The 144,179-nt window shown below is 40.3% G+C and overlaps 7 protein-coding genes and 1 long non-coding RNA gene across 10 annotated transcripts in view; 6 read left to right on the forward strand and 2 right to left on the reverse strand.

The window, feature by feature from the left end:
- The first annotated feature begins 2,463 nt into the window (after positions 1-2,463).
- On the forward strand, positions 2,464-8,211 carry LOC135468621 (grpE protein homolog 1, mitochondrial-like). The gene is made up of 3 exons (XM_064746970.1): positions 2,464-2,553; positions 4,928-5,102; positions 6,887-8,211. The coding sequence occupies exons 1-3, from the start codon at positions 2,477-2,479 to the stop codon at positions 7,319-7,321; spliced, it is 687 nt and encodes a 228-aa protein (XP_064603040.1). The 5' UTR covers positions 2,464-2,476; the 3' UTR covers positions 7,322-8,211.
- Positions 8,212-8,653: 442 nt separating this feature from the next.
- On the forward strand, positions 8,654-17,160 carry LOC135468179 (dye-decolorizing peroxidase YfeX-like). Its single transcript, XM_064746269.1, has 9 exons — positions 8,654-8,798; positions 11,658-11,863; positions 12,288-12,479; positions 12,975-13,050; positions 13,173-13,334; positions 13,985-14,058; positions 14,489-14,537; positions 15,295-15,390; positions 16,195-17,160. Exons 1-9 carry the CDS (start codon positions 8,747-8,749, stop codon positions 16,443-16,445), a joined length of 1,158 nt encoding a protein of 385 aa, XP_064602339.1. The 5' UTR covers positions 8,654-8,746; the 3' UTR covers positions 16,446-17,160.
- Positions 17,161-23,482: 6,322 nt separating this feature from the next.
- LOC135467574 (glycine receptor subunit alpha-2-like) lies at positions 23,483-36,758 on the forward strand. Its single transcript, XM_064745346.1, has 7 exons — positions 23,483-23,486; positions 29,563-29,630; positions 29,929-30,149; positions 31,708-31,790; positions 34,768-34,902; positions 35,139-35,485; positions 36,552-36,758. The coding sequence occupies exons 1-7, from the start codon at positions 23,483-23,485 to the stop codon at positions 36,756-36,758; spliced, it is 1,065 nt and encodes a 354-aa protein (XP_064601416.1).
- Positions 36,759-44,588: 7,830 nt separating this feature from the next.
- LOC135468297 (glycine receptor subunit alpha-2-like) lies at positions 44,589-57,566 on the forward strand. Of its 2 annotated transcripts, XM_064746475.1 has the most exons (9): positions 44,589-44,725; positions 47,301-47,413; positions 48,268-48,282; positions 51,518-51,585; positions 51,943-52,163; positions 52,685-52,767; positions 53,829-53,963; positions 54,547-54,893; positions 56,036-57,566. In XM_064746475.1, the coding sequence occupies exons 1-9, from the start codon at positions 44,673-44,675 to the stop codon at positions 56,234-56,236; spliced, it is 1,236 nt and encodes a 411-aa protein (XP_064602545.1). In that variant the 5' UTR covers positions 44,589-44,672; the 3' UTR covers positions 56,237-57,566. The 2 variants fall into 2 exon arrangements, with proteins under 2 accessions (XP_064602545.1, XP_064602547.1); XM_064746477.1 differs by lacking the exon at positions 48,268-48,282.
- Positions 57,567-73,775: 16,209 nt separating this feature from the next.
- LOC135467575 (glycine receptor subunit alpha-2-like) lies at positions 73,776-94,905 on the forward strand. The gene is made up of 7 exons (XM_064745347.1): positions 73,776-73,839; positions 76,553-76,620; positions 77,206-77,426; positions 89,087-89,169; positions 89,555-89,695; positions 90,720-91,069; positions 94,711-94,905. The coding sequence occupies exons 1-7, from the start codon at positions 73,776-73,778 to the stop codon at positions 94,903-94,905; spliced, it is 1,122 nt and encodes a 373-aa protein (XP_064601417.1).
- An 8,335-nt stretch (positions 94,906-103,240) lies between these two features.
- LOC135468154 (sialin-like) lies at positions 103,241-129,414 on the forward strand. The gene is made up of 10 exons (XM_064746240.1): positions 103,241-103,629; positions 114,977-115,194; positions 117,256-117,489; positions 119,454-119,541; positions 120,717-120,812; positions 121,636-121,778; positions 123,165-123,305; positions 123,483-123,615; positions 126,231-126,472; positions 127,823-129,414. The coding sequence occupies exons 1-10, from the start codon at positions 103,560-103,562 to the stop codon at positions 128,015-128,017; spliced, it is 1,560 nt and encodes a 519-aa protein (XP_064602310.1). The 5' UTR covers positions 103,241-103,559; the 3' UTR covers positions 128,018-129,414.
- LOC135469408 (uncharacterized) lies at positions 105,616-110,746 on the reverse strand. The gene is made up of 3 exons (XR_010444320.1): positions 110,445-110,746; positions 106,726-106,814; positions 105,616-105,868 (listed from the first exon to the last, which is right to left on the reverse strand). It is a non-coding gene; the product is annotated as an uncharacterized LOC135469408 (long non-coding RNA).
- A 3,721-nt stretch (positions 129,415-133,135) lies between the features above and the next one.
- The window catches only part of LOC135468407 (nucleolar complex protein 3 homolog), a 17,933-nt gene continuing 6,889 nt past the window's right edge, over positions 133,136-144,179 (reverse strand). For both annotated transcript variants that reach the window (XM_064746652.1, XM_064746651.1), the window contains 11 exons: positions 143,684-143,800; positions 142,797-142,877; positions 141,934-142,034; positions 141,601-141,673; positions 141,126-141,261; positions 139,560-139,630; positions 139,187-139,297; positions 138,600-138,728; positions 138,240-138,337; positions 134,177-134,267; positions 133,136-133,675 (listed from right to left, as the gene is read on the reverse strand). In XM_064746652.1, coding sequence (XP_064602722.1) covers positions 133,580-133,675; positions 134,177-134,267; positions 138,240-138,337; positions 138,600-138,728; positions 139,187-139,297; positions 139,560-139,630; positions 141,126-141,261; positions 141,601-141,673; positions 141,934-142,034; positions 142,797-142,877; positions 143,684-143,800 — 1,104 coding nt within the window. In that variant the 3' untranslated portion in view covers positions 133,136-133,579. The remainder of the gene's footprint in view (positions 133,676-134,176; positions 134,268-138,239; positions 138,338-138,599; positions 138,729-139,186; positions 139,298-139,559; positions 139,631-141,125; positions 141,262-141,600; positions 141,674-141,933; positions 142,035-142,796; positions 142,878-143,683; positions 143,801-144,179) is intronic.

Genomic DNA, 144,179 nt, shown 5'->3' on the forward strand with positions numbered 1-144,179 from the left:
GTGGAAGGCTGAACGTTCCCAAGTGTGACGCACGGGTACGTCTATGCATCTACACCATATTGGTGGAAGACGGAACGTTCCCAAGTGTGACGTACAGGTACGTCTATGCACGCATACCATATTGGTGGAAGACTGAACGTTACCAAGTGTGACGTACAGGTACGTCTATGCACGCTCACCATATTGGTGGAAGGCTGAACTTTCCCAAGTATTACGTAGAGCTACGTCTATGCACGCTCACCATATTGGTGGAAGGCTGAACTTTCCCAAGTGTGACGTACAGGTACGTCTATGCACGTGCACCATATTGGTGGAACACAAGTTGTTTGGCCAAGATTAGACTGCGCGCACAGCCACACGGGCGTTGTCCACCGCTTACTGTCATCAAGGTCCCGCGCACAGCCACACGGGCGTTGTCCATCGCTTAATGTCCTCAAGTTCCCTCGAACGGCCCACACGGGCGTTGTCCACCGCTTACTGTCATCAAGGTCCCACGAACAATGATAGCACATCCCTAAATCGTTGCTAACTTAAGGTTAATCAGCGGTCGATATGTGTATATCCATGGGATCTTTGTGGTTCCTAACGAAAAGATGCTAGGCCATTATGTAAGTAGCCTATATATACCGATGAGCGAGCGAAGTTTTTGTTTGTACGACATTAAGAACGGTCCGACAAAAAGTAGCAGATTTGGGAAGAAGGCTTCCGCGACGTCCTCTGCAGAACAAAGACGGGTTCGTTTTATCTTATTTATTAAAGGAAGGATCTTTCATTCCTACCGGTGAAGTTCTGTTGATCGGGGTAGGCCCTATGTTGAACTGCGCTCCAAGTAAAAAGACTCCACCATGAACGTATTATGGTGCATTTTAAGCAATAATGAATCCTTGAATTTTTGCAAGATGTATACGTTATGGCGCAGGATCAATGTGCTGGTTTATTGAAGCTTTAGAAACATGCAGCCCAAACCATGAAATGCGGGTTATGAGTAAATTGTGCAAAACAGACAATTTGAAAATGGTTACTTCAAATATTCAATAATATATGGATTTTATTTAAGTAGCAAAATATCCCGTGATGTCATCTGAACATTCCGTTGATCAACTGATTGATTGATTGATTTTTGATAAGTGTTAAACACTGCTACCAAAAATAGTTCTCTTACACAACCGCGGTCAGTTGTATTGATCGTGGAAACCGGAGGGCCTCAGGCTATATAGAACCACCGATAATCAGGCCTATACCCCTAGCTCTCACACTTTGTCCTATCAGTCAACAACAAAATGCTATGGGTTATGGGAATGATTCACAGCTGGACACTCTTGGTAGGTAAATTTAACATTCGCCATCACATGAAATACTTCAACACTGTTGCATGACAGTCTTTCATCATCACACATCACGCATAATGCCAACATGGGAGATAACTCAAGTCCAGATAGCCGTGCTACCGGCTGATGAAAATAAAATGGATTGTCTACAGTGTAATCTGCTCCACCCAAATGTATTTCATCTGTGACAGTGTAGTACGAAATGATATCGAAATCTGATCTTGTTGTGAAACAGTGCGTCTACTTGGACGGGTGGAATGCCAGCATTTTAGTAAACACAACATGTTATTGCGTATAACCATTACCAGTATTACAGAAACTATGCAGTTCTAGCACAGTAGACTACGTACATCGCACCTCGCGTTTGTGTAGACATCGGGAGCCTCTGGAACCGAGTGTATATAGTTCTGTACGTTTAATTATCTGAGTTCCTGAAGCTCAGATAAATAAAAGAACTATTAAAATTCCAGAGTGGCGTACTTGTGCCCACGTTAGTATTATACAGTGGCTATAATCAAGCTACTGTAGCCGACACACATGCATACATATGCCGTTATACGCATATTTAAATTAATGTACCGGTAGGCATGTATGTTAGTGAGAGTGAAACTTTCCCCCGTGTTACGCTGTCCTCAGCTGATAGATGTGTCAACACCTCGACACTTTCAGAACGCAATTAATGATCAAAACACATACTTAGACAGCAATTATATAGGCTCTATATTACCTAATTGGCAGCTCACTTAACGTGGCAAAGGGCGGGGGGGGGGGGGGGTGCAAAGGGTAGTCATAGTCAACCACACCTATGAAAGATTCTGATCTATAGGCCTATATTTGCAGATCAGTGCTTTGCAGAAATCATGTAGTAGCCTACTCCCATCATTTATATATAGTTACTTACTTTTCGGTTTTATGTGCAAATATTCACTTTCACTAAAATTAGCCACAAAAAAATGGAATTATATATATTCCGAAGAATGAGACTGGGCACTAATTCCCTTCCCCCATGTTTTGTGGGTCGCAAGATTCTGCAATGTTTGTGAATGACTACATATGTCCAAAAGATTACACTGAGTGCCTGACAAGGGCCTTAATGGTGTTGATCTGTAGTTGAGTACTTTCGATTCAACATGGCGACGGTGAACAGCATGTGCGTTCGGACAGCTCGAAATATATACAATTTAACCCGCTCTTTGACCTTCAGGCAAATCATTCCACTGCAGACGTAAGTATCTAGTACTTGCACACAAAAACAGTTTCTAAGATAACTTCAGTCAGTGCGCCAGGACCTGAAATCAGGGATGTGGATGTCATGAATTTGACATTGACAACTACAACATCATGAACATGGGTGGTCTTAGCTCTGTAGGGCTATGTTTATGTAGAAACGTAACTCCAGAGAGCTAGAGTGGCCTAACTACTAAAGACTGAACGGTTAACCGAACGTCTGAAACGGAATTGTAACAGTATATAAATATGCGTGTTGTGATATAGGCCTATACTGTGTAATCCCTGGCAAATCCACACTAGCCGAAAACGATACTCCTTTACAGCGCACGTCTCTCTGTACTTTTCGCTTTAAATCTCTGTGCCACCACTAATATTTTTTGTACAGAAATCTTGAACATCGCCGAGGTCATTGAGGTAATGGTGATGAGGCAGGAAGAAATGCCAGAAACACACAGAATCCACCTCAACGTTTGTCTCTAAGAATATTTTATACACATTCATTCTCTTTATTTCAAGTATGTACAACATGATTCTAACCAAAACCTAAAACAATTTCATTGTTGAATGCTGATTAAATTGTTCTGTGGGAGGACAAAAGTGATGAGGCTAAGCCTAAGCAAGCCTATGTGCATCTCACAAGCTCCAAAGGTAAAGCTTGTCTGGTGGTGGCAGTGATACAAAGTGAAAGGTAGAGACCACGCATTTGCTGTAAGGAGTACAGCCTAAAACTGGCCGATGTTTGACAAATTCCAATTCCAGTCACCATGCTTGAATGTATACTTTTCTCAGTTTCCATATACATGAACTTAGAACAGACTGATGAAGGTGACTGCCAGTGCTCACCAAAGGTGTCCTGTTCTTTGAACCTGTAACTTTATACAGCTCCTACGATATGATGTTTGGAGATCCTGTAGAGCTGTCATGGCATACCATTATCCCCTTTAATAAACAGAGTTGACAATTTATGAGTCGATCAAGTTCACGCAGATATTGACGAGACAAGGTGGGGGCTGTCACAAACTAACGCAAGTAAAAGGCAAGATTTTACGGTACTTGGTAAACTAAAAACACATCCTCGCATAGCCAGGTCTGTCAGCCCAGCAGTGCCATTAGTAGGTGCTGTAAAATCACAACCTGCGTGAACTCAAGAGATTCCTGAAATGCCAACTCGTCTTATAGTGCAGATGATTTTGCTATGCCTGGTAATAGTGGTTTTGTTCTTGTTAAGAATAACTGCTTACAGATCCATTGTACACTGCCACATGACTGTTATTACATCCAGATGTTTTGACTGAAAATATCGCTCAAGTTAACTTTCGTGTATCACACGATGATTAACATAAGCATTTGAGCTGTTTAACCTACACCAATGTGGATAGTCATGTGACAAAATATGGCTGGGCAAATAGGGGAGATAAAGCAGTCAAAATAGCTTTCAATTTGCACATTGTTTTATCATAGTTCTGGCTTGACAAAGGGTCATATTACCTCATTGTCGTACGGTAACCAGTTTATGAGGTGACACTGCAAGTTTGACCTACAAAATTGGGTTATCAGCCAACTGAAAATATTTTGTTTTAACCAGGAATTTATCTTTACAAAGAGAATATTGTCCTCTTAACTTTTTTCCGCTTTATTTCTCTTTCAGACAAAAAAGCATGCATACAAATTCCTCTGTATGTAATGTTGATGGCTGAATATTAGTACCAATATAAATAATGATAATGGTCAACAGAAGTGACTTGACTGAGCAGCCAGGGTACAAAGGTCCCGGAATAAACTGTTTGAACATTCCTTAATGGTGAAATAAATGTAGATTACACCTATATTATGCACAGATCATGATCAGTGAACTTTTCTGCTGTCATTTTAATTGCAGATGACAGTAACAGTAAGAAACTGCATGAAAATCCTCGTGCTGCACTGCGAATCAAAATATTTGCATATGTCTTTTTGTAGCAAACAGGTGGTCAGTGTTTGCATTTCTGTTGCTACCATCGCATGAGACACCATCAGGTCACGTGGTTTCATTTCCATTCCAATTTAGAACAGGGAATTTCAAGGATTTTTCGTATATTCCAAGAAGGTTTTCCAGCAACCTGTGGATGGCCGTGGGTTTTCCCCAGGCTCTGCCCAGTTTCCTCCTACCATAATGCTTGCCACCGTTGTATAAGTGAAATATTTTTGAGTACGGTGTACAACAACAATCAAATAAATAAATAAATCAAGATATTTAAAGTATCTGACTGTCACCTCCTTATCCCCATTTCAAGATCAGTTCTGAAAATTCATTGGTGGAAATTTGGACAACTGTTTATCATCACTCATATTAAAAATTCAAAATCCAGGCATTTCTTTTTATATTTCAGAAGTGCAAGGCTGAGATTTTTGACAACAGTTACAGAAACCAACAGTAAAGAAAACCGTAACGAAGCAAGCAGTAAGGAGAATCCAGCAGTTTCCCAATCTGCTACGGAAGGAACTTCAGACTCTGTTCTGAAGGAACAAGTCACCAAACTTGAGATGGAGCTGAAGGAATTAAAGGTAATCAAATTTTTTTTTCTAACTAGTTACCTCTCAATCATTTCCTTCCCCCTCCCCAAATCCAGCCCTATATCCACCCATTGTTCAGGTAATGCTGAGATAAAGATGTGAAGTAAGTCACCAAATAGATGACAGACTATCAAACTGCCTTTCCCAGCCTTTGCCTTTGAGGAGAATTAAATATGATTTAATTGAAATGTTAGAAAAGGATAAATGTTGAAAAGTAGAAGTATGATTCCTTGATGCCAGTTGAATTCTAACACTGAACAGAATTCGAATGCATTTCATTCTTATATGAAAAAAAAAATCATGAATAACAAAATGAAAAAATGTTTGTAGAAACATTTACATCAGCAGTCATCCTTTCTGCTCGTGATTTCCAGATTTCTTAGTTGTTCATAGTTAGACGAGGTATTATTACATTGAGATCATCAAATTGTAATCAGAAGAATAGGAAACTCACAATCAGTAGAGTTGCAGTAAGCTCGATTTAATGCACGTTTTACGCTAACACTCTGTAATTTCAACCAATACATACACGACCAACCTTTACCACCTGACAGAGCTTCGCCATTTAGTTCAGTAGTGGAAAATGATCCAAAGCTATACAATGTCCGTTTTTCCCAGGAAAAGGTTTATTTCCTATATGTTGTGAGAACTGATTAGTAAAGATTGTTAGTTTCTTCAAGATTTGAGATGATTTGGCGCTCATGAAGGCATTGACTCATAGCACAACACAGAAGGATTTTGTAGCAAGCAAGCCTGATGCTGCCCTTCTCAGTGTGCAATTACCTTAGCCCCCCCAAATTTCCCTGCAAAATCCCTTTTCAAAAATAATATATCCCTCTTGTCCCTGACAAAAATCTACCGGTATCATGTGGCAGTTGGCATGACAAAACCTATTCTTACTTGTCAACTACAGTAAAGTTTACAGTAGTCAGTCAGAATATCACTCAGGATCTCAACCAATATAACGCACACTACCATCTGTTTACATGTTAGTAAATTTACCTATTGAAAGATCAGTTTGGATGGATCAAAAAGCAAGCAGGAAATCTTGACAGTGGTGTGCATGTGGGAGCTGTAATATCAGAAAACTTATCACCGAAGTAGATGAGAAGAATCCTCATCTGGATAATTTTATTTGTGTAGTCAGTATTTTATTTGGTTTCTGTTTGACACCATACTCGACAATATTTCACTTATACCACTGCGGCAGTCAGAATTGGCAATGCTGCTGAAAACTTCATAAACAAGCATCAAATCCATCCTCTTAGACCCAGAAGTTTGGTCATTGTCGTTATTCAGTTATTTGCTCATCTGTAGGTCATTGGTATATCTGAAATGCTGTCTGATGGATACCAGTAAAACTGATACCCCATTGTGTAAAATTGAAGCTTTTTAAAGGGAACTACCATCAAAGCAGATAGTGCAGTGACTGCAGCACAAAACATAACACAAATTTCGCAGATTTAAAAAAATTACAAAAAGATATGGTACTGTCTTAGTTTGTGGTGCATTGGATGATAATAAAAGGTGAAAAGCCAGTGAGGTCACAGGTTTAAAAACCCACTTTCACTGCTGTGGCATTGCACCTAGAGCCTAGCCAACGTAACTGGCAAAGATTCAAGGCTTTTCCCCTATCTATGCTGTGTGTCAGTTATTCATTAACCTAACAACTGCTTTGTTAAGTGACACAGTCTTAAGTATGGTATCACACAATGATCAAAAAAGTCAGTAAATCAGAAAGTGTGTTAATCTAAGACCCATTTTTTTTTCTCCAGGATAAATACATGAGGTCCCTGGCGGAGACGGAAAATGTACGACAGAGATTGCGGAAGCAGGTAGAGGAGGCCAAGGTGTTCGGGATCCAGGGGTTCTGTAAGGATCTGTTAGAAGTGGCTGACGTGCTAGGGAGGGCCACAGAGAGCGTGCCACAGGAAGAACTGAACAAAAAACATCCCCACCTAATGAATCTGTTTGAGGGCCTGAAGATGACAGAGGCTCAGTTACAGCAGGTGTTTGGCCGCCATGGACTTGTACAGATTGTCCCCAAGGAAGGGGATAAGTTTGACCCACACTTCCATGAAGCCCTTTTCGAAGTGCCCACACCCGATAAAGAGACTGGAACTGTAGCAAACATTCAGAAGATTGGATATCGCCTACATCAGAGGACTCTAAGACCGGCCCTTGTGGGAGTGTACAGATCTACTTCCTAGCTTTTGTGCTAAGGCAGTGTAAAATTATGATATAAATGATGTCATTTTTGAGTCAAAAGAAAACCTGCCGTCTTCAAGCATCGGTGAGGTAACACATCATGAGACATACCAAAATACACTACTTCAGTGTGAGTAAATGAATATCTGAAGCAGCAGATTTCTATGTAAATTCATGACATCATCATAGGATAAATCGACTGTAATGATCATTCAACATTAATAGTGCTTATACTTGTTCGAGACAGTTAAATGTGAGCAGAAGGCTTTGTGAGATAAATGATATTTAAAAAAGTTTTATGCTGTTACCACCTGTCCTTTAATTTAACCTGATTCTGATATTTTTTGCTTTGTCAATTGTGCACTTAAATTGTTTAGATTCTGAAACCAAGTGATATTTTTGTACCTATTTGGTGCCCTCCTTTAACAACAGGTCCCATCCTTGAAACCTGTATTTGAGAATAAACTGAATAAAGTGGTAAAGAATTAAACTTAAGGTTAGGGTGTTGGATTTCAATGAAATATAAACCATAAATACAGTTGAAACCTTGTGTTTTATCACTTCATTGTATTTTTTAGATGTATAAAATTTGAATTATGAAGATTTGTATATTATGTGTAAAAGCATTTGTACAGTGCTATTCTTCTATGGTGTTAACAAAAGTTGACGGATGAAAATGTGACCTTGCTATCTAACGTCGTCTTCTGCTGTTAAATAAGTGCTATCAGTGCTAAAGTAAAGCTGCTTTCATTCACATGTCTGGGTGGTGGAGTGTGGAGACCGAGTGATTTCCAGAATTCTGTGTAAACATTGAGGAACTTGCTTTTAAAGTTGATAGCTGGTTATTGTTCTGTACACTGTTTTCACTAAACTCGGAATAAATCTTGCTACAGACAGATTATGCGTATCATTGTGGATATATTTGACGTGGACGGCTGTGGGACTGGCATAACGGAAAGATGGTTCTCCTTTTATAGTGAACTCTGAAGGTCGACGACACTGGGCAGTTACTTAATTCCTGGATCCATGCTTAAACGGTCAACGTGACCCAGAGATTATCGCAGTGTGTTTGGAGGAGGAGCCTAGAACACACGAAAGATAGATCCTGTTTGAACAAACATTCGCCAAAAAGGTGGATACCTGCAAGTCGGTGGAAAAAAAAAAAGGAAAGAAACGAGGCAACGAATTAGAGTAAAGCCTCCCACCCACGATATTTAGTGTTGATAGTACAGGTAAGCCGAAGCTAAAAGACGCATCGTGAAGCTTGTCGCGTAATAGCGAGGACCTGTCACGTGATCAGTCTGGTCATGTGACGGAGGCTGTACGAAGTTGGAGTTGACCTAATTAGCCAGAAGCCTGGGTGAGGTCGAGTGACGACGGGAACGGTGACATCTTGCTACACTTTCTTCCGCTATTGTCTGTGAAAAATGGCTGCACCTCTGCGTACAACATTGAGAAGGTTCGCGAGACAAGCTAATGGTAAGACAGTTGCGCAAAATTATGTTTGAATCCAAACCTTCCCTGCCGAACAGCTAGTTCCGTTACCGGGCCCAAACCGCCATGCTTGCTGCTCTATCTCGGCCTGTCAGTGATACTATTTGTACGTATGGCCCTTGGGTGACAGTGTAAGATTTTCTATCACAAATTGCGGGTTTATGTGGTGTATGTACATTGCGAAATTGTAATACATTTGAAGATTAAGGTTTAATATATGGTGATGTGCTAGGTGTGTTGTCACCTTGGTCGTGCAGCTTTGTGAATTATGTAATTGTTCTTGGTGGACAGGTAGTAAGGTTGCCTGAGAAGAAATTTTCCTTCAGTTTATAGCGATATAGGCGATGAGTGGCCTTTGTTAAAGTCTACATGCGGGTTTGAGTAAAACAATGGCTATGGTACCCATTTTAACTACCGGCAACTAGAAGAGACTTTAATGCCATGTTGTAGTTGCCTCCCTTTTTCGACATGCCATTGGAAATGATGAGAGAAAAGCAGTTGTTAATATTATAACGAGAGAGAGTCTGGCGGACCCGCCGGTGCAGCCTGAGACTCGGACCCTTATAGAAAGCTGTAAAATGCCTCCTAAGAGTATATATACTGAATACTTAAATACTGAATGATGAATTGTATTTTCATAGCAGAAAGAGTGACTAAGCTATTTTTATACACAAGATTAAGTTATATCAATTCATGGTAAGGACTGCTGGTTGAGTCTATCTTATGACACAATATAAACACACTGGAAGTATTCACACATAATCCTACAACTCTGGGTTAAAGCTTTGAAATAACAAAATCATCATGATTGATATCCCAGCATGGTGTCTCTATGATGTCAGCGTGTCAGAGTGGGCAAGCATGATCGATAACCCGGCATGGTGTCTGTATGCTATCAACATGGCTGGGTGGGTAAGCATCATGACTGATATCCCGGCATGGTGTCTATGCTGTCAGCTTGACTGGGTGGGTAAGCATCATGATTCGTGATGCCACCACACAAATGTCCTCTAATTTGGACACTTGTGGAAAAACCCAACCTGAACACAGGGTGTCCTTGTGATAGGGTGCGTTTATTATGCATTGTTCATGGCCATAAATGTGTCATGTCTGTCCGGCAATACTTATGTCACCAAACCAAATTTAAAACTTATGACCTACAAGGTGAGGGAGGTGAATTTCAGTCTCAGTCCAAAACTGTTCTTCTCGGACTGCGTAATTTTGGAGAGTGATGATTTATGAACTTCAAAAAATCACTCGAACATTCAAAGTACATGTATGCCCTAGGATTTAATTTTCCTTTTAAAGGCTAATGAAGAGAAGTGCCCAATAGCTCTCTAAAACCAAGAGGTTTTGAGGATGTTCTGCCCACATCATTTTCCCATTTGTATCACTTTTATGTCTCCCATGGAAACAGACTGCTGCTATAAACTGATTAATTAAGTTAACTTTACTGTTGAACCAATCAGGCTCCATGTCACAGTGTTGAGTGTTCGGGATAGTACAGGCAAAAACAAGCTAACCATATTGATACCAATACTTCTGTTGGGACTCCCCAATTTTCAGGTTGTGGAAAGCCTGGAAGATATGACTCTAAGGAAATGATCATCATTGTTATTATGGAAAATCAGAAGGATTGAATATGTGAAAAAGCAGGTCATTGTATGATTGACCAGTCACGGTACAGTGACCCTGTTGAACGGCAGGGTCAAGTCTAAATCACAGACCCTAAATAGTACATGTACATAGAACAAACAAGCCTGAATGGCTTTGTATGTGTGTTTTATAACCATGATAACTGAACTTGACATACCATACCTCGCACATAGCTGATTTGACATGCTACATGTTTGTGATTTACACATCTGGTCTGGATTCCACTGTCCAGAAACTGACGGTCATCATATAAGATATGTATGCAAATTTCTAAAGTTCAGCAAGTGAAAGGTGAATCGCAATGAAAATGGAAGACCTATTAGGTAAAAATTACATAGACTAAAATCCATTGGTCAGGTAAGGACACTTGAAATCTTCATATTTAACCTAAAAAGACTTGTCCAAATAAGAGAACAGTCCCCTAATATCTCAAAACATGATATGTGTAGGTGGACCTTGTGTGTGAAAAATGGAGATTGTTTCTTTTTTCAAACAGCAACCAAAGGGGCTATTTTACTTCTCCCCAACAAACACTATGCTTAGACTGGGATTAATACAACAGACTTAGATTAGGATCCAGAGACACCCTTCTTCAATGACGTAGTCATACTCAAATGCATAGTTTAATACTTTACACTGATGATTTAAAAGTGATTTTAATATTGCTATCTTATGAAACAACTTGATCAAACTTCAAGGGGGAAGAGTAGAGTTAACAGTGCATCATTTCAGTGTGTGATACAGATATGTGTGAGCTGCTATGTGTGAGGCCAGGGATTTATACGGATGTAAAGATCAGACAGTAAAACTAGATACGACATGAACCAGTACCAAATTCTTACATATTAATAATGGTTTGATGTATTTCTTTATTTTATTTTATTTTATTGGGGTTTTATTTTGGGAGGGAAACCCACAACAATCTGCAGATAATTAAGGTTTGAATTTTACTGATAAATGCATCTATCTTTTTCATGATTTACATGTAATATTTCTCAGAGAAATCAGCATCTCTTCTCATTGAAGTGTTGTATGTAGTATCTACAGTTTGAGCCATGTTCTGTCCATCACCTTCCAGTGTTTATCTACAAATTTTTATTTGACAAGGGGCATAGCAGTATGTACATAATGCACAGTAATAAAGTGTATATGTAGTCTTTTAAGTTGCCATGCTCTTTACCTTTTCAGGTGTTACCAGGCAGTTTGGATCCAAGGCCTCCAGTGGACCATACAGAGTTGCACGCCCCATACTGCTGGGCGCTCTTGCTGCAGGTGCAGGCATCTACATGACAAAAAAGTATTACGGTAATCATGTGAATGGTGTGATAGAAAGTGCCTTAGGCCCCGTTGTCCAGTCAGTGTCTGCTGCAGCATTACCTGAAAGCCAACCATCGGTTAGTATAAACATTGCCCTGCTAGAATTGTTTGTTTTCTTCACTGTTGACTCATCCATCTAAAAAAATTCATCTTTGTTTAAGCCTGATTTTTCTTCATTGTTTTTGTTTGTTTTCTGGTTTTATTTTGACTATAAGTAATACAGTTTCCAGGAATATCCATTTTCACCTGTGTCTCTGTAAAAATAGCAAACCTTTGAGACTTAATAAAAAATGAATAATAAATGTTTGTAAAGATCTGTACAGATCTAGAAAAATCAGGCTTTATTGTGACCTAGGACAGGTTATTAAATGTTAGTAAATCATAAGACAGTCCTCTTTGTTGTCCGTACAAACATTGATAATGCTTGAAAACTTTGCCTGTTTATTTGCCGTCTTTTGCTACTAATGTTTTCTATGCTAAATGTCCTGTGTTGTTTTTCAGGTGTTTTCTCAGGGGAAAGACCATGCTTTGTATCTGTGGATTCATGTCAAACCAACAGCCAATGCAAAAGAAGTTGCCAAATGTGTGGCCAAATTACAGAAGTATGTTGACCAGGTATCGGATCCAGCCTCCAGGGATGATGAGGATGAAATCTGGGCTGGTGTTGGCTTTGGACCCAACTTCTTTTCCCAGGTATTTCAAATAAAATTTAGCAATGACACACCTGTTTTCAGGACTTCACTTGTGGACATGGGGGCTGATTTAAATGCAGTAAATGAAGTTTTATCAGCGACGGTGGTGAGATCTAAGCGGAAACGATGCAAGTATAGTAGGTTCTCATGACCCATTCTGCTCAAGTTTTCATTTTTTGATGGGTTTTGTTTTACTTGTTCTTTCGGAGAAGACAGCAGAAACAATTGTCCATGCATGTTATCCTTCACTACATCATTTCACATTCAAATGCAAAATTTCATGTTTTGATTGGTCAGTTTTGACTGACTGGATTTATATGTGTGATCACAACGTGTGGAAGGTTGTGCGTTTCACCCTGAGCTCTGCCAGATATCCTCCCACCATAATTCTGGCCGCCATCGAATAAGTGAAATAAATCAAATGAATAAATTTATGATCAGTCTTTATCACTTGAGCCTGTCACATGTCATGCCATGAACAACATCTGTTTACCAGGTTACAGGTAGGAAAACTCGTCAGAATTACAACTACCCCCACCGCAAGGGAGCACTAGGGGAGATGCCCAGCTCTGGTAGGTAGTAAGAAGCATGTATACTTGTGTAGGCCTGTCACACTGACTTCCTCGTCTCACATCATCCAGTTAATGCTGCCGACTTTTTTTAATTGGCTATTGATTTTTTTCATCCTGACCAGGTGGAGACATTTTCATCCATGCTAAGTCCAACCAAGTAAGCAAACTGTTTGAACTGGCTCAGGTCATCCTCAAAAATATACCCAAGGATGCTGTTGCTTCACATGAAGATATTTACAGCTTTGTTTACCGGAATGGGCGGGATCTGTCTGGATTTATTGATGGTATGTAGTATAACTGACACATGACTTGTCACTGTCACACCAAATCATGTGACCTTTAGGATACATACATTAATGAGGAGTTACCTCAAACACATGACCATAATGCTACATGTACATGTGAAGAGTTCCATTCATGCCAATACATTAAAAACTGCGATAGTTAACTATATACTTTTTTATACCTATCTTTATGTACCTGTAGTTGACTTTTTTACACCTACCTCCATATGCCTGTAGTTAACTTTTTTACACCTCCCTTCATATGCCTGTAGTTAACTTTTTTACACCTACCTTCATATGCCTGCATTCCTGAAAGCAGGATATAATTCAAAATTGAATTTGCTTCAAAATGAAAAATTTACATGGATTTGTATGTGTTTGTATGGTACTTTATGTATGTCTGTGAAAAAACACTTGCTAGTTTGGTTTATTTTACGAAGCTGTGGCAGTACATGAATGTTTGCGTACAACTACTGTCTACCTGTATGTGATGTTTATATGACGTACTGATGGTCGACTAATGTACAATTGACTCTATACTATGTAGTAATCTGCATAATGTCCATGTATGATGCAATTTTCTTGTACCGTAGTAATTGTCAAAGATTTGTGTTCATCAGAAATGACATTTAACATTAATATTTGAACAGGTACAGAAAATCCTGCAGCAGATGAAGATCGACAGGCTGTGGCAGTCGAGAAAGAGACAGGAGGCAGCTATGTGGTAATTGTCTTGTACTGGAACTTGTACTGGAACTTGTACTGGAACTTGTACTGGGACTGGTGTGGCTGATACATGAAATAAAGAACATATCTGTTGATTACCTAGACCTGTAAGTTCAGTTTTGATTCCTGTCACCTGGAACATCTGGTTCTAGTAACAAGGAGCATGTACATGATTGCTTAAAGAAACCATGAACTTACCTCCTGCAATCATTGGCAGTGTATGCAGATTAAGAGGTTGACTTTAGCATCAGCAGAAATTCCATGTTTGTTGTTGCTTTTTTTTTTATTACTGAAATAAATGCGCTGTCAGACAGTTCCATGATGGAATGACAGTGATGTGAAACCAATTTTTCTACTTTTATTTCTACATTTTTGATTTGGAAAAAAATACAATGAAGATCTGATCAACAACATAATTATATTTGCAGATTACTCAAAAATGGATCCACAATATGGATGTGATTAACTCTGAAAAAGGTAAGAGTTGTAAAATAATGTAAGACTACCCATGTGTTGAGAAAGCTAAAATTGTAAATTTGAAAACTCATGATCATACTGATATGTGGAGAAAGCCAACATTGCAGAAAATTATGCTTATTAATCTAAATAAAGTTATCAACTCAAACATCTGAAATGCATTGTTTCAAAATGTGTGCATTATTTTGTCTCCCTTCTTATACCACCCTCAATGAAGTTAGGTGCAGGCGTACAGGAATCACCCTGTCTGTCTGTCTGTCTGTCCGTCTGTCTGATTGATTTTATCCATGCATCTCCTCTCAAACTACAGTGCTGATTTTGGTAAAACTTACAATACATTTTGCCTGTCGTCTGCACTTGTGCATAATTAAGTATTGCGGCAATCTTTTAATTATTTATTACCCCCAATTAAGTCTTTGCATAATAATGCTTTTCCATGTATACAGATTTTGTCCATACAACTCTTCCTAAGGTACTGAATGCATTTCCATTTCTAGTTATTATTTGCATAATTACTGAGGAAAATTGAAATGAAAGAAAGATAACTCTCGCTGCATTGTCATTGGTGTATCTTTATTTGTATACATTACAATGTTCCAGTGTTACAGTTGTACAGAAACACTAATCAACTTCAGTTCTTAATTTTTTTTTATGATTTGTTATGATGAACAATATTTTCTGCACTGAGATTCCTGCTTGTAGAAATTGACCTTTTCAGGGTTATCTCCCCTAACCAAGTTTTCTTTTCGCACCGCAGATAAAACCCTGGAAGGTTGGCTGGGACGCTCTCGTGCAGACAGCATTGAGCATAGCCGCAAATCCATTAGCTCGCATGTGGCCAGGATGACTGGAGGTAAGGTTAAGGTTTAATGAGCACTTGACTAAAAGTTGTGATGGTTAATGGATCTTGATTGAAGTTTAAAGAGTCCTTGAGTAGGTTTAATCTTTGACTAAGGTGTAATGATCCCTTTACAACGATTTAAGGAGTCTCTGTGTAAGGTTGAATTTGTAATATAAAATGTTTGTATGCTAGTGTGGACTTGAAGTTGGGAAACCTGGGATCAACCGAATCGGATCATACCAAAGACTTTAAAAATGGTACTTGTTGCTGCCTCGCTTGGTACTGCCTCACTTAGTGCTTAGCACTGAGAGGTTAGAGCAAGGAAACAGCACGAGTTGGCAGGAGGGGTGTCATATCTGGTGTCTTTAGCATGATGCTTCAGTGGTGGCAGCACTGTGGCGACATGGACTCGCCCTGTACATACACCTTTAAACTTTTTGTTGTTTTACTGAAAAATTGTTAAGCACGACATAAAACCTTATAAGCATACGTACACATACAGTTCAACTCCGGGTTAAGGCCAATTGATGTTCTGTGAGGCACAGAATGTGTGTAATCTACACAGTAATTGATGTTCTGTGAGGTACAGAATGTGTGTAAGCTACGCAGTAATTGGTGTTCTGTGAGGTACAGAATGTGTGTAAGCTACACAGTAATTGGTGTTGTATGAGCCACAGAATGTGTGTAAGCTTTCGCAGTAATTGCTATTGTATGAGCCATAGAATGTGTGATAGCTATGCTGTAATTGGTGTTGTATGAGCTATGAAATATGTGTGAACTACACCGTGATTGCAGTATTTTCTTCTTCTTCTACAGGAGCAGGTTTTCAGCAGCCCAAGCCTGTGCAGATCGTCCGTCAGTCTATGCCGTTTGGAAACCTGAGCGGCGAGTGTGGTCTGTTCTTCATTGGCTACGCAGCTTCCCCTGCTAACTTTGAGTTTATGCTGGACCGGATGGTTGGGGCTGGCGGTGACCCCCACTGTGATGACGTCATGAGGTTATCTACAAACGTCAAAGGCACTTACTGGTATTTCCCTGGAGCAGCCGAGCTGAAGAAGATGGAATAAACTCCCTCCCCACCCCCATAACGCAAACAGTCTCAAATTCATCTTTTATATCCATAGTGCAAAGCTTGACAAATGTATGCCCGTGGTGAAAGCGACATTTGAGTACTTTCAATAAAATTGTTAACCTCAAATGATTTATATGAAACCAATATAGGTCATTGTATCGTACGATTTTTTCATTGTCTTTTCTTGATCAAATGTGTTCTGTTGAGGTATGGGGTAGAACTGTAGAATAGTTTAAAGGCGTCAGTGAATGGCCTAATTCAGATAATACTACTAACCAATTCGCTATTTTGTTTTTCATTTGTTAAAGAATGTTTTAATGTTGCTCCTAATTTTTCGAGAAAATAAGAAAGTGAGTTATTACTTTTTGGAACAAATTACTCACTCCCCTCATGACATGAAAATATGGTGAATGGAAATGGAGGACATATAAAATCATATTTTCCTTATTAGAGAAAGTTTTTTCGTGAGATGACTGGTTACCACATAACTCGTATGGACGTGGATCCTACTGTTTTCCAGATGATTTTACCACATGGGTATTTTTGTAGAATGACAATTTTTTTATATCTTCGAGAAGAATCTTCTGACAATCCTACACTCACTGGCGATTCAGTGCTATGCATTTGTTGCAGTTGTTTATGTTGGATGTTTATTTTGGTTATCTGTAAACTTGTCCATTTTATATCTAAATAAAGCTCAGCAAACCTCAGCCTTGGTCTTGATTTACTGTCACTGTCTAGTACAGAATTACACAATACCGGAGATCAGGAGAAAGGCATGTGATCAGAAATGAAAACACATTTTCGAAAGAATTTGATGTCTGAAGTATTATTGGTCGAACTGTTGTAGCTCTATATACTTTGGTTAGCACAACGTAATGACCCATTCTCTCACCAATGCTGTCGCTGTGAGTTCAAGTCCAGCTCATGCTGGCTTCCTCTCCGGCCGTAAGTCGGATGGTCCCTCAGCATCCTACGGATGGTCGTGGGTTTCCTCCGGGCTCTGTCCGGTCTCCTCCCACAATAATGCTGACCGCCGTCGTATAAGTGAAATAGTGCGGCGTAAAGCACCAATCAAATAAATAAAATAACTGCGAAATTCTCAAATGAAAGAAATGTAAATATATATTATAGTCATCAATGTACTCAGACGACACTCACCAATGTGATCGCTGCGGGTTCAAGTCCAAATGATGCTGGCTTCCTGTCGGCAACCTACAGATGGTCGTTGGTATCCTCAGGGCGCTGCCCACGGTAATTCTTCCCGATATTGTGTAAGTGAAATATTCTTAATTATTGTAAAACTACAAATAATAAGTGTGCTCACATGTCTAAGGTGCAGGTGTAGCTTACCATAACCCGAGTGTACACGTCCACGTTCAATGAATGGGAAGGCAAGGTTAAGGTAGATGTTCAGGGGGCGGTATCTTGTCAAGTACTGCATTATTGAGCTCAGGTTTTGCAGACACGTGGTCTGATGTAGAGCACAATAGCGCAAGGGGGATGCTCTATCCGTGATGCACCATGTGTATATTAACTACAGTTAACTACAAAATTAAAGATATTTGTGTGTTAGAATCAAGGTTAATGTAAATTTCCATGGCGGTAGACAATATCTGACGTGTGTGCATAGTGCATACTGATTATCGTAAATTACAAAACTCACGACTTGGTCCCGTGTATATTAAAATCAGTGTTAAGGTAACGAAATGTTAGTGGTCGTAATTAAGCAAATGCTGTTCCAGAATTGCATAAATGTAAATCTTAATAACATGAAGTGTTTGCGAACGAATTGCAACTCCACAAACTCACTGCATGTAATTTCCTGCTGTGGTTGTAACAAAATCTACATCGGTGCGACGGGGATACACACTAAGAAACCGAACATACTGAAAGCTCTGAAATGTGCCTGACACATTCAACTAAAACTTTTTTTAAATACGGCAAACGTGTCTCCAGGAGAAAGTAAGGGAAAATGCGTTATTAGAAAGGTAAGCCTACATTCAACCGATGGAACAATGGTCTCAGCGGAAAACATTCGGCCTATCTAGTTCCACACGACACTGAACTTATTTATTCTTTATTAGATTTATTAATAACCTATCTAATTCTTAAGTGTACTCCCCTGACAAATATAGGATTATCTGGTGAATTTCTGTTTAAACATGTTCCTGTCGTTCTCTGTATATAAAGGTTTGGTATAACTACATTTGTCGTAAAGCGCTTCGAAAAACGGCGAAAGCGGTAAATTAACGTGCATACTTCAAGAAGAATACTTCACTGGATCGAGTTTGACATGTTCCACACACATACAGAAGCTGACATCTATCATAGGGCGTCTTCGCATGGGTGTAATTTAACTCTGAATAAGTCTTATCAATGGTTCTTGCCTCTTTAATTTGCCCAATTTGATTGGGGAGTTAAACGGGTACCTGTTTACATCACAGAGCCGTCCCCTTACAGGCTTATGTATGCTATATGGGTAAGTAGGCCGGGTAAGTGTAATGGCCCGTGCTCCACATGCTTCAGCTCGCTACGCTACCACTATGGTAATCCCTTTCAAACATACTAGTTATGATAACTGTCTTAAGCTACACGCACATGCGGACGCCATTTAGTTATGCCTTTTGAGTACGGCTTTTCTAACTAAGAACTTTTGTATGCGAACAAATGTTTTTCCCCAAAGAAGGGATAAGAAGTACCTGTGACTCCTAACATGGCAACATGACAAATATTTTACTCGCGACTGAAGCGTGTGCCTTCAGCATTAAGTATCGACCAGTAATACCAACTGAAGGCTACGAAGTTGCCTGGTGTGTCAGCATATAAAAGGTGAATCGCAACGCTAGTTAAGAGATTTCGATTTTAGCAGTGTTGAGGTAATGTTTTTTGTCGATCTTGATACGCATAATTTAAAGATTTTTCGAAGGGTTATCATTCACGAATATGCTTTAAATGAACTTATCCCAGATAACTACACGATGGCCTACAGGTGTCTCCATGTAGCAGGAAGGTGCGGTTGTCTACAAGCATAACTTGTACTACCTGGAATGCTACCTGGTGCATGGTCTACAGTAAAGGTAGGACATCAGACATGATACTGCTTTAGTCTCTGCAATAAGAAAACTGTGGGTGTTACCAGATACTACATATACAATTGTACCCAGGCTATTATAGTGTTCTATCTTTTCCATTCTGCTGACCGCTTCGGTTGTCTAATTATTACTTATTAATGACAGTTTCTGATTATATGTGACGTTTCTGTCAGCTATAACATGTTCTAACATGTTAACATCTTTACTGGGTAAATAATGTCAGAACCGACATTGACATAGTACCTATAAATAAACTTTTGCTCGGAATTTTGCTCACTTATCCGCCTACCAACTTTAAAATGCCATCAAAAGAAGATTGCACAATTTTAGCGCTACCATGCTTGGCTTGAACTGTCTCCAGTTTATGGAATATAGGGCGAACTGATCTTACCACATCTTACCAGTTCGCTGTTCGATAAAAGATGAAGTTATGTGAAGATGGACAACATCATAATCACAATAAAGCATTTTCTTAGCGACGCTATATAAAACTGCTTTCGATTTTCGATTTCCTTGACCTAACAGTCACATCATTTCAGCATGTTCGTTTATTATGTCATGATACATACGTACTTCCTAGTGCTTCCACGCATTAAGGCCATCATTACATTTGCATACGGGCGTTTAATATCCAATAACATGGGCATAATTATAGCGCTAATAGCTTTACACACTTTTGAGAGGGGTCAGTTTCACATTGCTCTATGTCAGATGTATTTCCATAACAACGATGCAAATGGACGTGGTGTTGAAAATGAGCTTTGCTCACAGTGAGGTGTTGTGTGGATGTACTTGTGTAAATACCAAGATCATCAGTCTGCTTCAGATACAAGGTTAGGTTGGCTGTTCAGCGCACCGGTCACGGATTGATCGTCCCGGGGCTTGCCGTGGCTGTGTGTGCTGGATTAAGAACACATGCCCTCCCCTAACATAGACCATTATTCAGGTGGACAGGTATGAGGTGGCCTCCAGCCCGTAGGCATCAGTCTACCTTTCTGCCTTTCACCTGATTCTCTCGCAATCACCTTTACATCCCCGTCATTGTGTTACAGGTGTTCGACGTCTAAGGGGCTGTATAGTATCACTGATAATTGGTCAGGACTGATTGTCTAAGGGGGACACAAAAGCGTCATGACTCCCTCCAGGTCAATGTCTCTCTGGACAACAACAGCTGTAGTCATTCTGTAAGTATATCAATCGTGTTTTGATGTAATATTAGCTATGAAAGCATGTTATTCACGATTTGATGTTATATTAGCTATGTAAGCATGTTACTCACGATTTGATGTAATATTGACTCTGTAAGCATGTCATTCACGATTGGGAGTAATATACCCTCTATAAGCATGTTATTCACGATTTGATGTAATATACCCTCTTTAAGCATGTTATTCACGATTTGATGTAATATGCCCTCTGTAAACATGTTATTCACGATTTGATGTAACATGCCCTCTGTAAACATGTTATTCACGATTTGATGTAATATACCCTCTGTAAACATGTTATTCACGATTTGATGTAATATGCCCTCTGTAAACATGTTATTCACGATTTGATGTAATATACCCTCTTTAAGCATGTTATTCACGATTTGATGTAATATACCCTCTGTAAGCATGTTATTCACGATCTGATGTAATGCAACCTGGGTATAAGTGAAATATTCTTGAGCACGCCGTAAAACACCAATGAAATAAATAAATTCGATTTAATATACGCTCTGTGCGGATATCATTCTGCACGATTTGATGTAATATACCATCAGTACACGCATTCGTGTATGTATACCATAGGGTACCACTTTATGTAGTATCTAGTAGTATATAGTCCACAAACTATATATGCCATATTTTGTATACCCGCATAAACCATGATTCTGCTGGTGAAGTAATAATACCCGAGGCCTGGCCGCTTTGCATGGTTAGTTAGTACTATTTAACCGTTCACACGAATAGTTGTAATAAAACCCTATCTCAGCTAAATTAACAATTTATAGATAAAATAAGCATCTGGGAGACTGGTATATGGCATATAGAGGGTTTACAGACTGGATTCAAACACTGTGATTTATATCTACAACGATAAAGACAGTATTCAGAAAGGGCCTCGAAATATATAGACAGTCAACCTATAATTAATTTTGTTGTTTGATACAATATGGTTCATAAGTTCATATCAAACACTGTGACGTTAAATTGCGATGGCGAAAGCAATCCAAATACTCTGAACAATTCACATACATAATACTTTCTGAACTCGACATGCTATTGGAGTGATGATCAACCAAAGCTAAAATTTCATGTTTTCATTGTATGTGTGCCACACTGGTATTGAAATATAAATTAGAATTACATTTCAGAACACTTTTGAACTATCGCCCGAGGAACTGTTGGGACACAGTAAGAAGTAGTATGGCTTAGATACCGTCGCTTGTGTCTTCTTCGTGCCAGACAACATTCCGTTTAAATATCATCTATAACTCGCTGCGATATATGCCATAATACCTGTCACAAATCGATTGTGAATCTTTTCTGTAGCTGAACTCCTCATAATTGGACGGTCACACCTCTTATTCTCACCCAGTGTGATGATGATCCAGTCAAAGAATCCACCTTTCTCTTGTCTAATAATGGCTTGTTAACTGATTAACATGGCCTCTTGGGCATCGAACAGACACGCCCTGAAGCTTTTCGGGTATATGACCATGCAGTTGTTTAGGTTTCTACGTGGATGTATCCGTTTTTGTCCACCATGCCATGAGGTTTGTCAGGTGCCGGGCGAGGTAACTGGCTTCTCGGTGGCTCTGTCCGGTTTCCCACCACACCATGAGGCTTGTCAGGAACCGGTCGAGGTAACTGGCTTCTCTGTGGCTCTGTCCGGTTTCCCACCACACCATGAGGCTTGTCAGGAACCGGGCGAGGTAACTGGCTTCTCTGTGGCTCTCTCCAGTTTTCCACCACACCATGAGGCTTGTCAGCCGCCGATTCCTGAGTTAAGGTCATACGTTTCGTTGTCGTGCCCTCTGTATTGGTTGAGCTCACATGCTTAAGGGTGTTTGATATTTCATGTAGCAATCGTATTGAGTATCACCAGCACGTTGTATACGCTGTGACATCAAAGACACTCCTATGCATGTGAAGATTCCTGCTGATCTTTGCTGTAACCAGTTCCTAGTTATGGTTGAGCTAACGACTACAGAAGAATACACATATATAAACAAACCTGAAGCTTATGTCTGAATGACCTTAGCTACAACAGATTTGCCGCATAAAAAGAACCCTTATAGTTAAATCTGAATACCCTAAGTAAAGTTCCCAGTTAGAAAGTTATCCTTCGAAACTCCCTGAACTCTTTTTTATGCGTTCATTTTGAATCCAGTCTTATACGATATTGCTTAGTATTTAAAGGTTTTCTTCTTTTTCCTCTTCATTAATGCAGTTTTATAGGAGAACAGCTGTTTACAGTAACTCTACATATACTGCATCGCCATTTCTAAGTGAAATTTACTAACAAACACTTACGAACACATCTCACACTTTATGTAGACTGGAGCTAAAATAACTGTTATATTAGTCCCCGATATACGTCATTCATTCAACCAACCAGTCCCTGTAAGTTTTGACCTTGTTATAGCCAGTTTACTTTACATAATTAATTACATCCAAATCACTAATTAAAATGCAGTACAAATCTGGAATCAAATGCAAGTAGTTATAGGGTGTCACGAGAATGCTGCGTATTGGATGAATTCGAGACGTAGGTTAAATGTATGACTTGGGTTTGAATCCCCAACTTTAACAATATTTTGTATTTCTTATCCAGCCTCTTTGGGGATATTGTAGACTGTGCGAATCTTACAACACCTATAGAGGATATTCTCGATCGCTTGTTCGTACAAAACTACTACAACCGGGACTTAAGGCCTAGAGCTAACATGGGTAAGTTGATTTGACTGTTAAGTTTGAATGTTCGCGAATTTGTATTGTGTTGACAGGCTATATCATTTGATGGTGACCTGGTTTACATGGGCTTGGTTTCAAGATGTTACGATATCTAATTTTTCCTTGCGCACAACGTACATTGTGATGAGATTGTGTTGCGTTTAATTGTATATGGCCTGTAATGTGTATTGTGTTGAGATGCTAGATCATATATTTGTACCTTGTCTACAACGTTTATGGTGTTCAAATGAGCGTTGTATCATCTTTAACATGTATTCTGTGTACATGCTACAGCATTTAATTGTACCTTGTCCAGAACGTATATATATAGGATGATATAACATTCATCGGTGTGTCGTCTTGAATGTGTCTGTGAATGTGTCCAGATAGTGTAACATTTAACTGTGCATTGCCCATAACGTATATGGGATGATATATAGCATGTAATTGTGTATTGTCTAATGTGTACTGTGTCGAGATAATTTAATTGTACCCTATCTAAAATGCCTTTAGTGTTAAAATTATATAGCATTTTCTTTTATGCCGTCTTTAATGCGTATTGGGTCTTGTCTGTGACGTATATAGTGTCGAGATGGTATAACATTTTACTGCATTTTGTCTATAACGTATATGCTCTGGATATGGTGTAGCATTCGGTGGTGTATTGTCTTGAATGTGCCGTGATGGTATAACATTTTACTTTACCTTCTCTATAACGCATATGGTGCTGAGATTACATATCATGTACTTGTGTATGTTTTTTTTGCTTTTTTTTTTGGTTTTTTTTGTTTGTTTGGTTTTTTTCTTTTTCGTTTTTTTTGTTTCTGTTTTTGTTTTTTGTTGTTTTTTTTTTTTTGTATTATTGAACAATGTCAAAAATATTTCACATATTGTGTTCTAACGTATTGAATGTGTGTCCAGATAGTGTAGCATTTTAACTGTACCATGCGTTCAACGTTTATGGTGTTTAAATGGTTCACCTGTGTCTTGTTTTAATTTATACAGCGTGGAGATGTTACATCATTAAACTGCACCTTGTCTACAACGTATATCGTGTTGAGGTCATAGGGCATACTGCTTTGTATTGGCTTAAATGTGAATGCGTGTGCTTTGAAAATGTTGTAGCATATGTATCTTACGATGTTAAATGTTAATGAGGTCTGTGGCCTGTCGTTTGAAATCTATAAAGGCTACCAAAGGCTTTCTTAATCGCTCTGATTACGATGGCAGCTGATCTATTTTAACTTAATATAGTTTGTTTTCTTCCTTAGAACAATTAGCAATTGTATCTGTAAAGATTTGATAATATCAAACGGCTATATACAACATAATGTTATTCACAAATGTAATGCTAGCATTTCCATTCTCGACATGACCTGTACTACAATTTTTTTTATAAATTTATTTTCTAATTATACACAAAGGCTTGCCATATTCTGCCATGTTAAGTGATATGTAAAATCTACAATATTTACTTAACAATGTAGTCTGGCCTTTAAAACAGTTTGTGTGAAGACAATTGCTGCCGTAGTGCTTTAATATTCCATGTATGTTATCATGCCTGGAAGACGTACATGCCGAAATGAAAGTCACTGTACTTCTATTTCAGACAAAGGGCTGACTGGTAAATATATCAGTGTTTTAATATTGTAGAGTGTGTCGAAGATAAACATTACAGAATTTCATTTGTGAAAATCTTACAAAGGGATTCAAACTTAATAATGTTTGGCACAATTTGCAAATATAAAATTATGTAAAGAGTAATAATATCGAATGTTGCTGTTGTATTAAGAAAGGTTTTTGTCAATTTTTCAATAAAGTTTTGCCAAGGATTTTTTAACGAATAAAATATAGGAATGTATACAGTAGAACAGACTAGCTGTATATTATTAGATATGTTGCCTTTAGGACAGCTGGATTTTTGTCCGACCCAAAATAACCAGACCCGTGTCTATCTGATATGGGCTGTATGCTTTTTGTAGTTTGCTTTGTAATAATTCTAGACTAGATGCAATTATTATTAATTATATTCTCGTGTGTAATTTGTATTGTTAAACTTTGCCCATATTACGAGGTGCACCTTTTGATACGTCTTCATTTCAAAACATACAGAGATCAACTGGTTATGTGTATTCACATAATATACTGATATTGAATGAAAACCAAAACTTATAAAAAAGGTAAAAACTGGACGATCTATGTTCTCTTTTACTATGCCTAAAACAAATCATTTGCTTGGATTTATTCTTTCTTGAGAAAGACCAAGAATGTCGAGTTTATGACAGGATTATCTTCATGTCTTAGCTGACTCGGTTTCCTGTACTGCTGCTAAGGCGTTACCAGCTTGTCAACAATAGTTTACACTTTTCGCGTGCCCGGAAACCACAAATGAGATAAAGCAATACTCCCTACGAATACAATATATCCCAATCAAAATATCCAGCTAGACACTGCATGTCTGCTGGTTTAAACAAGTTCTCGCCACGATACGACTGTAAACTTACCCAAACAGTTTTAAGCCATAGTCATTGAATCATTTATTCTAGACACTGTATAGCAAACCTTTTGCACATTTGCATTGTCTTTATGGAAACGTTGAGTAGTTCAAATTCTTATCTGCGCCAGGCATAAATATTGTGAAAGCACGTCCTTATATCTATATTCTGTCTTGAAACTATTTTTCATACAAATCTTTTGATCACCCTCGTGTGGTTCTATTTAACAAGACCTGGTCAGACATAGATTCAGCTTGTCCGTGGAATCCTCCATCAGCAAATTCAACGCTGAATTCAGTCAGATCTTATGGTGGCACGAAAACAATAATTCTAGATGGGTCACGTTATTTGTGACGATCCTTGCCAACAAACATTCAGAGACTGTCTGGTGCCGTTGATCGCAGATCGCCGTCATTGTTGTGGAGACACTACCTTTATATGTTCGGTCCGTATGCAGCCATTGTCTATAGAATGGCCTACAGCTGAATTCTGAGCAGGACAACATCCGACATTGTTTGAGAAATCGATAAGAAATTTATGCCATCTGATGGCTCAGGTGCTCACACGAAGTGTTCTTTCGATATCAGTAAATTTGCCGGAGATGTTTACGTTTGTCTCAATTATTTATTGCACTAAGCCATATTGGTGTTTCTACACAACAAAGCACATTGGATTTTCTGAAAATCTCTCACCGAACCGAACAGTTATGTTTTTTCTCCCTGTGCTTTACGCCTATTATATTAGTTGGTCGAAGTGATATTCGCTGGACAAAAGTATACACGATTGTCATAAAATTCGCCGTCTTCAAATCACGGTATATACAGTTATTGCCTTCTTTCATGACAACGGGTTGCGTACACCCAAGTGGAGATCCCACAAGGACGGGATTATTGTAATGTATCAGTGTAACCAGATTATGAGACAGAGTAATGAGATATGACCGACGTAGAAAAGTGTAACAAACTCACGACAGGGCTGGCACTTTTCCAGTCGAGTGGAGGACAATAACAACATGTACATGCAGTAAGCTGATTAAACTCATTATAAATGCTTATAACGATTTCTATGTCACCTGTTGTCCTTGCTGATTATTGACATATAGTTATGAATTGTCCGTTATGGCAGACATTAAAAATAATGCTTGCAAATTATACATCTGACTGTGGTAATTATTTGTAACGATTCTGTAAAGTTTTGTGTATTCGTTATGTGTGTCATGCCATGCCAACATAATGGAAGACAGTTGAATTCCCAGAAGGTTTTCTTAACTTCTGGCCTTCCTTTGCAGTAGTACGAGGGAAGGTCAGCACGATGATCGTGAGTTTCGCCCTGGTTCTGCCCGATTTCCTCCCACCATAATGCTGGCCGCCATCGTATAAGTGAAATATTCTTGAGTACGGCGTAAAACATCAATTAAATAAATAAATAAATCTTTTCTTCCGCCTTTACATATGCTTAAAACTTTTGAAAATCATACGGGCGTTTGAGCTCTTAAATTGAAAACAGCTTTGCAAATCTCTGTGATGTTGCCTGAAAGTACTGAATGAGGGTAGTGAGTGGAAGGAATCAAAGTTTTCCATCCCCACCGGGCAAATGGCCGGTACTGCTCGTATGTTAAGAGCCTGGGCATGTTATCCTAATGCGAATGGAGGTTTTGGCGAGATGAAGTGAGGCAGTCAACTGGACCGTTATCTGTGCTCATAACGTCATTGATAAGTTTAGCATGTTCAGTAGTAATGGGTGGCTAAAGCACTGTGGCATGTTTCCTGTCATTGCCAGTGTAGATGGCTCTTGGCGAAGGATTGGCTGGAAACTGGATGCACGTGTGCCCTGAAAGCAATTGTCAAGGTCATTTAGGGTTAGGAAGTCATTGCAATAGAATATATACGGAAGCATGGTTACATTAGAGCTCCATTGCCCGGAAGTTGCCAGCGGGCCCGTGGTGGTAAAGGTAATCGATGTGAAGTTAGTTTTCTAATGTCTTCACTACATGACGGGAACTGTACTGAAGTCAACACGAGATAATGAACAGCGATGTGACGATTACGATCGAACCATTGTTTATTTTATTGCTACGAAGCTTATTATTGGATTTAACTATAGATTTGCTGCATTGTCAAGACACGTGCATCGCTTGTTTCGATCAACAGTATAAACACTGTATATAAACTTATTACACTTGGTATTTAGAGAAAAAAATATACGAAAAAATTAACATGGTTTGCTGTATTTTTCATTTTCGAAGCTAGACATTTGATTACTCATTAGCTAGAGCGTTCAGTGTAAAGTATGAACGTTCTCTGTATAAGTAGCACTGCTCTCCCAGCTAGGTGATTTTTTTTAGATTTCTATGGAAAGAGTTCAAAGTGTTTAAATTCTGGAATTCTAAGGTAGGTTTATGGACCATACTATCAGTGTTTGGGAACTCAGACGTCACAGGGAGTTTTTCCAACTCTAATCACGACACTGAATGCCAGAACAACTCTTTTTACTCATGAATAAAACATTGCTAAAGTAATGTTCCCAAAATTTCCTTTCTTCTAGTAAAAAGGTGATGTGATGTCGGAGTTCGTAGATACCGTCAGTATGGCTTATAAAGCCCACCATAGTATTCAAATATTTAAATGCCTTTCACCACTCTTAAAAAAATCTGGAAAAAATGAAAATATTTATACGCATAGTTTTCAGTTGTCCGTATGATGAATCTTACTTCATATTTTGGCTTTCTTTTACTTTAACAGGATATAAAATTATTCCCCTGGAATCTAGTTTTCCATGGTCACTGTAATAAACATTTGATCTTTGTAAAAGCTAGTTTCTGAATAACAGCCATATGTAACCGTCTTTAACTTTGAGTCAAATCTTCAATTTTGTATTTGGAAAAAAAATAATTGTATAGCAGTGTATAAAATATTAACTAAATATGCTTCAGTTCTAATTGGTCTCCATACAACTACAATGGTTGCAGGATTTTATTAAATTCGTAAATATATAACAGGACTTATTACCGGTATTAGCAAACACACTTTTGACAAACCGGGCCCTTTAATCGCGATCAACTAATGACAGCTTTCTGTAATGAAAGCTATGGCTGAGATTTAGAGGTTACGGTTCAGCCCACGTTATGAATATCGATCGTATAGGTGTCAATAAAACACAGGTTTTACTAACAGGTATGTATGTGTCTGTCTATAGTTTCTAATTAACAGTTATAGCTGTGTGTTAGAGCCCCTTGTTTACTAACAGTTGTATGGGTGTCCTCAAAACGTAGTTTCTGATCAGCAATTATAGATTTTTGTACAGCCCACTTTTTACTAACAGTCTTGGAGGTCGGAAAACACCATTTCTTACTAGCAGTAATAGATGTATATAGAGCCTTACTTACAAATCTATAGCTGTATTAAAAATGTATGTATTGACCAGCAGCCATAAGTATCGGTAAACGATATTTGTGGTAAGATGGTGTCTTTAAAAACTAAACCATAAAATGTATGAGTAACAGCAAGCAACACCAATATCTGGTTCTAGGAGATTGCACTAAGTTGACCTATTGCTGAGTTTTTTCACTTTCTATACAGATGAAACAACGTTCGTTTCCATCGGCTTCTACGTACAGAGTTTGAGTAGTATCAATGAGATACACATGGTAAGTATAGATTTACACGATCCCAATCTCATCGTCCTCAGTCATTACGCCGGACATGTTTTGTGAAGTTTTAAATTTAATCATTTAAAGCACAGGTACAGTTATGAAATTCAGTGTTAACGTTTGCAATCATTTTAACGCAGGTACATTTGTTTAAAGAAAAATATATTTGTTGGGAATTTCAAATCTGTAATAGAAGTAATATTTGTCCTCAGACTAAACTGACTATAGATGACAACAGTACTGAATGCCATATTGAGGCTTGTTAAGACGCTGTTGTAACGTCTGTCGTCCACAGCAGTACACGCTGGACGTGTATTTCCGCCAGTCCTGGAATGACCCTCGATTAAAGTTTAACGACACGGATAAACCCATCAACACGGGACCGAACTATGCGAATAAACTGTGGCTACCAGATCCATACTTCATGAACAGCAAGGAAGAGACGTTTCACACAGTTACACTTCCGAATGTGCTGCTCCGGATCTTCCCCAATGGCGACGTGTTTTACAGTCAGCGGTAACAGTGAACTGTTCTAATACTCTGAAACTACACAGTCACCCACACTACTGCCAGCTGCTATCACTAAACAGTAAAGTGACTAACATTTGGCTTATTACTATCATTGAACAGTAAAGTGACTATAATCTGGTTAGTTACTATCATTGAACAGTAAAGTGACTAACATCAGGCTTGTAACTATCAGTGAGCAGTAAAGTGATTAACATTGGTTTGTTACTATCATTGCATAGTGAAGAGACTAACATCAGGCTTGTTACTATCACTGAGCAGTAAAGTGACTAACATCTGGTTTGTTACTATCATTGCATAGTGAAGAGACTAACATCGGGCTTATTGCTATCAGTGAGCAGTAAAGTGACTAACATCAGGCTTATTACTATCAGTGAGCATTAAAGTGACTAACATCGGGTTTGTTACGATCATTGCATAGTGAAGAGACTAACATCGGGCTTGTTACTATCACTGAGCAGTAAAGTGACTAACATCGGGTTTGTTACGATCATTGCATAGTGAAGAGACTAACATCAAGCTTATTACTATCAGTGAGCAGTAAAGTGACTAACATCAGGCTTATTACTATCAGTGAGCAGTAAAGTGACTAACATCGGGTTTGTTACTATCATTGCATAGTGAAGAGACTAACATCGGGTTTGTTACTATCATTGCATAGTGAAGAGACTAACATCGGGTTTGTTACTATCATTGCATAGTGAAGAGACTAACATCGGGCTTGTTACTATCAGTGAGCAGTAAAGTGACTAACATCTAGTTTGTTACTATCATTGCATAGCGAAGAGACTAACATCAGGCTTATTACTATCAGTGAGCAGTAAAGTGACTAACATCTGGTTTGTTACTATTATTGCATAGTGAAGAGACTAACATCAGGCTTGTTACTATCACTGAGCAGTAAAGTGACTAACATCGGGTTTGTTACTACTATTGCATAGTGAAGAGACTAACATCGGGCTTGTTACTATCAGTGAAGAAGAGTAAGGTGACTAACATCAGGCTTGTAACTATCACTGAACAGTAAAGCGGATACCATCAGACCAGTTTATATCATTGAATGCTGACATGACTATAATTGGACCACTTATTATCACTGAACACTGACAAATATCATCGGGCCAGTTACTGTCACTGAATACGGACGTGACTATGAACGGGCCAGTTACCATCATTGAACCTTAAAGTGAATATCATATGGCCAGTTGCTATCATTGAACACTGACGTGAACTGATGTGTCGGGCCAGTTACTATCATTGAACACTGACGAAGATATCATCGGGCCAGTTGCTATCACTGAACACTGACAAAGATAGCACCGCGCCAGTTACTATCACTGAACACTGGCGTGACTATTATCGGACCAGCTACTATCATTGAGCATTTATTTATTGTTTTATTTGACTTGTGTTTGATATATATCAGTGAATTTTGCATAAATGTATTTGTACATATTTAGAGCTTGTACCTGCCCCATTTATGTCATTATTTACCTGTTCCTGGCCAGTCACCTATTCCATGATTCACACTTTTTCTTCTTGGCAGGTTAAGTCTAGTCGTGGCGTGTAACATGAAGCTGGAGAATTTCCCCATGGATAAACAAGTCTGTGACCTTAAGACTATGAGCTGTGAGTAGTCTCTATCCTTCTTCACTGTAACATCAAGAATATACATAAATAAGTATGTGCATGCATGGAACAAATGGTTCGTAGCTGTTATCAGAATCGGTCTCCGACACTGAGTGACTAAGGAACAGTTGTGTGGACATTGTTACCATATCAGCCAGTAGAGTAATCATACACAATGTATACAACCAGATCTTTACACAAGGCGAAAACCTCATTACTTATTAACTGCTAATTAGTCCATTTAACAATTTTTCTTGACACGCTATCTTGTGTCCGAATGTGTGTCTTCATAAATCCACGACAAAAAGGTATTGAAATAAGATAAAGCAGTGGACATAGAAGTGAACGTCTAATCATTTAACTTTTGTCATACGGAAAATTATACCCAAGATGTAGCTCCTAATCGACTTCCTCTAAAATACGACCATCTTCTCTTGATTCTCTAACAACCAACTCTGAAATACCGCCATCTTAACCTGAATTTTTGACAACCAACTCTGAAATGCCACAACTTTAAACTTGATTCTCTAACAACCCATTCTGGAACACCACCATCTTTGTCTTAAAAGATTTAACAACCAATTTTGAAATGCCAGCATCTTTACCTGCTTCTCTAACAATCCATCCTGGAACACCACCATCTTTACCTGCTTCTCTAACAACCAATTCTGGAACACCACCATCGTTACTTGCTTCTCTAACAACCCATTCTGGAACACCACCATCATTACCTGCTTCTCTAACAGCCAATTCTGGAAAACCACCATCATTACTTGTTTCTCTAACAACCCATTCTGGAACACCACCATCGTTACTTGCTTCTCTAACAACCCATTCTGGAACACCACCATTTTTACCTGCTTCTCGAGCAACCAATTCTGGAACACCACCATCGTTAATAGCTTCTCTAACAACCCATTCTAGAACACCACCATCCTTATCTGCTTCTCTAACAATCCATTCTGGAACACCACCATCGTTACTTGTTTCTCTAACAACCCATTCTGGAATACCACTATCGGTACTTGTTTCTCTAACAACCCATTCTGGAACACCACCATCTTTACCTGCTTCTCTAACAACCCATTCTGGAACACCACCATCGTTAATTGTTTCTCTAACAACCCATTCTGGAACACCACCATCGTTACTTGTTTATCTAACAACCCATTCTGGAACACCACCATCATTACCTGCTTCTCTAACAACCCATTCTGGAACACCACCATCATTACCTGCTTCTCTAACAACCCATTCTGGAATACCACCATCATTACCTGCTTCTCTAACAACCCATTCTGGAACACCACCATCGTTACTTGTTTCTCTAACAACCCATTCTGGAACACCACCATTGTTACTTGCTTCTCGAACAACCCATTCTGGAACACCACCATCGTTACTTGTTTCTCTAACAACCCATTCTGGAACACCACCATCATTACCTGCTTCTCTAACAACCCATTCTGGAACACCACCATCATTACCTGCTTCTCTAACAACCCATTCTGGAAAACCACCATCATTACCTGCTTCTCTAACAACCCATTCTGGAACACCACCATCTTTACTTGTTTCTCTAACAACCCATTCTGGAACACCACCATCGTTACTTGTTTCTCTAACAACCCATTCTAGAACACCACCATCATTACCTGCTTCTCTAACAACCCATTTTAGGACACCACCATCATTACCTGCTTCTCTAACAACCCATTCTGGAATACCACCATCGTTAATTGCTTCTCTAACAACCCATTCTGGAACACCACCATCATTACCTGCTTCTCCAACAACCCATTCTGGAACACCACCATCGTTACTTGTTTCTCTAACAACCCATTCTGGAATACCACCATCGTTAATTGCTTCTCGAACAACCCATTCTGGAACACCATCATCGTTACTTGTTTATCTAACAACCCATTCTGGAACACCACCATCATTACCTGCTTCTCTAACAACTCATTCTGGAACACCACCATCGATACTTGTTTCTCTAACAACCCATTCTGGAATACCACCATCGTTAATTGCTTCTCGAACAACCCATTCTGGAACACCACCATCGTTAATTGCTTCTCTAACAACCCATTCTGGAACACCACCATCATTACCTGCTTCTCTAACAGCCAATTCTGGAAAACCACCATCATTACCTGCTTCTCCAACAACCCATTCTGGAAAACCACCATCGTTAATTGCTTCTCTAACAACCCATTCTGGAACACCACCGTCTTTATCTGTTTCTCTAACAACCCATTCTGGAACACCACCATCGTTACTTGTTTCTCTAACAACCCATTCTGGAATACCACCATCGTTACTTGTTTCTCTAACAACCCATTCTGGAACACCACCATCGTTAATTGCTTCTCGAACAACCCATTCTGGAATACCACCATCGTTACTTGTTTCTCTAACAACCCATTCTGGAACACCACCATCATTACCTGCTTCTCTAACAACTCATTCTGGAACACCACCATCGATACTTGTTTCTCTAACAACCCATTCTGGAATACCACCATCGTTAATTGCTTCTCGAACAACCCATTCTGGAACACCACCATCGTTAATTGCTTCTCAAACAACCCATTCTGGAACACCACCATCTTTACCTGCTTCTCTAACAACCAATTCTGGAACACCACCATCTCTACTTACTTCTTGAACACCCCACTTTGAAACATCGCGATCTTTATTTTATTCCCAACAGCCCACAGCAGTTGACCTCAGCAATTCGTCACAAGTGAACGTATAGTTCTTTAACCCCTGCTTCGCAGAAAGATATAGAAAAAATGTAGGTCCTAATCGCAGGCTGGGTACACATTACTTTTTCTAGACAACTCCTTGTGATGTGTAACAGTTGCATGAGAAACATGCCTGCCATAGCAGCTGGCAAGCGACATTATTTCATTACCCCGTCATTATGGTATAACCACTTACTCAGAGGATTCATCGTTACTTTCCTCAGTCGGCTACAACACGAAAGATATAACACTGAAGTGGTTAACTGAAGGAGCGTTGAGTGTAAACGAAGACATTGAGCTCCCAGAATTCAGTCTGATGAGGACAGAGAAAGGAGACTGTACACAGGAATATGTCACCGGTAAGTCATCAAAAACGGGTCATTAAGAGACCTTGTCAGGGTACAAATCATGTTTGGTTATTTCTCCGTATTCTTACTTCAGCTAACTTCATCGTTCAAGCTACTCCTCATTTTACTTGTTCAAAATATGGCCCCATTTTTTATACCTTGAATGTATGCAGAGGATTTTTTAAGTAATACTGTTGAACACCTCCTTCCCTAAAACTTTAACTCTTCAATCTATTGCTTCTTTCCAGGAACTTACAGCTGTTTGGTGGCCAAATTCCATATCACGCGCAGGATTGAATATTACCTCGTGCAAACATACTTACCAACAATCCTCATTGTGGTCCTTTCTTGGGTTAACTTTTGGATTGATCCTCGCGCGACCCCTGCACGTGTCTCCTTGGGATTACTGTGTGTGCTCACCATGACAACCCAAAGTACCGGTGTCCAAGCCAAACTACCCAGAGTGTCCTACATAAAGTCAATGGATATCTGGTTAAATGTCTGTTTGATTTTTGTCTTCGGAGCGCTTTTGGAGTATGCTTTAGTGAATGTGCAATCTCGGAAGCAAGACAATAATTCCAAGAAAAAATACCAGGTACTCCAGCTTGGCAATTGAACAGGAATACCAAAACAGTGTACAGGTTCTCACGGAAAAGAAGAAGGCCTAATTCTAATTTAGGACCACCTTTAAAAAGTTTTTAAAGTAACCGACTGAAATAGCAATTTGTAATTTGTGAGTTGCGCTTATACTGGGCTCTGGTGCACAGATTAGCGTCTAAAGCTTGAGTATATACCAGCCATAGCGAACTATTGGCATGTCTGAATGTGTCTGTAAGTCTGAAGATCATCTTTGTATTCTTGAGTATGGCTTAACAAACCAATCAAATAAATAAATAAATACAGATCTTCTATGCGCGACACCGGGAACTTATAGGGAATAATGGCTGATTTTCTACACATAGAAGGACAGGCTTTCAGATAACTTGTATCATGTTTACACCTCAAATTATCTCAAAAATGTATCTAAAATACATGTATACCACGTCGCTCCCTGGCGCTATAAACCATACAACATTGGAGGGTGCATAGCTCTTTATTCTGTGAACCCTACTGAAATTACTCAGGTATTTTGGATGATTGTTCTTCCCCGACATAAACGCTTATAAAATGGATACCATGTGGGTGATGTAAATAAAATTTGAAGAGCGTATGGCCTAGGATGGGGGCAAAACATTTGAGTGATATAGGTCTCGTTACTCGGCGTTCATATTGGCTTTGTGCAAAACCTTTAAAAACTTCTTCTTTATAACAACTGAAACGATTATTTTAAAACTTGGTACATTACCAACAACCTAATCCCCAGAACTTGTAGGTTTCAGATTTTGAACTTCGAACATTTATAGCAAGAGAATGTTCCCCGAATATGCCACGAGAATGTGAGTCTCGGTTTGAGTTTTATTGCTTGGCACCCGGTATCGTTGTACGGAAAATGATTGCATTAATGTATAAAACAGAGCACGAGAAATGTGATTTATTAACTTTTGTGAAAGGTGGTCCTAGAGCGTTAAGAACATGCTTTGCTGAGTCATTACATGCAGACTATAAGGTCCTCTTTCTTATAGTGGGTCGGTGTTGATATATTTTCACATTCTCCATTTCAGACAGAAAATGGCGATGCTGTGAGCAAGCATACTTCGCACAGCTACACAGTGACTGTGGACATTGGGGAAGTCCCTAAGGAAACATGTTGCTCTAAACTCTGGCTCAGCGCTGACCGAGTCGACCTCGTATCACGAATTGCTTTTCCCGCGGCTTTTGCCGTGTTTAATCTGGCTTACTGGATAGGATACAACCATCGACCGCTGTAGTCACGACGACCGACTTGCGTGGTTAGATTTTAAAAATCGCGTATATTCCAATATTTAACTGTAGGTTGCACTACATCTGTGATAATAAAAAGACATGGTGGTGCCCACAGGCTATGGAACCTTGTGATATGATGGATTAACCCATGTTTTGTAAACGCGCTGTGATGAAAGTAGTTCTCGATGGATATCTGACTGTTCTCACCTTGTATAAGAGTACCCTCCTCTGGAAGCCACAAAACGATCTTTGCACTGCGCATGTCTGGTTCTAATCACCACCGTCCCGTCATCTTGCTAATGTCAGCGATTTTCCCAGAAATGACTACGATCGGGAGATGCTGAGTGAAGTCAAATTGAAATTATGTTCCTCCCGAGGAACACTGGCATTAGCTATAATAAGTGAAATCAGCACAATTTCGCGTTGTAATACAATACACAATGTGCATACTTTACCTTTGTCATCCGGATGACTGTGACATCGGTGACACAAATATACCTTTACAGGTAAAACATATAACAGTTATTATGACGGTTATATGTCTTAACAGAACGCAGATCATACTACATTATCTTGAAGATCGATGAATGTATTTATTTAGACGTTAGCTGTTTAAACATTATAACAATGCACCTGTGGTTTGTACTAACATGTTGAATCTTGTGAATTTTGTTCATACTGGTGTTGGCGTCGTAAAAATTTGAGTTATAGTTACCTGTAGTTGGGATATCTATCAATCTTTCGTGGACTGTCTCACGTAAAGACCTATCCACATTTTTACATCGGAATCAGTAGATTTGATAACTAAACAGTTTATGATCCACAGTAACGGTAATAAACATTGCTAGTACAAAGTCCTGTTAGAAACTATCATTATTCTATGCACCATATATGTCCTTAGCCATGTGAGTGGATGTGTGCGTGTGTAGGCGGGCGGATGGGTGCGTGTTTTGCGGGTGGATGGGCGCGTGTGGAGGCGGATGGATGGATGTTTATTCTAGTGTACATCGACCGTAGACTTGTTTATTTGTAAACGTGCATAGTTCATGAGTATACATTTTTACACACGATTAAATCTCCATGTTTTACAATGTGTTGATTCAGCTTCTTTCATATTTGCATGTCACAGGTCTGTATATGTAACCATTCAATGGACACCTTAAAACTCATGCATGTCGCAAAATGTATAGAACACTTTATGATAACGATTACTACATACATACAAGACTGTGTTTCTGTAAACACTTTTATGACTTTGAGGACGTTTAAAGGGATAATCACATTCATGTTAATTCTGTGTAATATACGTCCTTCCCAACGCTGGTGTTGGTCTACTCTGTATCGGCCAGTTTACTTCTTAAGACGCTCGTACGTGAGAAAATATTGAGTGTACATGTATGTATCGCCACCCACATCTTCTTTCACCAACTACCACGTGACAACTCCTCCATTGACTCTGTCACCATTTTTCTGAGGGTTGTGTAAAACAAATGGCAACACCAAACGACAACACCAGACTAATTGGGTATACGCAGCCACACGGTATCCCTCATGAGCTTTAAAAAGCATTAACTTTTTGTCCTTGTGATGCCGCATAACCGAGATGTCAAAGTTCAACGTAAGCCAAATCGTACACAATGAGAAAATCGAAAGAGCCGCCATGTTATAAATTTCGACCAATCCCGCGTGAGATATCTGCATAACCCGAGAATGCAGTTCTTTCTGCTTCCGTTATCCGAACTTTGTTTGGCTTTTTAGCCATGTGTGTGTGGAGTACGAGTGACGCAACATCATCATTTCCGCTTGTTTTAACATGGGGCATCTCATGGCCTCTTAAGAATTACAGATTAATTTATTGAGTAACAAAGGATATCAGGAAAATAATGCTGTGGCAGTTAGGTATATTTCCATACTTCTTCCAGTGGTCCAGATCTCCAGTGTTCAGACCACCAGACTGATACCACTGAGGTCGCGTGTTCGAATCCATCTTTCGCTGGGGAAATATTCTTGATCATGCATAGATCATCATGCTCTGGGTTTTGTTTTAAATCTTATGTATTTTTATAAAACCGGTTTTGTCTTCTTTGGACAGTAGATGGCCCTGGTTATTCCAGATTTCTGATTCATAATTTAAAGGAGAATGTTTTTAGGTACAGTTTCCCATGGCATTTCTGATGGCCTTTATATCATTTTTTGTTTTATTTTTTCACTCTGAAAGAAGTTATACTGGATTATGAGGAAAAGATCTGTCTACGCTAATCAAATCAACTTATCTTTATTTTCCATATATAGCCCAACTTGTAACCTCTCAGATAATACAAACCTGGTCAACATCCAACGTATATTATTAAAATGGTAATAATGTTCGTAATAACATAAAATGTGTGTCGCTTCACGATTTCTGATCAGATAGCGAAAGCTAATGAGATCTGCAGTATACCTAAAAAAAAAACTCCTGTATAGTTTGGTTTATAATAACGTACTGTCTCGGTGTGATATACTTCACTTCATTTGTAAGTGCTCCTGAAAGACTTGTCAAATTAAGCGCATTTTTATTGTAATTGAATAATATTATATCTCTTCATTCTTTTCTGTAAACATATATGCTCACCTCCCTTATTTAATCACAACCTTACCGATGCTTAATTAAGTCTCACGAAGCATATGCGTATATTGAATTTACAAAACTTTTTTGTAGGGATATATCGACATCTAGACAAAGTCAGACACACTCATGTCCGGCTGGTTCGGGAGCTTATATAACGTGTCCTAACCCTTTAATTCAGATTACGTAATGCTAGAATAATCCCGTTTGATTATAATTAATAATACTTGAACGCTATATTGTGCGTAGGCCTTTGCATCACCATAACACCTACACGTACAGAATAAAAAGCTGCAGTCACTAGTCTGCTACGCCCTTGTGGTTTTCTTAAGTCTGACATCCGTCTGGCCTGACACTGCTACATGACGTGTAAGCCTCACCCAAATATAGCAGCATATTTAGTAGTATACCCACGTATTAGAGTGTGATATCGGGTGTGAGGTTTATGTGGGGTTTACACATCTATAGGACAGAAGGTTGATAACTGGCGGCTGGCACGGCGCTGTGCTCACTGTCTCACACAAGTTAGCCGTGGCTCTTGATACGGTAAGATGTTTGATTTATAACATTTGTTAATGCTAGTAATATTTCACTCAGAATGTTTTAATATCTTCATGACATATATGCAAACTGCAGAATAACTGAGATAGGACTGGTCATAGAAACTGTACATATAAAATACGCACGAGTTTTGTTTGCTTGAATGTATTTCCTCCTTTTGGGTACGCGTAGTCATTTCCATGAAGTGATCATCATGTTAAGAAGTGAATAGCTATATAGTATGACAGTTATACATGGCTAAACATAATACATACACAACTTACTGTTTCAGTCGTTTATATGATAATTTCGGACAGTTTTATTCTTAACTGACTAAAACAGTCTAAAAGTATTAAAAACCAAGTGTGTTAAAAAGCGTAAAGAAAAATGAGAGCCAATATCTGGGCATAATTGTAAACACAATGAATGACATTATTTATTTATCATTAGCGCAATCAGCGGATTAATTGCATAGCTGTTGGACATTTTGTTATGCGATTGGTCAAAGCGTGTCACACAATTACGAGTTATATTGCCGTAAGGTCCAGCTCACGGTGGCTTCCTCTCCGGCGTACGTGGGAAGGTCTGCCATGCAACAACCTGTGGATGGTCGTGGCTATAATCCCACCATAGTGCTGCCCGCCGTCGTGTAAGTGAAATGTCCTTGAGTGCGGCGTAAAACACCAATAAAATAAATAAATAAATATTGCCGTAAGCAATGGCAATTGCAATATTGTAAACATCATTTCAACTCATTATAACTGTTGAGAAAATTACGTCTGTTGTTCAGTTCATAGAGCAGAGTACTCGACGATAGAACTATTTTTCGGACCGACGGAAAATATTTTAGAAAATCGGAAAACAAGGGTACATCCTTCAACACCAGAAACACCCGAAAATCTAAAAGACATGTACAAGGGTGAATCCTTAAACGCCTATTGTTATACCCAAACAACAGAAAGACTAACTTTACACATACTTTTGTCAGAAATGGCTACTTTGAATCCACTGTGAGCAAATTTGTAGATACAAGCGTACAGAGTATCAGGAAAATAAAACTCAAACCTGGAGCTGTGACATGTAATGAGAAGGTGTTATATTTTGTGATGGCTTCTATGTCTTTTTGGAAACTTAACAATAACTTAGCAACTTGTGTCATCCTTGGCTGTACGTTTCAACGACTGCCCAAGATTTTTTTCGCATTTTTCACACACGTGCATATTCTTCATGGTGGGGGTGTCGTCCACATCGGCACTGGCCAATGCGCTTGTTTTCCTTTCTCACGAGCGTATTTTCATATTGAGTAATGATTTCCTGAATAAATAATGCAAACAAAAACACGAACATATGCGTCTCTGGCTAGTCACATATGTGGTCCGTGCCTGTTATGTAGAAAGACAAGGTTTTCAGTGAGATACCAGATAGGAAATGTAGCGTCCAGCCAAATACCGCGATTCTAACATAACACAGCTGACCAAATGCTATCAATCAAGTCAACGCAGTCAAGGTAGGATGAAGTTTAAAAGATTAGTGAGTATTCAGACTTGTCATTTATTCATAATAAGATAATTGTGTACATTGAGAATTTTTATAATGGGGCAAATAAATCGGTAATAATATGATAGTCCAAGTCCATATTTAAGGAGAATGATGTATGCATATTTACCGCCAATACTCGATAATCTTCGTCAAAATACGTCATATATGACTAAAATTTATTAAGCTGACAGAGCTTTGCCTTTTGGTTAAGTATCTAGTATAAAACCGACCAGAGGGAAAATAACAATCTCGCTTTTCTCCAGGAAATGGATTATGTGTCGAGTTACAAATAATAATATGTCGATTCACCGAAGTATAGCATAATTGTCAGGTACCTGGTATAGGTTTGTCTGAAACAACAAATAGCATGCACGCTCTATGCAGTCTTATATGCATTCCCACTTCGAATACTAAGTAAAATGATTACAGAGGTCGCATTCATTTCTACGCATTCTGTGCTGCCAAATGTGACCCGTGCATGTCAATATAATTAAAGAGGCACGGCACAGAGTAAAACCAGAGCAGCGACGACTCTGCGATAGCTGGTAAATGGTCACAGGTAACTGGTGAAACGCAGCTCTCGTCAGTTTACCTCACTCAGGGTTTTATTCTAACTGTTCATGTAAATGTATAAACAGTAGCAACTTATACTCTTATACAACCCTGAACAGTACAAAACTAGCTGACCTTTATTGTGGGGTCAGAATTCTAAACCACCAAACTTAACGAACTTAACTTAAAATCTCTTAACGAAGGGACAGCGAGGGGAGGGGTGCAGTCATTTTGACAAATGTGCTGTTGTACAACTGTTAGGGCTTTGTAAGCATCGTGTTGAATAACGTTGGGTTTATGAACAAATGATTTTGATTATCGACAGCTTATAAGGTACTTATCTGAAACTTTAATTCATTCACCTAGAATATCCCTTGCGTCCCTCCAAAAGTTTATTGTCTCTTCTTGATTTATGTAATTCTTAGCCCAAGGTGGTATTTTTGAACACAGTTTAGGAAATTTGTCATGCGATCATTGAACTGTATCGTCCAGCTTGGTTGACGACTGGTGTATGTTTTGAAGACTAGATTTAGCCTTGTTGAAAGCTTGTTTTACAAGCAAAAGTTTCACATCTGTCAACGCAAGATGCTACACATTTTGCTAATTTATATGTTGTGCATACCAAATAGATATCTTTCACAGATGTTCTTCAAGTACATTTGTGTCATTGTAAGGTATAAGAACAGGCCTGCTGGTTGTAATTAACAAAAAAAAATCTTATTTGGCAGAAGTCAACATACATTTGACATTAGGGTGCACAACTGTCATAATGCAAGAAAATAGTAACGACAGAAAAGCTGTATGGTAATGAGTCTGTCTAATCCCCCCTTTCTGAAGGCATTCTGGATGAAACCGGTCGACTAGTAAAACTGTGATGATGAAACTGAAAGATGCCCGTCCGCAAATAAACCGATAACAAATGACGTCGGCCTGCGCGAGAATCAAAACAAGTGTAAAAGAAGTCAAGTGATCGTATATAATCAAGTAAAGACAAAGGATTTCAAAGTGTGGCATACAGTAAAATCTAAAACAAATACTTTTCAATAAACGTGAAGGGGTGCATGTGCTCCAATGTAAAACATATTATGCAGTGATGTTAGATGGATCTGTTTCAAGGGTGCTCCTAATAGAAATTCCACATGATCAGTCACGCATGGCCATTATATTTTATTAAATTACGATGACGTTATGCATGTGGATTAAGTGATGGAGTCTCAAAGGCAACACTTCCGCTTGGGGTAAAAAACGTCAGTTGGAATTAAGTTGTTGAGTGGATTTTTTGCTGAAGATCTGAACGTATGAAACAGTGGGTGGTTATTCTGGATGGGCAGGGTATGACTCTATAGTGCGGTGTCACCACTCCATGTGCAAACTCCACCCACTCAGTTAGTTATCCTTCGTAGCATAAGCCTATATACAAGTACGCAGTACGGATGGGGGTGTCCAGATCGTACTATTTTGTTATGTATACCACCGACACAACGAAACATACAATGAAACTGCATTTGAACGAATTTCCACAGTTTTTTTTTTTCAAGAATGTAGGTTGAATATAAGACCACACACTGAATCACTTTTGTCCAAGGTTAATTGCTTCCGTGTATGTCAATTCATACCAGTGACTCATGTCTGCATACTGCTACGATCCAGTAACACTAAACTCGATCTGCCTTGAAGTGGATTTTAAATTACTGCTCACACAAATTTAAATCGACGCCAACAACGTCAGTTCAAAACAATGTAATACAACGAACTTTCGGTACATACAAGACAATACAACAATACATACAAGACAATACAACAATACATACATGGATGAAATGATACCTTGGTCATACGAATATACATGAATATATATATACAATCTTAAGCCAAATACAATCAATGCAGTCCTCTTAAATGTTCTGTCTCAAGGCAAAGTCACTTTCCTATAAATTCTATAAAACTCAAAAAAAGAAAATAAAATAAATCCAGATACATAACAACATTCTTAAAACAACTACATTTGTATTTATTAGTTTAGTTATTAAATTAATATTTAATTATTCATTTATTTGTGTATTGATTTATTTGTATATTCATTTATACTTTTATTTATTTGCTGTTTGTGGTCAATGGCTAGGTAACGGATATTATTTTTTGCCTCATTAACATGCAGAAATAATATACAAAAAGTCAACATATACTGATTTCATTGATGTTCGTTGATTTTTATGCAACTAGAGCAACATTTTATCTTCAAATACACAAATTATTTCAATTGATAGATTCACGCCATTGCATCCTAGGCGGATATTACCACTGTCACTTTACAACAAAGACCGAAATGAACCATGCACGGCGCTGACACACTGCTTATACTGAGTTAAGTCTGAGCCTTCTCATGCAAACAGAGTATTGACCCCTCCAGCAGCTGTGGTAAGGTTGGATTTATGCCGTAACCAGATGCACAGCTAGTTTGATGGGGTGTCAAGCTGATGGATAGATACCCGGTGCCCACCAGACTCTCACCTACACTCCAGGGGTAGCTCTATCAGCCACCTGTCTCTCTAAGCATCACAATTAAAATGAACAAACACCCGTCTTAATTACAGGTAAATTACGCTACTTAGTGCCACTGCAGACCTAATTAAAACAGATTCTCGGACCATTTCGTCTCCAATTCCAGAGGACAGAAGTCACCATGAGTTTCCTCAACTCTGCCCCGATGTTGACATCAGTAGGCCTACTTATTCTGTAAGTATATTATTTGCTATTTGCTTTGATGTAAAATTAGCTGTACTCCAGGTATTTAAACGATACTTTGTTTGATTAATTAAACGCTATATTGACAAATCTGCTGAATTTTTTAAGACGCGATTTATGTACTTACCGTATATAAACAGATTACTGTGACATATATCATGCATTTTCTCGTCTGGACCTTTTTTATTTTTTAGTTTTTATTTTGATATTTATTTAATTATTAGGTTTTCTTTACTTTAATATTTTTTTTAGTTGTTTTTTTTCTGATGAATGAATTAATGACTAAGGTTTAACACCCTACATGTTGAATTGAATAGTAGGCCTACTAACCTAACCTTCTTTGGTTTTCCACCTGCTATTGTTGAATTTTATGCGTTATTGGAAATTATTAGACGTGCCTGTAAAATCCCTAGGACCCATACAAGCCTTACATTTATTTTCTTTGTTATAAGTTTCTTCATTCATGTAACATTTCTTGTAGGCAATCTAGGATACTTTATCAGATTGCTCCATTTATTTTACGACCGCGGTCAGCGTTATAGTGACAGAGAACCAATTAAGGAAAATTAACAAATTGTGATGTTTGTTTGTATTAGGGAAGGTAGTATTAAAACTACGACGCCACATAATCTGTCAGTGCCTTTTTCTAGGGATATGTAGAATAACAGCATTCAAACAGATGTTATCTTCTAACCGCTCATTGCTTGTATCTGAGCGGATCTAGGAGCTCGTGTTGCGTGAGTTACCGCTAGAAGCACATAGCGTCTAATTATAAGAGGTATACTGTGATCACTGCAGAACATTTCTGTAGCCAGAGGCTGAACAGTTCTGGTTGGACTGGCACATGTAGCCCGGTGGCCGAACCGTTCTAGTCCAGCTGACACATGTAGTCCACTTGCCGAATAACTCTCGCACAGCTGACACAGGTCACCCCTGTTAATATTCCATGAGAAACAATATTAACGTTTAGTGTTATAACTCAGCCATAAGTATTCCATTACCAGTAAACGCTGGTGTCCGTCTTGTCCATACTATGAGAGGCCACTGAAAACGCGACATAGATTGACCGTTAAAATCTGGACTTTCCAATGTAAACATCGGGGAGGGTTGTCTAGCAATGCCAAAGGGGCATCGCCAGCAGCCTCGACACCACGTGACATTTTACATGCCCCTCTCGTCTCGTTTCATCATTTATAAAATTCATACTAGCCTAAATTTAAAGAATTTCCATTTTTCCTACCAAGTATGTACATGTATGTACACTAGTGATGGCTGGTTGGCAGCTGAAAAAGAACATTCCCGAAAAACACACGTGGTAAAAGAGTCTTGATTCCTATCATACCCAATGGGTGAACAGAACAGATTCAACTCACAGATGTGAACAAGTCTGGTTTAGCTGACACATGTAGCCCCATTGGCTGAACAGAGCAGGTTCGACTCACAAATGTAGCCCATTGGCAGAACAGAGCTGGTTCAACTCACAAATGTGGCCTATTGGCTGAACAGGACTGGTTCATCTGACATATGTAGCCCAGTGGCTGAACAGAGCTAGTTTAGATGACACAGAGTAGCCCAGTGGCTGAACAGAAATAGTTTAAACCGAAACATGAATGTACAGGTGGTAAATCTGGCTCAGCGTTTCTAAATCCCAGCGCTCTATGACCAGAGTCCTTTTAAAACACATATCAAACGACAAACTTTGTACTTGTGGGTCAACTCTATCCTGGAAAAGTGCTTAGTTAAGACGGTGTTAGATTAAATTTGAATGGCGGTTACACAAAACTTGTCTTGACAGATGAATTGTATTCATATTACAAGCAGAGTTAATATTAATCCACTGAAGCCTAAAAATATGAATCTCACGAAATCTTGTAAGTACTTAATATCTCATTAAAGGAACTAATCCGGAATTTGAGGGGTGGGAGGGGGAGATGAATCATCACTAAATCTAATCGAATTCCAAATTGGCTATAAAGTTCCTAAAATTTATTATAACTTTTTCGAACTTTATTTTTTGGAGACCCGCTATCAAACCCGGATCGGGTCATAGCAAAGACTTTAAAAATGATGCTTGTTGCTGCATCGCTTGGGGCTTAGCACTGAGAGGTTACAGCAAGAAACCAGGACTGGTTGGCCTGGTGTCAGTATATGTGACAGAGTGGGGTATAATGCCTGCTGTCTTCAACATGATTCTTCAGGTGCGGCAGCACTTCAGCGGCATGGACTTGATCTGCCACAAGGAGACACAGTATATGTACACACAAATATTGACTCCTTGTCGTCATATGACTACAAAATTGTTAAGTACCCCAAGCATTCATTCATTCATTCATTCATTCATTCATTCAAACTTTGTTTTATTGTTTTAATTATTTTAATACTATAAATAGTTCGATTCTGATATTTATTGAAAGGCAAATAATTTGAGCTATCCGTGGTAAATGTGAAAAAGACTGAGCGGCGAAAATGGATTTTTACCAAAAATCTCCGGTCTAGCTTCTATGAAAGCCAAAGCTGACTTTTACAGAATGTTACAAATGAGTATACAGTGTACTTTCTGTTTCAGGCTTTTGTTGGATACCGTGTGTGGTTTGAATCATTCATCAATCGAAGACATCCTGGATCGTTTGTTTGTACAAAACAAGTACAACAGTCATTTGAGACCAAGCGCCAACATGGGTAAGCAGACCATGTCTCTGTCAGTGGCTCCGAAGTTAACTAGTGTGCAGGAAATTCTTCCTTCATTTCACGGTCTTTCAATTAAAGAAAAAAACTACTTTTACTGCAAATTATTTTTTTCTTTAATTGAAAGACCACGACATATTGTGAACATTCATGGATGGATATAAGGGGGTTAATTCTCACTTCTGTGTGTTTTGTAGCGTCCTATTTGCGTTTGGTACCCCACTGGTTGTGTTTTGTAGCCCCCTGTTTGTGCTTTGTGCCCCATATTACTGTTCTGTAGCCCACTCGTTGGGTTTTTAAGCCCCCTAATTATTTTTGTAGGCCCCATATTTGTGTATTATGGAAGTTCACTGAACTACAAGAGCCATGATACGGTGTAACTGGTTTGGCCTGTTATCAGTGATGTAGCGTGTTCGAATCCAGCTCTCGCACATTCGGCTGCATGCAGTCTTACGTCAGAATCTTTGTCAGGTACCTGCAGGGCAAGGTGTAGTAGGTTTCTCACATAGGTACAAAGAATCTTAAATGAAGAAAAGCAATACATTACAATAAAAAGTTGTGTTACTTATTGTATTGCTTTGTTTTACTTCATGTAAGATTATGGTTATTGCAATTGCAATTATATAATTGTGACTCGTGGGAGACCACCGCAACTCGCCATACAATAAAACAGCCATATACTATACGAGAATATTGTTTATTGTTTAAGTGTTTGTTGAGCAGCATAGTGCCGCTGAACCTTTCCTACCTAGAAAATCGGTGCCAGACAGAAATACATGTATTTGCGACGTAAACACCAATCAAATAAATTCACAAATATACCGTACACCATGTACTCTTTATTCCAGACAAGGAACTTTCTGGTAAATATATAGCAGTCTGCGCTTGTTAACAGCATGAGTTCTTTTCACAACCAAGGCTTCCTTGTATCAGCATGGTATCTCTACAAATGTAGGCTTATATACTCATATGTACTGCTATAAAGTTTACAAAACATAGAGCTTCGTCATCGTCTGTCTTTTTATGTGCATACATACCCGTAAAAAGTATCTCATATTCTGTGCAGGCAAGAAAGCTATTCTGTACTGACATCAAGACGTCACGCTTCGACGTGCTTTTTGAATAATCTTATACATATATAGGTTCACTTAGTACAAAAGACGAGCCCCCCTTACTTATGTTAAGTGACTTGTGTGTCATCACGCATGTGTACCCAATCATTAGGTCCAGAAGTTACTCGTCCTGTGTAAAGAGGCTTTTGAGGGAACCTATTACAATATTTGTCTACTTCCGCCCGTCGATGCGCTGAGATATAAATAGACAACGTAAATAGGCATAAATGGTTATTTTTACTCAAGTGTTCACTTGATACTTGTTGCATCGTTTTTGTGCCCCGCCCACTCGGCATACATAGTATAAAGTTTCCCAGAGTTGTCCTCGTCGTATTATCAGAAGTTACACTTCCATAACCGTGAGGCAGTTCAGTCCTTTACCCACAAAATCCTGTTCTTGCTGTAGTGGAACGATTGCGATAGCAAAATAGTGTTAGTTAAGAGAATTTTGGATTCCCTGCTTCACTGAAAACTTGTCCACCACCAGTATGGTGTGCATATGTTAACGGCTTTTGCCTAAAAGCGCAATTTTGAAAATTGGCCTTGGTCTGGATCGTCTAGTACGACTGGTACATGATCGCCTGTTATAGGGCTTTAATTCAGTGATGTCTCGGCATGTGGCTCTATTCCCAAGTATACATACATACATACATAAGCATGTGGCTTCAGTGTGACAGCAATGTCATGGTGACAACTATCTGTATAAACATGTCGTTATGACACGATTGATTTATGCCCTATTGTCGTGTCTCAGCTACTCTATCACGGACACGTGTGTTTATCAACTCGGTGGTGGATATATCCTGTAAATGTGCGCTCATAACATATCAGTTGCCATTTTCTGTAGCAAACCAAGTACATGTATATACTGATTTACAGGAGAGAAACGCTCAAAAGTTTGACACAAAGGACAGCACGCGCTGCTGATCTTGTCCCGAAAATACACACATAAAATACACATATATACGAATATGGGTGTTTTTCCACACATGTAAAGCAAAGGGGATTTTTTTTAATAATTATTAAACAATTCCTGCAACTATGAAGAGCATTAGTTTTGTTGGTCGAAAACCGATCATGCTTTTATTGAAAGTGTAAAAAGAGAAAATCGTTTTAGACTCCACTGTTAGAGGGTCAAACAATGAGACAATGGCGTGCAAACTCGTTAAAACTTCGGGAGATTGCAAAATGTCACAGGTGTTGTTTAGTGATGTTGTTTTGTTGCCTTGGCTGCAGGCAATTTATCAACAATTTATCAACATTGCCAAATGAATGACCTTAAGGCAAATGCTCACGGTTTCCATAGGATGCTTGAGTGTTACATAGGACTAAGATTTTCATCACCGCTGAGAAGTTTCCAATACTAGAATAACGACATTATTTATTACGTATTCCTGTCGCAGCTGTCAACAGTGTGAAGTAGAATTCTATCCAGTGATAGTGTGCGTAAGGTGGTGACGGTTCTGGCCTATTCTTACAACAAAACAATGCAAAGGTAAATAATACTGACTGTACGGTATCTGACTGCCTTATAGCCGTTAACTTTCCATTCAGTGTCTATTACAGTGTGTTAATTCAGTCGGATACCAAATGGAAAATCGAATCCACAGTTTACTAGTGCCCGTAGCTGTTAACCAATTAAAAAATCGTCAGTTACCTATACTAACGATCAGTATTGTACAGTATTACAGTATCTGACTTCTAAGCTATAGTCCTGAGATGTAAATCGGCAGTGAGCTTGTGGACATGCCGAAACAGGAAGAAAAACACACAGAAACTACAAAATTTCAATTCCATGTACATATTTTGTTGCCTTTCCTCTTGTGGAGCGCGACGTTTATCGGAAAAATGTCTTCCTTTTTGTTTGTTATTTGTCAGTTGTTTATGTGTTGATTTACATACAGACATGTCCTTATTTATGGACGTTTTGACAAAATGCTTTGGCACCGTATGATCTAATTCTGCCTTATATGGGTCATACGGCATATCTGTGAAACTGCACAGTTTTGTTCTTATCAATATATCTTCATGAAGGTTACAGTAAAATGCAAACCATAAATTAGACACAATATTATCTGACAATAAAAAAATTAGTGTCGATATGTTCTACCAAGGTGTGCTGTCCAGCTTTAGCATATGGATTCAGTGAGGTAGCACTATACCTGCATGATATCATTGTGCTTGGAGCAAACAAGTTAAGATCACTGACATATGTTCTGGACGTAGATAATAATTTATACAATATTTAAAGCCAGAAAAAAATTGGCTGTTACCACTTTCTCAGATCTAGTGACATTGAAATACAGTGTACCCAGTCAACAAAGTGGCTGCAATTATATAGTCAGTGGCCTTAACTGTAATATAGTCTATCCCTGCTTCAGTCATTCAGCGCGACACATCTGCTTCTGAATTGCTTTTTTTTTTTTTTTTTTTTTTGCCAAGCACTCACTCACTCTGAATTGCTTTTTTTCCTTTTACCATACATGGAAGTTTAACTTAAGGAGTTAAATAAAATGAAAGGGACAAAAGTAGGTGAATGAGGAAAGTTTCAACTATCGAGCTAAGCAGTCTTTGTTCAAGTCTGAATCCCCTCGTGTCAAGTAAAGGCTCCGCTGTCAGGAGACCGGTTTGTAGTTTGATATATTCTGTGCAGTGAATTGACTTTTCGACACCTGTCTTGAATGATAACTTCAAGGCTGGTTTTAATGTAAATCCTATAAGCGCATAATTCTGTTATATTTATCTGTTCCTCACATTAAAAAAGTTCGGTTCAACGATCGTTCAGGATATGAACTTTGTTCAAACGATATTTCTTCTTAGAATGTTGTCATGGAATTTAAACCAATTAAGAGTTTCTTTGATAATTGGTAATTATTGGTACTAACTGGTAATTTTGATATTTCGTCTGTATTTACGCCATAAGATTAGATGCATTGTCTCAGCAACCATTCTACTGATTGATTAATCTATCCTGTTTTTCTCACAGATAAGACAACATTCGTTTCCATCGGTTTCTACGTTCAGAGTTTGGGTAGTATAAGTGAGGTCAACATGGTAAGTACAGCATGTAGTGTACCAAACGTATTATGGCAAGCACAGCATGTAGTGTACCACACGCATTTATGGTAAGTACAGCATGTAATGTACCACACGCATTATGGTAAGTATAGCATGTAGTGTACCACACGCATTAATTCCCTAACTGATTTTATCATCCCAGTCAGCTCAGTGACAAGAACGGGCGTTAATAAACAAATGAACAAATCAGTCTCAAGTGTTATTTACCAGAAAAGAGTCGCTTTCTTCAAATTGTACGAATAAACAATACGTGCATAATAATTTATCCTGAAAATTATCAAGATCGCACAGAGCAGCAAAGTAAGACGAAGTTTCCCGATTTATTGTCAACAGGAGTACACTCTGGACGTGTATTTTCGACAGTCCTGGAATGACCCTCGGCTACAGTTTAACGACACTGATAAACACATCAACACGGGGCCGAACTACGTCAGTAAACTGTGGATACCCGACCTGTACTTTATGAACAGCAAGAAGGAGACGTTTCACACGGTTACTGCCCCTAACGCGCTACTCCGAATCTTCCCCAATGGCGACGTCTTCTACAGTCAACGGTAGGAGTTATCTTCTATGGGACTTTACCCTCACTACATGGAGTTTGGGTTTATACATGGAAGATTTACACGATCTCTTGATATGGGAACATGAGGACAACTGAGAACTCAGGGTTCATGTGTAAACTCTGTTTTTCATTGCCGCAAATATGCTCTCAGGTTAAGAGTATGTTTAATTACGATTGTTTGAATGTCCATACAGATGAAATGTGTATCTGGGTTAAACCAGGACATTGGTAACATGGGGATTTGTGACTGGTCACACATAAGACAATCAGGATCGTATTCTTGTTGTACAAGGCAATGTTTATGTTGTAGCGTTGATTCCTTCATATACAACCAAGCGACTAGTGAAATTCATTGAGAAAATACTGCATGATCAGTCAGATAGAGGAGCCTAAACGACTTAAATGACGTAATTGAGAAACGATTAGTAGTAATGTACAGGTAAGTATAACATGATACAGATACTGTGAATTTGTCAGTTTCCCCTTAAAACCATGATTGTTATTGTTCCGCAGGCTAAGCCTGGTCGTAGACTGCAACATGCACCTGCAATATTTCCCCATGGATGAACAAACGTGTGACCTCAAGACTATGACCTGTGAGTATACACAACGTGATCAGAACAGCATTTTGAGTATCTCTAGACCTGTGACGTCCAATAAATTACAATTAACATCACTGCAATCTGTTTTACCTAATTCGGCTTAAGCCATGGTGCTGAGGAGCGTGTAAATTGTTACTATTTATGCATTTACATGAACAGTTAGAATAAAACCCTGACTGAGGTAAACTGAAAAGAGGCCGTATCTCACCGGTTACGTGTCACCATGGTGTATGAAGGCCCGTTGCCTGGGCCATTTGATTTGTTTCGAAGTTATTGTGATAACAAAACAGCATTTTTAACAATTTTAGACCAGTGACGTGTTGTAAATTGCATTTATCATCAGTGCATTTTTTTACCTAATTCTGCGTGTAATTCACCGGTAACGTGTGACCATTTGCCTGTTATCAGACCGTCGTCACTGCTCTGGTTTTACTTTATATGCTGTGAGTCTTTTACTATATTCGCACGTGGACCTACCAGCCGTATAAAGAAACGAAGATATATCTGGTACCTCTGTACTGAGCTAAAATATAAAACACTTATGCCAATTTAGAGTTCAAGGTTATGTCAATAACAATGAAGCATTGATTAGCATTGGTTTGAAGTCGAGAAATTAAATAAGATATAGCTTATATACATTTACTGTCCCTAAAAGCATAACAATTAGATTCAGATTTTGCGATATGTGCTTTGCTCCCCAGAAGTCCTCCTTTTTACGACAAGAATGTTTGGCTACCCTACACGATTACAACCTTTACTTCCGCATATTTTGATCTCCATGTCAAGATCTCCATGCCGAGAACTTTATGTCGTAATCTCAGAGATATTTCACTTATACGACGGCGGCCATTGCCGAGAACTCTCCATATCGTGATCTCCATGTCTTGATTTGTGTATGATATTTTTGTTTAGTATGTTTAGTTGGAAAATTTTACTGTGATAGCAAAATTTATTTCCACTAACGATGTAAACGAAGTGATCTGAAGACGAAATCGAGTAATAAAATGAACTTTTTGTTGTCCAGTTGGAAGTGTATTGACATTGTCTTTCTTAAGATGGCTACGTAAGTAAGGACCTGACCCTGAAGTGGATGACAGAAGATTCATTAACAATCAACGAGAAAAATCAGCTGCCTGAGTTCCAGGTGATGAAAACTGATACAGCGGATTGTACACAGACATTCATCACAGGTATAATCATCATTTCGGTCAATCCGTGTGTTGTTACTCGTCCGGTTTAAATTTGTGTAGAGGGGCCTCCGTGGCTCAGTTGGTTAGCGCGCTAGTGCAGTGTAATGATCCAGGAGTCTCTCACCAATGCGGTCGCTGTGAGTTCAAGTCCAGCTGACGGTGGCTTCCTCTCCGGCTGTAAGTGGAAAGGTCTGTCAGCAGCTTGCGGATGGCCGTGAGTTTCCCCCAGGCTCTGCCCGGTCTCCACCCACCATAATGCTGGCCGCCGTCGTATGAGGGAAATATTCTTGAGTATGGCGTAAAACACCACTCAAATAAACTTATGTATTTGTTTGATCTACTACTGTACATTGCACACTTTTAGCATGGGGCCATTCACCCTATGCATTATTCCCTGTTGCATGTTTATAACAACATCAATGCCCTTGAAATTGGTTACAGTTTTTTTTTTCATGGTAACTCTGCACATTTTATGCAGACAAATAATTTATTATTGTAAATATTTTTTGTATATTTTCCGCCGAAACATTGTTTCCTGCCGCTCAACAGACCTATATCTTTTCAACAACTCTTTTTGCTTTAGGAAATTACAGCTGTTTGAAGGCCATATTCCACATCTCGCGCAGGATCGAAGTTTACCTCGTGCAAACATACTTACCTTCAGTCCTCATTGTGGTCCTTTCCTGGGTTAACTTTTGGATCGATCATCGCGCGACCCCTGCACGTGTCTCCTTGGGATTACTCTGTGTGCTCACCATGACAACCCAGAGTACCGGTGTCCAAGCCAAACTACCCAGAGTGTCCTACATCAAGGCAATGGATGTTTGGTTGTATGTCTGTTTGGTTTTTGTGTTTGGAGCTCTTCTGGAGTATGCTTTGGTGAATGTGCAGTCCCGGAAGCAAGAAGATAATTCCAAGAAGAAATACCAGGTAGTTTGCCGAAACACAAAGAGTACCCTATATAGCTTTATATACCTTGTATAAAATAGTATAAATAACACATTTTAGGAGTGAATAATTTGTAGGCCTACTTCCGTATTTTCATTCAAGTTTCATTGATTAAACAGTGGTTAGGCAATGGACATGGGCTAAAGAGTCATTCTTGTCGAAGCCGACCTCCCATGAATAATAAAGTCGAGAGTTCTAATACAGTTCCGGCTGGACCGAATCGGGTTTAAGCCAGGGAGGTACCTAGGGCGGATGTTTACCCTCGGCTCTAAGTAATTTCCTCCACCTTTAAAGCTGACCACACGTGAATAATTCATAAGTATGGCCTACGGTAAGGCATTAATCCCAATGCCGTCAAGTTAATAAATAATTAAACACATGCACTGATAGGTTGAAATGAGGTGAATCACCCGAGTATGACCAAGTACTTGACAAACTTCCAGACATAAAAGAAACCTCCCCATCAGAGTTATGAAGTCACACAATCACTCAACAATATCTAACAAATTACCCGATGACAAAGCACAGAGCTGTCTGAATGTGTGGAAGTTAGTCAACGGTCTTGTTGACTTCTGTCGTTTAAGTAAAATAATCTTTGATGTAGATTAAACTTCCCTCTAGATGAATAAATTGACCAGAAAATCTTGGCCTATACATTCTCATATCCTACATGTAATGCATTCAAGTGGCTGAGTGATATGCAAGAGTTATGTCCCTTTATACACGTGTCGCGAAAGTTGATGGCTACGTTCAAACTTGCCATAACTATGCAGCCATTTGTCTTACCTTAGATTGGTGGTTATCTCCCCACAACACAAAAACGGCACAATGTGTCACTGGAACAAAGAGTTTGCTCTTCGTGTATTTTGTCATTTTTGAACTATATGCGCCTGAATTGTTAATCTTCATCTTATTTCCATTAGAACAATGCTCTCTTTCTGGGTATATATGTCACGTGCGATCCATTCCTGACGACATTAATGCTTTCAAAAAACTGATCTAGTTTTACACTCAGATCACTGCTCCTAGTGCGGGCGCATGCATTAAATATGCAATATTTTTACTACTTCTGACGATGTTCTCTTCACCGCTACTTTCATCGTTCTGTCTGCTTTGTCTTTCAGGTCCAGAATGGTAATTCAGTCAACAAAGAAAATGGGGGAGTTGAGACTGTGATCGTGGATATGAATTTGCCCAAATTGTCATGTTCGGAACAATGGTTGAGTGCTGAACGAGTCGACTCAGCCTCACGAGTTCTCTTTCCGTCAGCATTTGCAATATTTAATCTCATTTACTGGTTACATTATCAGCTTCCTCAGTCATGATGAATTTAATTATCAAGATGGGAATAAATGCACCTAATGCAACATGAACTCTGGCAGACGAGAAATACCAGCTCGGAGATGACTTTGTGCCGCGGATTCCCGCCTCCGTCTGTCACATGGAAGAAACCACCAAAATGAGTCAAACATCATAATCCACACCATGGTGCCACCTGCAGGGATATAAAACAGCAGTATACGGAATACATTCCATGGTTTATGTTTGTTTTATGCAATCAGTGTTCTCATTCTCATAAATGCGCAGATGAAAACATTTGCCTCCGAATGGAACAGTGCTATAGTATATGTTTGACTTGATATTGATATTGCCACATAGATATTATAGGCTTGTGACACACTGTATACATTTCTGAATATCTGAAAAGATACCTATGGAGCTAACGAATAGAGTCTCAGGCAGCAATGTATAAAATGTCATGACGCGTTACAGGCGTGGCAATTATTACCCTCGATTCTGATACAAGGAATGTGACATTCCTGTATTTTCCTGATAAATAATCAACTTTGCTTTCAGACGAGCCATCATTCGAAGCAAATAAATATAAGGGGCTCTGGGCTGAGAATTCGTTTTTAGACAGTTTTTAGACAGTAATTACTAAGGAACAGTAAGTTACCTTTTCCCGTGCAATGGCGACACGAGGCCCAAGCCGGATTGGCCATGCTTCTCTTGTGTTGTATGAGTATTACGTAACCAGTCGCTCCACGCATCGTCATTGCAAAGGCAGGAGTGAGCAATAACATGGCTCAGTCCTGTGATTTTAGGCGGGAAAGGCTGTCATTGCTTTGCAAATGACTGGCAATTACTCCTTATTAACGTTCATTGAATATTAACGTAGTTGGTAACGTACATTGTCAGAAGTTCATAAGTTAATGGGTTTCTATTATTTATATTAGAAGTACCTATGCTATATAACTTTGATATTTTCCGTGATTTAACCCCACGTGCCATCCAACACGAATAGGATAAGAAAGAGTCTAGTCAAACATCCCACAACCAATTTCGGCAAGAATATTAACGTCAGTTTCTATACAGTGATGCCAGGAACGTATAATCGATCAGCCACAAACCGAATGCTAGCCCAAATCCTCTGTTTAAGACTGATCGTTTTTTTTATAGATGAATAGTTAATAATCCATCATAATCCATAATCCATCTGTTTCATCTGCTATGTTAGTCATGTTATTCTTGGGGGAGACGTTTTTATAGCACAGCGTTTCATGATCTTTATGCTCATTGACATGGCTTATCATTGCTGTTATATTTTATATTTTATTTACTTTTGTATTTAATAAACACAAAAATCATTATATTTTCAGGACATTGGAAAGATTTGTTTTCAATATTTCTTTCGTTTGTTGACTGATGGAGTAGACCTCTAGTCATTGCAGTCACACCAAAAAAGCTTTCTTCGAGGAGATTCACCGCTAATGCCAGTGTATACTCGAGATAAGGACAAAAAATCACTATATAGAGCCGTGGTGACATCGCTGGTAAATTTACCTCACTACGCCTTCTACTTAAGGAAATAGCCTTATAAGAGTTCTATTAAATAACCAGATGGGTTTACGCAATCCTCTGTTGAATTAAATAATCTGGGACCTCGCTGGCTCAGTAGTCTAAGGTGTCGCTCTCTTTCATAACAATAGACCTAGTCAGACTACCTTTAGTTCGGCTGCGACTTCATGTCTAGAACGTTGACAGCTATCTGGCGAACGGCGGTGGTGTCCATCCGGTTGTGCCAAGTTTTCTTTACCCTTAAAAACATGACCGCCGTGTAGTATTCTTGAGTACAAGGCGTAAAACACAAATCAGATATGTATACATATAGGCCAATATAACACAGACGGCCATTCCCCACGCATCTGTACTGTAAGCATGTAAGCTTTAGTCAAGAGTGTTTACAGTACTCTAAAATATCAAATGACAGCACGTTATTTGTTATTCGAACCAGTTGGTCCACGTGATTTCCGTTTGAATAAAGAATAACGAAAATCGAATCTGGGGTTAACTTCCGGTCGCCATAAGAGATCAGGCTCTAAATAACTATATACATAACTATAACACATTATACCGTGCATATACTCCTAACCGTGTAGAGCCGTCCGGGATCACCAACAGCTGACATGTGTATGTACCTTGTAAAAGTGGTATACCTAGAACCATTTGCTAGAGAAAACTGAGGAAAACGGAAATGGCCTAAACCGCATCGTTACACAGGCTTGAAGAGTGTGCACAAGCCACACAATAGTTTGTGTGTGTCGTGACTCAATACTGGTCCGCAGGTTATCAGAATATAACTGTTCAATGCTAGCAAAACCCCTGAAAGCCGAAGATAAGGGATCGCAGGTTTGCCGTGGCCGCTATCGTTTTAATGGTTTTGTTTTCTTTGTGTTGTATATCTACATAGTTGCATGGGAATATCGATTAGTTCACTGTGTAAATAATGGTTTGTCTCAGTCCAAATACTATACGGAAAGTTCTTACTGAAATTTTACAATCAAATCACTTTGACAATGTTTGATATCGAGGCATTTTTACCGCTACAATACCCGCAAAATGTAAATCTAACAAAAACGATAATATTGTTTAAACCACTTTCTAAATGACGCCATCAAGTTGTTTCAGGGATTTGGGTGAATTTGTAGTGACTGTAAACATAAATATGAAACTGTCCACCGGATACATTGTCTCAACATCGCACACTTAGACTGCGGACGGCTGTTGAGGTTTAAGAACATGATGATGCCCTACATTCAGTCACAATTTCGTAGACACGTGCATTAAATATTGTTCCATAAGTTTCAAGGAATCAAATTTACCGAAAATGTCACGTAACTAGTTACTTGCCCAAGTCATCTTCGGACTTTGTTACTATACATAACATTGCACTTCACAAATATGCGTGTGTGGACGATCGTTTTATTGATTTTTACTGATGGTTTTAATACTCCAAAAATATGGTAATTGCTGGAAAAGCCTGATCATTGCCATGAAGAAAAAAAATGCACCTGGATGACAATTCAATACATCTTACTGACAAATCACTGCATCTGCCTGACAAAACACTGCACCTGGCTGAAAAATCACTGCACCTGGCTGACAGATCATTGCAACAGACTGACAAATCATTGTATCTGACTGACAAATCACTGCATATGCCTGACAAAACACTGCACCTGGCTGAAAAATCACTGCACCTGGCTGACGGATCATTGCAACAGACTGACAAATCACTGCATCTGACTGACAAATCACTGAGCCTGGCGGACAAATTACTGAACCTGGCTGATAAATCACTGCAAACGGACTGACAAATCACTGCACATGGCTGACACATCACTGCACCCGGATGACAAATTAGCCCACCTGGCTGAAAAATCACTGGACCTGACTGGGAAAATCACTGCAACGGACTGACAAATCACTGCACCTAGTTGACAAATCACTGCACCTGGCTGAAAAATGACTGGACCTGACTGGCACGTCACTGCAACAGTCGGACAAATCACCGCAGCTGACTGACAAATAACTGCTCCTGGCTGACAAATTACTGTACCTGGTTGACAGTTCACTGCACCTGGCCTTTCTTACAAATCACTGCACCTGATTGACAAAACATCGTACCTGGTTGACAAATCCCTGCATCGGGCCGACAAATCAGTGCAACAGCCTGACAAATCACTGCAAGAGACTGACAAATCACTGCAACAGCCTGACAAATCACTGCAAGAGATTGACAAATCACAGCAACAGACTGACAAATCACTGAAAGAGACTGACAAATCACTGCAACAGACTGACAAATCACTGAAAGAGACTGACAGATCACTACACCTGGCCTACAATCACTGTACCTGGTTGACAAGCCAATGTACCTGGCTGACAAATCATTGCACCTGGCTAACAAATCACTGCACCTGGGTGACAAATCAGTGCAACAGGCTGACAAATTACTGCAAGAGACTGACAAATCACTGCAAGAGACTGACAAATCACTGCACCTTGCTAACAAATCATTGCACCTGGCTGACAAATCAGTGCAACGGACTGACAAACCAATACATGTGGCTGACAAATCATTGCAAACAGACGGACTAATTACTGCATCTAGCTGAAAAAACAGTACATCTGACTGACAATCACTGCACCTGTCTGACAAATCACTGTAACAGACTGAGAAATTACTGCACCTGGCTGACAAATCACTGCATCTGGCTGGAAAATCACCGCAACAGGCTGACAAGTCACTGAACCTGACTGATAAATCACCCCACCAGACTGAAAAATCCCTGCATCTGACCTACACATCACTGCATCTGGCTAACCCAACTCTGCACTTGGCTGACACATCACTGCACCTCACTGAAAAATCATTGCACCTCACTGAAAAATCATTGCACCTGAGGGACAAAGTTTTTGTAGCTTGCTGACAAATCATAGCCTGTAAAACGACTTGATCAGTAAAGGTATCCGAGCAAAAAAAAAAGACAAACACACATGATGAAACTACCCAGAAATATGTGTAATTCGGTGCGCAGTCAGAGGTAGGTTTGTATACTAGTTGCTATACGACGGTGCACTAAGCATCATCAGCTCACAATATGCCACACACATGTACTCCTTTACCATATCTTTAGTCAGTATCTAAATCTTTAAGCCGATTTGTGTCTACACCAATTCATCAATGACTACAGTTATGAATTCTCTACATTTTAACCGTTGCCTCAATAGCGCGTGCCATGCCCACATCTCTAACGTCTTAGAAAGAGTTGCTTTAACCGTAGAGATTCTATAACAAGAGAGGAGCTCTAAGGCGTGTAAATAAAGCCTTTCGCTTCTTTTGTTCAACGTAAACTTACTTTCTTTGGGGTTCTTTACACTTTATTATTGGTCTGTATACAGAAGTGATGTTGCAGTTCCTGCTAGTACTCTATGGGCCAGATGAATGCCTGGTGTCATCTTGCAGAGGTCGATAAAAGCATTGTTTATAGTTAACATATGCTGTACAATAATTATGTCGGCGAGACTTTATTAGCTAACCTGGCCAGGAAGAGCGGTTAATGTATTAGTAAGTATATACATGCATGTGAGCAAGCCTCTTCCCCAGCTCTCAACTGTCGACGCCTGATACCTGAGCCCAACAACCAACTGTACAAGGAAACAAGTCAACAAATTATTAATGTTCCATCACTGGCGCATAACAGAAGCAGTTCGACTGGAAATCACTGGCAAATTCACATCCACAGATTGCTTTCCAGATCAGAAGAACGCCACCTGACCAACGTGCCCAGATGCTTACACCTGACACAGGTTATTCACCTGTATCACCTGAGTGGTGATCATTGATGCATTTGGCTGTTGGACGGAGGCTAATATACACATTCATCATGAAGGCTGGACATATAGTACTCACTGCACTGACGGCTGTGTAAGTTCAAAAGTTAAAACTGGTTAAATTGAACATAGTATTGTTAAAAAGTTGTATGTTTGTAGTCCTAAATTTAGCCATAAAGGATAGTTTATTTTGTGGATTGTGTTTATTGTAATGACATACATGGTTGTGTATCTCAAGTAGGCCGAGCCTCTTTCCTATATGACATATGGCCTTTCTGACAAGCTCTTATGTTGTCATATCTGTAGTTTTATTCATTGCTCCTCCAGTGGTATGCATCCGAATTTCAAACAAAATCTGCATTTGCTATGATTTGTCACGGTTTTGTTTAGGCTCATAATTCACTGTGCCAATGAATGCTTTTATTGAAAACCTTGCAGTGGCCTATTATACACTCACATAGCGGTGTCCAGAACTAATTTAGCACATCTTTACCTATATGCTGCGCGCTAGCGACAGACTGAAACATGGGTTATAAAACATAGGCCTGTAGTGAGCAGTAGTCATAACCTACATGATCAATTCTGACTTTTCGTTCCAACAGACATTTAAAACCGAGAATATATCGTATACGTAAGCGGCTGTAAATTATTTGGAATGTAGTCAAGTTGTTCAGTCTACGATCATAGTGATCACAAATTTCAGTGTCATAATGCTCTGAACATTTATGTTACGTTGTTGTTGTTTACAGACTACGTGTTCTACCGGAGTTTGGGTCCTGTGAGGACAATAAGACCTCGACAGAGGAGGTTATGATGAAGCTATTCAGCGAGGAAAACTACAACAGGAACATCCGGCCCAACACGGACACAGGTAAGATCGGCCCGACAGTGTGTAGGTGGCGTTCCAGACAGTTCCGGGGTGGTGACCCGATATATCTAGTCGTGATCTCATATCCATGCTAACCTCTATACGGCATAAAGATTTAAATAAATGTTCAAGCTAATAGTAATGATTTTGAATATTAGAAGATGGCTGAATTTTCCCAAGTCGCCTGTTACACAAACAGTGCTAACGTGGGGGAAAGGGGGCGGGGGACGGACAAACATGCCTATACTACTGTAAAAATACATTAATGAACACCCAAGGACTTTCCAACTTAGAGGCTGTTCAACAATATTTAGGTAGTTATTTTCTAATTAACAATACATGACTACATTTGAAAATGTTTTCACGGTTCTGTTTGTATCACAGAATTCAATAGTTCATTTTTCAAACTCTAACGCTGTCCTCTTGACCCAAATTAAGGAACATAATGGACTTTTTTTTAACACTTTTATCTATTTTAATCGGGGATTTTTGTGATGAAATAACTTTTGAGTATGACATTTGGATACACAAAAAAAATCAGTGATTTAAAACATTTGTTTGACGTCAGATATTCTATACTAGAGGCGTATTTCACAAAGACAATCCTAAAAAATCAATATATTTCACTGCGAGATATTAGATTTATTTATTTATTTATTTGATTGGTGTTTTACGCCGTACTCAAAAATATTTCACTTATAAGACGGCGGTCAGCATTATGGTGGGAGCAATCCGGACGGAGCCCGGAGAAAAACCACGACCATCAGCAGGTTTTTGCCAGACCTTCCCACTTATGGCCGGAGAGGGAGACAGCATGAGCTGGACTATATATATTAGAGATATTAGAAATGGATAAAGTAAATGGATAACGTAAAACAAATATTATAAAAAAATAAATGGTTTTCATTGTAAGACTGATAATGGTAATTTTTGAATGTTTAGCAAATTCTACAAACCCATATTAGGAGTGCCCTTTATATACGACGTTCAAGTTAGACGAATGGGGCAGTAAAACAAATATATGTATACATCGATAAAGTATTACACAGCAAGTTTTAAAAGCATACGTTTCTAATTTCGTGATGTTGTTCAATCAAGATACCACTGCTGAAATGTTTCTTATGAAATTCCAGGCAATATTCATTCACTTGTTCATTGTTCATGCCTGTACATTCAAACCACAGCGTTGCTTGTGAAGGAGTTGCTACGCTGCCGGTCAACAGGCCAGAGAACTTAGTTTTACCGATACATGTTAGTCTAGGAGAGCGCTCGGTCAACAGGCCAGAGAACTTAGTTTCACCAATACATGTTAGTCTGGGAGATCGCTCGGTCAATAGGCCAGAAAACTTAGTTTCACCGATACATGTTAGTTTGGAAGAGCGCTCGGTCAACAGGCCAGAGAACTTAGTTTCACCAATACATGTTAGTCTGGGAGATCGCTCGGTCAACAGGCCAGAGAACTTAGTTTCACCAATACGTGTTAGTCTGGGAAAGCTCTCGGTCAATAGGCCAGAGAACTTAGTTTCACCAATACATGTTAATCTGGGAGAGCTGCCGGTCAACAGGCCAGAAAACTTAGTTTCACCAATACATGTTAGTCTGGGAGAGCTGCCGGTCAACAGGCCAGAGAACTTAGTTTCACCAATAAATGTTAGTCTGGGAGAGAGCTTTTAGTTGATAGACTAAGGAGCTTAGCTCCATCACTAGCTTAACCCGGCAGAGTTGTCTATCAACAGGCTAGAGAACTTAGCCCCACCGATACATATTTGTCTGGGAGAGCTCTCAGTCGATAGGCCACGGAACTTAGCTCCACAAATATATATGTACAGGTTAACTTAGCTCCACAGATACATGTTAACATGGAGAGCTATCGATCAGCAGACAAGGGAACTTAGCTCCACTGATACATGTTAGTCTGGGAGAGCTCTCAGTCGATAGGCCACGGAACTTAGCTCCACAAATATATATGTACAGGCTAACCCGGCAGAGCTCTCGATCAGTAGACAAGGGAACTTAGCTCCACAGATACATGTTAACCATGGAGAGCTCTCAATCAGTATGCCAGGGAATGTAGCTCCACAGATACATGTTAACCATGGAGAGCTCTCAATCAGTATGCCAGGGAACGTAGCTCCACAGATACATGTTAACCATGGAGAGCTCTCAATCAGTATGCCAGTTAACGTAGCTCCACAGATACCGGGGATGTTAACCGGGGAGAGATCTCGGTCAGTATGCTAGGGAACTTAGCTCCAAAACGATATGTTAACACGGAAAAGCTTTCGGTCAATAGCCTAGAGAACTGAAGTCCACCAATGAGTGTTGTAAATCAACTTATACACTGCGGAGAAATACTTCAAGGAGGGTCTTGTATCCATCAAGGCGGAAGTTCCGACTATAGTGAGCCATTGAGCCACTGAGCCATTGAAAGACATCTCGGGGTAGTTGATGAAATTAACAAGATTGGTCACAAGTGCCATTGGCCAACGCTCAGCTCACAAGTGCCATTGGCCAACGCTCAGCTCACAAGTGTCATTGGCCAACGCTCAGCTCACAAGTGTCATTGGCCAACGCTCAGCTCACAAGTGTCAATGGCCAACGCTCAGCTCACAAGTGTCAATGGCCAACGCTCAGCTCACAAGTGTCAATGGCCAACGCTCAGCTCACAAGTGTCAATGACCAAGGCTCAGCTGACATATGCCAATGGTCAACGCTCAGCTCACAAGTGTCAATGGCCAACGCTCAGCTCACAAGTGTCAATGACCAAGGCTCAGCTGACATATGCCAATGGTCAACGCTCAGCTCACAAGTGTCAATGGCCAAGGCTCAGCTCACAAGTGTCAATGACCAAGGCTCAGCTGACATATGCCAATGGTCAACGCTCAGCTCACAAGTGTCAATGGCCAACGCTCAGCTCACAAGTGTCAATGACCAAGGCTCAGCTGACATGTGCCAATGGTCAACGCTCAGCTCACAAGTGTCAATGGCCAACGCTCAGCTCACAAGTGTCAATGACCAAGGCTCAGCTGACATGTGCCAATGGTCAACGCTCAGCTCACAAGTGTCAATGGCCAACGCTCAGCTCACAAGTGTCAATGGCCAAGGCTCAGCTGACATGTGCCAATGACCAAGGCTCAGCTCACAAGTGCCAATGGTCAACGCTCAGCTCACAAGTGTCAATGGCCAAGGCTCAGCTCACAAGTGTCAACGACCAAGGCTCAGCTGACATGTGCCAATGGTCAACGCTCAGCTCACAAGTGTCAATGGCCAAGGCTCAGCTCACAAGTGTCAATGGCCAAGGCTCAGCTGACATGTGCCAATGGTCAACGCTCAGCTCACAAGTGTCAATGGTCAACGCTCAGCTCACAAGTGTCAATGGCCAACGCTCAGCTCACAAGTGTCAATGACCAAGGCTCAGCTGACATGTGCCAATGGTCAACGCTCAGCTCACAAGTGTCAATGGCCAAGGCTCAGTTTACAAGTGTCAATGGCCAAGGCTCAGCTCACATGTGCCAATGGTCAACGCTCAGCTCACAAGTGCCAATGGCCAACACTCAGCTGACATGTGCCAATGGCCAACACTCAGCTGACATGTGCCAATGGCCAATGCTCAGCTCACATTTACGTTAATTGATACTTACTTGACAGACATGATACATCAACTATTTAATGCATATATCCAGTATAATTTAAGGAAAAATAGACATTTTGACTCATTTTTAGTTGTATTCGTTGTTAAAAGTATACACAGAGGATGGAGGATTTTTTTTATGTTTTTTTCGCATGAATTGCCGTTTGGGCGCAATACGTGTACCGGCAATATGCTTGATAAGGGGTAGCGGGGTTTATTTTAGCTTGTGCTTGCATGTCAACGGTCTTTTGTCCACAATAAATGATTAACACGATATAGTGAGATAAGGACATAACATGCACTTCACGCAATGCATCAAACATTACAGACTAATGTGAATAATAGATATAGGTCATAGAACGATTGTGGGTAAGGTCTACGTTCAGGATTCGCCCATTAGGCAGCTATTGTACCATTTGAAAGAGTGTGTCTCGAACAGAATGGTTGATTACGTAAATTACTGAAATAAATAAATTAAAAAAAAAAACATATTGTTTGGAAAACTGATGAATCTAGTTCTAACTTATTCACGACAGTCGTCTCGCTTGTCGTCTTCTTCGTGAGCTGCATAAAGCAATGAATTCGTTCAGGTACGAATTCTCAGCCGGAGGAGACAACTGTTCTCTAACCGTATAGAGCTATATGTAGACGTTATCCGCATAGAACTATACCCACGTAGCGTTGGCAGGTGGACGAGGTCGGAATAGAGCTATACCAGTGCAACGTCGGCATGTGGACGAAATCCGCATATTACTATATTCTTGTAACGTCAGCAGGTGGACGAGATCCGCATAGAACTATATACCCATGTAACGTGGGCAGGTTGGCGAGAACAGTACAGAACTATATACCCATGTAACGTGGGCAGGTGGGCGAGAACAGTACAGAACTATATACCCATGTAACGTTGACAGGTGGATCGTACAAAACTATATACACATGTAACGTGGGCAGGTGGGCGAGAACAGTACAGAACTATATACCCATGTAACGTTGGCAGGTGGATCGTACAAAGCTATATACCCATGTAACGTGGGCAAGTGGATGAGATCCGTACAGAACTATATGCATGTAACTTTGGCAGGTGGACGAGATCTGTATGGAACTATATATCATATTCCGTACAAAACTATACCCTGAGCGTAGCGATGTAATTCATGTGTAATTATACTAACCATAATTAACTCGATAATAAAGGCTGTCCATGTGTTGAAGAGGAGCGGTACATATGCAGTCATCTTTTTTAATAATTAAGTCCCCACTTTGTGGTCTTCTCTTCTATAATTATAGAGATGCTGAAACTAAATCCTTTTGATGACAACGGTGATAGATTGGGTGTAAAACATTCAGCCACAGGAGTTTACTAAACATCCACGCCTATAACAAACATTTTCCTTTCCTTTCTCGTGTCTTTGTTCTCTTGGTGTATTTCATTAGGCTGCATTCGTGTCATCGTGTCGCCGATAAATGATGTAGATATCAGCTGTATTACGCTTTCCTTTGTTGCATTATATGAATGACTGATCACGTGGAGCGGGCAGTTACATGTAGTCTTCAACGAGCAAGCCACATGTCGAATTTAAAATTGATCTCAATCTATCTGTTTACGAGGATTTCCTACAGCATACAGACCACTCTTGAGTGTCTCCTTAGCAAAATACATCAGGTGCTCCTTTGCACAAGTGTAATAAATAAGGACTAATATCACTGCATTTTTGTGACCATTTTCCAACTATCATAATGTCGTCTCTGCTCTGATTTTACTCTCTATGCTATAAGTCTTTTATATTAGAGATAAGTTTTTGGCATGCACGTTTTACGACTACCTTCAAATGGCATATATGAAATACGTAATAAATTGGTAAACAGGTACAACTATGATTTTAAATGTGTCCCCATCTGTTTCCAATTTTTCTACATGTTTATATATGTAAACACATATATTAACCCATACTTGTATTTTATTAAAAATTAATAAAACCATAAAAACTTCACAGCTGTCTTTCCAATGAATGAATGCAGATATAAGTTATAACTTAGCTGGAATTTCAGCAGAAATACATAGTTATAAACACTAAACGCACGCAAGAAGAATCTATTACTTATACTTTGATGGTCAGCTGTATGCTTGGCGGAGACAGGAGTAAACCACTTGCCCAGGGCAAGTTACTGTCGAACTTCCCACCTGTGACGTACAGTTATCGACTCCATGCTGATTTAAGACTGCACAAACGCCCACATGATTGTCGTAGATCGCTTATTTTATTTCACCAAGGCCCCAGGATGAGTTAGAACGTACGAAGGGTAATGTGCACTCATTACAACAAATTAAAATATTATCGGTGGTCGTGTATCGTCTGAGAATAGATAAGAAGCAAAGCCATCGGCTGTCTGCTCATAACATTTGTCATTAGGTATGCGGTATGTGCCTTCATCTATCAAAGAGAATATTTCAGTCAAGATTACTCGTTACAACAAAATGCTATTATGGCTTGTTAGAAGGTAACAAATTATGTATGTGCACAGAGGCCAACGATTGGTGATTAGCCACAAGAGTAAGACGCGTTTATTGACAAAACGTCCTCATCATGTATTACAGAAGTAATTTTCACTAAGTATGTTGCTATGTTACGAAAAGGTCGTAAATAAATTCGTAAGAAGGTCACATAAATTCGTAATATGCCAATGCATTGATCAAGAAATCCTTTTACGTAATCTTCCCGCATAGTTTTACAACAAATTAATCAGTGAACTATAAAGGGCGTATCTGCTCCTAGATGGTGCATGAAGACATTCAAAGGCAATGCAAATATTGGTTAGAATTGCTAAATATCTGGCAGTGCTGATATATTGTAAACTCATATCTTATTAAGCATTTTCTATCATTTTGGCCGACATGGTAATTCATCTCTATAATAATAATATTAAGGACAATGAGTCTTTAGGCACAGTTCGAAAACGATTATCTTGAGTATAATGACTATAAGCAAATTGTTTCTACCCTTAACAAGGTTTGATGCGGGCAAGATGTGGCTCACATTAATACTTGAGTCTTCCTTTTTCCAAATACACTGTATTGTAAAAAAAAAAAGAAAACAAAAAAAAACAAGGATTATCTCTTAGAATGCAGAATTTATCCTACTTAAACCTTGACTTTGCCGGTATTAAGATTGATACACTTCCAAAACGATTTTGCACACGATGGTGTTAGTGCACGTATTTAAGATTTACTTGCACCTAGCCCATTATCCCCGCCAAGCATGTTTGTCAGGGAGTGTGTTTCCTCCACTCAGGATTTACTTGCATCTAGCCCATTATCCCCGCCAAGCATGTTTGTCAGGGAGCATGTTTCCTCCACTGGGGATTTACTTGCATGTAGCCCATTATCCCCGCCAAGCATGTTTGTCAGAAAACATGTTTCCTCCACTCGGGATTTACTTGCATCTAGCCCATCATCTCCGCCAAGCATGTTTGTCAGTGAACATGTTTCCTCCACTGGAGATTTACTTGCATCTAGCCCATCATCCCCGCCAAGCATGTTTGTCAGAGAGCATGTTTCCTCCACTCGGGATTTACTTGCATGTAGCCCATCATCCCCGCCAAGCATGTTTGTCAGTGAACATGTTTCCTCCACTCCGGATCTACTTGCATGTAGCCCATTATCCCCGCCAAGCATGTTTGTCAGAGAGCATGTTTCCTCCACTCGGGATTTACTTGCATCTAGCCCATTATCACAGTCAAGCATGTTTGTCAGAGAGCATGTTTCCTCTACTCAGGATTTACTTGCATGTAGCCCATCATCCCCGCCAAGCATGTTTGTCAGAGAGCATGTTTCCTCCACTCGGGATTTACTTGCATGTAGCCCATTATCCCCGCCAAGCATGTTTATCAAGGAGCATGTTTCCTCTACTCAGGATTTACTTGCATGTAGCCCATCATCCCCGCCTAGCCTGTTTGTCAGAGAGCATGTTTCCTCCACTCAGTATTTACTTGCATATAGCCCATTATCCCCGCCTAGCATGTTTGTCAGGGAGCATGTTTCCTCTACTCAGGATTTACTTGCATGTAGCCCATTATCTCCGCCAAGCATGTTTGTCAGAGAGCATGTTTCCTCCACTGGAGATTTACTTGCATCTAGCCCATTATCCCCGCCAAGCATGTTTGTCAGAGAGCATGTTTCCTCCACTCGGGATTTACTTGCATGTAGCCCATTATCCCCGCCAAGCATGTTTGTCAGAGAGCATGTTTCCTCCACTGGGGATTTACTTGCATGTAGCCCATCATCCCCGCCAAGCATGTTTGTCAGTGAACATGTTTCCTCCACTCGGGATTTACATGCATCTAGCCAATCATCCCCGCCAAGCATGTTTGTCAGAGAGCATGTTTCCTCCACTGGGGATTTACTTGCATGTAGCCCATTATCCCCGCCAAACATGTTTGTCAGAGAGCATGTTTCCTCTACTCAGGTTTTACTTGCATGTAGCCCATCATCTCCGCCAAGCATGTTTATCAGAGAGCATGTTTCCTCCACTCAGGATTTACTTGCATGTAGCCCATTATCCCCGCCAAGCATGTTTGTCAGGGAGCATGTTTCCTCTACTCAGGATTTACTTGCATGTAGCCCATTATCCCCGCCTAGCCTGTTTGTCAGGGAGCATGTTTCCTCTACTCGGGATTTACTCGCATGTAGCCCATTATCCCCGCCAAGCATGTTTGTCAGAGAGCATGTTTCCTCCACTCGGGATTTACTTGCATCTAGCCCATTATCCCCGCCAAGCATGTTTATCAAGGAGCATGTTTCCTCTACTCAGGATTTACTTGCATGTAGCCCATCATCCCCGCCTAGCCTGTTTGTCAGAGAGCATGTTTCCTCCACTCAGTATTTACTTGCATATAGCCCATTATCCCCGCCTAGCATGTTTGTCAGAGAGCATGTTTCCTCTACTCAGGATTTACTTGCATGTAGCCCATTATCTCCGCCAAGCATGTTTGTCAGGGAGCATGTTTCCTCCACTGGAGATTTACTTGCATCTAGCCCATTATCCCCGCCAAGCATGTTTGTCAGAGAGCATGTTTCCTCCACTCGGGATTTACTTGCATGTAGCCCATTATCCCCGCCAAGCATGTTTGTCAGAGAGCATGTTTCCTCCACTGGGGATTTACTTGCATGTAGCCCATCATCCCCGCCAAGCATGTTTGTCAGTGAACATGTTTCCTCCACTCGGGATTTACATGCATCTAGCCAATCATCCCCGCCAAGCATGTTTGTCAGAGAGCATGTTTCCTCCACTGGGGATTTACTTGCATGTAGCCCATTATCCCCGCCAAACATGTTTGTCAGAGAGCATGTTTCCTCTACTCAGGTTTTACTTGCATGTAGCCCATCATCTCCGCCAAGCATGTTTATCAGAGAGCATGTTTCCTCCACTCAGGATTTACTTGCATGTAGCCCATTATCCCCGCCAAGCATGTTTGTCAGGGAGCATGTTTCCTCTACTCAGGATTTACTTGCATGTAGCCCATTATCCCCGCCTAGCCTGTTTGTCAGGGAGCATGTTTCCTCCACTCGGGATTTACTCGCATGTAGCCCATTATCCCCGCCAAGCATGTTTGTCAGAGAGCATGTTTCCTCCACTGGAGATTTACTTGCATCTAGCCCATCATCCCCGCCAAGCATGTTTGTCAGAGAGCATGTTTCCTCCACTGGGGATTTACTTGCATGTAGCCCATTATCCCCGCCTAGCATGTTTGTCAGTGAACATGTGTCCTCCACTCGGGATTTACTTGCATGTAGCCCATCATCCCCGCCAAGCATGTTTGTCAGAGAGCATGTTTCCTCCACTGGAGATTTACTTGCATATAGCCCATCATCCCCGCCAAGCATGTTTGTCAGAGAGCATGTTTCCTCCACTGGGGATTTACTTGCATATAGCCCATTATCCCCGCCAAGCATCTTTGTCAGTGAACATGTGTCCTCCACTCGGGATTTACTTGCATGTAGCCCATCATCTCCGCCAAGCATGTTTGTCAGAGAGCATGTTTCCTCCACTCGGGATTTACTTGCATGTAGCCCATCATCCCCGCTTAGCATGTTTGTCAGTGAGCATGTTTCCTCCACTCGGGATTTACTTGCATGTAGCCCATCATCCCCGCCTAGCCTGTTTGTCAGAGAGCATGTTTCCTCCACTGGGGATTTACTTGCATGTAGCCCATTATCCCCGCCTAGCATGTTTGTCAGTGAACATGTTTCCTCCACTCGGGATTTACTTGCATGTAGCCCATCATCCCCGCCAAGCATGTTTGTCAGAGAGCATGTTTCCTCTACTCAGGATTTACTTGCATGTAGCTCATTATCCCCGCCTAGCCTGTTTGTCAGAGAGCATGTTTCCTCCACTGGGGATTTACTTGCATGTAGCCCGTTATCCCCGCCTAGCATGTTTGTCAGTGAACATGTTTCCTCCACTCGGGATTTACTTGCATGTAGCCCATCATCCCCGCCAAGCATGTTTGTCAGAGAGCATGTTTCCTCTACTCAGGATTTACTTGCATGTAGCTCATTATCCCCGCCTAGCCTGTTTGTCAGGGAGCATGTTTCCTCCACTCCGGATCTACTTGCATGTAGCCCATCATCCCCGCCTAGCATGTTTGTCAGTGAACATGTTTCCTCCACTCGGGATTTACTTGCATGTATCCCATTATCCCAGCCAAGCATGTTTCTCAGAGAACGTGTTTCTGATGCTCAGGATGTACTACTATTTCCATCAAGTGCAGTATCCCTTGACTAGCCGTTGTGTCAGAGAACGTGTTTCTGATTCACAAATCCGTTGTTTCTTTACCGGAATGCCATACCTAAGCGGTCATATGTCTCTCATAAACCCTTTCTTTCTTTATTTAGATTCAATACTTGAGCTGTAAAGTGTCTTTCATAAATCAGTTCTTTCTTTGCTGGGACGCCACGCCTGAATGGTCAGGTGTTTCTCATAAATCCTTTCTTTTTTTACCGGGATGCCATGCATGAACGGCCAAGTGTTTCTCATAAACCCTTTCTTTCTTTCCCGGGATGCCATGCATGAATGGTAAGGTGCCTCTCATAAAACCTCTCTTTCTGTACCGGGATGCCATGCATGAACGGTCAGGTGTTTCTCATAAATTGCCCTATGGAGTTCAGTGCCTGTCCGTCATAAATCCATTCTTTTTCTATTATTGATAACCTTTAGGCTACTGTATATGTAACATATACATGTGAGTTCTCTAGGTCATGGTACACAATACGCAGATGGATCACATCGATCATATGTTAGTCACATCTCAGTGGAATTATAATTTGTCAACCGTTGTTACTCAATAGAAAGACTAACAACGCCTCTAGAAAGTGTGCTTATTCTTAACATTCGGTGTACCGTTATATCAAATATTGAGAGCTCAGTTTTTATGCTACACTCACTGTCCATAGAACAACGGATAAACTAATGGCATTCCCATGAGAGCGTACAAGCGTACAATACGAGAACGTCCAGTTATACAACGGACGGAGAGACAGTTTTTCTGCATACGCTCAGTTTGTCCCAGCCATCCATCGTGTCAATTCCTGACATTCCGTTGTCCCGTACTGAGGCTGTTGCCTGAGACATTGTGAGCTGTAAGATGGTGTCTGAGGTACGGCGTGTACTAACTTTTTGCCTTAGATATGGTGGTCAGCATGGTGACTACGGTGCGAGAATGGCTAGCTGTTGTCTCAGACACGATAAATAGTAAGATATACAGTGGCCAGCAAAATGTGAATCAAAACGGTACACAAAGCGATACGGCAAGATTTTGTCTTGGACACTATGCACAATAGGGTGCTGCCTCTGGACATCAAAGTGTTGTTTTGGGCACAGTAGACATCAATGTGTTGGGTGGACACATTGGGTCAGTTGGGAAATGTGTACTTGGTCAGGGTGGAGTTCAAGGTGTTACTTTGGGAAAGGTTGCCCAGTATCCCTGGCAGACAGCTGGATTATGTCCAAGGTGTTGTTTTTCATCTAGCTCAGTATGCCCGGCAGTCAGCAAGATTTTGTCTCCGGTATGGCGAACAGCAAGGCATTGTGAATAAAAGCATTTAAAGTATTAATCAGCAGTGTTTAGTAGAGAAATATTTCATTTTATTTTTATTTCCCCTAGCGTTTCACAAAAAACAAACTCCTAGCGTTCCACAAAAAATAACTCCCTACACTCCACAAAAAACCAAACTCCTAGCGTTCCACAAAAAATAATTCCCAGCATTCCACAAAAAACCAAACTCCTAGCATTCCACAAAAAACCAAACTCCTAGCATTCCGCAAAAAACCAAACTCCTAGCATTCCGCAAAAAACCAAACTCCTAGCATTCCGCAAAAAACCAAACTCCTAGCATTCCACAAAAAACCAAACTCCTAGCGTTCCACAAAAAACCAAACTCCTAGCATTCCGCAAAAAACCAAACTCCTAGCATTCCGCAAAAAACCAAACTCCTAGCGTTCCACAAAAAATAATTCCCAGCATTCCACAAAAAACCAAACTCCTAGCATTCCACAAAAAACCAAACTCCTAGCATTCCGCAAAAAACCAAACTCCTAGCATTCCGCAAAAAACCAAACTCCTAGCGTTCCACAAAAAATAATTCCCAGCATTCCACAAAAAACCAAACTCCTAGCATTCCACAAAAAACCAAACTCCTAGCATTCCACAAAAAACCAAACTCCTAGCATTCCACAAAAAAGCTTGTCTTAAATAAGCCATTGAACAAATTTCAACACGGATTTGATCTACATAAACACGGATTTGATCTACATAAACAGCCGATGTTCTTGAAGGAGGAATAAGTTATATGCGTCGAATGCAAAACTAATTCAGGTGACAATTTTGTTGGAAGTATATGTCTCATGTAGGTGTACAAAATAAATGGTCAACCACAAGATAGGCAGAAACTTCATGTTTTGGTTTTCAAACACTATACCGTAGCTTATATGGAGACGGGAACTCCACTCATTCTTTCATCCCAGCAGTTTGTGCAGGTATTCTGTGACTGAGTATAGATGTGAGGTGAGCTCTGCTGTATTCTGTGACTGAGTATAGATGTGAGGTAAGCTCTGCTGTATTCTGTGACTGAGTATAGATGTGAGGTAAGCTCTGCTGTATTCTGTGACTGAGTATAGATGTGAGGTGAGCTGTGCTGTATTCTGTGACTGAGTATAGATGTGAGGTGAGCTGTGCTGTATTTTGTGACTGAGTATAGAGGTGAGGTGAGCTGTGCTGTATTCTGTGAATGAGCATAGATGTGAGGTGAGCTCTGCTGTATTCTGTGACTGAGTATAGATGTGAGGTGAGCTCTGCTGAATTCTGTGAATGAGCATAGATGTGAGGTAAGCTCTGCTGTATTCTGTGACTGAGTATAGATGTGAGGTGAGCTGTGCTGTATTCTGTGACTGAGTATAGATGTGAGGTGAGCTGTGCTGTATTCTGTGACTGAGTATAGATGTGAGGTGAGCTGTGCTGTATTCTGTGAATGAGCATAGATGTGAGGTAAGCTCTGCTGTATTCTGTGTATGAGTATAGATGTGAGGTAAGCTCTGCTGTATTCTGTGACTGAGTATAGATGTGAGGTGAGCTGTGCTGTATTCTGTGACTGAGTATAGAGGTGAGGTGAGCTGTGCTGTATTCTGTGACTGAGTATAGATGTGAGGTAAGCTGTGCTGTATTCTGTGACTGAGTATAGATGTGAGGTAAGCTCTGCTGTATTCTGTGACTGAGTATAGATGTGAGGTGAGCTTTGCTGTATTCTGTGACTGAGTATAGATGTGAGTTAAGCTCTGCTGTATTCTGTGACTGAGTATAGATGTGAGGTGAGCTGTGCTGTATTCTGTGACTGAGTATAGATGTGAGGTAAGCTCTGCTGTATTCTGTGAATGAGCATAGATGTGAGGTAAGCTCTGCTGTATTCTGTGACTGAGTATAGATGTGAGGTAAGCTGTGCTGTATTCTGTGATTGAGTATAGATGTGAGGTAAGCTCTGCTGTATTCTGTGACTGAGTATAGATGTGAGGTAAGCTCTGCTGTATTCTGTGAATGAGCATAGATGTGAGGTAAGCTCTGCTGTATTCTGTGACTGAGTATAGATGTGAGGTAAGCTGTGCTGTATTCTGTGATTGAGTATAGATGTGAGGTAAGCTGTGCTGTATTCTGTGACTGAGTATAGATGTGAGGTGAGCTGTGCTGTAATCTGTGACTGAGTATAGATGTGAGGTGAGCTGTGCTGTATTCTGTGACTGAGTATAGATGTAAGGTAAGCTCTGCTGTATTCTGTGACTGAGTATAGATGTGAGGTAAGCTATGCTGTATTCCGTGAATGAGCATAGATGTGAGGTGAGCTGTGTAGCTGTCCTGTGCTGTGTGCGATTATGCCTTCATTAATACACGATGTATATATGCAATTTGTATTTGTAGGCCAAAACATCGAAGTTTCTGTAGGAATGTTTGTACAGAGCTTAAGCAGCATCAGCGAGCTGGAAATGGTAAGTTCTGCTAATCTTTTCGTATAGGAAAAGTGAACACCAGGAAGTGATCAAAGTCCGAGAGTCTACGGAGTATTATATATAAAAATATAGTGAAATGTCATGGATGCAGACGTATCTCTGACGTCATGGCAATTCTGATACTCGTTATATGAGCCATATTGACAGCGAAATGTGACGGATGTATCTCGGATGCCATAGCAATTCTTTTAGTAGAATCCGATATGTAATAATGAAATACCTTTTTGATATAGTATTCATAAATGTGTTTGCTGTCCTCAAACCATTCTGTCGTTGATATTATCGTTATTCCTGTGTACTTCCACGTTTATTAGATGGTCTTATCTCCTGGAATGACCTGACCTCAGTGTCAAACATAAATACATGAATACACAAGCTCTGAAGGTTATTGGCATCTTTTCTTACATTTTAAAACTACAGAGTAATATACTAAATTTTGTGATGTCATATAAGGTTTAATGGATAGCTGACTAAGTAAGAAATGACATATACAGACATGTACAACTGGACATCCGCAGAATAACAACGACAAAGCTGACCGGTAAAAACTGTCTTTTGTAACAGCAATATACGGTGAACATCTACTTCCGTCTGTCCTGGATAGACCCACGCCTAATCTACAACCATACAGCTGAGTACTTGAGTGTGGATGCTTTCTGGATGACAAAACTCTGGCTGCCTGATCCCTACTTCATCAACAGCAAAGAGGAGCATTTCCACACCGTCACCGTGCCAAATATCCTGCTGAGAGTCTACCCTGACGGCATGATTATGTATAGCCAAAGGTAGGTCTAGGTGTGGAATATTTCCACAAAGTCATTGTACCGAACACCCTGCTGAGAGTCTACCCTGACGGTATGGTTATGTACAGCTGGAAATACGACAATGTGTGTACCCTGACGGCATGATTATGTATAGCCAAAGGTAGGTCTAAGTGTGGAATATTTCCACAAAGTCGCTGTACCAAACATCCTGCTGAGAGTCTACCCTGACGGTATGGTTATGTACAGCTGGAAATACGACAATGTGTGTACCCTGACGGCATGATTATGTATAGCCAAAGGTAGGTCTAAGTGTGGAATATTTCCACAAAGTCATTGTACCGAACACCCTGCTGAGAGTCTACCCTGACGGTATGGTTATGTACAGCTAGAAATACGACAATGTCTGTACCCTGATGGCATGATTATGTATAGCCAAAGGTAGGTCTAAGTGTGGAATATTTCCACAAAGTCATTGTACCGAACACCCTGCTGAGAGTCTACCCTGACGGTATGATTATGTACAGCTAGAAATACGACAATGTGTGTACCCTGACGGTATGATTATGTATAGCCAAAGGTAGGTCTAAGTGTGAAGTATTTCCACAAAGTCATTGTACCGAACACCCTGCTGAGAGTCTACCCTGACGGTATGATTATGTATAGCTAGAAATACGACAATGTCTGTACCCTGACGGCATGATTATGTATAGCCAAAGGTAGGTCTAAGTGTGAAGTATTTCCACAAAGTCATTGTACCGAACACCCTGCTGAGAGTCTACCCTGACGGTATGATTATGTACAGCTAGAAATACGACAATGTCTGTACCCTGACGGCATGATTATGTATAGCCAAAGGTAGGTCTAAGTGTGAAGTATTTCCACAAAGTCATTGTACCGAACACCCTGCTGAGAGTCTATCCTGACGGTATGATTATGTACAGCTAGAAATACGACAATGTCTGTACCCTGGCGGCATGATTATGTATAGCCAAAGGTAGGTCTAAGTGTGAAGTATTTCCACAAAGTCATTGTACCGAACATCCTGCTGAGAGTCTACCCTGACGGTATGATTATGTACAGCTAGAAATACGACAATGTGTGTACCCTGGCGGCATGATTATGTATAGCCAAAGGTAGGTCTAAGTGTGGAATATTTCCACAAAGTCATTGTACCGAACACCCTGCTGAGAGTCTACCCTGACAGTATGATTATGTACAGCTGGAAATACGACAATGTGTGTACCCTGACGGCATGATTATGTATAGCCAAAGGTAGGTCTAAGTGTGGAATATTTCCACAAAGTCATTGTACCGAACACCCTGCTGAGAGTCTACCCTGACGGTATGGTTATGTACAGCTGGAAATACGACAATGTCTGTACCCTGACGGCATGATTATGTATAGCCAAAGGTAGGTCTAAGTGTGGAATATTTCCACAGTCACTGTACCGAACACCCTGCTGAGAGTCTACCCTGACGGTATGATTATGTACAGCTGGAAATACGACAATGTGTGTACTCTGGCGGCATGATTGTGTATAGCCAAAGGTAGGTCTAAGTGTGGAATATTTCCACAAAGTCATTGTACCGAACATCCTGCTGAGAGTCTACCCTGACGGTATGGTTATGTACAGCTAGAAATACGACAATGTCTGTACCCTGACGGCATGATTATGTATAGCCAAAGGTAGGTCTAAGTGTGGAATATTTCCACAAAGTCATTGTACCGAACACCCTGCTGAGAGTCTATCCTGACGGTATGATTATGTACAGCTGGAAATACGACAATGTGTGTACCCTGGCGGCATGATTGTGTATAGCCAAAGGTAGGTCTAGTGTGGTACCCTGACGACATAACTATGTACAGCCAGAGTTTTGAGACACTATGTATATGTTTCCAGATGTATGCCAAAGTGTGTACCCTGATGGCATGATTATCTACAGCCAGAGGTAGGTCAAAGTCTGCACCCTGATGGCTTGATTCTGTACAGCTAATGTGTGCACATTATCGACATGTCTATGTATTCTGAGAGTACTTGAAATAGGTCAAAAATTGTGTACCCTGACAGCATGATTATGTACACGCATAGGTACGTTAAAGTGTGTACCCTGACGGTATGACTATGTACAGGCATAGGTATGTCAAAGTGTGTACCCTAACAGCATGATATGTACACGCATAGGTGCGTCAAAGTGTGTACCCTAACAGCATGATTATGTACACGCATAGGTACGTCAAAGTGTGTACCCTAACAGCATGATTATGTACACGCATAGGTACGTTAAAGTGTGTACCCTGACGGTATGATTATGTACAGGCATAGGTACGTTAAAGTGTGTACCCTAACAGCATGATTATGTACACGCATAGGTACGTTAAAGTGTGTACCCTAACGGTATGATTATGTACAGGCATAGGTACGTTAAAGTGTGTACCCTGACGGTATGATTATGTACAGGCATAGGTACGTTAAAGTGTGTACCCTGACGGTATGATTATGTACAGGCATAGGTATGTCAAAGTGTGTACCCTAACAGCATGATTATGTACACGCATAGGTACGTCAAAGTGTGTACCCTGACGGTATGATTATGTACAGGCATAGGTACGTTAAAGTGTGTACCCTAACAGCATGATTATGTACATGCATAGGTACGTTAAAGTGTGTACCCTAACAGCATGATTATGTACACGCATAGGTACGTTAAAGTGTGTACCCTGACGGTATGATTATGTACACGCATAGGTACGTCAAAGTGTGTACCCTGACGGTATGATTATGTACACGCATAGGTATGTCAAAGTGTGTACCCTTACGGTATGATTATGTACACGCATAGGTACGCCAAAGTGTGTACCCTAACAGCATGATTATGTACAGGCATAGGTACGTTAAAGTGTGTACCCCGACGGTATGATTATGTACAGGCCTAGATACGTCATAGTGTGTTCCCTAACAGCATGATTATGTACACGCATAGGTACGTTAAAGTGTGTACCCTAACAGCATGATTATGTACACGCATAAGTACGTTAAAGTGTGTACCCTGACGGTATGATTATGTACAGGCATAGGTACGTTAAAGTGTGTACCCTGACGGTATGACTATGTACAGGCATAGGTACGCCAAAGTGTGTACCCTAACAGCATGATTATGTACACGCATAGGTACGTCAAAGTGTGTACCCTGACGGTATGATTATGTACAGGCATAGGTACGCCAAAGTGTGTACCCTGACGGCATGATTATGCACAGCCAGAGATACGCCAATGTGTGTACCCTAACAGGATTATGTACACGCATAGGTACGTCAAAGTGTGTACCCTAACAGCATGATTATGTACAGGCATAGGTGCGTCAAAGTGTGTACCCTAACAGCATGATTATGTACACGCATAGGTACGTCAAAGTGTGTACCCTAACAGCATGATTATGTACATGCATAGGTACGTCAAAGTGTGTACCCTAACAGCATGATTATGTACACGCATAGGTACGTCAAAGTGTGTACCCTAACAGCATGATATGTACACGCATAGGTACGTCAAAGTGTGTACCCTAACAGCATGATTATGTACACGCACAGGTGCGTCAAAGTGTGTACCCTAACAGCATGATTATGTACACGCATAGGTACGTCAAAGTGTGTACCCTAACAGCATGATTATGTACATGCATAGGTACGTTAAAGTGTGTACCCTGGCGGTATGATTACGTGCAGATTACGTATACGCCAATCTGTGAACCCTGACGGCATGGTTATGTAAAGCTGTTGCGTCCGGCAATAATTCAACGAATGAGTTCCTTTTAGTTTACAACATTTACTTGTGACTGCATAGATTGGATTTGACATTTCTGTAACATCTGGTGATATTGGTTTGAACAGAGATCAATCTGCTGATCTTACCTGGTCAGTATGACGTTTCCATGTCATATTTCCTATCTGTACAAGGTACGTCTGTAAGGACTTAGTTTTTTTCAGAACCGTACCAATGATCGTGTTTCCTTACGTTGTCTGTCTTCCCTTGCCAGAACAGGTTCTCCTATTTCTACGTTCCAAGGATCTTTTTCTGGCAAAGATTGTCCCTGTGTTGGCCTGATGGCCCACTGATAGGCTACTTCCTCTCAACTTGACTTGTTGACAAAAAAATACACAAGCAGATTTCCGATTCAATAATATTGGATGGTGTTAAGCGTTGTTGAACCCGTCCACACTACTCAACACGGCTCACATGTTGACTCAATTTCAAGTTGACTTTTGTTGAGTCAACAAAAGTGGGTGACCTGACTTTTGTTGAGTCAACAAAAGTTGAGTGATGTTGGATAGTCTGGACGGGGCTTTAGAAACATTGTGTTGCCTATGTGTTTCACCCACATGTTGATTTGCTCTTTCATAACTCAGAGTGATGTCGTATGCTTTCTTTACAGCTAGTTCAGCCTCACTTAACAGTTTCTTTTCTTTTCTCAGCCTCACGTATCGCAGAGACCGACAACAAACATATCTGTGAGAGCTTGATCTAAAAAGCTACCAAACTACAAGTTTCTAACAATTTTCTCAACTCTGTTAGATAATGAGTGACCTGCTCACCTAATTTCTGTTTTCTGTTGTGAAACCCGAACCTCTCTGCAATCACCACTGGTTTGGGAGTTACATATTGTTTTACAAGGTCACAGAGTTCATTGTAGGTCTTGTCAGTTGGTTTTGCTGCAGATATAGTAAGGTCTTGATCAGTGCATTCATTTTGTTTCGAACTACACTGAGAAATATAGCTCTTGTTCGTTGCACCTGGTCTATCCCGGATATCAGTCGCTAGGAAATACTGGTCCAACCTCTCAATATAATTATTCCAGTCTTCATTATCTTGGAACTCCGCAACATGTCGATAAATAGCAGCCATCGCTGTCGTCGTTGTTGTTGTCGCACAATGTCCGATACAAACAGTTCAATATTTTCCTTCGAGTGTTGTACCATGCGCTGAAATGTGGTCATTTACCGCAATAAACTGTCCTAATCTCATATTCATCGCCAGTTTTGTCACGAACAGGTTCCTTTTAGTTTACAAGGGCGGATTTAGAAGGGGATAGGTTCAGGAGGGCCCTGTTCCCCCACCTCAGAGCGACGCAGAATTTATTTTTTCTTTTTTTTTGCATTTGGAACAATATACATTAAAAGCCTCTGTTGTACTTTCCGTGAGTTTTCACGCTGAGCGAATCTCATGCAATGCACTACTTTGAACGCAGTATAGCGTTAAACTGTATTTTTATCTGCATGAAATAGCCTATCTATCGGTGTAGCCTTTGTCATGAACACAATGCGGAAAAATTGGATATAAAAATTCTCTTCCTTAATTGTATTTATATAGCTCCGCGGCATCTAGGTTCAGAGCGCAGTTTGTGTATTGTGGTCCTTTGGAAGCTTTGACATCTGTAGAAAGCAGGATTTATTCTCGCCATTTTACATAGCGGTACACAGCATAATCTTGATGTGAATTTTAATTTCTGTGCGACATAGTAATGGTTAGATAAAAAATGGTTATTCATTATTCAAATAGATTAAGTGCCTATATGATTGATTCTTTTTTCGTCTGGCTAAATACACATCTTTGGCTACTATAGGCCTACACATTCTCTTTTTCTTTTCATAAATAACGTGAAATCAGAAAGTATTCAAAATTGTATTATGGATATTTAAATTCTTTATTACCTTATGATCAGATAAGGCTCTTTTACGAAGCTTTTAACTCAGTGAAAAAATTTCACCACAGACTTACATCTGCATGTGGCAGCCATATCAAAGTCGGGGCCCTGACCCCTAAACTCGGAGCACACATTTTAGTCTTTCAACTTTTTTCTCAGTTTTCGACTCTGAACTCTTTCTTACCCTATGTCTCGGGGCACCACATAGTTTTAAATGCCTGAAAACTTGAACATACAACAATCCAGGCTGGTGGAGCTCCCGGACCCTGCGATGCCCTTGGAACCTCACCCTGTGTGTTCGGATAGGCTGTTGAACAACTACAAACCTAACCATCCCCCCCCCTCCCCCCCCCACGGACCTCACTATTAGTCGTTTTATGGCATTGCATTTAAACGGATACAGAATCCACGCTGATTGGCTAACAGTTGAGGTAGTCTTCCCTCGGTTAAATCTTGAAGCCTTGGTTGAATAAATGTGTCATTATTAAAATTCAGCTTAGGCAAAGCAGAGCCGGGACCAGGGCAGATTGTCAGTGACATGCCTTAGTTCGTGGTCCGTGGTTTTCCTCTGGCATCGGGTGTCCGCAATATGCAAATAACCTCCTTTATTCAACTGAAATGTTTCTCATCCTGTCCGTTTATTTGATACACAATATACTGGCATTTATACAGAGGCAGGCAGGGTTACGACGGATCGAACACGTGGTACGATTGCATGAAAATACAATAGTGCATGCTTTATATATACCGCCTTTATATCAAAATTAATATACTGTGTAGAAGGCAAATGAAAAGCAAACAAGCTGGTCGGCGGTAGAGAAAGATCGCAGGTTTCAACATGAAAATACTTTGGAAGAGGTACTTATAGCAGCTTGTAGAAGAGTACCGCAACGCAGCTATATATATTGTTTTCCAAAACATGAACTGTATTGTTACATCTACCGTCCAGCCCTAGACAATACTTTTTCGGCGTGACACGTAATAGAATGACGTATACAGTGCCGTGTACAATGACGTCATACTACACGTCAACACAACATTTCCTCTCCTCTTAAAGGGCGTGGTATCAACTGGCGAATAATAAAATAACTTTTTAACTAGACTGATGGTTATTTGGAGTTCTTGTCTACGTGTTAATATTCGCACCCGACTTTTGGCTAAAACAATCGATCTCCACACCACGTGGTACGCCTTGACAGAAGTTGTAATTCGCATGAAAGGATGACAAATATTTTACATTCCACTTTTGTCCGTTTTCAGGAATATATGTATTCTGAACTATTCGTTTGCTTAGCCGGATTGGATCAGAAAACTTGCTCTGACCTTTTGGTACTCTCCATGGCCTTTTAACACGGACAACAACGAAACTCGGGAGTAGACACTCCTCTTCTCGCATCATAGTACTTCTTGCTTTTGGACTGACACGATTTTGCGCGCGTGTTACTAGCTTCTGCGAAGTGTAGAGTTGGCGGTGTAGTAATTATGTCTCGTATGTCAAGCGCTGTGCGCATGTGTCGACCGTGTAATATGATGGATGGAGGCTCGTAGTAGGGCAATCAACTCTGTATGAATCTAAAAGCTGAGTGACTCGGTTCTTAACATTTAGTTTCTGAAATCGAGCTGACCGAAGAACCTCTATTTCCCTCCGGGTGATATACAGACAGATTTCTATGTTTAATATCTCTCGATCTGAGGAAATCTTCAAAATTGTGTGAAATCAACTTAGGGCCATTATCGGTTACAATCTTAGCCGGATAACCCTCTCTACTAAAAACTTTAATCAAAAAATTTTCACAGTCACAGTAGTGATATCACGAGCGAATGCCACTTCCGGACACTTGCTTCTGTAATCAATCAAACAAATCATGAATCGCCCATGAGCCGGTGCAGAGTTGTCAGGGCCGACAAAATCAAGGCCTAACTTACGCCAAGCCCTTGCTCTCGTAAAGAAACAAGGTTGTTAGACAGTTAGACAGTGCTTTACGGCTTCTTCAACATAAGTATCCACTTTCGGCGATCAGTACAAATCACGGAGTCTCTGTTTAGTTTTTGACAATGCCTTGGTGATTGGCATGTCTCGGAAAATAACCTTGTTGTAAGCTGATAGCTCGTCGCGTATTGGAATGTACGACTGTAGATTTACATCAACTTGTTTCTGTGTCTGAGGCCAAGCGTCATGGATATGGGAAATGAGTTTGCGACATGTCTCGTCCGATACCGTAGCATCGCGGAGTTCAGAGGCGGAAAAGACAGCATTTTTGACATTTAGAAAAATTTCACGAGCAGCTTCACAATCTTCCTCAGTGGCAGGGGTAGACGTATTGTTTGCGACAACGCGTCTGCCACCATATTCTGCGTGCCCAGCTAGTACGATACTGATGAATCATAATGCGTCAAACGGGCATTCTATCTGGCAATACGCATAGATCTGTGACCTTGACCTCTTGATCACAACAGCGTAGTCAGAGCTTGGTGATCTGTTCGCATTTCGAACTTGCGACCCTATAAATAAGTATGCCATTTTTCCACGGCCCACACACATGCGAGTGCAAAGCGTTCACCTGCGGAATACTTTTTCTCGAACGCGATGCACAAGAGGTAAAAGGTTCAGGGCTATCCGTGATTTGTGTAGGAGTGGCACCTAGACAGTAGCCACTTGCGTCAATTCGGGCGGAAGAGAGATAGAACAGGACTGTCCACTATAGCTTTCTTAAATCAACGGAATGCGTGATCAGCGGAATCTGACAAGGGAAACAGGTCACCTTGCAGTAATCGGGAATCAAATGAATCTAAGGCGAAAAATTCGGCACAAAAGTCGCGTAATACGCAGGCATACCGAACCAAGATTGCTTGTACTAGTTCAGGGTTAGGGCGAATTCCCTGTGAATCTGCCACACACCCCAGAATACCATGTCGATCAGTATTGAACTGACATTTCTCATTCAAGGTAATGTTCCCAGTACTTCACGTAACTTGCGGTCATGCTCAGCTTGTGTCTTACCATATACAATGATGTCGTCAATGAACACTTTCACCCCCGGCAAACCTTCTAAAAGACTGATCATCATTTTCGAGAAAAAAGACGATGCAGACGAAAGACCAAAACAAACTCTCTTGAAACGAAACAAGTCGTCATGAGTGATAAAGGCTGTCAAATCACGACTTTCAGTGGCTGACTCAAGCAGATGATAAGCGGATTCTAGATCCAGACGAGAAAAGCAAGTAGCACCGTGCATTTCACTTAACATTTCGTCTATGTTAAATAGAGGGTACTTATCAGTAACAAAGCATTCGTTTGGTTTTCTCTAATCAACGCATACGCGCAAGCCGCCGTCTTTTTCCAAGATACGACAATTGGTGTAACCCACTCAAATGCGTCAATTTTGTCAATAATATCGGCCTCCTCAGGACGTTTGAATTCTTTAGAAACAGCGTCGCGTATCGCAAGAGGGAGTCTGCCTAACTTCTGTTGTACTGGAGTGACATCAGGGTTAATCTTAATCCTGTGTTTGAACCCTTTGATCTTAGAGCTCTTTGAACTAAACAACCCTGGAAACTCACTCAGAAGAAACACGTCAAAACTACTGTTTGGATGTACATTACTAGGCAAGTAAGACACCTTGTCAGGCATTCTACAATTCACACTCCCCTTAGAACAGCTGCATCCACATTAGTGTGTTACACGTAAGAGTGCTGCCCTCTGTATTTATCCCAAGACCTTGAATTACATCTTTACCAGTCAGACAGGTACCTTTAGGTACTACATAGAATGTTGCATTGGTAGATTTATCTTTATAAGTAGCATTGAAACAACCTATAGCTTCAGTGGTTTGAGTGGTGTAACTGGTGATGCTTCGTGCTTTTGAATTACATAGTTCAAGTGCTTCTCTGATAAAATATTTATCAAACACTTTCAAACTAAGCAACGAATCATCATAGGCTGTATCAGCCACTAAGTTCAAGTCAGCAGAGATCACTTTTATCACGCGTACAACGTTTTTCTTCTGAACCGCAGAGTGTGCACAAAGTACTTGAGCATCACTGGAGTCATCGGACTCTGAGACATAACGCACTTGCTGAGCTTCCTTCTTAGGATGCTGGCAAACTAAAGCAAAATGGCCTTTACTTCCACAACTGCGCATTTCTTATGAAGAGCTGGGCATTTGGAGAAATTGGCAAGGTGTTTGAGTGAGCTACATTTGTAACACTTTCTGTCGGAGACATCGGGTTTCTTTGAATCCATAGATTTGGCATCTCTTTCTGTTTCAACTTACGTTTACGTTTGAAGTTAACCTTGGCACATGTAGATTCTTTTCTACTGGTCGGTGATTGGTTCTGCCCGGTGATGGGTTTGGCTCCCTTCGCCGCACTTTCTATATGACGGGCAGTTTTAAGTCGCTTTCCAGCAATAACCGTTCTCGAATAATGATTGAGTTAATTTTCTCAATCATTTGATCACGCAGCATTTCATCATGAGAATCACCGTAGCGGCCAAATCACGTAACACAGCAATATACATGTCAACAGTCTCACCTGGTAACTGGATGCGAGCACGGAATCGGTGTGGCTCAGCTGGTATGTTGACAGCAGGCTTGAAATAGCCCTGCAACGTTTTCATAGCTTTAACGTACACGTCGTCATCGTCATAACCAATCTCCGGTAAAGTGAAGAAGAAGGCGCAGCATAGCTCGCTTCCGAGCAGCAGACGTTTGATCAGTCCCAGCAGCAAGTAAGTTGTTCTCAAAATGTCTCCTTCATTGAGACCATGGTAAGCATGGCCCAGTATAGGAAGAAATGGCGCTGGTGCAGGGATCTGTAAAGCCATCTCAGGAGATGCAATCGATTATATAACGGACGATTTGGCAGCCATCCAGCATGAAAAACTGTCCCACAAGGTAATCGGGAATCCTCGTCGCCAAATTACAGAAGCTTGCGGAAGAGTAACTCAACACAGCAATATACATGTATATTGCGTTCCAAAAAATGTACTGTGTTGTTACATCCACCGTCCAGTCCTAGACAAGGCTATTTCCACTACGCGTGTAGTGCATTGCGATATACAATGACACTGAACCGCATTTTGAACACAATACCATATGTGTAGGACACAACAGTACTGTTGTCCACAACGATTTCTTCACTGAGCTCTTTAACGCCTAATATGTCCCGGGGAAGCCCTTAGAGGGCAAAAAATATTAGCGTAGACAAAGCAAATTAATTCCCTCCAAACGCATCTAGAGCTTCCGGGGCCTAGGTGGCCTCTGCACCTTCGCCTGATGTGCTGTGATAGTCGGACCCACCGTGCACCCCCCACCCCCATCAATCTCCACTAGATCCGCCCTTGGCTTGCAACATTTATTTCTGACTGCATAGACTGTGTGGCATACTGCAGCAGTAACCTTGACATCCCGGTGTCAGGGATGGGTCATTATCATTAGGGAGATGTCGTTTGCACAACACAGCCAGAGATAAGTCAAAGTGTGTACTCTTATGACATGACTATGTACAGTCAGAGGAAAGTCAAAAGGTGTGCATCCTAACGGTATGCTTCTGTAAAGTAAGAGTATGTTTAAATACTCTATGTTTTATGTTTAATTTGAACTAGGATGGCCTGCTCGTATACAGGCTAGCAGAATTAGATGAAAGTGTAAACCCACTAAACTCAGATGGTGGAATTATGTACGCCTGAAAGTAATCATGCTGGCAAGCACGACAAAACGTGTGTGCAAACGTACCAAGTTTGGTGGTGATGTTGTTTGAAATTATTCTGGTATAGCTGTTTTAAGCTGAAAATTAAACTGGCAACTGGTATCTAACTTATTTTGTAATTTCGAACTGGCAACCGCGAAGTGGCATCTAACTTCACGAACATTCATTTTCACTATTATATCCTCATATCATGACGATAGTTTTAAACATGTTCGTGTAAATCCTGAAGCGATAAGTCGCGCATGCCCATGTGTTGTTTCTGTGTTTGTCAGGTTGAGCCTAACCCTGGCCTGTAACATGGAGTTAAGTCAGTTTCCCATGGATACCCAGGTGTGCGATATCCAAATCATGAGCTGTAAGTTAACACTTTAAAAGGATGCACTACATATATAAGAAATTGAAGAAATCGATGCGTTTAAAAAATTTTATTTCGCATGTGAAATGTCTTCTCTGATCAAAAAATGATTTGTCTAAATCAATCCAACCTGAGCTGTCTCTAATCGGTGAGTACTGGTGATAAGAAAGCACGAATACTTTGGTTGAAAGAAAATTGTAGGTTTTTTCAAGTTTAAAGTCTTTGTGAGGAGAATTTTGTTTTCACTTTTAAGTGACCGGAAATGATAAGAAAATAAAGGCTCAAAATGTGAAATGAAACAAAATTGTCCAAATTTACCCCCTGATAGGTTCTAATGTACATATGTCTTATTTTTACATTTGTAACTGATTGTCTCTGTACAAAGACGCCTTCACGACTGAGGACATTGTTCTCAAATGGATGGACGTGGACATGAACGAAGACGTGGAACTTCCGGAGTTTGACGTGTCTAAACACATGGAAAAGGGAGACTGTACCGAGGTGCACGTGACAGGTAATGTGACAGGTAAACCTGCATGTATTCTATCAACCCTATTAGTGGACAGGTAATATAAAACAGCTACATCTGCATATAATATATCAACTTATCAGTGAACAGGCATTGTCACAGGTAAATCTGCATACAGGCTATCAACTTATCACTGGTCCGGCAATGTAAAAGGTAAATCTGCATATGACAGGTAACAATAATGTTTCAGCTTATCAGTGAACAGGTAATTTGACGGGTAAATCTACATGCAATGTATCAACTTATTAATGGACAGGTAATGTAGCAGGTAAATCTGCATACAATGTGTCAGCTTATCAGATGACAAGTAATGTTACCGGTAAGTCTGCATACAATGTATCAAGTTATCAATGGAAAGGTAATGTTACAGCTAAATTTGCATACAATGTATCAACGTACCAGTGGGCAGGCATTGTTACAGGTAAACCTGCATACAGTATATGAATTTATCAGTGGACAGGTAATATGACAGGTATATCTACATGCAATCTATTAGCTTATCAGTGTACAGGTAATGTGACATATAAATCTGCTTACAATATATCAACTTATAAATGAGCAGGCATTGTTACTGGTAAATCTGCATACAATGTATCAACTTATCAATGGAAAGGTAATGTTACAGGTAAATTTGCATGCAGTGTATCAACTTATCAATGAACAGGTAATGTAGGAAGTAAATCTGCATACAATCTATCACTGGACAGTTATTAAATGTAATAGGGATTGTTACAGATAAATCTGCATACCATCTATTAACTTATCAATGGACAGGTAATGTTACAGGTAAATCAGCTGCTACTGTAAGAGGTCAAAGAGCTGTAATATAACAGGTAACTCAGCAAGTACTGTAACAGGTCACATAGATGAATCAGAAGATAATGCAACGGGTTAACGAACTGTAATACAATATATTAACCATATTGTTACAGATCAAAGAGCTCTTTTGTAGTAGGTACCGGTAAATCAACAAATAGGTAAAACTTGTTTTCTAATCGAGTCTTTGCTCTATCTTTGCCAGGTACTTTCAGCTGTTTGATTGGCAAATTTACTCTGACAAGGCGCTTGTCCTATTACATGGTCCAGACCTACGTCCCCAGCATACTTATCGTGGTTCTGTCCTGGGTCAACTTTTGGCTGGATGCCAACGCTACTCCAGCGCGTGTCTCCTTGGGTCTTCTCTGCGTGCTCACCATGACAACACAGAATTCGGGAATAATTTCCACTCTCCCAAGGGTCTCTTACGTGAAGTCTATCGATGTCTGGTCGTCTGCTTGTCTCGTTTTTGTCTTTGGAGCATTAGTTGAATTTGCATTTGTGAATGTCCAAAGTCGAAAAAAGGAAGTCCTTGACAGAAAATTAACGGCTAAGGTAAATAACACCCTTGGTCACCATCTTGTATGAAGTTTGGTAGAGACTTGCCATCCACAACTGCACAGTTTATTCTCATCTGACTGTCTTTTAGAAAGGATAATGGCATGATGAAAAGTTTTGAGAAACGTTTGTCTCTTTGATGTTGTCACTGTATATTCATGTGTTTGGTGTTGACATTTGTAGATCGTCGTGTCTGGTGTCTTCGGCATCGCAGTCCAATGAGACAGCATTATACAAAATGTCGGCATTGGATCGGGCCTGCTACAAGGAGATATCTTCGTAATATAACCGAAATAATGTTCAAAGCGACGTTAAATTTCTGTCAGAAACAAACAAACATCTTTTTGCAACTGACACTGTATAGTGTTATTGGGTATCACTCGGGTTGGGTATATATATCTCTCGGTTTGGGCTGACACTGTATGGTGTTACTGGGTATCACTCGGTTTGGGATGACACTGTATAGTATTGTTGGGTATCACTCGGTTTGAGCTGACACTGTATAGTGTTGCTGGATATCTCTCGGTTTGGGCTGATACTGTATAGTGTTGCTGTGTATCATTCGGTTTGGGCTGACACTGTGTAATGTTGTTGGGTATCACTCGATTTGGGGTGACGCTGTATAGTGTTGTTGGGTATCGGTCGGTTTGGGCTGACGCTGTATAGTGTTGCTGGGTATCTTTCGGTTTGGACTGACACTGTATGGTGTTGCTGGGTATCGCTCGGTTTGGGATGACACTGTATAGTGTTGTTGGGTATCAATCGATTTGGGATGACACTGTATAGTGTTGCTGGTATAACTCCGGTTGAGCTGACACTGTATAGTGTTGCTGGGTATCACTCGATTTGGACTGACACTGTATAGTGTTCTTGGGTATCGATATGGGCTGGCACTGTATAGTGTTGCTGGGTATCCCTTGATTTGGGATGACACTGTATAGTGTTGCTGGGTATCACTCGGTTTGGGCTTACACCGTATAGTTTGCTGGCATCACTCGATTTGGGCTGAGACTGTATAGTGTTGCTGATATCATTCGGTTTGGGCTGACACTGTATAGTGCTGATGGATATCACTCGGTTTGGGTTGACACTCTTTAGTGTTGCTGGGTATCATTATTTATCTGTTTGTCGATGTGTGTTTGTTGGGCGCTATAGTGATCATATCTTTGACGTTGACACTGCGGTTGTGTAGGGTATCACCATTCATCGGTTTGATGATATCCGTGTGTTTGTTGGGTGGTATTGTGATCATATCTTTGACGTTGACAAAGCGGTTGTGTAGGGTATCACCTTTCATCAATTTGATAATATCCGTGTGTTTGTTGGGCGGTATTGTGATCATATCTTTGACGTTGACACTGCGACTGTGTTGGGTATCACCATTCATCGGTTTGATTATATCCGTGTGTTTGTTGGGTGGTATTGTGATCATATCTTTGACGTTGACACTGCGACTGTGTTGGGTATCACCATTCATCGGTTTGATTATATCCGTGTGTTTGTTGGGTGGTATTGTGATCATATCTTTGACGTTGACACTGTGGTTGTGTAAGGTATCACCATTCATCGGTTTGATTATATCCGTGTGTTTGTTGGAAACTATAGTGATCATATCTTTGACGTTGACACTGTGGTTGTGTAAGGTATCACCATTCATCGGTTTGACGTTAACACCATCATTGTTGAACTGAACGGATCCATTTGTTAGGCGTTTTGTTGTACGTCATTGTGAAGCTGTTCGGCGTTGACACTGTAGTTTTGCTGTACGTCACTGTGAAGCTGTTCGGCGTTTACACTGTAGTTTTTATTGGACGTCATTGAGAAGCTGTTCGACGTTGACACTAGTTTTTTTGGACGTCATTGTGAAGCTGTTCGGCGTTTACACTGTAGTTTTGCTGTACGTCATTGTGAAGCTGTTCGGCGTTTACACTGTAGTTTTTATTGGACGTCATTGAGAAGCTGTTCGACGTTGACACTGTAGTTTTTTTGGACGTCATTGTGAAGCTGTTCGGCGTTTACACTGTAGTTTTGCTGTACGTCATTGTGAAGCTGTTCGGCGTTTACACTGTAGTTTTGTTGGACGTCATTGTGAAGCTGTTCGGCGTTTACACTGTAGTTTTGTTGTACGTCACTGTGAAGCTGTTCGGCGTTTACACTGTAGTTTTGTTGAACGTCATTGTGAAGCTGTTCGACGTAGACACTGTAGTTTTTTTGGACGTCATTGTGAAGCTGTTCGGCGTTTGCACTGTAGTTTTTTTTGTACGTCATTGTGAGGCTGTTCGGCGTTTACACTGTAGTTTTGTTGGACGTCATTGTGAAGATGTTCGGCGTTTACACTGTAGTTTTGTTGTACGTCATTGTGAAACTTTTCGGCGTTTACACTGTAGTTTTGTTGGACGTCATTGTGAAGCTGTTCGGCGTTTACACTGTAGTTTTGTTGTACGTCACTGTGAAGCTGTTCGGCGTTTACACTGTAGTTTTGTTGGACGTCATTGTGAAGCTGTTCGACGTTGACACTGTAGTTTTTTTTGTACGTCATTGTGAAGCTGTTCGGCGTTTGCACTGTAGTTTTTTTGTACGTCATTGTGAAGCTGTTCGGCGTTTACACTGTAGTTTTGTTGGACGTCATTGTGAAGATGTTCGGCGTTTACACTGTAGTTTTGTTGTACGTCATTGTGAAACTTTTCGGCGTTTACACTGTAGTTTTGTTGGACGTCATTGTGAAGATGTTCGGCGTTTACACTGTAGTTTTGTTGTACGTCATTGTGAAACTTTTCGGCGTTTACACTGTAGTTTTGTTGGACGTCATTGTGAAGCTGTTCGGCGTTTACACTGTAGTTTTGTTGTATGTCATTGTGAAGCTGTTCGGCGTTTACAGTGTAGTTTTTTTGTACGTCATTGTGAAGCTGTTCGGCGTTGACACTGTAGTTTTGTTGGACGTCATTGTGAAGCTGTTCGGCGTTGACACTGTAGTTTTGTTGTACGTCATTGTGACGCTGTTCGGCGTTTACACTGTAGTTTTGTTGGATGTCATTGAGAAGCTGTTCGGCGTTTACACTGTAGTTTTGTTGTACGTCATTGTGACGCTGTTCGGCGTTTACACTGTAGTTTTGTTGGATGTCATTGAGAAAGTCTTCGGCGTTGACACTGGCGTATTACTTCTTACCTAATTCAGTTCAACCCATGTAGCAGCCTAAAGGGTTATACAATCGACGCTGATTGGCTGACAGTTAAGATGGGATTTCCTGGGTTAAATCCTGTAACTTTGGTCATGCATGTATGATATAACTTTTATCACACGTCACACATGCATGATATGTTATTTACCACATTTCGCATATGTAGGAATACCATTTACCACACATTATGCATGCATGGGATACCATATACCACATTTTCTGACATGCGTCAGCAACATTTATTTCACTTTATGCATGGCCTGAATTCTGTTTTCTTTATTTTCCTGTATATTTGTTGCTAGTATGTATGTTCCTAGTCATTGTGTGTTGGTGTATGTTGACATGGATGGAGTTTATTTGTCGTATTCTTTAGTACGGCGTAAAGCACCAATCAATTAAATAAATAAATAAATCAACACTCTGACGCCATATATCCCCATCTGTCTATTACTCTTCCAGGGACGGGCTCATCGCTCGATAATGACCCTAGCCAGCGCCGCCGTGGACAGAGATGTAGAGGACCCCGAGAAGGCGTCTCGCTGTTCCCGTCATGCACTTCTGCTGACCGCTGAGAGAATCGACTTTGTCTCACGAATAATTTTTCCGTTCACTTTCTTAATTTTTAACCTCATTTACTGGCAGTATTATTTATAGCATTCCTTTTATACAAAAATATACCTAACATTTTATATAAAATACAACATCTATTATTACATTTATAATGTAAAGGATACAATATAAGAAGCAGAGCTCAGTCTCGTTGAAAACATGGCAGCGAATGCAAATAATCTGGTACGTTTTTCTTCATATTATACAATATAGTTAACCTTTATGTGTATATCAGTGGCGTTGGAACCGTGATCGGGGTGCGTGAAGGATGTCAGGGTCCCAGGGAGCACTTTTCAAGTTATTGAGTCCCAGATATGCTTTCCCCATCAATTTTTACGTTGCCAGGGAGAATTTAGTCCGACAGGAAATGCAAAGTACACTTTGTGTGACACCTTGCTCTAAATTCTCAGTCCTTGAAATTCTTTATTTTCTGTTCATTGGAAAACGCGCTTTTACTAAGCTTTTTTACACAGTGAAAACATTTCGCCAAAGAAGGCTCATCCATGTTGGGGTCCCCATGTTAAACTTGGAACCGAGGCTCCTAAACTCGGCGCTCTGACTTCCAAACTTTTTTGTCAGTTTTCGGCTTCGTACTTTTTATAGACCCCACGTTTCGCGGCGCCAGGTATCTTTGAATGGCTGAAAATTTGTATATGTTACAATTTAGGGTCGCGGGGCGATTCACTGCACTGACTCTTGTGTATTACACATTCTGTATCGAGTGGATCACAGCTTACTTATTCATATATATGTAACATATCATTCTTCAGCCTAGGGAAGATAAGATAAAATTCAGAATTATGCAGCGGAATTTCCATACGATAAAAATAGATAAAATATTGATCAAGAGATGAAAACCGTTTTATTAATATAAATATTATATGATCAGTGCTCCTATTGCCATTCATGATCACAACTTCCTGTTTCAATGGGGATTGCCGTGTGCATGCGGTTATCATGTATAAGCCTATGCTGTTCCTTTTGACCGGGAAAAATAAACTTTTATCTCCAGTGCTTCATTTGAATGCGTACATGTGTTGTTGAGGTATGACTGAGGTATGACTGAGGTATGGCTGAGGTATGACTGAGGTATGACTGAGGTATGGCTGAGGTATGGCTGAGGTATGGCTGAGGTATGACTGAGGTATGACTGAGGTATGGCTGAGGTATGACAGAGATATGACTGAGGTATGGCTAAGCTATGACTGAGGTATGACTGAGATATGACTGAGGTATGACTGAGGTATGACAGAGATATGACTGAGGTATGGCTGAGGTATGGCTAAGGTATGACTGAGGTATGACTGAGGTATGTATTATGTAACGTAGTATTAGAATAACAGGTATTTGCAATTATGGACACCACGCCCAAGGCCTGTTCCAAGATAACTGAGATCTGGTTCGAGTGTCGATTGTGGAGCAGATCGGTGGGGCAGGCGGATTTGCTTCCTCAAACAAAGATGTTCTCAGCCTTGTATGACGTCATATATATATATGCACAAGTACATTGGGCGCTAAGGTATATCTTCTGTGTTGAGCTATGAACAATTGGGAATTCGCGACACAACTTTCAGGATCTCCACCTGAGCACTTCCACACGAGTAAATCAGGAGTTTTTGTCAGGACTTTTGATTGCGGGAGGGTCAAATAGACCTATCCAGTTTCCAGCAACCGGAGTAGGACTCTTAATTGCGCTGTCGCCTTCAGCTGACTATCCAGCTGCGAGCAAGCGGAGTTGGCCATGTGAAAATATTGGTAATGCTAATGTCACACCAAAGTAGTTCTTAAAACGCCCTGGGCGCACAAAAAATATCGTAAAACGGGCTGTGGTCGGCGCAGAACGTGTAACTTTGGCAAAGTGATGTCAAAAATACGACGCATATCAACACATCAAATCAACGAGTTGGGAGTATAAGAAAATACTGGTGATATCAATCCGTCTGTGTAATGTCGTGATATTAATATGCCTATGTCATGTCGTGATATCAATAGGCGTATGTCATGCCATGATATCAATAGACATGTCATGTGATATCAATCTGTCTATGTAATGCTGTGATATCAGTAAGCCTGCGTCGTGCCGTGATATCAATAGGCCAGTGTCGTGTCGTGATATTAATATACCTATGTCATGTCATGATATCATTATGCATATGTCATGTCATGATATCAAAGGCCTACGTCATGCTGTGATTCACGGTTCACACTTCTAGTTCTCAATGCTATAGTCTGTTTCTTTCAGCCAATCGCGTACATGGAGCTTGTTTTGGAATAGTTATGACGTCGCCCGAAGCAGTGAGTTCTTGCCGTCAAAACCGAGCTCCTGCAATTAGGAAAAAATGGTATTAACTACGTTTCCTTTGCAAGAATATGAACTTTTAACATATCCATGTGTTGAGCTTACGTGTCAGTGACAAAAGCATGACTGAAAAATAGCTGAATATAGGCGATTGGTTCAAAGAAACAGACCACAGTACCTGGTTTCCAATTGATTTATCTAGAGTGTACGGTCTGCATTATGTTATGACTTTTGGACCGGTCTGCCGATAGATCGGCCGATCAAGCGGACGAACCCACGGACATATGACATGACGTGTCATTTCTGACGTATCCGCCAGAAATGACACATTGCAACATATCTGGCCTCTACACGCTACCGCCAAGTCTTCATTTATCAACGAGAGTGGTCTCCCTTATCCGGCAGTTATTTATTTATTTGATTGATGTTTTACGCCGCACTCAAGAATATTTCACTTACACGACGGCGGCCAGCATTATGATGGGTAGAAACCGGGCAGAGACCGGGGGGAAACCCACGACCATCCGCAGGTTGCTGCCAGACCTTCCTACGTACGGCTGGAGATTTCCGGCAGTTAGTCACTGTTATCTTTTGTTGAAGACTGGACATTTTCTTTATCGCCAAGATATAAAATTTTCCTTCAACAGTATATAAATACAATAATTCATTGACACAATATTTTTATTTAAGGTCGTAATTATTCGTTGAAATATACTTTCGACCAAGTTTTTTCCATGAAGACACATTTTTTAATGCAGGATTCACGTGGTCAATTCAAGATTCACATGACAACGAAAATGATGGCGTCCCATGTTTTCTGCTTTGACATGGTTGCGTTTTCCATGTCCTATTACTACCACACAGCTGTAGGCATTCCGCTAAATGACACTCACTCACACTGGCGTCATTCTAAGTGACATAAGCCTGTAAGCAGCCGTCTTTGTGGGCGTGCTCTGACGACTACCTGTCACAGGAGAACGGCGTTTGGCAAAACACAAAAACGAAAATATTGAGCATGATTTTTAGTAAGCCACATGTCTTCTTCCAGACCTGCGATCAAGAAAATGAAGCGGGGAAAGAATCCAAATTGACATTCGTGGGCCGGTCTGATAATGTGAACCAGTCGATGCACTAGACCCTTCATACTGAACGCCAAGCGAGGAAGATGCCTTAAGAAAATAACTTCACATACGGGAATCAATAAAAAAAAAGACGTTTTTTTTTCTCTAAACTTATCCGTCTTCTTTATCTGTTAATGTGTTTCATTCATTAGCTTTGCAAAGATCTCGATTTATTGGCATTCTTACTTACTTTTGTTTTAATTTTAGCATTTGTTGCTTTAATTAATTTTTGCACTAATATCATTGAGCAAGATATATGTATGTTTCTCTTTTGTTTTCAAATGAATCCTCTTATGCTCCTCCTTATGCTATAACTATTTTTGCACACACCTTTATATTTACTATTTATTTATTTCTTAACAATTGATCACTTCTTGGATGTGTTCATTTAAACATCATATTTTGCAGTTAAATAACACAGGGTTAAAAATTAACAAAAAAATAAAAATGTATCTGAATTAGATTAGCATTATAAAAATTTAAGCCATACAACAGTTTAACTTTATGAACTATGACGGATATAATTCTAATTATTACGTATTCAATTACTGTATTCTTATAATCATTGCTTCTTTTCTTGTGTTCTTAGCATTCATATCGAGCAAACTAATCAAGGAAAGCCCTTGCACATTAGGTGCAACCAAACCAGTGCCACTCATGAGCTAAACGTTCCTTGTGCCATCGATCATTTCTCATGTAGTGCACCAACTTATAAACTAATCACCCTGAAGACTATTTCCAGCTACTAATTGTTAGGAAAAAGTACACGTCTGTCAGAGATATGACTTTATAGGACTGATGGTACTAACTGCCCGCTAATGTGAATTAATGCAGCATATTTTTTAATCCCTTGAAGTGGCGCTAGGCGAAGCAGGACCTTTAACCATATTGCTCCGTCAGAAATTGATTGTAGTGCAACATCTACAACGTTGCCTTGTATCAGTTTCTAGCGTAACGTCGTACTGTGACGTCCTCGTGAGGAGCTGGGAATGGAACATTCAGTTGACGTCAATAAAATGACGTCAAGGTCCTGCCAGTCGTTTGACAGGTCCCTGCACAGATATAAAACCTGCAATGCATGAAACTCAGCTAACACACATATGTACACAGACGTGTATGAATGAAAGAGAAAAAATTTACAAATGTTTCATACATCTTACATATCAGTGTTGTTCATATGTTTACTATGAATGTGAATCTGATCACTTACCTTCCAGCCCACACAGCTTTACTGCAGTTGTTAAGATGATATATGACTTTAATAATGCGCTAATTAAAACTGTACTGATGGCCACAGATAATGTACCGGTTTTGGGTAATTAGATTTTGAGTTGCAAAATGCAACATAGATATTCAGTGTAATGATGATTATGGAGATGTCGGATTATTAGAACAGTGACAATATTAATAAAAAGTACATAACAATGTATGGACGTAACATTATTTCTTTCTTACGTGTATCTTTCACTTATCAATACTGGTACTGAAAATTATAAAGTTGTTGTGATAAGCCTTTTCTGATGAGTTGACTCAGAATTTTATCTTTAAACGTATACTTCACTTGCTCATTAATTTTAGTCTTTAAATGGATGTTTATATGTAAGCTTTAATATTATTCAACGCAACAGAGAACCAAAATCTTTCATACTGTTTCTGTACATACATCGGGTGGGCATAAAAAAAAAATGGGCCGTACTTTGATGCTGTATTGTTCCATTATCCTTTATCATCAGAAAGTGGTTTACCCTGACACTCCGGCCTGTTATCGTCAGAAAGTTGCTTACCCCGGGAACTCCGGCCTGTTATCGCCATAAAGTGGTTTACCCGGCCTGTTATCGTCAGAAAGTGGTTTACCCCGGACACTCCGGCCTGTTATCGTCAGAAAATGGTTTACCCGGCCTGTTATCGTCAGAAAGTGGTTTATCCCGGGAACTCCGGCCTGTTATCCCAGGAACTCCGGCCTGTTATCCCGGGAATTCCGGCCTGTTTACCTATAACTCAGTAAGCCAGCCATGAGAATAAGCAACCAACAGGTGGGAAATTTATATACAACAATGATTTTGTGTCATCTTTTCTTTTTCCAGCCAGTCACGGATTCATACACTTTGCACAGCGTTTTTCTTGACCTGTTCATACCCACTGAATGGAAAAAAGTTAGGAAACCCTTCAATAATTCTAAATACTAAAATCAGTATCAGCAGTTCAAATACTCCCATGTCTGTATGAAGTAGATCTAAATAAAGCAACAAAATTTCAAAAACGAAAAAGCAGCATAAATACAAGTGATAGAAATCAGAACACATTTATTCAAATTCCACTCAAATTAAATCAGTATAAGTCTATTTTCAAACACCTCTGCACGTGCAATCACAACCATCCCCATCGTCAGTTCTCACATACATAAATCTTTGATGATTTAATCAACATACCAGTAGAGGACTAAAGGGAGTGCTCTAAAACTTAACATGTCAGGTAGGTACAAAAAAAAAATGTAGCATTCTTTAACAATTGAAATCAGTAAATTAAAAGAGGCCATACCGGACACATTTGGCAAATTGTCCGGTATTGGCGAATGGCGAAAATTACTGTCTTTCAGAAAATGTCAGATTCTTACTTGAACTATGACTGAAAGTTTAAAGAAGTTATAAATTTTATTAACTATTCCAGATCGAATACAAAATATTTCAAAAGAAGCAAAAGTATGACGGTTCGTTGCACATTATGCTAACTGTACCACATACAACAATTTATATATTTACTTGATTTGTATTTTACGCCGTACTCAAGAATATTGCACTTATACGACGGCGGCCAGCATTATGATGAGAGGAAACCGAGTAGAGCCTGACGGAAAGCCACGACCATCCGCAGGTTGCAAAAAGACCTTCCCACGTACGTCTGGAGGGAAATCCAGTATTAGCTGGACTTGAATTCACAGCGACCCCATTGGTGATAGCCGTTGTACACTTATTCACTAAATGTGCTTTAAACAATAAAAATGCACAAAAAAACATTACAAAATAATCAGATTACATAAATGTATCGCCTGTTCAGATGATGGTACACAAAGGTTATGATGATCATCATCTACATAAATGTATCGCCTGTTCAGATGATGGTACACAAAGGTTATGATGATCATCATCTACATAAATGTATCGCCTGTTCAGATGATGGTACACAAAGGTTATGATGATCATCATCTACATAAATGTATCGCCTGTTCAGATGATGGTACACAAAGGTTATGATGATCATCATCTACATCTGTTTCTCCACTCAAATTATTGTCTGCATTATTTGTGTACACTGCACTCTTGTCCTTCTTACTCACATGTGCTCTGAAGGCCCCCATTTCGTGGTCGAATAAATGCAGTTTAAATACAACGGTGAACTACAAAGTTTGGGTTGCGTTTGTGTAACCTGAAAACATGGGCAACACAATTATTGTACGCTACTGTACAATGATAGCACATGAAGCAGCCAAACATGGTGAGGAAACCAAATTGACCAGAAATTTAAACACAAAAACACTATTTGGAATGTGAGTCTTAACGTGCCAATGCATAACTCAGAGCCTGAGCAAAACAAAACGAAAGTAACAAAGAAGCCACAGAGGGGATGACTTTCATATAGTGTAACTAAATTAGCAAAAACGGGGCCACTTGCCTATCGCACATTTACGTCACAGACCAACTAGTATGCACTTATCAGGTTTACATGAGCACAGCAAGTGAAAGTGAACGCTTTTGAAAGAATAAATGACAAATACTGACCAAAAATAAAACCTCCACTTTCCACTTCCAGCAGATGGCTGCACACTCCCGGCACATGCGCATCAGTGGAAAAAGTAAAACCGCGCGAAACATAAACACATCATTTAGACATGTAAGCGTGCAAATGAGCTGGATAAGATTATCTCCCTTTTAAAATGTAAACACATTGTTTACATCTTAATCTAAGCAAGGCGTTTATGAGAGATAATAGTACACTGCATATAGACCCACTTCTTTTCTTTTATTATTGTTTTATTGTTTTTATTATTGTTTTTACAATGCCAGACCCAACAATATACTGACCTCTGCTATACGTTAAATTTTCTCTATTACGGATGGAGGCCTCCAGGGCTCAGTTGGTTGGCACCCTAGCGCAGCTTAATGACGCAGGAGCCTCTCACCAATGCGGTCGCTGTGAGTTCAAGTCCAGCTCCTGTTGGCTTCTTCTCCGGCCGTACGTGGGAAGGTCTGCCAGCAACCTACGGATGATTGCGGATTTCCCCCGGGTTCTGCCGGGTTTCCTCCCACCATAATGCTGGCTGCGGTCATATAAGTGAAATATCCTTGAGTAAAACACCAATAAATAAATAAATCATTATGGATGGTTTATGTCATAATTTGAAAATTGTTTCAAAACTTCTATTAAGTCGGATGCCTTTATTTCGAGAGAGTATTCATTAACTTTTCAAAATGATACAAATGTATTAAGATTATGAGATGTCCTTCAATGAGGCCATCATAGGCTACATAGGTCTAAGTGTTCTCAATAAAGAACATAGCTGGATGTTTAAAAATTTATTTATTTACTTATTTATTTAGTTATTGTTTTATTTATTTCATTGGCCTTTAATACGTCGTATACCAGAATATTTCATCCACCCACCTTCCCTGGCTTTGAATTAAATGTATAACAATCATAATCACATGGCATTACTCATTTTTAAAAGTTTCAAAAATGTCATATTATATACGTGTCATTCCTCGTAATTAGGCATGTTTATAATTTTACCAACCCTTTACCTAACCACATTAAATACTATCTAAACACAACAATAAACTCTGCATTTAGAAAGCATATGCATTCACGTTTTGATAAACAGCTGAAGCGACGCCTGGTTTTATTGGCCTACTGCTAACTCGGTCAGTCAAGGGAAGGCTGTTCGAGTTGGCCGGGGGTCAAAAGTTAGCTTGGAACATGCTGGTTTCCGAGTCTTAGCCACGCGCTCTATTAAAAGGCTAGCAAGCGTGTAACGCGGCAGCCTTCACCGTTTGACTACGGAAATTTCCTGAATGGATCTTGCATCATGCTGCACATAACCTTCGGCTAAGTTTGTTTGCCTGGTGGAAGGCTAATACTTGCCGAAGCGGAGCCCTGGCTGTTCAGTGATCGGTAACACTACCCACATCTACGTGTACTACACTCACAGTAGAGCCTCCGCGTTGTTGTAGTTGACTCACATATACGGCCATAAAGTAGGCCTACTTATACCCTACTATACGAAAATGGAGGTTAACTCGAAGGAGACCGAGGCGATGACTGGCTCCGAACAGGAGAAAATAGACCCGAAGGACGGTAAGTGAATGTTGTCTAACACTTGATGTTAACAGTTTTGCCATTACAGGCACAGCTATACAGCTTCGACAATATACAGCTACGGTGCCTATATGTTCAGCATGACTGCCATGTACGGAGTCTTATCACAGTACAAACAACGTAGTAAATGCGCTGCGCCTGACTGCTAAATGTTAACACATGACTGGGTGGATAGTACATTTTAAGATGAAGATCATGCTGCAGGGTGTCGGCGTGAACTATGTTGATGTTAGACAAAGCAACAACGTTTTGTTGGTGTGCCAGAATGCTGTGTACACAGGCTATAGTGGCCCACGTGGTCTGCTCCGACGTAGGCCTACAGCTGCCAGCCGAAGGCTTTACGCGAGCGCATAAATTTCCCTATCATACACTAGTACAAGGCAGCGGGAATCAAACGACGAGGTGAAAGATAACATGGGAGGCATAGGGCAATGAACAACACAGTTCTAAATGAAATGAAGAAAGAAATATAGGAGGTTGTATCAGATACTGCATTCTCGGCAATTTCGTACAAGCTACAGCCTATTTGTGAGCATTAAAGCGATTAAAATTATATATCTTTGGACAGAATCCAATGGTAATGTGTATGTATGTCACTAATAAAGGGAGTTGTACCGTATTTAATGAATACATACTGCGTAGCATTTGGTGGTGCATGTAAGCTGTATAACAAACTGTCAATAGGCCTAGGTGTATATGATAATCCGACTATGCTCCCTGATGACAGAAATCTGTCACATGAACAATTACCGGTTGTTGCTGTGTATGTGACTCTTCAAAAATGCATTGCGAGCCACATAGAACCCTAAAGAACGCTACAGCCCTATATATGTATGGCTTGCATTCTGAAGATCAGTTACATTAACGACAACTATTTAATCAAAGGGTATATAGGGGCGGAAATTACAGCAGTGAACTGGTGCGTGACGTGCACAATATATAAGACAAACGAGTGGAAACTTATATTCAAAGGTCAAGAACCCGAAATTGTGACAGTGAATTACTGTCAATTAGAATTATACAAAAAGTAGGCTGATAGACTAGCTATTGGTCGATTGCAGTTCATGTGTATAGTGAGGTTGACTTAAACATATGTGTTCTTATCAGGTTGTGAAGGCCTCGAGCGTTTTAAAGCAGGATCAACAGCTGTGCTATTGATCAGATGCTCATATTACATATAGATGGCATTGTCTTCAGTCCTATCAATACACGTCCAGGTACAGAGAATGTGAACCTCTACTAATGAAGGTACAGCATGATATTTATAGAATGAAACACATATGTACACTGTAAAAAAAAACTTTTTCGATAAACGTTTACTTAACTGGTGCCACACAGCTGCATCCAAATAAGTAAAACTTTAAGTAAGCATTTACCAATGTAATTAATATCCGAAGATGTTTACATAAGTATTATGGGTGTCACTTGCTGTTACACTGAATAAGTCATCCACTAACAAGATAAGTTTTCCTGTAAAATAACTAATTAAGTAATGCTTTATCACATAGAATGATTTACATAGGTAAACGTTTATGTATTTGGATGCAGCTGTGTGGGCCAGTTAATTAATCCTCTGCACGCTAATTAAGTACATTTTGGATTTTTATGCAGTGTTTAGCGTGCATGCGTAATGGTGTGGTAGGCGGAAATACACTGATCTTCAGCAAACTGCATTGTCAGACCTCTCCTGGCAATGAAGCCAAATAACAATCTGGATTTGAAACCTGTATATGAGGCTCCAGCAATCATTTAACTCCTACACTTGGGCGTATATAACATAGAAACATTGAGGAAAAAAAGCAATTAGGCAAAGTAGATCCAAATACAACAAAATGAAATCTTTATTCAATAACTAGAAAGCATGCAGAACCTTAGTACTGTTAACATTGGCTACAGCATTGACAGTCATGTGGAGAGAGAATTTGATTTAAACAACACGTGTGGTTGTTGAGGAGTACAGCATTCAGTCATGTTTTCCCTTTTCAAGGGGGAAGACAGTTTAACAGAGACGCTGCTCTGGTGGGAATTTTTTACAGTATAGGTTACAGTATACTGCAAACATTACAAACGTGACATGCATCATGTCCTGGACTTCCGGAGGGTTTTCATTTCTCCCACAATACAGATTTGTGCTGTAGAAAATGGATCTCCTCTCACGATCATCTGATATGCCTTTCACGTGGGGTGCCTCTTCCACATTTGGTAGGAGACTGTCATCCTAGTTAGCAGATAGAAATATACGTAATATTAAAGCAGACTTTAAAAATAAGTACTTCATCGAAATAAAAGGCAACAGGAAGGTTAACACACATATTTATTGAGTTTCAGTGAAAAATGAATGAATGAATGCTTAGGGATTAACGTCGTACTTAAGAATTTATCAGTCAATTGAGGACTCATTAGATGTGCGTACATATACTGTGTCTGCTTGCGTCAGGGCGAGTTCATGCCGTCAAAAGTGAAGTATTATGCCGTAGACATAAGAAATGACACCCCACTCACTCACATTATACTAAGTGACACCTGGCCAACCAGTTCTGTTTCCTTGCTCTAATCTCTCTGTGCAGAGCGCCAATAGAGGGAGTAACAAGTACCATTTTTGAAGTCTTTGGTATGACCCGACCAGGGTTTGATCCCGAGACTCCCGACTTCGAGGTTTAACCATTGGGCCACTGAAGCGGCCCTCAAGGAAAAGAATGCTTCTAAATGTTTTAGCTTCATTTGTATGAATACTGTCATGTCCATGCACGGCCAGATTTGCTGACATATGGTGCTGTGTGTGACGAACAGATAAGTACATTATGTTGATGGCAGGCAAGTGGCCTACAACAAAGATTAGGCTGCACCAAAGCTGCTTGACGTCAATCACAATTTTTTATTAAACATGTTCCCAAAATACACACAACTCCATGTACCTGATTGCAATTAAAAATAAAAATGCTTAATTAAATATTAAGCGTGAGGTATGTTGTGCTGGACAAAACAAAACCATGCTTCTAAACTGTAGCTGCAATTGCCAGATATATACCACTTGGACAATGAAAAATCAGCTCGTGTTAGACACTGAATTTGCACCTGTGATCTCGTTTTTAAGCGTGTATGGCAACAGCAGAACTGCAGCAGTCATGTTTAACGTCTCACCATCCTTCGTACTTGTCAAGTACCTGGAATAAAAATAGGGGATTAGTTGTTGCGCAGCACATGTTATGGCCCACATAATGTTAGACCACGGTAGAACATGAAATTATACACCCTTAGTTGTTGTTGTGGTAAGCGATCTGACTGATCAAGCTATTATTGATCTTAACCATGCTTGCCTACATGTAGCTGAGTTTTATTTGATTAATGTTTAACGACCTACTCGAGAATGTTCACTTATACCATGGTACTGGTGGTCAGTTTTATGAGTGACGAAAACCTGACACCGATCTTTAACATGTTACTCATACTGAAGAACCCGTCCCCCAGCCCCCTCACAGATATCCATATCATGTTGGTAAAAGACAACAATGTGATGTTCAGCGAACTACAGGCTGTGCATAGCGATTCACAAGCACTGCCTACCACTGAACTGATGTTGCCAAGAACATCGAGAGCAAGGGAATCGACACAAAATGAATTCCATTTCAAAGTATTACTGTTAGGGTATAGTATAGTATACTCTGTTTGTAGTACATATAAAAAAAATAATATTACATTTACTTTTAATAATTGATATTTAACGCTCATAATAATTCAAATCTTAGTCTATATTGAAGTGAACATGTACTAAAGAAACCAATATTTACCGAGCTAAGTATACTTTATGGCGGAAAATCTTCAGCGAGTAACGGAATTGTATATTATAAACACGTTGATGTTCCTACTTGTATGGCGTAATTAGTTGGAAAATTATGAGTGGGTCAACCGCGCACAAAAATGTGCAGTTCATTAAGTCATAAGATAAAACATGGCTAACAATTATACATAGGGCCTACACAAGTCATGTACACATCAAAGTGGGGTGCAAATATCGGCGCTCACGGTTGATATTACATGTACATGTATATCCAATGCTATTCTTCAGTATTAATGGCTTCAAGAAGAGAACAAACGCAAAAGTGGACAAAGTGCCCCGTCACACATCCTCCCCCCCAAAAAAATGAAAAGAAAAGAAAAAAAATACTCATATACATAGCCATCATAGGTGCAGTTTTCCGACGTTAAAACAACATGCTTTCTATCTGAGGCCTGCTAAACTGTCCAACTTCATATTGACTTCAGTATTTAGATTTGTTGAGTTTTAATGGGAACCGTGTATATCAGAACACCAAGATTTTATTAATTAATTATCTGTTATAATTGGCTATATATTTGTCTGTATTAGGGCCTGTGCATTCTTTTATGTACTCACGTTCTTAATTGGTAATGCTTAAGTAACCATTACCTCAAAACAGTAAACATTGCCTTACAACACTAAAATATGCTTACATATATATTACACATATATAATGACTGGATAGTTGTTTACTTGCCTGTCCAAATTATATACGCTTATGAGATAATTAAGTAACATCATATTACATGACTATGTAATTATATATGTACCCCAGCTATTGTTTGCATTATTGTAGTAATGTTTTGGAATTTGTAAATTTAATATAACTGAAGGATCTGGTAGTGGTGCAATTCTGTTTGACCAGGCGCTGCACCTCATTTTCAGATTTGACCGTGAAGTCGGCTTATCCAGACCTTGGGCTTAAATCTGATGTGCTAAAGTTTCTATAACAACGTAACAGTCTAGTGTCGCTTTCACCTGAATTACAGTCACCATGTGGCTACAACAGCTCATAGTACATTTGCTAGGGGAGTACCATTCTTAATTTTCTGAAGATTTTTTATTGTATTGATTTCTTTGAATGGTGTGCATATGCCGTATACACGAGAGTAGACCTATATTTCACCGCCCGTTAGATTAACAGATTGTGAATTTCCGCATGACAAAGCGTGGAAGTTTCTCAAAAAGCTCAGGCAATTACCGTGGCAGGTTGTCACGGCGTTGGTGACAAAAAATTAAATATTAAGTACATCTCCACAGACTTAAATTTGCAGTCACTTACGTTCCTTATCGTTTGGCCTGCGGAAAAGAACAACGTCGATCGGTGATTTCCTAGGTTGTGTGAGCCCTAGATTCCTCGGTGATGCTCAAAGCCATGCTGGACAAGGACAGGTAACTGCACCAGGTTTTTAAATGGAACGCTCTGTTGTTACAGCGTCATAAACAAGACGCTTACATTCAGGCTGTGTAACACCTTGTTACAGCGTCACGAAACAACCCACTCTCAGGTTGTGTATTCATGTGTTACAGCATCATGAAACAACCCACTCTCAGGTTGTGTTCTCCTCTGTTACAGCGTCACGAAACAACCCACTCCCAGGTTGTGTACTCATCTGTTACAGCATCAAGAAACAACCCACTCTCAGGTTGTGTTCTCCTCTGTTACAGCGTCACGAAACAGCCCACTCTCGAGTTGTGTTCTCCTCTGTTACAGCGTCACGAAACAACCCACTCCCAGGTTGTGTATTCATCTGTTATAGCATCAAGAAACAACCCACTCTCAGGTTGTGTGCTGATCTGTCACAGCATCACGAAACAACCAAATTTTCGGTTGTGTGCTGATCTGTCACAGCACCACGAAACAACCAACTCTCAGGTTGTGTGCTGATCTGTCACAGCACCACGAAACAACCAACTCTCAGGTTGTGTACTCACCTGTTGCAGAGTCATGAAACAAGTCACTGACAGGTCAACCTAGTGTTCAGTATTTCACATTTTTCATTAGTGTTGTTTGCTTGCACATGCAGTATCTATAAAATGGAGATAATATAACTAATATAATATCCGTTATATTAGTCCCAGTTATTAATGACAGTTTGCTTGGCCGCATTCTAGGACACGGTGTTCAGCAAACAACACGGAGTGAGGTAATATATTACCGCAATATGGAGAAATAGACACAGTGTGCAGCTACACAATAAAGCGATGTCCCAAAGCATCCGTATGGACGACACCTTTAATCTGCCTGACTTTTAGATTGTAAGTACGTATAACAACAAAGAAGACCCTCAGAATGTGGAAAATAAAAAATGCTCCTTCTTAATATTTCTTAAATATCCTCATAAATACGAACATCTGAGCTTTGATATTCTGGAAATGTCTTATGCATGTGCCATGTAATAACGACTTATTATGCAGTATAGAGAGTAAAACCAGAGCAGGGGCGACATTGGTCACAAATAACCCTTGAAGAATGCATGACATCCTTGAAAGTAGTGGCGAAAGTGTAACTTAGAAGTGGGGCTGATCGAGCAAGTATTCAAAATTTGGTAGCTGGCACGTCATCTTTTATACGGAAATTATGTATTAGTCTAAGGAGGTGTAGCTTACAGTGGTGTAGTCTGCAGTATTGTCTACGATTCATCCCTGAATTGTCAGATAATGCCCACAGTCATAAACAGCATCACTGATAAGATTTACATTAGCTGTCATTGAACTGTGCATATCACGATCGTAGTACACCAGAACGAATGTGTTCTGTGACGTGGCTGGACTTTGGCCATTATGCTGTTTTCCTGTACAGTGTTTCCTATGATATCAGAGATGTACGTAGGAAACAGCAACGTATATATTTTTCCAAAGCGATATACCTTTATCAGAGCCCAAGGGAGCATTACATATGTGCGCAGTATGATGCGACAACGTTGACGCTTTCACCTGGGCGATGCGGTGGTTTTGTACTAGTATATGTACATACCTTAAACACTGTGTAGCTCACGGTAACATCCATTTCTCTTCGACTTTATCCGTTGACCGCGCAAAGCGTGTTGGCGTGAGATAAATTACCTTAATCAACATATGTACGTATCACACTGTTTATAGCGGAGCATTTTAGGAGAGATGCTTGTGATATAAGAGCCATGTAGGACGTGAAACATATGTGAGATCAGACCGTGATGTAAGTTTGCAAGCTCACTGCTGGGCGTCTTCACCCTCCTAAGTTCACAGCGTTTCTCGTGCCTATGCCGTTGCTTTTCAGTAAATTATATTTGTTTTATACCTGGAATGTATATATCCGCACTGTTACTGACTAACCAATTGTGTCACTTAAACTCCCGATCCAGGTTCTTATATGTATACAGTAGCCTGTGTTATATGTAAACAGCAGCCTGCGTTATATGTATACTGTAGCCTGTGTTATATGTATACAGTAGCCTGTGTTATATGTATACAGTAGCCTGTGTTATTTATATACAATAGCCTGTGTTATATGTATACAATAGCCTATGTTACGGGTATACAATAGCCTATATTATATGTATACAGTAGCCTATGTTACATCTATACAATAGCTTGTGTTACATGTACACAGTAGCCTGTGTTACATTTATACAGTAGCCTGTATTACAGTATACAATAACCTATGTTATATGTAATTTAGCATGTGTTATATGTATTCAGTAGCCTGTGTTATACATGCATGTCTAGTTGAATAGTTCTACATTAACCACGTGGTTGCATCAGGTCATTACTCCCTCAAGACTAATTACCTGTAACCTGAAGTACCTGTGAACTTCCCATACTGGATTAATGCTCTGGATTAATATTTCAACATTACTTACAATGGGTCACCTCAACAGCTTGCATATCTGATCACAGCTCTCACAGTACGTGACTTCCGCTGACCCCGCGGGATTGATAAGGTCCCCTTACCTCTGACCGATTGTTCGGGGGTCAACGAGGGGAGTGTAAAGGCCAGTGTTTATCAACCACCGAAGTCAGTCTCTGATTTCTAATACAGGCGATTACAGGTAGCGAAATCTTATGGTACAGATTAAACAACACGGGTGTACATTGTTCCTTCAGTATTTGTTTTTAGGATTAACTCTGCAAATAAAGTTACATTCGAAGATCAATTTCTGTCCCGTTATTACTTCTAAGTCACAACAGGTTTGAAGGGGCCCCGAAATTGTTTTTCTTTAGACATTATACTGGTATATTCTGGCTTAATATTAAAATGAACCCAACATACAGGAGCAGTTCTCTGACTCATGGAAACTATACATGTACATAAAGGAGTATATATCAATAGAGCACACTATATTACATGAACACCATTGTATTGCAAATGTATGAAGTATGGAGAACGTGTCAAGAACGCGTGCAACAAATGGTTAATAAATCCAATGTCTTGAAGTACACCTATTCTTGCCCCAACTGGATTCGATTCTGATTTGATTTATTTATTTCATTGGTGTTTTACGCCTTACTCAAGGATATTTCACTTATACGACGGCGATCGGCATTATGGTGGGAGGAAACCGGGTAGAGCCGACGACCATCCGCAGATTGCTGAGAGACCTTCCCAGCCGTACGGCCGGAGAGGAAGCGAGCATGAGCCGGACTTGAATTCACAGCGATCGGATTGGTGGGTTCTGATTTAAAGAGTGACTTGTTCTGGGATTGTATAGGCTCATGTGTTAGATCTGGATTCTCAGTCTGAAGTGCGGCTTGTTTTTGGGATTATATAGGCTCTTGTGTTAGATCTGGATTCGCAGTGTGAAGTGTGGCTAGTTTTGGGATTGTATTGGCCCTTGTGTTAAATCTGGCTTCGCAGTGTGAAGTGCGGCTTGATTTTATATTGTACAGGCTCTGGTGTTAAATCTGGATTCGCAATGTGAAGTGCGGCTTGTTTGGGGATGGTACAGGCTCTTGTGTTAGATCCTGATTCGCAGTGTGAAGTGTGGCATGTTTTGGGATTGTACAGGCTCTTGTGTTAAATCTGGACTGGCAGTGTGAAGTGCGGCTTGTTTGGGGATTGTACAGGCTCTTGTGTTAGATCCTGATTCGCAGTGTGAAGTGTGGCATGTTTTGGGATTGTACAGGCTCTTGTGTTAAATCTGGACTGGCAGTGTGGAGTGCGGCTTGTTTGGGGATTGTGTAGGCTCTTGTGTTAAATCTGCACTGGCAGTGGGAAGTGTCACTGTTTTAGGGTTGTATAGGCTCTTGTGTTAGATGTGGATTGGTAATGTGAAGTGTCGCTTGTTTTAGGGTTGTATAAGCTCTTGTGTTAAATCTGGATTGGCAGTGTGAAGTGTCACTGTTTTAGGGTTGTATAGGCTCTTGTGTTAGATCTGGATTGGCAGTGTGAAGTGTCACTTGTTTTAGGGTTGTATAAGCTCTTGTGTTAGATCTGGATTGGCAGTGTGAAGTGTCACTTGTTTTAGGGTTGTATAAGCTCTTGTGTTAGATCTGGATTGGCAGTGTCACTTGTTTTAGGGTTGTATAAGCTCTTGTGTTAGATCTGGATTGGCAGTGTGAAATGTCACTTGTTTTAGGGGTGTATAAGCTCTTGTGTTAGATGTGGATTGGTAGTGTGAAGTGTCGCTTGTTTTAGGGTTGTATAAGCTCTTGTGTTAAATCTGGATTGGCAGTGTGAAGTGTCACTGTTTTAGGGTTGTATAGGCTCTTGTGTTAGATCTGGATTGGCAGTGTGAAGTGTCACTTGTTTTAGGGTTGTATAAGCTCTTGTGTTAGATCTGGATTGGCAGTGTGAAGTGTCACTTGTTTTAGGGTTGTATAAGCTCTTGTGTTAGATCTGGATTGGCAGTGTCACTTGTTTTAGGGTTGTATAAGCTCTTGTGTTAGATCTGGATTGGCAGTGTGAAATGTCACTTGTTTTAGGGGTGTATAAGCTCTTGTGTTAGATGTGGATTGGTAGTGTGAAGTGTCGCTTGATTTAGGGTTGTATAAGCTGTTGTGTTAGATCTGGATTGGCAGTGTGAAGTGTCACTTGTTTTAGGGTTGTATATGCTCTTGTGTTAGATCTGGATTCGCGGTGTGAAGTGTCAATTGTTTTAGGTTTGTATAAACTCTTGTGTTAGATCTGGATTGGCAGTGTGAAGTGTCACTTGTTTTAGGGTTGTATAAGCTTTTCTGTTAGATGTGGATTCGCAGTCTGAAGTGTGACGTGCTTTGGGATTGATAAGGTCCCCTTACCTCTGACCGATTGTTCGGAGGTCAACGATGGGTGTGTAAAGGCCAGTGTTTATCAACCACCGAAGTCAGCTTCTGATTTCTAACACAGGCGATTACAGGTCCTTCAGTATTTGTTTTTTTAGGATTATTTTTTTTGAAGTAGTATACTACATAAAGTAGTATATATCAGTAGTTCCGTCACACTATAACATGAACACCATTGTATTGCAAATGTATGAGGTGTAGAGAACGTGTCAAGAACGCGTGTAACGAATGGTTAATAAATCCAATGTCTTAAAGTACACCTATTCTTGTCCGAATTGAATTCGGTTCTGATTTGATTGATTGATTGATTTATTTATTTATTTCATTTGTGTTTTACGCCTTACTCAAGAGTATTTCACTTATACGACGGCGATCGGCATTATGGTGGGAGGAAACCGGGTAGAGCCCACCTTTCCAGCCGTACGACCGGAGAGGAAGCGAGCATGAGCCGGACTTGAACTCACAGCGATCGGATTGGTGGGTTCTGATTTGAAGAGTGGCTTGTTCTGGGATTGTATAGGCTCATGTGTTAAATCTGGATTCTCAGTCTGAAGTGCGGCTTGTTTTGAGATTGTATAGACCTGCAATATGGATTGTTTTGAATCTGTAGCTATACGTTTCTTAGGACAGAACTGTGGCCATACAACCATCGGTAAGACTTAAATCCCGTGTATTTCCTTGTCTGATTGTGGTCGAGTTATTAAAATGATCATGGGCCAATCGCTAGGACTTCAGTCCCAGCGTCCGAATGGAATTTTCGCTATTTTCTCAATTTCACTGTTCCAGAGCTTTAGCGGCGAGTAACGGTTCACAGCGGTCGTTTGGCCTCTTAGTGGGTTCTTCATGAATCAAACAAATGTCCTCCACCCTATGGCTCAAAGGGTTCATCGGTTACAAAGGCCGTTGCTTCTTTTTTCCGAGAAATAGGTTTCCTTCAACAGTGATGCTTTCCGCAGCACCAGTCAAATAAATAAATAAATGTATTTACTTGTCAGCGTCAAAGCACCCGGATCCAGTAATAGTTCTATGTCCGTGTGTCTTCTGAAGCTGATTTCTATCAAGGTGCAAACAAATGTGTTTGGATTGAGAATTGTTCACGGTAGCTTTACCTTATAGATAGGGAATGCCCTCATGGCTTTGGTTATCATACCATGTTTTAGCTGTTCGTACTGATGTTATTTTGTGAACTGTGTTGACTTTGAGTTTAGCAAGTCTTATCGAATCGAGATGTTAGCGATTATCAGACTCTATTCCGTTAAATTTCAGTGCCATGGTGGACGTCTAGTCGCTTGGGGCTCGCTGTGATCGGTTTTTTTGGATTCATCAATGTGTACGCGTTGCGTGTGAACATGAGCGTGGCGATCGTATGTATGGTCAATGGGACGGCGCTGGAATTGCTGAATCCAGACAACAAAACTAACGTCACCGATGAGATTGATAGCGGCTGTTTGAGCCGCAAGTCAGGGACAGCCGGGAATTTAAAGGTATGGATCGAGAAAGAAAAGAGTTCCCTGAGTTGATGCTGATTGTTGCTCATAGGCATTACAGCGTTAAGAATTTGTATCATGATATGTTACAAACTGTATTGAGTATGCTTTGAACAGGTTAGAATACAATATACTGAGGCCTTGTGCCCTGCAATTCTGATATTGAGTGGTCTACCAGTTTCTCCAATGTATTGCTGTTGACAATCACAATTAATGCAGTACACAGATACTTTGGGTTCTTCCCTATGGGTTGGCTGTTTCTTTCCATTGGCTTTGAGTAGGGTTTTAAGGGTTAGAGGCGGAGGTAAACGTTGTTTATATGTTCAGTTTGTCATGCAGGAGTCTTCTTATCTGGTAGCTTGGGGTGCCTATATACGGAATGGTTATATATATATTGGGGTGGTCGGGTCTCGTTGTTCTGGTCTTGTTAGTCGGATTGAGGGTTTTGCTGATCGTTCTCTCCACTAATTGTGGGGGGGTATCGGTTTTGGGTGGTGAAGGTGGTTTTGAGGTGATTTATTTCTTCTTGGAGGTTGATGCTGGATATCTGTAGGGCTCGTTTTGTTAGGGTAGATATTATTCCTCTCTTGATCCGATTTGGTTGGTTAGATTGGTAATTCACGTATTGGTCTGAGTGTGTGGGTTTGCGGTATACTGAAGTGAGGAGTTTGTCGTACCTCTTGCTAATAAGTACATCCAGAAACGGTATGGTTTTGTTGCATTCTTGTTCCATGGTGAACTGTATCCTGTTGTTCTGGGAGTTGAGGTGGTCAAGTAGGGACTGGGGTTTGTCAGTCTTGTTTAGTGCTACGAATGTGTCATCTACCTTACGGAACCAACACAACGGTTTGATGGGGCTTTGTTCTCAAATTCTGTCATGTATATTTCGGAGATAAGTGGTGATAGGGGGGATCCCATCGGTAAACCGTGGAGTTGTTCATATATGTCATCCCCCCACGTGAAATAGGTGGAATGCATACACGAGTCCAGAAGGCTGATTATGCTGTCGTGTTTCATGGCTGTGTTGAGAGGGTGTTGTCCGCTGTTCAGCTTCTGTCGTATGATGTCTAGGGATTCTTCTCTAGGGATATTGGTGAATAGGTCGATGACGCCGTAACTGATCAGTTGGGCTGTGCCTGGAATGTCTTTAATTTTGTTACAAAATTCTGCTGAATCTTTCATGTAAGATTTGGAAGTTTTGCCCAGAGGTGTTAGGAGTTTAGTGAGGTACTGTGCCGTGTTGTAGTGGACAGTGCCTCTGGAGCAGATCAGGAGTCGGGCTTTGATTGGGTTCTTATGAACTTTGATGGTTGCCCTGGCGTAAGGTGCTCTGGGGTGTGTTGTGTTGAGCTTTCGGTACAAGTTGGATGTCGATTTCATTGCTGTTCTGCAGGGCGTTGAGTTTTGCCCTAAATTCTCTTTCTAGTTTCGGTGTGGGGTCTTTGGTTATTTGCCCGTATGTCGTTGTGTCGCTGAGCATGTCGTTGACTAGTTGGTTGAATTTGTTCTTGTCAAGTATAACTGCGGCTCTTCCTTTGTCTGCAGGGGCGATGGTGATGGTATTATCGGAGCGTAGGTTCTTGATGGCCGTTCTTTCTTCTCGGGTGATATTTGGTTTTTGCTTGGGTGCTTCGATGAGAATGTCGCTGATTTGGTGTCGGATGTAATCAACATTACCTCCAGGGGCGAGTTGTTGAAGACCTTTTTCTATAGCTGACACAAAATCATCTCTGGGGATTTTGTCCTGGGTAGGAATATAGTTCAAACCCTTAGCCAGTAATGTCGCTTCATTGTGTGTGAGGGTCCGACGAGTTGTCATCAGAAGAGTATGTTGTCAATATGATTGTGTTTTTTTTAGCCAACAGAATAACAGCGGTTATGATACACGTTAATAAAATTTCTGAGTGATTGGATAATTTCTCACTTGATCAGAAGACAGCTTTTCAGTATTTATTTTTTCTTTATCTGAACACCTGTCTCACTAGTAGAAGACGTTTGTATGAAATGCTCCGCACACCTTTGCCAACTGAATCTTAATTATTCTTCTGTTTGATAAAGGATGGCGAGTTTTTGTGGAACAAAACCACCCAGGGACTAGTTCTGGGCTCGTTTTTCTGGGGCTACCTTGTCACGCAGATCCCTGGGGGATGGGTGGCCACCCGAATTGGCGGGAAGCGGGTGTTTGGCTGGACAATGTTCGCCGCTGCCATCCTCACCCTACTGACACCTATCGCTGCTCAGACGAGTTACATCTTCCTCATTGTCATCAGAATCCTATTAGGTCTGGCCACGGTAAGTTTATTACATCTTCCTCATTGTCATCACGTTCCTCCTACATGCAGGTCTGGCCACGGTTAGTTTATTATATCTTCCTCATTGTCATCAGAATACCTCCTATGTCTGGCCAAGGTAAGTTTATTACAACTTCCTCATTGTCATCAGAATCCTCCGAGGTCTGGCCTCAGTGAGTTTATTAACTCTTCCCTGTTGTCATCAGAATCCTCCGAGGCCTGGCCACGGTTAGTTTATTACATGTTCCTCATTGTCATCACGATCGTCATCCATGCAGGTCTGGCCACGATGAGTTTATTACATCTTCCTCATTGCCATCGGAGTCCTCCTAAGTCTGGCCATGGTGAGATTGTTACATGTTCCTCATTGTCATCATGATTATCGTACATGTAGGTCTGGCCACGGTGAGTTTATTACATGATCCATATTGTCATTAAGATCCTCCTAGGTCTGGCCACGGTGAGTTGATTACAACTTTCGCATTGTCATCAGAATCCTCCTAAGTCTTGCCAGGGTGAGTTGATTACATCTCCCCTATTGTCATCAGAATCCTCCTAGGTCTGGCCACGGTGAATTGATTACAACTTTCGCATTGTCGTCAGAATCCTCCTAAGTCTTGCCACGGTGAGTTGATTACATCTTCCCTATTGTCATCAGAATCCTCCGAGGTCTGGCCACGGTGAGTTTATTACATGTTCCTCATTGTCATCAGAATCCTCCGAGGTCTGGAAACAGTACGTGTATTACATCTTCCCTGTTGTAATCAGAATCTTCCTTGGTCTGGCGACGGAGATTTTGTTACATTTTCCTCATTGTTACCAAAATCCAGCAACAAATACCAGTTCTTTGGTATTACCCGTTCGATTTGTGCTGCATAAACCTGTATCAAGACAAGAAATCGTATATTTCTGTGTATTTGTATCTGTATACTTCTCCATAAGGTGACGTCACTTAGGAAGGAATATCTGGGTACCAAGTATGGTAAAAGTCGTCCATGCCTCTTCGTTATTTGCAGCATTATACATGGATTAATTCAGCAATAAAGGGCCAAGCAGATGTGAAAGGAAACGTTTTCTTACCCTAATATCACCTTTGTTTCATCGAAAATACTAAACCGCTTCCTGTAAATATTAATATGTTGATGGTTTGTTGGTATTTTAAAGACATATTTAAATACACACTCCTGAACGAGAGGAAATGTATGCAATTTACGATCTGTTAAAGCGTTTGGCCACGTACACAAAGCACACTTCAGGTGGCCTGATTCGGAGAAGGCCTATAAATTAAAACGTTCGTTTCTTTTAAAGTCTGACATATTGGCTCTAATTTTAGACTTTGTGAAGCCATCAACTTTCTTTCATTATTTACACGCAAGTATTGATCCAGTATATCAAGAAAGATATATTGCTTATATTAAAAAATCAATACTGAGCTTCATGCCTCGGTATCCTCAGAGTCCTGTATGTTCACGGTAAAATCACATCTTAATTATACAACGTCTTGATAACAGCATATCTTACTCCATTTTCTTCCACCTTAAAACCTGACGACGGTCATATAACTGAAAAATTCGTTAGTAGCGCATAAAGCACACATTTCTCAAACTATACATATATAAGATATGTATAGTCTCGAGGTAGGTTTTCTTTCCAACTAACCTCTAGCCTTGGCGCCCATCGTTCGCTAGAATGGGGCCGCCAGCCAAGCAAATCGTCATCATTCTTTTCAGCTTAAGAAGGACAGAAGTAAGACCGAATTGTTCTTGGAAGCTTTAATTATTTTGAAATATTAGGTTCAGGTTTCTTCTCAGGCTCAGATTATGTTTCCTTTATAGCTGAATTATGGTCAACAGAAATTCTATAAATTAAGATAGGCCCATGTATACTGCTCCATAAGCATTGAGTATAGATTCGGCCGACTCATCATTGTATACTGTCTCTAACGTGTTGATATTCTGCCCACAGGGCGTGGCTTTCCCCGCTATGCACGCCATATGGGGTCATTGGTCGCCAGTCATGGAGCGCAGCAAACTGACCTCCTTCACTTACGCTGGTTAGTATACCAACAGTAGCTCTCTTACTGGCCTCTGATCATCACTGGTTCTGTGGGAGAACGAGTTATGAAACGACCTAATTCTTCTTCCTGAAATATTGTAAATACTGTATACTGGTCGATTGGGTATTGTGAATTCCACAATTCTTCTCAGTTTTGGATTCTATTGTAGAATCTCAAATCTTGTTCTGTTTGTATTTGTATTATTTTTATTCAGGAATAAAAGTGATAGAAAGATCCAAGACCATCCTGCGGCTCTGCCTGGTTTCCTCCCTTCGTAATGCTAGTCGCCATGGTGTAAGTGAAATATTCTTGAGAACGACAGAAAATACAAATCAGAAAAAAAAAATAAATAAATAAAGCACAGTTACTAAGTTACTTTTGTTCCATGTTGTGTTTCCAGTACTTATTCAACTAGTAGTGTTAGTTGTGAACTTATCACTCAGATGGGATGGAACATTCCATTAGCGACTCGGGTCCAAGCCAGATTAAACTTTGTTCCCTGGTAATGTAGGAGTACTTTAGTACCATTTTGCCCACAAATCATCATCGCAAATGCAGGGCTGAACTACATACAGTTTAGGTATGAATTACTTCAGGGCGGCAAGGTTTGTTAAGGTATCTCTTGAAAAGAGGTATATAGGGCCTACTTATGTTTAAAATGACCTGGTAACGTGGAATGATTTCCTCACTGGGTTCACTTTTTGTATCATGCCTATGAAGCGTTCAGTGTTTCACTTTATCGCCCATTTTGCAGGAAACCCCTGTAAATCATACCAACCTCTCACCATTATCGCATCTCTCTGTAAAGAGAACAAGATTTACGAGTTCAAGTTTACTCCTCCATTTCAGTTGTCGTGAAGCTGTCCAAGTGATTGCCGTGTTTATTTATTGTATTTATTTGATCCGTGTTTCACGCCGTGCTGAAGAATATTGCATTTATACGACGGAGGTCAGCAATTTGGTGGGAGGAAACAGGGCAGAGCATGGGGGAAACCCACGACTATCCGCAGATTGCTTGCAGACTTTCCCACGTATTGCCGGAGAGGAAGCCAGCATGAGCTGGACTTGAACTCATAGCGGCCACATTGGTAGGAGGCGCTTAGTCGTCCACTTACGACCACGTCGTCAGTTAGTTCATGTCTGTAACTGTTTTCCTTCTCTTACACGGACAGGTGCTCAGATTGGTAACGTGATCACGTTTCCTCTGGCCGGAATGCTCTGTCAGTATGGGTTCGCTGGGGGCTGGCCGTCTATATTTTACGTCCTGGGTAAGTAGTCTCTTACTTCTCCGATTCTTCCGTAAATGGAAAACATGTCAATTTTTATATTCAACCTACCTACATCATATAGATATACCCAGCGTATGTAATCTTCTGGCATGGTGCATTGTCATATAGGAAGCAAGATAGAATGTCTTTGGTCGTATATTCTCATTTTCGTCAAGAAGCATTTTAATTTAAAGATTCCAAATAATACAGCTGCGCCTTCCGTAATGACCTGCTTGGTAGCATCCTGCACATATGCTCAAATGTAAATCTCCAGCCTCGGTAATCGCGACTTCCGACAACGTGTAACGCTGTACATGAGTAAAAGCTGTAAGCTTGTCTTCACGTCAGTGCTAACGCTCTATACAAATGCCGGCACCATTGTCTGGTGTGACACTGTATATAAGTATAACATTAAGCGTCATGTCCGACATTCATATACCATTCGTAGTCCGTAAAAGGCGTTCCAAGTCGATAATCGCAAGATCCATTTCCAAAACAACGTTTAACACTAACTCCCAAAAGCAAAGGTATGTAAGAAATTATACAAATAATTGACCAAACATTTATACAAACATTGACCAAGCACTGTTTCTGTAAGTTTGTCTTCATGTCTGTGTTAACCCTGCATACAGTAGCGGGTACCATTATCTGGTGTGACACTGTAAATGAGTAAAAGAGCGGTAGAAATCCGTACTACAACAATGCACTCTGTGGATTCTATAGTCGTCATATGACTGAAAAGTTATTAAGAACCACCTTAAACCCTAACCCAGTGACTGTTTCTGTAAGCTTGTCTTCATGTCTGTGCTAACCCTGGTTACAGGAGCCGGCACCATTGTCTGGTTCATCGCCTGGATGCTTCTAGTCACCGACTACCCGCAGGACCATAAGAGAATCTCGGACATCGAGCGTAGATACATTCTTCAGGGATTGAAAGACTCTGTCCAGACTCATAAAAAACACAAGGTACAGTGTTAAGGCTTACATGGCCCATTTAACATACATTATGATTTTGATCTGCCTGATGGGATGGCCTCCATGGCCTATTTGCCATATATCATGATTTTGGTTTACGTGGTGGGTTTGGCCAACATAGCCCATTTGACATACGTCATGAATTTGGTCTACGTGATGGGTTTGTCCTACATAGCCCATTTGACATACATCATAATTTTGGTCTACGTGATGGGTTTGACCAACATGGCCCATTTGACATACATCATGCTTTTGGTCTACGTGGTGGGTTTGGCCTGCATGGCCCATTTGACATACATCATGATTTTGGTCTACGTGATGGGTTGGGCCAACATGGCCCATTTGACATACATCATGCTTTTGGTCTAAGAGTTGGGTTTGTCCTACATAGCCGATTTGGCACACATGGTGGTTTTGCTCACGAAAAATGGATTATCCTTTGACCTCTTAACTCAGTTCACAAAAAAACCATAGGCAATGAAACAAACCCATTAAGGAGAACGATCTCGTCTATTCAAAACTCCTCTTAACAGAAATATTTCACTCCTGAATTTGGACAAGCTTACATTCAGCTCCAGTTATTTATACAGCTTCCACCTTTTGCTGGATATAACAAACAGTCTGTGACACAAAATACATCACAAAGATGCTGGGTAGAAAATAATGTTTACCATTGAGCACTTCTCGTAAGTTAACTTACGATTTGGCTACAGAGCTTCAGTGCTGTACCTTTCGGCACTTTTACGCCCCAGATTCGGAAATACAAAGACGAAAGACGTAATCGTTCAAGTACAATCTTCTTGAGCTTACGGGAGTGACCAGGAGACCAAGCTCAATCGTGACAGTACAGGAAGGTTATATAGTTGACACAGGCTTGACCTGTAGGAATCTTTGCCTAACAGGGGAAACCCTGTTATGGGTGGTACCGAATTCCGTGTACTCTATCCGCATTTTGCTGTCCAGTTGCCACATAAGTTTCGAAAGATAAGATATTTTAGACTCCAAGAAGAAGGTGATCCCACAAAAGTACAAGCGAAGAAAAGCTCAGTAACCATGACGGGAAAATCCACAACGGAGAATCCTTCCCTTTGTGATTTGCAGAGCTCAAGAAACATTGCCTGAACATTAAATTCATAGACTAAAACTTGAGTGAGTGAGTGCTTGGGGTTTAACGTCGTACTCCTGAAACTTGATGTGATGGCGATATCCAATCAACTTCCGTGTAATCAGCCTGTGTATCCTCTCGAGGTAGGAGACAGACAGTCGGTTGGCGTGTTGACCATCATTCTTAGACTGATTCATTAAGATGAAGAAATACATTATGTTGCCCAGCCCTACATGTTTTCCTGTTGTATGATCAGTAATGGTATTCTGCAGGTGCCTTGGGTGCGGATGTTCACGTCACTTCCGGTTTGGGCGATCGTTGTTTCTAACACGTGCTCCGACTGGGGTAACTACACGCTGCTGACCGGCATACCGACATATATGAATGAAGTCCTGAAATTCGATATCACATCGGTAAGTCATATTGCGCCACAATAAATGGGGCAAGAGTGAATATGTATAAAAAAAAAATTTTAAAATGTTAATTCTTAAGAAAAGTCCTGAATGTAGCTGTTAAAAACTGTCTATAAAAGCAAAGATGAAATGCCTGCTTAGCTATTACGTAAATGGTTTGTTGTGTTTTGTGTGCAGAACGGGTTGTATTCGGCGCTTCCATACATCGGCTTTTGGCTAGGTATTAATGTATCTGGTTATCTGGCTGACCTGGTCCGAACGCGTGGAATTCTCTCAACAACGTGGACAAGAAAACTTTGGGATGCCTTTGGTGAGTTTATCTTAGGTCTGCCTCTTGCACCTGCTGTATAAGATTTAAGCTCAACAGACTGAATTTTTTTGGTTGGCGATCCAGTCCTCTATTGGTTATCTAATCAGCAAAGAGCGGTAGTGGTTTAGCGACCATTGGACGGTATGGGGGCATTTATTATCAGCAGGCGGAAGAAGGTGAGAGGTTACATGCAGAACACGGATGATAACCTTACAATGGGGCATGAAGGTTGGGCATATGCTGAGCTCAGATTTTGTATACATGTAAAGCACAATATCAGTAACTCGGGGGAGGTGTTGAATTGGTTATGATCTCCATATTTATTAATTACTGTAACATCAAAATTAATAACCTTCACGTCTATTTTTTCAAATTTTTCCATATTAATGTATATACCTCTTTCTGTACTTTATGTAGTGAACTGAGGTTTTGCAAAGCTTCAGGTAACTTTGCTAACAAGTTGAAGTTTGTTTCTGTGCTTAAATCAGTTCAGGGCTTACTGGATGGCGATGTCTTCTCGCCATTGTTTTCATATGCCTTGATCAGTACCTTCGTGTATCCTGCTAGATGTAGATAGCTGGCTCTCGCTATCTGCAGATAAAATGGAGAATTTCATCGTCCGCATGCATAGGCTCTTTCCTCATGAACCTTGTCAAGGTTTATCTGTTTGGCACTTGCGCATTAGAGCGTCTCACGATTAGGAATTCGGCTAATTTCGTCCGACACAAGACACGATTACTACTATGTTTTGCCAGCAATTTCACTGTACTCTGTGAGTATAGATGTTATACGAGACTTGACCCACAGGGCCAGTGTATCATGTTACCGTCCATCTTCACCAACGGCGCATGCTCTGTACAACAAACTTTATAACATTGCAGTCACGATGAACGCTGGTGGGGTGACGGTTTGTAGACTTGAAGTGGTGTCATGTCACAAACATCGATAAACAGAAATCTGGTAAAACTCTTGTAATTAGATCACCTTATACTGAGACAGGAAATGGTGTTAGAACAAAGATGTAGGGATGTGGGTGATGGGTTTGTCCTTTGAGAGGGTATGGTTGTAGGGGAGGGGGTTTGCTCTTTTAGGGTATATGAATGTAGGGGAGTGGTTTATTCTTTTAGTGGGTATGTATGCAGGGGAGAGGTTTGTTCCTTTAGCGGGTATGAATGTAGGAAGCGGTTTGTTCTTTGAGTGGGTATGAATGTTAAAGATGGGGTTTGTGCTTTCAGGAGGTATGAATGTAGGGGACGGGGTTAGACTAAAGTGTATTGCAGACTGGCCGAAACGTTGATACTTGATATATCAGAAGTCTTTTCGGGAAGGTCATGATGGCGGTGTTGTTGGCAGATTTCAGGAGTGGGCCAATGATGTCCGTGCTTGGCATACCATAGCGTCGGAAAAGCTGTCGGTAGGCTGTGGTACATATTACGATAAAGTGGATGTGTGCGTAGGTGTATCCGGCAGTGAGAAAACAAAGTCAATTCCCTTTCTGAAAATGTACTATCACAAGATTTACCTTGGGGTAAAAAGGTTTCTCTAAAACATTTATAGGCCTTCGTTACCGTGTGACAGGAAAAATGCCCGTTTGAAGGATATGAAGCCTCATCACCGGTGAAAATTTAATCATGTAAAGAGTCTGGAATTAAAATTATCGCCACCAATAACGTTCATTGAGAAATCTAAGAATGCTCTGCCCGAAGCTGGAATTGAAGTAACGCCTCGTGTGTGCGAGCAATTGTAGCAAGCCTCATTTTTCACTGCCATTGAAAGGCAGGTCCATAGAAAGGACGACGTCTTTCTCACACTATAGTTCGCTGGCTTAAAATACTCATGTTGTTATGTCAAAACCCAAAGACGGCCGGTTTTCAGATCAAACGCACAGACTGCTACCGATACCGGTATATTTACATTGAAATCTGACATCTTCACACCGTGGGCAGCACAGAATTTCTATCGTAATAACGGCGATCAGGATGCTGGATGGAAGAATCGGTAATGTTCAGAGTAAAGACGCCTGCCAGTTACTTGTGCAAGCGTAAAGCTTACACAAACCTCTTGAGCTAAGGGCGCAGCGAAAATCTGGATCGATGAGTCAGAAGGCGATAACCCCAATCATCAAAGTAGAGATCTTACAAGACATTATGGTTACATTATGTTGTCCATGATCTCCCAAGTGAAGAATCATCAGTACTGCCAGCAAACATCCGTCTATCCATCCATTGATCAATCAATCACCTGTACTGCCAACAGACATGCTTCCATCCATCCATCCATCGATCAATCAGTCACCAGTAATGCCAACAATCATCCGTCCGTCCATCCATCCATCCATCCATCCATCGATCAATCAATCACCAGTACTGCCAACATACATCCGTCCATCCATCCATCGATCAATCAGTCACCAGTAATGCCAACAATCATCCGTCCGTCCATCCATCCATGGATCAATCAATCACCAGTAATGCCAACAATCATCCGTCAATCCATCCATCGATCAATCAATCACCAGTAATGCCAACAATCATCCGTCCGTCCATCCATCCATCAATCAATCGATCGACCACTCTCCACATATTTGAATATATGTTTTGCTGTGTGTGTTCTAGGTAAGGTCATCCCTGCCATCATGCTCATCGCTTTGGGGTATCTGGAATGTACCCAGTCAGCAACTGCAGTCGGCCTCCTCGTCCTGGCTGTGGCCCTGACCGCCCCTATCTTCAGCGGTTACACCGTCAACCACGTGGACATTGCCCCTGCTTACGCGGGTGTCCTGTTCGGAATCTCCAACTCGGTGGCCGCTTTGACCGGATTTGTCTCGCCTGTCGTGACCGGCATTCTCACACCAGATGTAAGTTGGAACATTGCTTGGATATGAATACATATAGCTTTAAGGTACCGAAATATATTAAGAAAGTGTCTCCGAAACAAATAAGGAGCCTTGGAAACTATTGAGGTTGACAAGTAGTAACGACTGACCTCTTGTTTGCCGTGGTGTCTGCCTATTATTATCATTTTGCGTTATTTACGTAATTCATTTTTCTGATTTTCGTTTCACATTTTACTTAAAGGCTGCAAATCAACCAGCGCCGAAAAGGGCGCCTATTCAAAGTTGTAATAACATGTATTAAATACAAGACCTACAAACAAAAACGATGTAATGTTCCCCATGTCATACTTATATCACAAACTGTGCGCAAACTCGAAAAGAAAGGCAGATCTAGAACTGGTACTGACTGCCTGTAGAAGAGTGGCGACGTATTTCTCAGTTTCATTGTATATATTTACTGATGAATAGACATCATATTGAAAGGAGGTTCATAGTAAGAGCCTTGATAGTTTGCACCCGTGTTGTCATGCTCATCCCCTTATGGTACAAATACACCGCTGTGCTAAGGTGCCTTTTCAGTTGATAGATCGAAAGTAAAATTGTCCCGAATCTGTAGTGATTGTTGGCTCGGTCTAGACATAGACGTTACGTGGTGTTTTATGTAACTTTTTAAACATATAAGTGATTTATGCATGCATACTGCGCCCCTGTAAACAACATGAAAAAGCTGTGCGGTGCATATTTGTTGCATTTCTTATTGATTTGATTTGTGTTTTACATTATGCTGGGATGAAACCCGGCAGAGCCTTTGGGAAATCCACAACTATCCGCTGGTTGGTGACAGACTTTCCCATGTACAGGTGGAGAGCATCTGTGTTAGATGCAGACAGTTGTGTTAGATGTAGATAGCTGCGTTAGATATAGACAGCTGTGTTAGATACAGACTGTACATTAAGCACATGTATGTAAATGTATTATAAAATCTGCTCTGCCTTTTGAGTAACTGTAATTTTTGAAATAGTATGGTGCATATCTCACACGGAAGTTCAAACGGTGTGATGTATCGCTCGGATGTCATTTGTTTCTTTGATGCTTATGCCCTGCTCCATTATTTCTCCATTTTATGACGGCGGTGACGTTGACGGATGCATGAAACCAGGGTACCCTAGATAAACCATCGTCTGGTACCGGGGTATCGAGAGCTGGCTTCGAACACACGACTTCATTGACCGTGGGCCCGACAGCCTAAGCGTACTAACGCTATAACCAGCTGAGCCAGCCACGGCCACTGGTGGCATTCATAAAAACTCCACCTTATTTGTTATTAGTTATAATAGTATATGAAGTCAATTGAATTCGTTTCTCTTGCAGCAAACCCGTGAGCAGTGGCTATCTGTATTTTACATCAGTGCAGCCATCTATATCGTGGGTGCCATTTTCTACCTGCTTTTTGCCTCCGGAGAGCTTCAGGAATGGGCAAGGGACAAAGATTCACCCGAAGTGGAGGAAATGATTGACAAAGATGGCGTAGAACTCGTAGACATGAAGAGACAAGTAGTCGCTTGATTCAGTCGTATTGCTAAAAGAGATAAAAACGTTGTTAAGAATTGTATACGGTGACAAGCAAAATGATCCTAGCCGTAGCTGGTAGAAAACCAACCAAAGAGTTACACGAGTGCCGTCTGCACTAGTTACCACTGGTGGATGCAAGTCGCTGGCGATATCAAGGAGCAGACTAGAAGACAGGAAGTTGAAAACTCCCGGTTTAATGTGAACTTTTTGTGGGACATTTGGCTCACGTTCCACTTTGAGGAGCCTAGTCATGGAGTTGGGGACAAAGTAGACATCTGAAGCGTGTGCTGTGGAGTTAACATTGAATTGCTAAGCCACATATGTTGATACAGGGTTAAGACAAGTACTTTTTAGCTGAGAATGATGTTTATTTTTAGCTGGATAAAATAAACAGCGAATTGTTGCGAAGCAAACATTAATACATGTAGACCGTTTATTTTTAGCTAGATACAAAAAAGAGAAGCTTGGGGCAAATTTGATAAGAATGTGACCGTCTTTAACACATATCGTCGAAATAACTTGTTACATGGATGTCTGTAAAGATCTCGATGGCTACAGTTTATCAGCAATGAGCCATTTGCATGAGGCAGCGTTGTATACTGTTCAGCATTCAGGGATATTCCCACGGAATATTGTACGACGGGTTGGAGTGTATATACAACATGAAAGTTTTCATAAGAAACAAGAAATGAACAATTTATATAAGGCTGTGAATAAGACAGGATACTTTGAAGGGTATGTAGTGTACATACAAAATGTACAATTTCATGCAAATGTATAAAAGCTTTCAAATGAAAATGAAAAATGAGCCATTTAAACGACCCCTATATAAGGTTGTGTTTAAAAATAGTTAGCTTTCTGGACTACTGAGATTAAGAAACTGATATTTGGCCCATGCTTTAGCTGTCGTACGAAGGCCGTATCAGGGTTTTGAAGCGTCAATCTTTAGGCCTATAAATGAAGAATACTAGCCGGCTTGCCGGTCCATTGCTAGATCACAACCAAGCATTGGAACTAGACTGTTACAAGTACCAGGTTGTATGGTCGCAGATAGCCAGTACATGCTTGCATCATCTACAAAAATGTCCCAAAACTTTGTATACGGTCAGCTCCCCCCCCCCCCCCTCCACCCTTCCAAATTTTATCCAATACCACTACAGGCCAACCACCGTTCCCCTCATCTCGAATCTCCAAGTCTATATGTGCCTTAGCAACAAAACCACAGAACATCCTCCCAAATTAAACTTCAGGGAAATCTTTGGTTGAATACAAAAGGGAAATTGAAGCAGGGAATTTGGCCGCAGGCATCAGTTCACCACATTGCATTAAAATCGTCTATTTTGTTCTGTTTTTCTGTTTTTAGCTCGCCTGCACGAAGTAAGTATTGTGAGAGGGGGCTATGTGGGAGGGGGGGGGGGAGAGAGAATGCTCCCTACTCTAAGGTATGATGTCTAAATGCACATTCTCAGATGGCAGGTTAAGCTTTTTTTAGCTCCTGTATAATGGCAGTCATATGTGGATCTCCAACATACAAGAGAAAGTTATGTTATGTTTGTGTTTTTTATATTTCTTTTCGGCTGTGTACATCTACAAAAGGGCCTTCTGATGGAAGGTTGATCTGTTTTATTGGGTTTAGTTTTATAGACTTCGTGAATGTTTTTAATGACTTTATTTTTAGATTTTCAATTAAAAAATTTACCAGTTATATGAACTTTCTGTTTGTTTTCTGTAGTAAACACGGTTCTCTAGAAATTAAGCCTCCTTGTAGGGTAACGGTTTCTTGCATACACGGTTTCTGTGACTTTATTGGTTATGAGATTTATGGATTTTGCCAGATCCAGTACCATCTGGGAAATTTTTAATTTGAAAGTGGGTGTCACGTGGTAAAGTGATGTCAATTCATTGAAGAAGCCGCTTTTCACAATAAACATCTGAAGCGGAGATCAATGACTAACAATATGGTCACCCTAGTTTTTACAACTGCCCAAGAAGGATATTGGGTTCCTCTGGTGACTTAACCATTTTCTTCTTTTGTGGACACACATTCAGATTTTACTTTCATTCTGTTCTCTTGTAAACATGGATTTCCACAAGCCATTCATGTAGGGTTACAGTCGAATTTTGAGGTTAACTTACTGCACTTTGAGTGTGGTTTAATAATATTTAATATCCATACGAGGGTATGAACATAAATTCACCACATTCCATTATTTATGACACCCTATCTATGTCAATTCAACTCTCTTTGTTTACTCATGTAAATAGTTTAGCTGCCAATAAAAGTTTGTTTTTAGCAGGCCATTGGTTTCTACCTATTACTGTTAGTGTAGTCTCGGTTTTGTAGGGCCGCATTATGTGGCAAAAAGCAGGGTTTAACTTTCCATTATGTTTCAGTCTTACGCCCAATGTTTTATATTAAGCCCTGTCCCTTTGTTACCTGTGTATATCATGCGGCACATTCCCCTGTGACAGTGTATCATGTGGCACTTTTTTCTTGTGACCTTGTGCCATCCGGCGCATTCCCTTGTGGCAGGTGTACCATGCTGCACGTTCCGTCGTGGCACAGTGTCCACACACCATTCTGGAATAACCCTGTACTGTGAAGCGGGTGTACTTGCTTTGGCAGTTGCAATGGATGTTAGCGTCTCGGTATTACTCTAGAAATTCCTGGAGGTTGCTGTACAATGTATGTACATCTTCTTTATGACTACCACAAATTTCCGTATCACACACATATATTTCATTTATTTATTTGATTAGTCTTTTACACCATACTTAAGAATACTTCATTTATACAATGACGGCCAACATTATGGTGGGAGGAACTCTTCAGTTAAGATGTTCTCCAATTCTTGCTTGGAAGCATACAAGGTGATCGATATGGGCTTCAGATCGGAACTAATCGTTTTGCCACAAGACCTTCATAATTTTGATTTTGGGAGGAATAGAAGTGCGTCTGTCTACGTCAAGCGTGGTACATGTACTATTATTCCACGAGTGAAGTTCACCAATCGATGCGCAGACAATTCCTTGGTCTATTTTGATTATTTTATGTCTTTGTCTATAATATTCCATCATTCTATGCCTTACTGAGGATGTTATGCTGGCACCTGACAAATGGCTGTGGCAATACCTTGTCAATGCATGATATTATAGTTATGGTCATTTCAAAATATAATCAAAGTTAAACAACCAACTGATCCCATCTGAATTATTTGATGCTTAAGTCGCCCTTTATAACAATCATCCACATTTTACAGACTGAAGTTATCCACCTCTTCTGAAATGAACGAAATGTATGAAATATTCGAATGGATTATTCTTTCCCTTTTGTAGGTCAATTTATCGGAATTATTCTGTCAAAACAATCGTCTTCCGTGCGCTTCAGAATAGGTGGATCTCTCGACCTGGTTTCAGGTTTTTGTTAATAAATGGGGTAAATATTAGGCACGTTTGTTGGGGTAATGGATACAGGTGTGTTCAGGTGAATGAAGTGCCATGCCTTCTACCCTTTTGAATATGCCCTAAACCTTTGTACTGATGTATCCATACAGTGTGTGGCAGACATACACCTTTGGTAATGATGTATCCATACAGTGTGTGGCAGACATACACCTTCATACAGAGTGTGGCAGACATACACCTTTGTACTGATGTATCCATACAGTGTGTGGCAGACATACACCTTTGTAATGATGTAGCCATACAGAGTGTGGCAGATATACACCTTTGTAATGATGTATCCATACAGTGTGTGGCAGACATACACCTTTGTAATGATGTATCCATACAGTGTGTGGCAGACATACACCTTTGTAATGATGTAGCCATACAGAGTGTGGCAGACATACACCTTTGTAATGATGTATCCATACAGTGTGTGGCAGACATACACCTTTGTAATGATGTATCCATACAGAGTGTGGCAGATATACACCTTTGTAATGATGTATCCATACAGTGTGTGGCAGACATACACCTTTGTAATGATGTAGCCATACAGAGTGTGGCAGACATACACCTTTGTAATGATGTATCCATACAGTGTGTGGCAGACATACACCTTTGTAATGATGTATCCATACAGTGTGTGGCAGACATACACCTTTGTAATGATGTATCCATACAGTGTGTGGCAGACATACACCTTTGTAATGATGTAGCCATACAGAGTGTGGCAGACATACACCTTTGTAATGATGTATCCATACAGTGTGTGGCAGACATACACCTTTGTAATGATGTAGCCATACAGAGTGTGGCAGATATACACCTTTGTAATGATGTATCCATACAGTGTGTGGCAGACATACACCTTTGTAATGATGTATCCATACAGTGTGTGGCAGATTTACCTGTCCCATACAGAGTGTGGCAGATTTACCTGTTCTGACTTTACCTGCAGCATTTGTAAAACATGAAATAAAGTGGATGTTTGTGACAGATAAGGTGTTTTGTCTGTGCTTATTGTCTTAATTGCAGGCAAGGTCTGGGGCCTACATTTGTATAACACATCAACAAAACATCATCCACCAACGAAAGATCATCCACCAACAAAACATAATCTACCAACAAGACAATCTACCAACGAAACATCCACCAACAAAGCATCATCCACCCACAAAACACCATCCACAACAAAACACCGTCCACCAACAAAACTCCATCCACCAACAAAACACCATCTCAACAAAACACCATCCACCAACAAAACATCATCCACCAACAAAACATCATCCACCCACAAAACATCATCCAACGAAACATCCACCAACAAAACATCATCCACCCACAAAACACCGTCCACCAACAAAACACCGTCCACCAACAAAACACCATCCACCAACAAAACATTCCCGAACACTGTCTCTTGTAGGCGGACATGGATGTTGTATATACCAGGTCAGATGCTGATACTTCAGTACTAAATCTTAGTGAATGAGAACAAAACTACAGAACAGTGTAATCTTGAAGTCAGAGTTTTGACACTGTCCAGCACTGATTTTGATATATCCCATTAAAAAGCAAGTTATATTTTGCTGCTGTATATCTTTACGATGGAACGAGACTGAAGAGACTGTTTTCAGAATTCAAAAAAAAGAGAGCCAAATGTAATTAAAATCAGATTTATTTACAAATAGTACATGTTTACCTAGTTAAAATGGTATGGTAAGACACCATCTGTTGTCCATGTGTGCAGTGACACCCCATTTATTTCATCTTTGAAAAATACAATCTGTAATCAGCATGATCGAAGGAATCCCAAAATAAGCACACATTTATGAAAAGTCTGAATTATTTATCTACATGCCATTGAGTTAATTACATGTAAAAATAAATTCTCTCGGTGATTAACATACGACTGATAATGTCCATTACAGTACCCTTTCAAGGATTGTCAGATTTACGCCATTCTCCCGCTAAAGCTGTGATTTCATATCACAAAGGGACGTAACTGTGCTGTCCAATCTGTGCATGTGACAAAGTCAGTGAAGTCTCTTGCACACAGTTCTGCTTCTGCGCTGGTATCTTAACCTCTTGCATGTCCTAACTGCATCAGGTGTTCCCTGTGTTCAGACTATCTGGGGTTGTAGTTAGCACAGACTCCATCATCATGCCTAGGTCCTCCTGTTGCCAACCTTTTAACTTCACCTTGAGAAAAGCAGCAAAAGACTGACAAAATCACTGCTTATTCTAATAAAATTTCTACTTCTTGACTTCTCTCATATCTGTAATGGAATATTATAGAACAGATGATATTTTGACAGTATAACAATGAACAGGAGAACTTTTTAACTTGATAGCTTAAATTTCACGGCAAGTAGGTGAGAAAACCTGCAGATGATATTAATGTACCCATGACAGTAAATATGTCACTACAGAGACAGCCAGTATTGTAAACTGCGATGCACATGTAGTGGTCAAATTCATCCTGAATGACAGTTTTATTGCTTCACATTTTCAATAAATCTTTCTTTTCTTTTTTATAAACAAAACTACCAAAAATGACCTAGACAACTTTTATATGTCTGGCTAACCTGACAGAAGAAAGCTGGTATCTAACTCAATCCACCATAGAATGACATCTCTACTGCTGTAGCTTACTGCTACAAAAGTAAACTCGCAAAACCTTTCTAAATACTTTTATTTTACCGCTTTTTTGCTTTGTTTCACTTTTTCCGGCAAACTGGTAGCCACTTCCACTGGTCCTAAATTAAACTCTTTGAGAAGTTCCCTGTGAGTTCTGAAAGAAAGATATTTTCGTCATTGTTTCAATTCACAGTTACAAATAATCTCAAGTAGAACAGGAATGAACTGTCTATTTATTAATTTGCTTGATGTTTAATGCTATACTCAAGAGAATTTCAGTTCACTTATATGGTTTTAATGATCTGTTGGATGAAAACGCAGTGCCCAGAGTGACGGGTACAACTTAGCCATATATCTGACAAACCTCTTAGCCTCAAACCCTAGTCCCCACAACACGGCTGAAATATAGCCAGGTATATGACAAACCTCTCAGCCTCAAACCCTAGTCCCCACATCACGGCTGAAATATAACCAGATATATGACAAATCTCTCAGCCTCAAACCCTAGTCCCCACAACACGGCTGAAATATAACCAGATATATGACAAACCTCTCAGCCTCAAACCCTAGTCCCCACAACACGGCTGAAATATAGCCAGGTATCTGACAAACCTCTCAGCCTCAAACCCTAGTCCCCACAACACGGCTGAAATATAACCAGATATATGACAAACCTCTCAGCCTCAAACCCTAGTCCCCACAACACGGCTGAAATATAACCAGATATATGACAAACCTCTCAGCCTCAAACCCTAGTCCCCACAACACGGCTGAAATATAACCAGATATATGACAAACCTCTCAGCCTCAAACCCTAGTCCCCACAACACGGCTGAAATATAACCAGATATATGACAAACCTCTCAGCCTCAAACCCTAATCCCCACAACACGGCTGAAATATAACCAGATATATGACAAACCTCTCAGCCTCAAACCCTAGTCCCCACAACACGGCTGAAATATAACCAGATATATGACAAACCTCTCAGCCTCAAACCCTAGTCCCCACAACACGGCTGAAATATAGCCAGATATATGACAAACCTCTCAGCCGCAAACCCTAGTCCCCACAACATGGCTGAAATATAACCAGATATATGACAAACCTCTCAGTCTCAAACCCTAGTCCCCACAACATGGCTGAAATATAGCCAGATATATGACAAACCTCTCAGCCTCAAACCCTAGTCCCCACAACATGGCTGAAATATAACCAGATATATGACAAACCTCTCAGCCTCAAACCCTAGACCCACAACACGGCTGAAATATAGCCAGATATATGACAAACCTCTCAGCCTCAAACCCTAGTCCCCACAACACGGCTGAAATATAACCAGATATATGACAAACCTCTCAGCCTCAAACCCTAGTCCCCACAACACGGCTGAAATATAGCCAGATATATGACAAACCTCTCAGCCGCAAACCCTAGTCCCCACAACACGGCTGAAATATAACCAGATATATGACAAACCTCTCAGTCTCAAACCCTAGTCCCCACAACATGGCTGAAATATAGCCAGGTATATGACAAACCTATCAGCCTCAAACCCTAGTCCCCACAACATGGATGAAATATAACCAGATATATGACAAACTTCTCAGCCTCAAACCCTAGTCCCCACAACATGGCTGAAATATAGCCAGGTATATGACAAACCCTTAGCCTCAAACCCTTAGCCTCAAACCCTAGTCTCCACATCACGGCTGAAATATAACCAGATATATGACAAACCTCTCAGCCTCAAACCCTAGTCCCCACAACACGGCTGAAATATAACCAGATATATGACAAACCTCTCAGCCTCAAACCCTAGTCCCCACAACAGGGCTGAAATATAGCCAGGTATATGACAAACCTCTCAGCCTCAAACCCTAGTCCCCACAACACGGCTGAAATATAACCAGATATATGACAAACCTCTCAGCCTCAAACCCTAGTCCCCACATCACGGCTGAAATATAACCAGGTATATGACAAACCTCTCAGCCTCAAACCCTAGTCCCCACAACACGGCTGAAATATAGCCAGGTATATGACAAACCTCTCAGCCTCAAACCCTAGTCCCCACAACATGGCTGAAATATAGCCAGGTATATGACAAACCTCTCAGCCTCAAACCCTAGTCCCCACATCACGGCTGAAATATAACCAGATATATGACAAACCTCTCAGCCTCAAACCCTAGTCCCCACAACATGGCTGAAATATAGCCAGGTATATGACAAACCTCTCAGCCTCAAACCCTAGTCCCCACAACATGGCTGAAATATAGCCAGGTATATGACAAACCTCTCAGCCTCAAACCCTAGTCCCCACAACACGGCTGAAATATTGCCAGATATATGACAAACCTCTCAGCCTCAAACCCTAGTCCCCACAACATGGCTGAAATATAGCCAGGTATATGACAAACCTCTCAGCCTCAAACCCTAGTCCCCACAACACGGCTGAAATATAACCAGATATATGACAAACCTCTCAGCCTCAAACCCTCGTCCCCACAACACGGCTGAAATATAGCCAGATATATGACAAACCTCTCAGCCTCAAACCCTAGTCCCCACAACATGGCTGAAATATAGCCAGATATATGACAAACCTCTCAGCCTCAAACCCTAGTCCCCACAACATGGCTGAAATACAGCCAGGTATCTGACAAACCCTTAGCCTCAAACCTTAGTCCCCACAACACGGCTGAAATATAACCAGATATATGACAAACCTCTCAGCCTCAAACCCTAGTCCCCACAACATGGTTGAAATATAACCAGATATATGACAAACCTCTCAGCCTCAAACCCTAGTCCCCACAACACGGCTGAAATATAACCAGATATATGACAAACCTCTCAGCCTCAAACCCTAGTCCCCACAACATGGCTGAAATATAGCCAGGTATATGACAAACCCTTAGCCTCAAACCCTAGTCCCCACAACACGGCTGAAATATAACCAGATATATGACAAACCTCTCAGCCTCAAACCCTAGTCCCCACAACACGGCTGAAATATAGCCAGGTATCTGACAAACCTCTCAGCCTCAAACCCTAATCCCCACAACACGGCTGAAATATAACCAGATATATGACAAACCTCTCAGCCTCAAAGCCTCACAACATGGATGAAATATATCTGACAAACCTCTTAGCCTCAAAGCCTCACAACATGGATGAAATATATCTGACAAACCTCTTAACCTCAAAGCCTCACAACACGGCTGAAATATATCTGACAAACCTCTTAGCCTCAAAGCCTCACAACGCGGCTGAAATACATCTGACAAACCTCAAAGCCTCACAACATGGATGAAATATATCTGACAAACCTCTTAGCCTCAAAGCTTCACAACATGGCTGAAATATCTGACAAACCTCTTAGCCTCAAAGCCTCGCAACACGGCTGAAATATATCTGACAAACCTCTAGCCTCACAAGATGGCTGAAATATAAGAAAAAACCCTTAGCCTCAAAGCCTCACAACATGCTTGAAATATATCTGACAAACCCCTTAGCCTCAAAAGCCTCACAACATGGCTGAAATATATCTGACAAACCTCTTAGCTTCACAACATGGCTGAAATATATCTGACAAACCTCTTAGCCTCAAAGCCTCACAACACGGCTGAAATATATCTGACAAACCTCTTAGCCTCAAAGCCTCACAACATGGTTGAAACATAGTCAAAGTGGCATCCAAGCATAATCATTAAATTAAAGCTGTAGCAAAACTAGCAGGAGTTGTATTTGAGTCTGGAGCCTCAATCGTCATGGGATAATTGGTCATGACAAGTACCACAACGCTTTAAGAGAATTAGCTAACAAAGACCAGAGTTGTACGGGAGACCTAGTGCCAAACAAACTACCATATCCCAAATAATTACTACTGTAGACATCAATTACTTTAAGCAGAGCAAACATAAGCTTCAACACTAATACATGTCACTCCTCAATCAAAACCCATTTCTGCTAAATATGTAATCCAGTTTTATAAATAACATAATATTTTATCAAATTCATACCTGTCACTATCTAGGACTGAGTAAAGGCTACATCAAGCATGTTTAAACTTTTATATACATGTAATATAATAAATTAATAAAAGAGTATTAATATCTTGCTTTCTGGTTAGCTCCACTGTCAACTGGCCTTCCCCTGTGGTAGGTGCCTGGCGAACAACATGACTGCTGTACTTCCTCACTGTGGGATGGTAGTGCTTCTACAAGAGAGAGTCATGTGGTGTGTTCACCAAATCATCATCATGAAACTCAATCATGGGTTGCTTCAGGGCAGAAATAAAGCTTGTAACACTTTAAAGTGATCAACAAACTGAATTAAATTTTGAGTAAGTAAATTGCTTGGCGTAGTGACAAAAGAAAACCTATTAAACTTCTTGGCAAAACATTTCTTTTGATGACATTGTCAACATGTTTAACTGGTACACAAATATCAATCAATCAATAAATCACCATTCCTATTACCGTTAACATGTTGAGCTCCCAGAGGGCGGTGTTTTGGGCGTGGCAATGTTCAGGGTCATCCAGTTCTGGCAGGTACACACCACTTCCTTGCATCTCATTATCATAGAGCAAGTCACTCCTGGAATATGTCTATGCATGCAGAAAAAGATACAAACACACAGCACCTGTAATTTTTATTTGGGGTTTATTGTCCTGAGTATACATTTGTATTCAAGGCTACTGTAAATCTTCATACTTTTCACCCACTAAAGCGCTTTTTCAGGGGAAATTATGCCTGCAAATATCATGAAAATCACACCAAAATTGATTTGTTTGTGTCATTAATGGTGCAAACTTCATAAAACTTATTATTTCTCTACACTCCATAGTTCTCCCAGAATGTTTCTAATGTGGTTACACACATGGTTGAACAGGTAGAAAAATCAGTTTTTCTCTTTAGAGTGGATATAACTTACATCTACAAAAAAAAATACATAATATACTACAGCGATCTCTTTATAACATGATTTTTAAATTATGCTTTGCAAATTTACACGGTTCAGATTTACAAGAACTTCATCAGGGCTAGCATACCTCCACTCCCTTACCTGTATCAATGTTTTACACATGGCTAGTGTAGCAATGGAACCGTGAGGTAGAAGCTGAAGACATAATGTACACAGCCTTTTGATGTATGCCAAGATTCTGTGTTCTGATATCTGAAAACAGAACCATTCAAGACTATATATGCACACTTATACAAAGTACAGAAATTAATGCTTTGCAATGTTACCTTACAAAATGAGAACTGTGCTTTCATGACATTTTATTCTGATTTTTGCCCTGGGATTTATGACAAAAAAACACTGCATAGAGTTTATGATGGTGATCACCTATGTTCACACTGACACCCATATTAGACTTGAAGAAATCCTTTCACTCTGGTTTTTACCTTTCATGCACATTAAGGCACAGACTCACCTGTCTCTTCCTTCTGCTGACAACAACATCTAAGCAGTCGAGTATAAGAGCAATATCCTCAATGCTGCTACCTGCAACAAGAAAAACATATCAGCAGTCAGCAAGTCAGCAAGTGGAATATATTTTTTTCCTGGACCCCATTAGGACCCCATGTGGTCTATATTAAATGCAGATTGGTCCTTTGCTGATGTTTATTGAACCTAATAGGTTCTACACCTGGTATTGTTTCCTGTCCTATCATATGATTTACCTGCATGAACCCTGAGTAACACATTGTACAGGTGTTTATTGAAACTAATAGGTTCTACACTTGGTACTGTTTCTTATCCTATCATGTCATTTACCTGCATGAACCCTGAGTATCACATTGTACAGGTGTTTATTAAAACTAATAGGTTCTACACTTGGTACTGTTTCTTATCCTATCATGTCATTTACCTGCATGAACCCTGAGTATCACATTGGACAGGTGTTTATTAAACCTAATAGGTTCTACACTTGGTACTGTTTCTTATCCTATCATGTCATTTACCTGCATGAACCCTGAGTATCACATTGGACAGGTGTTTATTAAAACTAATAGGTTCTACACTTGGTACTGTTTCTTATCCTATCATGTCATTTACCTGCATGAACTCCGAGTAGCACCATGTACAGGTGTTTATTAAAACTAATAGGTTCTACACTTGGTACTGTTTCTTATTCTACCATGTGATTTACCTGCAGGAACCTTGAGTAACACATTGTACAGGTGTTTATTGAACCTAACAGGTTCTACACTTGGTACTGTTTCTTATCCTACCATGTGATTTACCTGCAGGAACCCTGAGTAACACATTGTACAGGTGTTTATTAAAACTAATAGGTTCTACACTTGGTACTGTTTCTTATCCTACCATGTGATTTACCTGCATGAACCTTGAGTAACACATTGGACAGGTGTTTATTAAACCCAATAGGTTCTACACTTGGTACTGTTTATTATCCTATCATGTCATTTACCTGCAGGAACCCTGAGTAACACCTTGTACAGGTGTTTATTGAAACCAATAGGTTCTACACCTGGTACTGTTCCTTATCCTACCATGTGATTTACCTGTATGAACCTTGAGTAACACATTGGACAGGTGTTTATTAAACCTAATAGGTTCTATACTTGATACTGTTTCTTATCCTACCATGTGATTTACCTGTATGAACCTTGAGTAACACATTGGACAGGTGTTTATTAAACCTAATAGGTTCTACACTTGGTACTGTTTCTTATCCTACCATGTGATTTACCTGTATGAACCTTGAGTAACACATTGGACAGGTGTTTATTAAACCTAATAGGTTCTATACTTGATACTGTTTCTTATCCTACCATGTGATTTACCTGTATGAACCTTGAGTAACACATTGGACAGGTGTTTATTAAACCCAATAGGTTCTACACTTGGTACTGTTTATTATCCTATCATGTCATTTACCTGCAGGAACCCTGAGTAACACATTGTACAGGTGTTTATTGAAACCAATAGGTTCTACACCTGGTACTGTTTCTTATCCTACCATGTGATTTACCTGCATGAACCTTGAGTAATACGCCGTACAGGTGCTTGTAGAACCTAATGGGGTCTATATTAAGAGCAGATCCCTGCCCAGTCAGGATGGTGAATGCTGTCAGTACGCAGTGAAGTGTCTCTCGATAACTCAGTCTCTGAAAGACATGTATCAAATAATTGCTCCGAATTGAGTTGCTCTGAATACTTGAATCTATGAAGAATAAGGAGATTCACTATAAACATGTTACACAATTAACTCTTGGAAATTGACTCATGTCTCATGAGTTGATCGCCCACAATATTACTTCACAACACTTTATTGTTGAAACAGTGCAATCATCTGGGATAGTAAAATATAGATTTAATTTCTCGAGGCTTGGACATCAGTGAAACCAGTGCAATTTGTTTCATACACAAACTTCCCAGCCCAGCTATTACACCTTCACACTGAAACCATGTACATCAGATTCCACTGCATCAGGATGTTAACCTACCTCTGAGTCTATCAGCTGATTAAGAACTTCAAAGAGGTCATCAAAGAATTCTACATTTATCAGATGTGAAAACCTGTAAAAAAAATATTAATAATATGAATAATTTGCATTTGTGCACATATTTATCAAATCCACAAAACAGATTAAAATTGCATCTAAGAGTAGACATGACCATTATCTTAAAAATGTTCAAACTTTCATTATAACTTTATATGAAAACATCTGAACAATGTGCTTACCAAAGATTTGAGAGAAAAAGATATACATGAAACAAGAGCACATAACGGAGGGTGGTTCAGCCAGACAATCCAAAGGGGAGGGTAAATAACTCACTTAGCAAGTCCCTCTAACACTGACGGGAGCAATGGAGGTTTCTTCTCAGATTTCAATATTCTAAAGTATGTCAAGAAGACTGCCTGGATGACTTCTGTATGCTGAGAAGAAAACGAAGAAAGTGTTATGAACTTTATACCAGAAACAATACCTCAGTTGATGAGTAGCAGAGTTTTGAGTTCACACTCTTTTATCACTGAAGGTAAAAAACACCCTACTGTACCATGTGACCTATCAGAAATGTTAGGAAACTATATTTGATTACATGTACTGTAACATGGTCAATTGAAAAAAGTTTCACAAAAAATTATTTGGAGAAGATGAATGCCGGAGGTAAGTGGTGTCATTTGTTTATCCAGAACATGGTGAGATGGTGATCACTTTTTGACAAGTCACAAGATAAAGAATGATTCTTTTTACCTTTTGCAACAAAAGAGTTCGAACTCAAAAGTATTGAAAATGAAAGACTTTGTCTAACTTTTTCTCCTTCCTGATGACTCAAATTTTTCTCATAACATGGATCTGTCAGTTCATACAGGCACTTTTAATCGAATAATTGAAAACTGTTTCTCAAGTGTTTGATTGATATGAAACTTTTCACCCTTGAATGGAACTGACGACTGTTCATGCCTCTCATTTCCATACAGTACCATGTGCAAGGAGGAAATCATTTTAGTACCAGTATGTGACTAAATACCATAAAGATTGGAAAACATCAATGCTTAAACAACTTACTTCTCTTCAATTTTCAAAAAATGGTATAAGGTTGTTTTTGTGTTGTTTGGTATTTCATACTTTTTGACAGGAGATTATCATACTCTTAATATGATAAGGCCATGTTGATTAAGTCATCCCTGACTTACCAGCTTTAACTGTGCCTTTTTATTCTCTGTGGCTTTGGTTTCTAACAGTTCCTTCTCCAGCTTTTCCATCTGTTTTTGTCTCTAAGGAATTAAACATGTGTGAAAAAAAGATAGTCTTTTCCATTTCTGAAAGTGAAACTCCACTGAATTTATTATTATGATTGGTTGTTTCTCAGGAATATTATATTTACATGATGGTAGTCTTGATTAATAAGTAAAAGATACCCAGCAAAGCCGAGAGGGAATCTGCAACGTTGACGAGGAGGGGATACCTTGCAGAACTAACAGGAAATCTCCAAACTTTGCCAGGTGGAAGATACCGGACAGGGCTTAGAAGAAATCTGCAGTCTTGGTTGGGTGGAGGATATCTGGCAGAGCTAAGAAGAAATCCGCAGTCTTAGTCAGGTGGAGGATACCTGGCCAAGCTAAGAGGAAATCTGCAGTCTTGGTCAGGTGGAGGACACCTGGCAGAGTTAAGAAGAAATCTGCAGTCTTGGTAAGGTGGAGGACACCTGGCAGAGCTAAGAAAAAATCTGCAGTCTTGGTCAGGTGGAGGATACCTGATAGAGCTAAGAAGAAATCTGCAGTCTTGGTTAGGTGGAGGATACCTGGCAGACCTAAGAAAAAATCTGCAGTCTTAGTCAGGTGGAGGATACCTGGCAAAGCTAAGAGGAAATCTACAGTCTTGGTAAGGTGGAGGATACCTGGAACAGCTCACATGCATCAAAATACAGACACCAGAACATTCCCTACAATATGTAAGGTGATCTTTTCTGCGGACACTGCATGGCAAACCTTCTCTCTCGCCTTTATCCACTCTAATGCATGATTAGACATACATTTCTAGCAACTTTCATTTCATGACACAGTAACACATGACCATCTACCTTCCTTTCTCGTCTGGACCATTTTAACATTTTTTCCTTTCTCATCAGCTTCTTCTGTGTATCATCTTCCCCTTTGAACACTTCTTTGATTCTCAGTGACAGGAATGTATCCAACACCTGACAAACAGAAAGGCTCTGACAAATATACTTACAAAGGTATGTCATTTTGATTGGGATCTCCTTGGCTCAGGGGGTTAAACCTCTGGCTCGCAGGGACTATCAGATTGCATGTTCAATCCTGCTCCATGTGCATCATCAACAGCACGTTAAAGTCAGGAATCTAGTACTTCAGTCCAGGCACTCCAGTTTGTTACACACACAAACCTGGCCCACAACAACTTCAGTCCAGGCACTCCAGTTTGTTACACACATAAACCTGACCCACAACAACTTCAGTCCAGGCACTCCAGTTTGTTACACACACAAACCTGGCCCACAACAACTTCAGTCCAGGCACTCCAGTTTGTTACACACACAAACCTGGCCCACAATAACT

The sequence above is a fragment of the Liolophura sinensis genome, chromosome 6 (assembly GCF_032854445.1).
Source record: "Liolophura sinensis isolate JHLJ2023 chromosome 6, CUHK_Ljap_v2, whole genome shotgun sequence".
NCBI classification, from domain to species: domain Eukaryota; kingdom Metazoa; phylum Mollusca; class Polyplacophora; order Chitonida; family Chitonidae; genus Liolophura; species Liolophura sinensis.

What these genes read in the sequence shown, in the direction of transcription:
- LOC135468621 (XM_064746970.1), top strand. Translation starts at nt 2,477, where the DNA reads ATGTGCGTTCGGACAGCTCGAAATATATACAATTTAACCCGCTCTTTG. An exon ending in CAAATCATTCCACTGCAGAC is followed by an intron (nt 2,554 to 4,927) that starts GTAAGTATCTAG and finishes TTTATATTTCAG; the next exon opens with AAGTGCAAGGCTGAGATTTT. An exon ending in TGGAGCTGAAGGAATTAAAG is followed by an intron (nt 5,103 to 6,886) that starts GTAATCAAATTT and finishes TTTTTTCTCCAG; the next exon opens with GATAAATACATGAGGTCCCT.
- LOC135468179 (XM_064746269.1), top strand. Translation starts at nt 8,747, where the DNA reads ATGGCTGCACCTCTGCGTACAACATTGAGAAGGTTCGCGAGACAAGCT. An exon ending in GTTCGCGAGACAAGCTAATG is followed by an intron (nt 8,799 to 11,657) that starts GTAAGACAGTTG and finishes TTACCTTTTCAG; the next exon opens with GTGTTACCAGGCAGTTTGGA. An exon ending in TCTGTCTGGATTTATTGATG is followed by an intron (nt 13,335 to 13,984) that starts GTATGTAGTATA and finishes ATATTTGAACAG; the next exon opens with GTACAGAAAATCCTGCAGCA.
- LOC135467574 (XM_064745346.1), top strand. An exon ending in GTATCAATGAGATACACATG is followed by an intron (nt 29,631 to 29,928) that starts GTAAGTATAGAT and finishes TGTCGTCCACAG; the next exon opens with CAGTACACGCTGGACGTGTA. An exon ending in ATTCCAAGAAAAAATACCAG is followed by an intron (nt 35,486 to 36,551) that starts GTACTCCAGCTT and finishes TCTCCATTTCAG; the next exon opens with ACAGAAAATGGCGATGCTGT.
- LOC135468297 (XM_064746475.1), top strand. Translation starts at nt 44,673, where the DNA reads ATGAGTTTCCTCAACTCTGCCCCGATGTTGACATCAGTAGGCCTACTT. An exon ending in TGACCTCAAGACTATGACCT is followed by an intron (nt 52,768 to 53,828) that starts GTGAGTATACAC and finishes GTCTTTCTTAAG; the next exon opens with ATGGCTACGTAAGTAAGGAC. An exon ending in TACACAGACATTCATCACAG is followed by an intron (nt 53,964 to 54,546) that starts GTATAATCATCA and finishes TTTTTGCTTTAG; the next exon opens with GAAATTACAGCTGTTTGAAG.
- LOC135467575 (XM_064745347.1), top strand. Translation starts at nt 73,776, where the DNA reads ATGGTGGTCAGCATGGTGACTACGGTGCGAGAATGGCTAGCTGTTGTC. An exon ending in GCATCAGCGAGCTGGAAATG is followed by an intron (nt 76,621 to 77,205) that starts GTAAGTTCTGCT and finishes CTTTTGTAACAG; the next exon opens with CAATATACGGTGAACATCTA. An exon ending in ATGATTATGTATAGCCAAAG is followed by an intron (nt 77,427 to 89,086) that starts GTAGGTCTAGGT and finishes TGTGTTTGTCAG; the next exon opens with GTTGAGCCTAACCCTGGCCT.
- LOC135468154 (XM_064746240.1), top strand. Translation starts at nt 103,560, where the DNA reads ATGGAGGTTAACTCGAAGGAGACCGAGGCGATGACTGGCTCCGAACAG. An exon ending in GGACAGCCGGGAATTTAAAG is followed by an intron (nt 115,195 to 117,255) that starts GTATGGATCGAG and finishes TGTTTGATAAAG; the next exon opens with GATGGCGAGTTTTTGTGGAA. An exon ending in AAAACTTTGGGATGCCTTTG is followed by an intron (nt 123,616 to 126,230) that starts GTGAGTTTATCT and finishes TGTGTGTTCTAG; the next exon opens with GTAAGGTCATCCCTGCCATC.